Source organism: Notolepis coatsorum, assembly GCF_963971535.1.
Source record: "Notolepis coatsorum genome assembly, chromosome: 7".
In the NCBI taxonomy this organism is placed as follows: domain Eukaryota; kingdom Metazoa; phylum Chordata; class Actinopteri; order Aulopiformes; family Paralepididae; genus Notolepis; species Notolepis coatsorum.
In genome coordinates this window covers 101,425,265-101,569,443 of record NC_140171.1, presented here as the reverse complement: position 1 = coordinate 101,569,443, position 144,179 = coordinate 101,425,265, and positions in this window count along the sequence as shown.

Below are 144,179 nucleotides of genomic sequence, written 5' to 3'. Positions count from 1 at the left end.
CTCATAACCTTCAGGTTGTTCCACATAGACCTCACGATCAATTGGTGCATGCAGGTATGCAGTTTTGACATCCAATTGATGTAAAAATAAATCTTCCTGCACTGCCTTTTGCATGACCACTCTAACCGTTGTCATGTCAACTGTAGGTGAGAATGTTTCCTCGTAGTCAATACCTTGCTTTTGGCTGTAACCTTTTGCCACAAATCTTGCTTTACATTTGTCTGATCCATCAGTATCACTCTTGAGAGCATAGACCCACCTCGCCCCCACTGCCTTTTTGCCTGGTGGCAACTGGGTGATCTTGAATGTGTCATTCTCTTTCAGTGACTGTATTTCATCATTCATTGCGTCTACCCACAGATGTGACTTGGTTAAGCTTATGGCATCCTGGTAATTTTGTGGTATGTCACAAACTGCTCTATAACAAGAGTCTACACATGTTACCAGTCTGTCTGCTGTATCCTCAGTCACATAATCCTGAAGGTACACTGGCTTTCTCCTAACTCTAGGTGGGTACCTTCTACCCTGACACTCAATGCTAGGCTGTTCACATTTAGCCTCAGAAACATCACTTTGAACACTTTGACCTGATGCATTTTCCATTTTTTCATCATCATTTCCCTCATTTTCAAGGATCCTGGGGTGTAACTGTGCACCTCTGTCCTGATATTCAATGTGTGATCCATGTGTCTGTGTTTCTTTTTCTTTGGCTGTCTCATTTGTGAATTTCACTAACCTGTGTTTTCTGACCTTCTCTGTGTCTGGATAGTACACAAGATAAGCTGGGCTGTTTTTGTCATAGCCAATAAAAAGACCCTGCTCACATCTGGGATCTAACTTCCCTTTCTCTTGTGTGTAGGCAAAACATACAGATCCGAATTTCTGAAGTTTGGACATGTTTGGTTTCTTGCCTGTGAGCATCTCATATGGTGTCTTCTTTGTGCGTCTACCATAGCACCTGTTTCTCACATAGGCTGCTGTCTGTACAGCATAACTCCACAGCTTGTCTGGCAACTTACTGTCTAACAGCATACAGCTGCCCATTTCATAGAGGGTTCGCCAACCTCTCTCTGCTGTGCCATTTTGGTGAGGTGAATAGGGTGCAGATGTCTCATGCTTAATCCTATTTTTGGTTAACAGTGCTTTGAATTCCTTGCTTGTAAATTCACCTCCATTATCAGATCGTAAACATTTCACTTTTCCATAAGGGGCTGAGTCTGCCAAGTACCTCTCTGTGGCGTGTACTGCATCACTTTTGGATTTGAGAAAATACACAGTCATGGCACCCGAGTAGTCGTCTGTAAAATACTGTGCATACTTATGACCTTCTAAGCTTGGGGTTCTCATGGGACCGGCTAAATCAGTGTGGACCATCTGTAAAGGTTCTGTAGCCTTTCTGTCCGGCTCCCTATTCCTTGTCTGGGTGAATTTACCTTTTGTACATATTTCACACAGCTGTGCTGGCCTGACTGCACTGCCTCTTATCTCCATACCTTTTACCACACCCATAACTTTTGTACATCCTCATAATTGCAATGACCCAATATTTCATGCCAAGTTTGCATGTCATGACATATATTGCATGTATCAAATTTTTTATGAACAGTTGGCAAATAAAACAGATTACCACTTTCATGGAGGTCAAACATGTTGCCCTTCTTGGCGATCATGTGGCTCCTGCATTGGTTGCTCTTGCCACTGAGAATGTCATGTGGATACGTCGGCATATACAGTGCATCCTGTAGCTGTGCTCTTTGTTGCCGCCCCTCGTTGTCTAGTAGGTAGATCAGCGCCGTTCCTCTGCGTTGTGCCAACCCACTGCACTTGGTCCCATCTGCCAGCTCCATTGAGTGGGTGTCAGGCTGGAATGTGTTGTCAAAGCTCTTGAACTTCGCAATATCATTCACGATGTGGGATGTCGCTCCGGCGTCCACCATGATCCCCTTTTTCTTCACGTTGGCTGACGGCCTCTCGTTGTTTGCATGCTTGGCCATGAAGCATTGATCGTCGTCGTCGGTGACCACCTCTGCGACCTTTCTTGCTCCTTCTTTTCCCTTTTTCCTGCACAGGGACTCTGTGTGTGTTGCTCTTGCAGTGACTGCACCACACTTTTCGGGTGCACCTGTTTCGAGTGTGTCCTCTTTCTCCACACCTGTAACATGTCAGAGTGGCTTCCCCATCCTTCCTATATGTCTTGGTGCCTTGTTTGCTTTGCCTTGTGCTAGTCTTCATCACACTGTCCGTATATGCAGTGCCAGTTGTCCTCATTTTCTCAGACTCTTCATAGACTCTTAGTCTTCTCTTGAAGTCTTTGAATGTAACATTGTCCTCATTCTGTGTTACATGGACAGCTAGTGGCCTAAATGAGTCTGGTAATCCATTCAGAATAGTGGCTGCAAGCAGCCCATCACTCATGTTCTCTCCTGCATCATGAAGAGCTGAAATTATATTCTCAGCCCTTATCCTGTAATCAGTCACAGTCTCATTGTCTTCCATTTGTATGGTGGTCAATGATGTGTACAGGTTTAGAATCCTGGGCTTGCTTTTTCCCGAATAATGCTCCCTCAATAATTGCAGGGGTTTCCTCCCATCATCGGCCGCATCATGTCTTATCAATGAAAGGCTCTTATCGTCTAGCGCATTCACTAATTGGGCGTAAGTCTGCATTCCTCGCTGCGTCTGCAGCTAATGTAGCTTCACCAATGGGCGCTCGCAAAATCGTGTCTTTTAGCTTCAGAATGTGTAAACGGCTAAGGAATCTCGTCTCCCACAGATCATATCTATCTTCTTTTCCATCGAATATAATCTGCTGGTGTATTGTTCCTGCTACAGCCATTTTCACGTTTCTTCAGAGTTTACTATATGCAAACGTTCGGTTGCGGCTTGTAGAAACTGTGACGTGTCTTCACTGTTCACGGAAATCTCCCGGTAATAATAATACATTTAACATAGCACACTCCCTTGAGGCACCCCACAGCTAACATTCTTGGGGGAGGAAAAGGTACAATTTATTTCGACCATTTGGGTGCTTCCCGAAAGGTAGGAGTTTACCCATTCAATTGACAACCTGCTGAAGCCTATGGCCTTTAATTTCATTAGCAGGATGCCATGGTCGACCGTATCAAAGGCCTTTAGGAGGTCGAGCATGACCATTCCACAAAAGTGGCCTGTGTCAACCTCTTTTCTGATGCGGTCCATTAAATAGAGGAGGCATGTTTCCGTAGAGTGGGATCGTCTAAAACCTGACTGAAGTTTGAATTAAATATTGTGACCTGTTAAAAATGCATTAATCTGCTTGTGAATAATCTTTTCCATGACCTTGGATAGAACTTAAAACTGAAATTGGTCTGTAGTTACCCTTTTCAGATGTTTTTCCCTTCTTATGGAGGGGGATGACTCTAGCACTTTTAAAATCAGAAGGTACCTTGCCCTGTTCTATGGAGAGATTAATGATATGAGTTACCACAGGTGAAATGCACTCAGCTGCATCCCTTAAGAACCTGGCCGGTATATTATCTAGACCTGTGGCTTTGTTGTCTTTTAATTAATTTAGCCTCTTGAGAACAGTACTCTCCATTACCCTGCTAAAATGAAAGGAGTTGGCTTGAAGCCCTTGTTGACGATAAAAACTCTGAACATGTGATGCACCATATGTGCCAGAGTGGCAAGGAAGCTCCTTAACCAGGTTGCTTGCCACAGAAGTAAAATAGTAATTTAGGCATTCTGCCACTTCCACCTTATCAGATATAGTAGAACCTTTTATATCCAGGCTAAAGCTGCTGGGTTTTGTTTATTTATTTTTGCTGTAACCCAACTCTTTCAGGGATTTCCACAGCTTGCGTGAATATTTTTTATGTTCTACTAGCTTTTCACACATAAAGGATTTCTTAGCTAGTTTTATTGTCCTGTTTCTTAAAATAAATAAAACTTAAATTCCTTAACTTAAATCAACTTTAAAATGTCATCAGTTACCCATGGCTCTGTACGTTGTTTGATTCTAACTATCTTAAATGGGGCCAAACTATCTACTATTTAAAAAAAATAAGCTGATTTGAAGTTGACCCATGCCTTGTCGACATCAACACAATTCAGAACATTAGACCAATCTACTTTGGTCATATTCTCAATGAGAGAGTATTTACTATACTTTTTCAGCAAACTAATTTTGACTGAATTATGGCAATTAAAAAAAAAATCTGGATCTTTGTGGTGGCGAAAATCATAGAGTGGTCACTGAGGCTATAATCAATCACGCCACTGTTGATAATCCTACTCCTGTCGGACACCACAATAAGGTCTATAATAGTTTGGGTTGTGGTTGTGACTCTCGTGGGATCTCTTATTATCTGAAGAAGATCAAACATTCTGCAGAAATTAACAAAGGCTTTAAAGATTGCAGTGTCTTTCTTGATAATGTCCGTGTTCAGATCTCCTAGAATGATAACTTCTGCCTTAGCAAAACCTTCACCGTTTGAACATACCTCTTCTAGTAGCTCATAGAAATGGTTTTGGTTGGGTGGACGATAACACGCTCCCAATAAAATAGGCTTACTCCTAGGAAGAGTAATATCCAACCACACCGCCTCAATCAAATCATTATTTAGGTCCGTTCACATTAAAATCCAAATCTGCCTTAACATAAACACAGACACCACCGCCTTTGCGGCTCCTATCTTTCCTAACAACAATAAAATGTTCTATTTCAATTTCGGAGTCTGTTATTGAGTCATCCAGCCAGGTTTCACAGCAGCAGATTATAGATACTTTACTCTGACTGGAGATAATCCGGAGTTCATGAAGCTTGGGGAGAAGACTTCGAGTATTTATGTGTAGAAAATGAAGGCCCTTGGATTTGCAAAGCGGGTCTAGGATATTGGTGACAGACGGAGAATCACTGATGACAGGCGGGTTCAAAGGGGAGCCTGTGGGCCTGACAATACAGACACCCTCCCTTTGATCTCCCGGCGCGTGGGGTCCATACATGTTTGTTGCTAGGCACATAGGACCCTGTTGATATCAGTAATCAAATGTATTTTCTAAACCATTTGGAGCTGGGCTTGTCAGCTGGGAGGCCACCAGAGTGTGATTTCGACAGCGCTGTGGAGGAGGAAAGGGTGGGGGGCATATCGCTTTCTGGGGCAGAGTTGGCGGCTGCGGGGGCCTTGCGTTTGATAAGGGGGGTGAGTTTAATTCCGGCGTTTATCAAGTCATTCATGTCGTTGGTGAATTCAAGGAGACGTATTGGGGACGGGGAGAAAGATGGAGAGAATGGTGGAGCTTTATCCTCACTGTCCTCCTCCCCATTGTCAATGATGGACCTCTCTGTCGCAATCTCCTCCCAGAGATTGTTGTGTTCTTCAGTTGTTATGATTCCATCACTAGCTGCCTCGCTATCAGTGCTGCCAGCTGAGAGTTCGGTAGTTTTGATATCCTCTCCACCAGCCTCAGAGGGGGGGGGGCGGGCGCGACCTCGGCAGATAGTTGTTTGTCTGTTGTTTGGGAAACTTGTGTTCCGACCTTGTGCGGAGGCACACCAAGCATGTAGAACACATTGGAGTAGAACAGTTTTGCACCTGCTTGTTCAGGTGGATTCCATCTGCAAAAAGGTGTCTGCGATCCCAGAAAAACTGGGAAATTGTCAATAAAAACCATAGATTCATTGATACATGTGGTTGAAAGCCATGCTCAGTACAGAAAGTCTGCTGAAACGCTCATCTCCACCTCTCATAGGTGGCATTGGACCACTGATGCACACATCAATGTTCAGGGAGCTGAGTGTGCTAAATAAAGCAGTGAAATGCTGTTTTAGGATTTCTGACTTTTTATCTTCTGTGTCACATGTACCAATATCAGGGTTTTCACTGTTGGGTGTGCAGCGACAAGATCCAAAATTCTGTCATTCATATCAGAGACTGTGTCTTTGGGAAAACATAGTACTTTTGCTTTCCTCTTTCCTATGCATTTTACATCATTTACAGCTGCGTCACCCACAATCAGAAACTCAGGCAATTCAGGCACAGCCATCTGCCTTTCTGAGATGGCTCTTACCATTCTGGGTGAGTTGTTGGAGATACTTCTGGGGTCTTCTAGAAGCTGCACTGTTAACCAGCTTGTTGAGATGCTGTCTGTCATCTAGCAGTGGGGTGTATCTGTTAGCCAGCTGCACACAGGGTATTTGGGGGGAGTTGTCTGCATTTTTACCTTTGGCAGTTGACCACTGTTGTAGGGGGGTGGAAGAAGTGCTGAGTCGGAGTGGTAGTGCAGGCCAGCCAGTCATATTGGTAATGTCAGGGCTCAGAGTTCTGCCTGTTGTTCTTTCTTTCATCTCCTTTGGCTTTGCACCAAGAAGGTTCCAGGCAGGTGGCTTATCCAGTACACAGCTCTCATGTTTCTTTGGAGCCCAGATGGAGCTTTGAGTATGTTGTATAGTGGTGCCGTTCGCCCCGTATTGTTGATTAATTTCCACATTCACTTTTAATATGAATATTTCCATTTCCACACTGCAATCTTCTGAAGCAGTTTTTGATAATCCCCTGTAGAAATGGTAGGGAACATCTTGGTGCTAGTTAGCTTAAGTTTAGCTAGGTGCCACATATGCAGTGCCACATAGTCTGTATGCTGCAGGGCTGGTGGAGGCTAGCTGCTGCAGGGCTAGAGGGGGCTAGCTGCTGCAGGGCTGGTGGAGGCTAGCTGCTTCAGGGCTAGAGGAGGCTGCTGCAGGGCTGGTGGAGGCTAGCTGCTGCAGGGCTAGAGGAGGCTAGCTGCTGCAGGGCTGGTGGAGGCTAGCTGCTGGAGGAGGCCAGCTGCTGCAGGGCTGGTGGAGGCTAGCTGCTGTAGGGCTGGTGGAGGCTAGCTGCTGCAGGGCTGGTAGAGGCCAGCAAGGAGGCTAGTAGGCCTCAGCCCACAAAGCAGGGCAGATGGAGGCTAGCTTGTAGAGCAGATGGAGTAGGCCTCAGCTCACAGAAGGATGTCAGCAAACAGGACAGAAAGCAGGTAATCCAAGCAGCTGCTGTAGGGCTGGTGGAGGCTAGTTGGAAGGCTAGTAGGCCTTAGCTCACAAAGCAGGGCATATGGAGGCTACAGCTTGTAGAGCAGATGGAGTAGGCCTCAGCTCAGAGAAAGCATGTCAGAAAACCGGACAGAAAGCAGGCAATCCAAGCAGATTTTCAGATTATGTCCAGCCAGTATCTGAATGAAGGCAATGTCAAGTAGGTGTAGTAAAAAAAGCCATAAAAAAAGCCATAAAAACACATTTTAAATACATAAAATCTCACAAACTCACAGCTTAAAAACATGGCGCTGCCAACTTGGAAAAGGGGCGTGTCACTGGCATGGCAGGTCAACGACCTGCCCACTACTAGGCTGGGACAGCAGCCCATTGGTACTGACTGACACTGGGCTGGCCCAATCACATCTCTTACTAAGCACTCCCCCGCCAGTCGTGCAGGGTACATGACTAAGAGGGGGGCTGGTACATGACTGAGATGGGGGCTGGTACATGACTGAGATGGGGCTGTGGTACATGACTGAGAGGGGGCTGTGGTACATGACTGAGAGGGGGCTGTGCTACATGACTGAGGGGGCTGTGGTATATGACTGAGAGGGGGCTGGTATATAGGACTGAGAGGAGGCTGGTACATGACTGAGAGGGGGCTGGTACATGACTGAGAGGGGGCTGGCTGGTACATGACTGAGAGGGGGCTGGTACATGACTGAGAGGGCGGCTGGTATACATGACTGAGAGGGGGGCTGGTATATAGGACTGAGAGGAGGCTGGTACATGACTGAGAGGGGGCTGGTACATGACTGAGGTGGGGCTGTGGTACATGACTGAGATCGGGCTGTGGTACATGACTGAGAGGGGGCTGTGGTACATGACTGAGAGGGGGCTGGTACATGACTGAGAGGGGGCTGGTATACAGGACTGAGAGGGGGCTGGTATACATGACTGAGAGGAGGCTGGTACATGACTGAGAGGGGGCTGGTACATGACTGAGAGGGGGCTGTGGTACATGACTGAGAGGGGGCTGTGGTACATGACTGAGAGGGGGCTGGTACATGACTGAGAGGGGGCTGTGGTACATGACTGAGAGGGGGCTGGTACATGACTGAGAGGGGGCTGGTATACAGGACTGAGATGGGGCTGGTATACATGACTGAGAGGGGGCTGGTACATGACTGAGAGGGGGCTGGTACATGACTCAGATGGGGCTGTGGTACATGACTGAGAGGGGGCTGTGGTACATGGCTGAGAGGGGGCTGGTAGACGACTGAGAGGGGGCTGGTATACATGACTGAGAGGGGGCTGGTACATGACTGAGAGGGGGCTGGTACATGCCTGAGAGGGGGCTGTGGTACATGACTGAGAGGGGCTGGTACATGACTGAGAGGGGGCTGGTATACAGGACTGAGAGGGGGCTGGTATACATGACTGAGAGGAGGCTCGTACATGACTGAGAGGGGGCTGGTACATGACTGAGAGGGGGCTGTGGTACATGACTGAGAGGGGGCTGTGGTACATGACTGAGAGGGGGCTGGTACATGACTGAGAGGGGGCTGGTACATGACTGAGAGGGGGCTGTGGTACATGACTGAGAGGGGGCTGGTACATGACTGAGAGGGGGCTGGTATACAGGACTGAGAGGGGGCTGGTATACATGACTGAGAGGGGGCTGGTACATGACTCAGATGGGGCTGTGGTACATGACTGAGAGGGGGCTGTGGTACATGACTGAGAGGGGGCTGGTATACATGACTGAGAGGGGGCTGGTACATGCCTGAGAGGGGGCTGGTACATGACTCAGATGGGGCTGTGGTACATGACTGAGAGGGGGCTGTGGTACATGACTGAGAGGGGGCTGTGGTACATGACTGAGAGGGGGCTGGTAGATGACTGAGAGGGGGCTGGTATACATGACTGAGAGGGGGCTGGTACATGACTGAGAGGGGGCTGGTACATGTCTGAGAGGGGGCTGGTACCATGTATTGTGCATCATTGTAGGTCAAACCATTTAAAAGTTAATTTCCACAGCAGCCATTTTGGATTTTGGTCTCTCACAAATTTCCCCCGCCTTTTTAAAAAATACACCCTGGCTAAATTAGTTTATCAACTCTCCTAGATGACAAATCCATTGAGAAATGAAGTGCCACAGATGACCCAACTACTAGGTCCATATCGTATCATCATAATATTATTTTTTAAATCATTAGGATAAGGGTTCCCTTGATAAAGATGCATGAAAAGGCTGTATAATATACAACACCTGTAGCTCAACTGCAATAACTGCTTTTTTTTATTAGATTTATTTGGAAATTAAAAACACATCATAAAAACGAATTATCTTGATCAATTTGTATTCCTGAGGATATCACCTAAAAGCATTCATTAAAACACTTATTTCCAAGGTGGTCCTCGATGGAAGACATAAAAACACAGCACATAATAGCCTACTCAACTGCACATTTTTCCTCAACTGCAAAAATGTATGCCTACTTATGTATTAGCCTACAGGGGAAAACACATTCACAACAGGCAGCAAAGTTTATTTTCAGCCAAGTATGGTAATAAGGTAACTATTAGGATATATATGGTATGGATTACTTACTCTTAATAACTTATTACTATCTGTGGTAGCTCTAGTCTCCACCTACACAAATTGTTTTTGTGCTGTCCATTGATCATGCACCTTCACATGGTAGGCACATTAACTGTAGGTCAAACTCCCCAAACAAACACACCATTGATTTAATTGCCATATAAATCACATACAAAGATCTAACTATTACTCCTCTCTGAACATGAATATAAAACAAGAAGGTGATCTATTAACACTTTAATCGCCGAAAACGCTGAAACACGTCTTTCCCCGCCATGCTCATTCTGCCGGAGACGCTGGACAGCGTCTTTGATATCAATATTTCAAAAATCTGTGATCGAAATCATATTTCTCCCCCGGAGACATGAGATGTACTGTTGAGCCCCTCTCAACTCTCCAACGGTTCAAGAGCGCCATCTGGTGGCCGATCGGCGGATCGCCCAGGGCAGAAACAGGAAGTGGAAGCTGGTGCTCATTTCAATTCGGTCCGATCACTCGCTAATAGTCCCAGGACTCGAGCTGATCACAACGGATAGCAATCCGTTACCAATAACTCGATAAACAACATGATTTGGACGTATATACAACCTGGAAATGGATCGGATATTTCTACATCCCATAATAGAAAAATTTCTGTTCCACGCTCATCTCCCAACTGCGCGAGGAAGCTACGGTGAGTTTCAGCGTTATTTTTTAACGTCTTCGATACTAACTGCTCTAATGATCATATCACCCACACTAGATGAATCATCTAACGTTGGCCACGGAATTATAAACGACCCCCCCCCATCCGGTCATCATCAGATCATACGTAGTAACTCCTAGAAGCACGTCCAGTTGAATTTTTTTTATCTCGCACAGATTCCTACCAAACTGTATTTCATCATCAATATAATGCATTTGGGGCTATAAATCAAGTTCTGGAGAAAGCTGCAGAAAACGATAAAAACATACTTATACTTTAGACCGTATTTTAGTATGAATATGTGAATGAAAAAGTATAACGTTGCTACACCCTGAACAATAGATATAGGACGTTGAATGGGCCATAGTAATGTCAATTTAGCAATACAATTTAAAAAGTTATAGCCCTGCAAAGAAGGGGAACTTCTCCATGTTAAATAGGGCTGGCGAGGGATGGTAAATTATGAATTTAACCCCGGCGATCAAAGTGTTAACTGAGTAAACCTTATGCAATATTCATCATTGATATTTGAATACTTGAAATCTGTATGAACTGAGTAGTTAGTATCAAATGAAATAAGATGGAACAGCTCATGCATTCATTGAATAAACAACTATTTGCTCATTACCAGTATGGTATTGTTTAATACCATACTGGTAATAATTCCAACAATTCTGGACCTGAATGTACCACTTAATTGTAATCATCTCTCTCTCCTTATGTCTAGTCAAGCCAGGTTGTGGAGGAGAGACAGGGATGAACAGGCTATAGACTACTTTGCCCATCCTGAGCCTGCTATGATGCAGGTGTTTTTACATCACCACCCAAAACAAGATTCAGCCAAGAGCGAGGGAGTACACTGGTCCACTTGTCCATGGCACTTACTACCCAGCTTTGTAGTATATATATAGTATATATTTATTCTTACCGTTTATATATATATCTACATCTGTCTAGGTACATACCTGCTGTAACGGTCCTTGTTGTTTGGTTGCAGTGCCGTGTTAGGTCACTGGGTGGCGCTCCATTGTTTGTGCCTAATGTAGCTACAGGTTGGGTTTTATTTACCCTGAGCCAGTGATTTCACTTCCTGCTTCACCTGACATCTGACAGCAGCGTCAAGCGTCAACTCATAATTAGTTCTCTAGTAACGATGTGGTTAGTGTTTGTGAATCACCCTTTTATTTATATAGTTTTGTACATCGTATAGTAATAGTCCTCATTTGATATTGTTGTTAATAAATGGGTATGTACAAAATCCCAAAAGCGACAACATCTGGTAAACTATCCTGGTGCTAATCTTTTCAACTGACAAGTTGACGTTCACACTGCCAGACACCGTTACACTGCATATAATCCGTTTTACACATCTGTAGATAGTGATACTATATCTCCGTACATACTGTTCCTCACATCTTTACCCATTAATTCACACATTCACACGCCGACTGTGGAGGCAACCATGCAAGGTGCCAACCTGCTCATCAGGAGCAATTAAGGATTAAGTGTCTTGCTCAAGGACACTTCGACACGCTGCTCGGGAGGAGCGGGAATCGAACCGGGAACCTCCAGATGACTGCTCTAGCTCCCAAGCCACTGTTGCCCCCCTGTTATGGATATACAGGGCAAGATAGAAACAGGCCTATAACAAATAGGATCAGTCTGATCATAACCCTTTAAACAGAGGTACAACAGTAGCAGCTTTCCAGGAGCAGGGGAGTTCCAACAGTTTGAATGTAGAATATGTAGGACTGTAGGATGTGTAGGACTGTAGGATGTGTAGGATGTGTAGGACTGTAGGATGTGTAGGATGTGTAGGACTGTAGGATATGTAGGACTGTAGGACTGTAGGATGTGTAGGATGTGTAGGATGTGTAGGACTGTAGGATGTGTAGGACTGTAGGATGTGTAGGATGTGTAGGACTGTAGGATGTGTAGGACTGTAGGATGTGTAGAACTGTAGAATATGTAGGACTGTAGGATATGTAGGACTATGATATGTAGGACTATGATATGTAGGACTATGATATGTAGAACTGTAGGATATGTAGGACTATGATATGTAGGACTGTAGGATATGTAGGACTATGATATGTAGGACTATGATATGTAGGACTGTAGGATATGTAGGACTATGATATGTAGGACTATGATATGTAGGACTGTAGGATATGTAGGACTATGATATGTAGGACTATGATATGTAGGACTGTAGGATGTGTAGGACTGTAGGATAGTAGGACTATGATATGTAGCACTATGATATGTAGGACTATGATATGTAGGACCATGATGTGTAGGACTGTAGGATGTGTAGGACTGTAGGATATGTAGGACTATGATATGTAGGACTGTAGGATATGTAGGAGTATGATATGTAGGACTGTATGATATGTAGGACTATGATATGTAGGACTATGATGTGTAGGACTGTAGGATGTGTAACACAGTAGGATATGTAGGACTGTAGGATATGTAGGACTAGGATATGTAGGACTTTAGGATGTGTAAGACTGTATGATATGTAGGACTGTAGGATGTGTAGGACTGTAGGATATGTAGGACTGTAGGATGTGTAGGACTGTAGGATATGTAGGACTGTAGGATGTGTAGGACTGTAGGATGTGTAGAATATGTAGGACTGTAGGACTGTAGGATGTGTAGAACTGTAGGATATGTAGGACTGTAGGATGTGTAGGATATGTAGAACTGTAGGATGTGTAGGATGTGTAGGACTGTAGGATGTGTAGGATATGTAGGACTGTAGGATGTGTAGGATATGTAGGACTGTAGGATGTGTAGGACTGTAGGATGTGTAGGATGTGTAGGATATGTAGGACTGTAGGATGTGTAGGATATGTAGGACTGTAGGATGTGTAGGACTGTAGGATGTGTAGGATGTGTAGGACTGTAGGATGTGTAGGATGTGTAGGACTGTAGGATGTGTAGGACTGTAGGATGTGTAGGATGTGTAGGATGTGTAGGATGTGTAGGACTGTAGGATGTGTATGACTGTAGGATGTGTAGGATGTGTAGGACTGTAGGATGTGTAGGATGTGTAGGACTGTAGGATGTGTAGGATGTGTAGGACTGTAGGATATGTAGGACTGTAGGATGTGTAGGACTGTAGGATGTGTAGGATGTGTAGGATATGTAGGACTGTAGGATGTGTAGGATGTGTAGGACTGTAGGATGTGTAGGACTGTAGGACTGTAGGATGTGTAGGATGTGTAGGACTGTAGGATGGGTAGGATATGTAGGACTGTAGGATGTGTAGGACTGTAGGATGTGTAGGACTGTAGGATGTGTAGAATATGTAGAACTGTAGGATGTGTAGGATGTGTAGGACTGTAGGATGTGTAGGATGTGTAGGACTGTAGGATGTGTAGGATGTGTAGGACTGTAGGATGTGTAGGATGTGTAGGACTGTAGGATGTGTAGGATGTGTAGGACTGTAGGATGTGTAGGATGTGTAGGACTGTAGGATGTGTAGGACTGTAGGATGTGTAGGATGTGTAGGACTGTAGGACTGTAGGACTGTAGGATGTGTAGGATGTGTAGGACTGTAGGACTGTAGGATGTGTAGGACTGTAGGACTGTAGGATGTGTAGGATATGTAGGACTGTAGGATGTGTAGGATATGTAGGACTGTAGGATGTGTAGGATATGTAGGACTGTATGATGTGTAGGATGTGTAGGACTGTAGGATGTGTAGGATGTGTAGGACTGTAGGATGTGTAGGATGTGTAGGACTGTAGGATATGTAGGACTGTAGGATGTGTAGGACTGTAGGATGTGTAGGATATGTAGGACTGTAGGATGTGTAGGACTGTAGGATGTGTAGGATATGTAGGACTGTAGGATGTGTAGGATATGTAGGACTGTAGAATGTGTAGGATATGTAGGACTGTAGGATGTGTAGGATATGTAGGATGTGTAAGACTGTAGGATGTGTAGGACTGTAGGATGTGTAGGATGTGTAGGACTGTAGGATGTGTAGTACTGTAGGATGTGTAGGACTGTAGGATGTGTAGGACTGTAGGATATGTAGGATGTGTAGGATATGTAGGATGTGTAAGACTGTAGGATGTGTAGGACTGTAGGATGTGTAGGATGTGTAGGACTGTAGGATGTGTAGGACTGTAGGATGTGTAGGACTGTAGAATGTGTAGGACTGTAGGATGTGTAGGACTGTAGGATGTGTAGGACTGTAGGATGTGTAGCACTGAGATGGTAATAAGATGGGTTCAACACCTCAATACAGCAGAATTATCAGTCCCAATCAGAGGCAAGATCTGTAATTTACAATAAACCATGGAATTCTTCATATAATGATAGTAAATACAATTGATTAATTGTTGTTTTATGTATGATGATGTTTTTATGATATGAGGTTTTTCAAATCAAATGTAAAGCCCGAAATAACAAGGTAATGCCCCCATGGGTTGTACAAGTCTTCTTTGAACAAGTCAAGAAGAAACATCACAATAAATCAAGAACAAAAAACCACCATGAATAGGATATGTAGGACTGTATGATGTGTAGGATGTGTAGGACTGTAGGATGTGTAGGACTGTAGGATGTGTAGGATATGTAGGATGTGTAGGACTGTAGGATGTGTAGGACTGTAGGATGTGTAGGATATGTAGGACTGTAGGATGTGTAGGATGTGTAGGACTGTAGGATGTGTAGGATATGTAGGACTGTAGAATGTGTAGGATATGTAGGACTGTAGGATGTGTAGGATATGTAGGACTGTAGGATGTGTAGGATATGTAGGACTGTAGGATGTGTAGGATATGTAGGACTGTAGGATGTGTAGGATACGTAGGATGTGTAGGACTGTAGGATGTGTAGGACTGTAGGATGTGTAGGATGTGTAGGACTGTAGGATGTGTAGGACGTGTAGGATGTGTAGGATATGTAGGACTGTAGGATGTGTAGTACTGTAGGATGTGTAGGACTGTAGAATGTGTAGGACTGTAGAATGTGTAGGACTGTAGGATGTGTAGGACTGTAGAATGTGTAGGACTGTAGAATGTGTAGGACTGTAGGATGTGTAGGACTGTGTAGGACTGTAGGATGTGTAGGACTGTAGGATGTGTAGGACTGTAGAATGTGTAGGACTGTAGGATGTGTAGGACTGTAGGATGTGTAGGACTGTAGGATGTGTAGGACTGAGATGGTAATGAGATGGGTTCAACACCTCAATACAGCAGAATTATCAGATAAAACAGAGGTCCCAATCAGAGGCAAGATCTGTAATTTACAATAAACCATGGAATTCTTCATATAATGATAGTAAATAAAATTGATTAATTGTTGTTTTATGTATGATGATGTTTTTATGATATGAGGTTTTTCAAATCAAATGTAAAGCCCGAAATAACAAGGTAATGCCCCCATGGGTTGTACAAGTCTTCTTTGAACAAGTCAAGAAGAAACATCACAATAAATCAAGAACAAAAAACCACCATGAAATCCAAATATGCGACATTCCCAGACTTTTCCCAATGAAGATGAGGAAAAACTCACTAAAAACCTTTAGAAAAAAAAGACCACCGTAAATTTTTATATTGTTTTTCAGAATCTTTTCGAATGTTTTTCCTCTCCCAAAAAAAAAACGGTACTGAACATGCCGCTAGCGAAGTCTCCGAAGTCGATGAACTCTCCAAAACTATCCTTGGCGTTGGCGGCCCCCGCCGTGTAGTACTGCTGCTGGCCCGCTCCCGCGCCGGGGTCGAAGCCCGCCGCCCCGTACGTATCATACTGCTTCCTCTTCACCTCGTCGCTCAGCACCTGCATACGACACAGAGCTCATAGCATGAGCCTCAAAAGCTTTATAGATTGGATTAGATTCAAATGTATTGTCATCACACAGCACAAGTACAGCAGTACAATACAACGGAAAGAGGTTTGGCATCCAACCAGAGTGCAAATGTAACAGTAAAGTTCAATAGTAATATACAGTGTACAGGTGATAACACTGTGCATGGTGTTCCTTACCTCATAGGCTTCAGCCAGCTTGACAAATTTCTCTTTGGCTTTCGGGTCATCTGGATTGGTGTCAGGGTGGTACTTCTTTGCCATCTGGAAAGGGACAAAAGAAATGATAGAATTCAAAACACAAAGAAATCTCTTCATGACATTGTATGCAAAAGGTACACAGATACAGTACAAGATGCAATGCAATTCAAGATTGTATACAGTTTTTTTTAGAATGTCCACCTTTCGGTATTAAATGTTTTGTTCTAACAGCACAGGACACTCATTTGAATGCTAGCAAGTGATTCAATTCCATTACGTCACTGCTCCCAATAAAGACTGTCGTTATTGACGGTTTGGACGGTCGCTTACACACAGTCATGTCTTCTGTGTGGAGGGAATGCTAACTGAATCTCATCCTAGGTCTTTGCCATGCTCCTTCCTTGCAGCAACAGCACTGGAAAGAAAAGGCGCCTACAATTGTGTCATAGATGCGAAGTGTTGCAGGCTTTAACACTTTGAGTGCCACGCCGGGTTTTCCTTTTTACCCCCTTGATGCCACCATCCACTTCAATGTTAACGTTAATATCGCCTAATCTATGTTTTAAATTATGGCTATGTGTCTAATCTGCCCGTCGCTTATCAAAGACTATTTTCCAGTCAGTGCTGTCAAGGCAGATTGGTTTTGTATCGCTTCATTTCCATTTCAGAGCATTTAGAAAAGCACCCGTTTTGAGATAAAAAACAGTTAATTCTGGACCATTCTATGAAAATCGTCTTTTACTGGAATATTCCACAACGTTGATATTCGTCTGCCTATTTATGAATCGTTTTCAAATAAACGCTAGATGATCAATATTATACGTGCACGCAAGCACATTCGGGCCGCGCACGGATAATCGCCGCGTTGATTTCCTCTTGGACTTTTACAGTGAAACCGAAAGAGCCCATTTCACAAAACAGCTTATAACTTCATCAAAATTAGTCTGATTATCCTAACACTGATAACATAGATTCCTTACCTGACATCAGATGGTATCCAACTGGTATATTCCAATTCCTGATCACCATTCGAAAAAATCGATAAGTGTATAGATCCACCGTGTGTACAGTGCAGTACATGATTCCGCGGGGCTGGGAGGCTCCAGAATGAACTGTGGTAACCCCGGCTGGATCAGTGGACTGGAAAATGTGGAGTACCGGATTTTTTTCCCCATCCATTTTCATTGAGTCCATTCCAAAATCCCTTATGTCATCTGGGAGACGATAGGGGGCGCTTTTTTCTACATATGATCGCCGGCGGTGCTCGGGTATACTCGGGTAGGCTCGGGTGATGCAATGTGATTTCAGATCGCTAAAAAAAATAAAAATAAAAAATTCAGAGAAATCTCGTGAGTGGCTTTCAACCACATATTAATAAACCCGAGATATCTCGTGTGTGGCAGTTAAAGTGTTAAGGGGGAGCTGTGGTCCATGTTGTGTTTAAGTCGAGGGTGCTCTTTGCGCACAGATTTGCCAGTACACACACACACACATATGTGATGAAAGAGTAACATCACACTTCGACTGTGATATTGGCCAAATGGAAAAACAGTGAGTGAGAGGCTGAGCCCCATCTCTCTCTCTCTATTCCCCTCTTTCCTGTCTCTATTTCTCTCTTTGATCAACAAATAGGCAATAGCAACCTTAAATACTTAGCTAACCTATAAACACAGCTCAGAACGTCATTAAAATTAATGGTGTTCTACTGAATCTAATGATTTTCTACCAGGAGCTTTCATACCATGGTGTTGAGATGGTTAGCTCTGGGTGGGTGCCCAATGTCTGCGCAAGTGTTGCACATGGGGATTGTTGTTGTCAAGAAACACAAAATGCCATGCCATCGAGCCACCATTAGGGGCAGAGTCAGACTACCGAATGAATGACTGAATGAATGAGTGAGTTTAGTAACATTGCCGGTCATAGAGGTGCGGTTCCCAGAATTATTGTGAAGAAGAAAACTGTCAGGAACGAGAATTACATCCATAGAGATAAAACCATGGGATAAAACATTTACGTCGCCAAGAAGCTAACAGTTAGCTGACAAAGGAGATGGTAAAGTACTAAACGTGTAAAACCTTTGGCATTTCTTAGAAGTAACTATGTAAGCGTCCATCCAAATTGTGAATAGCGACACAATTGTCTAGACTACAGGCTAATCAAGGAAGTCCACTAATCTACTCAACCATCAGGGAACTTCTGTAGAGTTCCCTTTCTGAACAGTACACCTGTGCAACAGTGGCGGCTGGTGAATTCTCCTCCAGGGGGGGTGCTATACCAAACATTTTGCAAACATGTACCGAGGCACGCATTGGCGAATATTTAAGTAGGTAGAGTACAACTATCACCATTGCCATCAATCAATATATGATCACAGTCAGTCAATGCAGCCACGTTTCCAATAGCCCTACACAAACACGCATGCCCAGGTCTCTCTCTCTCTCTCTCTCTCTCTCTCTCTCTCTCTCTCTCTCTCTCTCTCTCTCTCTCTCTCTCTCTCTCTCTCTCTCTCTCTCTCTCTCTCTCTCTCTCTCTCTCTCTCTCTCTCTCTCTCTCTCTCTCTCTCTCTCTCTCTCTCTTGTATTCAGATCCGTCCAATAATAATCACAGATGTATATCTTGTCATTTTTTTTAATTTTTTTTTTATCTTTTTCCCCCTCCATTTTTCCTCCGATTTTCTCCCATCCCAATGTTAGTCGTATGCCAATTCCCAGTCCCTTCCTGGTCGCTGCGCACTTACCCCCCACAGTCAGATCATCTGGGAGAGTGGAGGCTACCACGTGCTTCCTCCGACACATGTCCAGCCAATCACCGCTTCTTTTCACCTGGCAGCGCGGATCCTCCCTGAGAGGGCGTAGCGTGTGGGAGGATCACACTATCCCCCTCAAGTCCTATCCGCGCTTAGCAGGCGCCCCGACCGAACTGTAGGAGTCGCTGTTTACAACGACCCGGACCCACCCTGCCAGCTTCTCCCACCCTCTAATACAGCCAATTGTATTAGTGTGGACGGCCAGCCAAGCTGGTGACAACCCCAGAGCTGTGAGCTGGATTCGAACAGTATATCTTGTCATTTTAAACAAGTTACCATTATATTGTCCGGGTGGCGTGTATCGCTTCCGCAACGGAATTCGGTTTCCGGGTTCCTCTGATTGGCCGCGACCCCCGCGTGACCCGCCCCCCTATCCACCGCTCTGCCGCTGCCGTGCGTGGCAGAGCGAGCGGCCGCGGACTCGCTCGCTTCCTCAATTTATACGCATGGAAGTATTGACTGAATGAATGAATGAATGAATGAATGAATGAATGAATGAATGAATGAATGAATGAATGAATGAATGAATGAATGAATGAATGAATGAAAACTTTATTTAACAGATTGCAGAATGGGTACAATACAGTACGGCTCAATACACACAATTGTTAAGGGGATGCAGACCTGAGAAAGACATTTGTCTTGTTTACATCAGGGTCCCCCATTTTCAATTCATATAGAACGACTACGCCGTAACAAATCATTAAAAAAATATACCGTTAACTGGAATATGTTGTGCCTTTACACATATGTTGGATTATGTAATTGGTTTGTCATGACAAACAAATAAAAAAATCGCGATTTACCCGCTGGCTACAACAACACACAGTGACTGCATGTAGTCACTGTGTGTTGATGTTGTTGTAGCCACCTCCTCCGCGGCAGGAATACTAAGCTCCCCCTTAAGCTCCAGGAGAGAGGGGAGAGGCTGAAAACCCGCAGTTCTTGCCCGCCTGATGGGAGCCGAATCCCTGCATCCGATTTGTCTGTTGAATACCCCCAAAACGTGGAGGTCCCGAATGCATGGAAGTATTAATTGCGCCGTAACAAATCATTAAAAAAAGATACCGTTAACTGGAATATGTTGTGCCTTTACACATATGTTGGATTATGTAATTGGTTTATCATGACAACAAATAAAATATCGCATCGCCGGCTGTCTCTGGCTTGCTCCAGCGGACACCAGAGCTCAGCCCGCGGCGAGAATGTGCTGCCGCGAGCGGCATCGCTGAGCTCTGGCTCTGACTACATGCAGTCACTGAGTGTTGTGTTGTTGTAGCCAGCGGGTAAATCACGATTTTTTTATTTGTTTGTCATGACAAACCAATTACATAATCCAACATATGTGTAAAGGCACAACATATTCCAGTTAACGGTATATATTTTTTAATGATTTGTTACGGCGTAGTCGTTCTATATGAATTGAAAATGGGGGACCCTGATGTAAACAAGACAAACGTCTTTCTCAGGTCTGCATCCCCTTAACAATTGTGTGTATTGAGCCGTACTGTATTGTACCCATTCTGCAATCTGTTAAATAAAGTTTTCATTCATTCATTCATTCATTCATTCATTCATTCATTCATTCATTCATTCATTCATTCATTCATTCATTCATTCATTCAGTCAATACTTCCATGTGTATAAATTGAGGAAGCGAGCGAGTCCGCGGCCGCTCGCTCTGCCGCGCGCCACGTGGGGGTCGCGGCCAATCAGAGGAACCCGGAAACCGAATTCCGTTGCGGAAGCGATACACGCGTCCGGGTGATTATGCCCCCCCGCGGCGAAATTAATTAGTATCCCCGACCCCAGTGGAGGATGCTGACCAAATTTTTAGGTGAAGCACAAATTATTATATTATAAATTTAATTATATTTTTTAAACATCCCCAACGCTGCAACCCCCCCATTTCTCCCAGGTGTCAGGCTCCTCATTCGCTTCCATTCATTTTGGGGACCATGTTTAAATATCATCCTTCAGAAGTATAAACAAACTATACTGCTGTGACGATTTAAATAAAACAGACCTTTCTGATTCAATGGTATGCAGTGGCGTTGCGCAATATGTCGGGGCCCCCCCGCAGGGCAGACCACTCCCCTCAATCAAACCAAGCAGACCATGGCTCGGCGGCCCGATCAAACCAAGCAGACCATGGCTCGGCGGCCCGATCAAACCAAGCAGACCATGTACAGTATACAGTGGCTAATATACTATCAATACTACTATTGAATATACATACACTATTCATTTCATTTACGCTATACATTTCATCAAACCAGCATGTCATGTCTCCTTTAACTGAGTGAAAAGAGGGAGAACTACATTGACCAGATTGCCTGGCAATGTTTACTTCCTCCTCCACAGAGGCACTAGATCTGAGCCACAAGCTAGCGGCAAACATTCATTAATTTAGGCAGCACCACTAACACAGTGCACATGCAAATATTATCTGCAGGCTGCATTAGCAGCCAGCAGCCAACGTGATACATTACATTGTGTTTATATGTGACATAGCCAAGTTAACAACGTTCCAATCCCTTAAGTCTCTAAACAATTCGGCTAGCTAACGTTAGCAAAGAACGCTAGCCTAGCCACAAGCTAGCGGCAACATTCATTAATTTACACTAACACAGTGCACATGCAAATATTATCTGCAGGCTGCATTAGCAGCCAGCAGCCAACGTGATACATTACATTGTGTTTATATGTGACATAGCCAAGTTAACAACGTTTCATTCAATCCCTTAATCAAGTCTAAACAATTCGGCTAGCTAACATTAGCCATTAGCAAAGAACGCTAGCCTAGCCACAAGCTAGCGGCAACATTCATTCATTTACACTAACACAGTGCACATGCAAATATTATCTGCAGGCTGCATTAGCAGCCAACGTGATACATTACATTGTGTTTATGTGTGACATAGCCAAGTTAACAACATTGTTCTCTAAACAGTTAGCTAACGTTAGCATCCAGGCTAATCAGGCTTTCGTTTTACAAACACTACAACTTACTTTTTTCTGATCCAGGTGCATAAGTCCACTTCTTCATGTTGCTCAATTGCTGGTTTATACTTCGGTCCTAATGTTGGCGCAAAGTTTAATTTAGCCTACTGTGTGTTGTTACAGCTGTACTGTAAACTACTAGCTACAAGTTAGCTTGCCTTCACTGTCCAAGATGGCACATTCACGTCAACTACAACTACACTAGTCTTCAACTGAGATAAAAAATATATATATATCATCCAGTGCACAACAATAAGTGAACAAGTGAATAAAGATCTTAAAATATGAATGATTATATTAGGCAAATTAATGTTCTTCTTCAGGCAAAATGCACACATGAGATGATGGAACACAACTTTGACTAGAACACTGACGCCAGCCCAGCTGCAGTTCTGCATGTATTTTACCAGGCAGACTCTGATTGGATTTGCAAGGCTGCCAATCATTCAACCTCCGTGTATTGGATGTCAAGGGCTGTCAATCATTAAATCCTCCATTCAATGGCAAGAGTTTAACTGCACAGTCCGTGCTTAGATGAAGTTAATAGCCTATTTCGATTGGCTATTATTTATTATTTATTTAACAATGGGTCAACCTGTGCAGATATTCTGCACGAATAATTACTGCAGGCAATACTGCAGTGCAGGCCTGCTCAGAGCTGTCAATTTTGGCCATTTTTGAAGAAAAAAAAATAACTTTTTTTTTACAGAAGAAAACATTTATAATAAAAAAAGAATAATAATAATAAAAAAAAAATATATATATATATAGGTATATGTAAATTAATAATAATTATGAATTATGAGTGAATTTGTATTTCACGTGTTGTCATAGAGAAACCTCCACTGCCCCAACCCCCTCTATCTCTCTCTCTCACACAGACACACACAGCTGCATGACGTGGAATCCAAGGCAAGCTATCGTTACAAGACTTACTTACCATCACAAGAGTTGAATGGGGCGAGATATTCAGCTGTCCAGTCCACAACAGCCATAATCCACTTTTTTTTTAAATCCACTCAAAAAGAAACTCCAGTAACGTTTAAACAGTCCACCGTCGTTAGCTGCATCCAGTTACCAGCCAAGGTAGCAAAATATCCGGACTACAACACCGGAAGGATCCGATCATCCGGAAGGACCCTGCTTGCTTGGTGCGCTATAAAACGCGCTCCGATTCCATCATATTACATCATATTTGAACGCACTGATAGGCGAAATGTATTTGCTAGACCTATTTAATTGGCTGCGTGGATACAGCGATGAAACCAGTGCACAGTGACATCATGTGAATCACAAAACAATTATTTATATTTGATATATTAACGTTATATTGTGCATTGGAAACACAAACATACTTAAAATTTGTAAATATTATTCATTTTAAACATGTTTATTTTATTTTTAAGAGTCTAAAATTAAAATTAAAATAAAACATTTTATTCTTCTCCTGCTCTCTTTACCAGGGGGGGCGGCGCTCCAGCGCCCCTAGTGGCCAGCCGCTACTGCTGTGCAAGCTTCCTAGTAAGCTGTCTGCGTGTAGTACTACAGTATATCTAATCGTGTCTCATGTCATTCTGTTGCATCTCTACTTGTCTCTAGTCTACATATTTACATACTCCTTAAAAAAGTGTTCCTCTGACCTGATAGTAGGCCTTCTTGATCTCTTTCTGAGATGATGTGCGGGACACTCCTAAGACATCATAGAAGTCCTGCTTGTTGGCTGAGATGGTGCTGGTGTGGAAGGAGTGACAGCTGATGACATGGGGACAACTCACTCCTGCAGAGAAGAGGGTGCATAAAGGACTTACCAGTCACAAATTGTACTTTGCAGTGGTGTGCGTGATTAGCAATTGTTAGCGTACAAGCAAAGCAATTGCACGGTTAAGAGTTAGAAATCTTGGCAGTTACCGGTAGCAACAATTACTATTAGCATAACGTCCTACTACTTGTCCTAACTAACGTTAACTCACCTGTGAGCCCTTTCTTCAATGTCATGACATTTCCGTGTCTCCAAGAGTTCAAATTGCTCGCTATCCTGCACGGCTTTGTTCCCAATATTGCTGTTGCAAACGTTTCTCGGTGTCTGGAGGATGGTGTGAGCAGTGAGCAAGCCTGGCGGTGCCCAGAAGAAACCCCGATCAATGCCCAGTGTACAGCATACTGGGTAGCCGGGGACGCCATCTTTGCGTCACTACTGGTCAAAGGGCGTCGACGGAGTGCGCATGTGTAGCCCTGTCAAAGAGGGTATTGGGTCAGGCATAGCAAGGAATTCCCTCCCCTCTCCATTCCACAGATAGGCTATACAAATAGAAAATAAAATAAAAGTCCTTCCTCACTGCCTATAATCTCTCATTGAAAAGTCTCTGCAATACTTAGTTGCCTGGACGGCTCAATCAATACCCATAGTCATATAACTCTGTATGATATCATGTACAATAGTGCTGTATATAGTATATATTTATTCTTACCGTTTATATATATCTACATCTGTCTGGTACATACCTGCTGTAACGGTCCGCGTGAATACTTTCCCTAAGGTGGTTGTCCTTCCGCCTTCGGTTTGCGTGATCTGATTGGCCACTGATGTTTCTGGTCATGTGACATGTGCGCCAATCGTGTGACGGCAAGTTCTGCGCCAATTTCCGGGTCTAACTGCAAACTACCTAACGCCTAGTGGTGTTCTATCGCCCTGCTCTAAGACAAACTCTAACCTTAACCAACTTCGAAAGAGTGCCTAAGCTTAACCGGCGAAAGAACTTGCCGTCACACGATTGGCCGCACATGTCACATGACCAGAAACGTCAGTGGCCAATCAGATCGCGCAAACCGACAACCCCCTTAGGGAAAGTATTCATGCTAACGGTCCTTGTTGTTTGGTTGCAGTGCCGTGTTTGGTCACTGGGTGGCGCTCCATTGTTTGTGCCTAATGTAGCTACAGGTTGGGTTTTATTTAACCTGAGCCAGTGATTTCACTTCCTGCTTCACCTGCTTCACCTGACGTCTGACAGCAGCGTCAAGCGTCAAATCATAATTAGTTCTCTAGTAACGATGTGGTTAGTGTTTGTGAATCACCCTTTTATTTATATAGTTTTGTACATTGTATAGACTAGTAATAGTCCTCATTTGATATTGTTGTTAATAAATGGGTATGTACAAAATCCCAAAAGCGACAACGTCTGGTAAACTATCCTGGTGCTAATCTTTTCAACTGACAAGTTGACGTTCACACTGCCAGACACCGTTACACTGCATATAATCCGTTTTACACATCTGTAGATACTATAGCTCCGTACATACTGTTCCTCACATCTTTACCCAATAATTCACACATTCACACGCCGACTGTGGAGGCAACCATGCAAGGTGCCAACCTGCTCATCAGGAGCAATAAGGGTTAAGTGTCTTGCTCAAGGACACTTCGACACGCTGCTCGGGAGGAGCGGTAATCGAACCGGGAACCTCTGGATTACCAGATGACTGCTCTAACTCCCAAGCCACTGTTGCCCCCATGTCGTGGATATACAGGGCACAATAGAAACAGGCCTATAACAAATAGGATCAGTCTGATCATAACCCTTTAAACAGAGGTACAACAGTAGCAGCTTTCCAAGAGCAGGGGAGTTCCAACAGTTTGAATGTAGGATATGTAGGACTGTAGGATGTGTAGGACTAGAATGTGTAGGACTGTAGGATATGTAGGACTAGGATGTGTAGGATGTGTAGGACTAGGATATGTAGGACTATGATATGTAGGACTAGGATGTGTAGGACTGTAGGATATGTAGGACTAGGATGTGTAGGACTGTAGGATGTGTAGGACTGTAGGATGTGTAGGACTGTGGGATGTGTAGGACTGAGATGGGTTCAACACCTCAATACAGCAGAATTATCAGTCCCAATCAGAGGCAATATCTGTAATTTACAATAAACCATGGAATTCTTCATATAATGATAGTAAATAAAATTGATTAATGGTTGTTTTATGTATGATGATGTTTTTATGATATGAGGTTTTTCAAATCAATTGTATTTGTAAAGCCCGAAATCACAAGGTAATGCCCCCATGGGCCAGACAAGTCTTCTTTGAACAAGTCAAGAAGAAACATCACAATAAATCAAGAACAAAAAAACACCATGAAATCCAAATATGCGACATTCCCAGACATTCCCCAATGAAGATGAGGAAAAACTCACTAAAAACCTAGCAATAGGAAAAAAAGCACCACCGGCAATGTGGATGAGAGAAACCTCAGATGGGCTGTTCAAAGGGGAGCCCCAAACTGGATGTCGGTGATAATATAGTGTTGCTATGGATGATAGATGGGTGGAGAATAAAACAGGTGAAACAGGTCAAAAGTACTCCTGTAGTCTCGCGAGAGGTGCAGAAATGGGATTTGACGTCAGAGGAGACGCTCCAGTCTGCGTTTGACTGCACAGACTGGAATGTGTTCCGCGACACAGATAACATTAATGTCTACACGGAGACAGTGCTGGACTATGTTTGTACTATGGTGGAAGAAACAATCCCCACTACCAAAATGAGAGTTTACCCAAATCAAAAACCCTGGGTAGACAAATCCGTCCGTGAAGCTCTGAGAGAGCGCACCAAAGCATACAACGACGGCCTAGTGGCAGGCAACATGAATGACCACAAGGTGGCGCGATACAACGTAAGGAGGACAGTGTCAGAGGCCAAACGGCGCTACAGGGATAAAATTGAACTCCAGTTTGAACAAGCTGACTCTAGAGCTATGTGGCAGGGGCTCAAAACGATGACAGACTACAAAGGCGCCTCCCTCAAACTGAACAGTGACATCTCCTTAGCAAATGACCTCAATACCTTCTATGCGAGGTTTGATGCTGGTAATAACAACACCAGCTCACAAGCCACGGCAATGGGGGGGGGTCGGCTGCTGATGGAGGCGCAGTGTTCAGGGTAACAGAGCATGAGGTGAGGCGGACCTTTAAAAAAGTGAATATCAGGAAGGCAGCAGGTCCGGACGGCATCCCCGGCCGCGTCCTAAAAGTCTGTGCCGACCAACTGGCCCCAGTATTCACTGACATATTTAACCTGTCCTTAGAACAGGCTGTCATCCCCACCTGCCTGAAGAAGTCCACTATTATCCCTGTACCCAAAAAATCGAAGCCTGCTTGCCTCAACGACTACCGCCCTGTAGCTCTCACCTCCATAGCCATGAAGTGCTTTGAGAAGCTAGTAAAGGGCTACATCTGCTCCTCCCTCCCCATCAACATGGACCCCCTGCAATTTGCATACCGCCCCAACAGGTCCACGGAGGACGCCATAGCCCATGTGCTGCACACAGCAGCATCACACCTGGACAAGAGGCAGGGGAACTATGTGAGAATGCTATTCATCGACTACAGCTCGGCATTCAATACCATAGTCCCCTCCATACTCATAGCCAAGCTCAGGGACCTGGGCTTGAACTATGACCTCTGCCAGTGGGTCTTGGACTTCCTGACTGGCAGACCCCAGGTGGTGAGAGCAGGCAACTGCACCTCCTCATCCATCACCCTCAACATAGGGGCCCCCCAGGGCTGTGTTTTGAGTCCCCTCCTCTACTCCCTGTACACACACGACTGTGTGGCTCAGCGGAGTAGCAATACAATCATAAAATTTGCTGACGACACAGTGGTGGTGGGCCTGATCTCTGCCAACGACGAGAGGGCCTACCTGGAAGAGGTCAAGGTCCTGGCGGGATGGTGCCAGGAAAACAGCCTCTCCCTGAACGTCAGCAAAACAAAGGAGATGATTGTGGACTTCAGGAGGTCGGGGGTCAAGGACTACAGCCCCCTCAGCATCGACGGGGCACCGGTTGAGAGAGTCAACAGCTTTAAGTACCTCGGAGCCTACATATCCGAGGACTTGACATGGACCACACACATTGACAGTGTTGTGAAGAAGGCACGACAACGCCTCTACTTCCTCAGGCGCCTAAGGAAGTTCCAAGTCAGTCAGAAGATCCTTAAGAACTTCTACTCATGTACAATAGAGAGCATCTTGACCGGCAACATCACCTCCTGGTTTGGGAATAGCACTGCACAAGACCGAAGCAGACTACAAAGAGTGACACGTTCAGCCGAACGCACAATTGGAGGGGGGCTCCCCACCCTCCAGAACATTTACAACAAGCGTTGCAAGGGCAAGGCTAAGAGAATCATTAAAGACTCCAGTCACCCGAACAACTGCCTCTTTGAACTGCTGCGGTCAGGCAAGCGATACCGGAGTCTCAAGGCGAGCACAGAAAGACTCAGAAGAAGCTTCTATCCCCAGGCCATCAGGCTGCTAAACGAACAATGAACACTACACAACAACAACCACCAAACGCACATAGCACACACATCCACACGCACACACTCACTTTAAACAAACACACTGTAGCACCCACTCCACACACTTTATAGCACACACCCACTTTAAACAAACACACTGTAGCACCCACTCCCCACACTTTATATTTATTGATGAAGGATTGCACTACAACTCGTACACCTTACTGTAAATTGTACCTAAATTGTACCTCATCCCATTTCTGCTTTGCACTATATAGTACTGTACATTAGTACACTGCATAGTATTGTATATTATATGGTAACTCAGAACATTGTACATATGTCTATACCGAACACTGTGACCTTTTTTCTTCTTCTAAATTACATGCTATACTATGTTATTTGATACTATCTTGTCTAGCACAGTCTCTGGAGCGTAACAGTAAGAAGCATTTTGTATGAAAGTATTCTGTACTTCTGTATGACAACTATTAAAGAAACTTGAACTTGAAACTTGGTATGTATACATATACATGTAATAAAACACATATATATATATATATACAGTACATGCAATAGCAACTAAAGTACATAAGAATATATTTTTTTAAATGTAAATAAAATAGAGCTAAGAACAACAACAACAAAAGAAAAAGCATAGGGAAACGAGCACTGGAATGAAAATAAGATAAAGGCTAAATGTCAAGGATCGGAGCTCAAAATATCAGTCATATTCCCTTTGAATGAATGAATGAATGTATGTATGTATGTATGTATGTATGTATGTATGTATGTATGTATGTATGTATGTATGTATGTATGTATGTATGTATGTATGTATGTATGTATGTATGTATGTATGTATGTATGTATGTATGTATGTATGTATGTATGTATGTATGTATGTATGTATGTATGTATGTATGTATGTATGTATGTATGTATGTATGTATGTATGTATGTATGTATGTATGTATGTATGTATGTATGTATGTATGTATGTATGTATGTATGTATGTATGTATGTATGTATGTATGTATTCCGCTCTGATCCATTTGAAGTATTGGGGCAACATAGAGAAGATCGCACCACCAATGGGCCTACAAGGACATAGTCTGCCAGAAAAGATGGATGAATGATGATGATCAGTTTAGTTAGATCGCAGGAATCTTTCCAGATGTGACACACACACTCAAATCCATTTGAATGAAAATGTCTACAAAAACTGGTAGATTGTTGGTAAAGGTCAGTACACTACACATACACTAAAGAGACAGTAGATGGCGCCACTAAGCTGTGTATGATCTGTACACAGCATTGATAGCCACACTGCAAGTCTCTGACATGTCTGAGAGTTTCACTGTTTCAGGTGAAATCCTTGTATCTCCATGAATGTCAACTTCAGGAATTAAGAAAAACAACCTTGTTTTCTGATTGACCTGCTCATACTGTAACTACCTACCTCATACTATATACCCATGTAACTCTGTATGATAGCACTTACAATAGTGCTGTATTTATCACAAGGATCATATAGGCATATTCAGACAGATATGTTCAGACAGATATAGATATATAAATATATCCACATCTTATAATTCTTCTATATACCTACTTATACACCTGCATATAACCCATATAACTCTGTATGATAGCATTTACAATGATGCTGCATATGATATACAGTATCCACATCTGTCTGTACATACCTGCATATAATCCTAATATCTGTAGATACTTTATCTGTACATATCCTTTACCTACTCTTACTAGTTATCCTACTGGCCTAGTATGACTTACTACCGTAGTGTCTTTATGCTTGTATCACTGTACATACTAATACTAATACTACAACTCTGTACATACATATTAGCACTATTACTCAGTAGTACTAATTTATATATTATACCCAGTTTAATCACCTGTACATTGGATATTACTATTGCACTTTACTGTTACATTTGCCCTCTGTTGGATGCCAAACTTCTTTCCGTTGTACTGTACTTGTGAAGTTGTGCTGTATAATCACAATACATTTTAATCTAATCAAATCTAATCTAATCATAACACAGAGAACCACGTAAACGTTCCATTCATATAAAAAACACGAAAATCACCAGAATTGGAGAGAAATGGTTTTCACCGACAGCAGCGTTTGGTCAGCGGCACCCAAGAAGTCACTTGTTTCCCCCGAACACACCAGTCACAATCAAATCTCACAGTCGCCCCCTCACTTTAACTTGACATCAGCCCCTTAGGGTGAGGGTTCAAAGGTCACTGAGCAAAGGGGGGTGAGTTCAAAGTTCCCTCACATCAGTTGGAGGTCAAGACCGGGTCAGACCTCTGGAGGAGAGGACCGCTGGACTGCTGCGCCAGGCTGTTCTGGATCCTAAAATATGTAAATAAAGTATTTATCGACCCACAGGAAGAAGGTACATAGTGTACGTTATGTTATAACCATAAATAATATATTGACAAATTGTAAACATTCACAATTCACGTAATATGTAATATACAACATGTATTACATATTCAAAAAAGATTAACTTTTAACATTTTCCGAAAACAGATCCAGGACCTGTTGGGGAATTAACCCAGGGAACTCACATGGGAGGCAAGTGCTTTACCTCAAGACTACCAAGACACACTTTTCTGATAGCCTCGCCCAAACGGTTAAACCCTAACCTTAACCACACTGTTACTTTAAACTAACCATAACCGTGGAACCCTGACTTTAACCTTAACCCTAACTTTCTATCTTAACAATAACCAATAAACACAATACTGTGTTTGTATCAGGGTGGGTGGATGGCATCTAGTGGTGAGCGCACTCGCCTGCGATCACAATCATTCTTAGTTCGACAAATCGACACCCAATTGCGCTTGTTGCGTTTGTTTTGGACTTTTGCCGATACAAAATGTAAATATATATAATATAACGTACATTATGTACCCTTTTTTCATGTGGTTGATTAGTACTTTATTTACATTTTCTAATGAGACCGCGTTGCTTCTGATTGTGAGTGAAAACGTAATGTAACAACATGAAACATTGGTAGAAGAAGAAGCCTGTGAGGTGTGAGAACAGAGAACATTGTCATCAGTTATGAAACATTGGTAGAAGAATAAGCCTGTGAGGTGTGATAACAGAGAACATTTTAGTCATCAGTTATGTCAGAGCTCACGACAGAGAGGAGCAAGTTGAATGGACGTCAGTGTCAAGAATATGTGACACGATGAAAGAAAGGTTCCATTTTTTCCCTCCATCGTCTCTCTCTCTCTCTCTCTCTCTCTCTCTCTCTCTCTCTCTCCCTCTCTCTCCCATTCCCCGCCGTCTCCAAGGTGACCCGCAAAATAGCATCCCAGCTGTGTGTCTCTGTGGAATGCATTTCTAGAGGAGGCTGACATTTGCCACTCAGTGTAATGTAAATATCACTGTGAACAATGAGCCTTATTTCTTTTTCTTCCTTTTTCTTCACGATTGAGCAACACAAGTCTATCTATGCCTACAAATATCCCTGTCATCTCCTATCATCTGTTGCGCCATCTGTAATTCCCTGCAACCACCATTAATCCAGTGGTGGAACCGATGGAATTCCATCAACCTTGTTCAACTCCTTACTCAACTACCCCTCCCCCTGCCCCCACCCCCCCCGCCCCACGCTGTACACCCCTATACACACAACCTGCCCTTTAATACTCCCAGTTGCAACGTAATAAAACTGAGTTCAAAGCCGACGGGGCGCCTCCAAATCACTGCCATCGACGCTGATGGCAGGCCTGTGATTGTAATGAGTGCGTCAGGATTATGAATGATGGGTGAGAGAACAGCCATATATCTGTCTCTGTGTCAAATACCAGGGAAGATATTTCATAGCTCAGGCTGCAACGCATGGGAAAACACAACGGGGGTGACCCAGATTGCTGTACGTGGGCCCATACAAAAGATAGTAGTACAGGTCAAAGGATGATTATTTTGCTGTGGCCAAGCACATGCACATCTTTCTGTGCTGCTGAGTGGCAGCATATGGGCAGTGGTGGGAAGTAATTAAGAGTATTTTTACTTAAGTACTTCACTTAAAGGAACACACCAACATTTTAGGGAAATTATGAAAAATGAATGGAAGCAGACACTGCTGGTTAGCCTAGGCATTGTCCAACTAACACCTCTCCAGAAGGATAACCTGCACTGTCCACTTCTATTCATTGTGCTAAGCTAGGCTAACGTGCAGCCAGATAGCTTTCTACTGAACGCACAAAGAGGAAACTGGTATCTATCTTCTTGTCTCTTTCTGGAGAAGATGGTAAGCTAATTTCTCTAAGCTAACACCCACATGTTCCTCACTCTAATTGTGCACCCCCAGAATTAGCAGTGGCGTCGCGTGGGTAAAATAACAGAGGATGCCAATACATTTTTTTTTTATTAATAATTATCTTTTTTCCCCTCATTTTTATATATATTTAAATAATTTTCCAGCCCCCTGTCAACTGTCAAATGATGTCAACTGTCAACCTGAATTTTAACATTCAGTATTCAATATGGTCTGATTCAATATTAACATTCAGTATTCAATATTGTCTGATTCAATAACATTCAGTATTCAAGTAGAACAGCTAGCTAGCCATTGTGGACACTCACCTTTCCACAACTAAACCACGGCTTCTTGTTTGAGAAATGCAGGCTTCAGTATGTGTTCTTTAGTCTATTAGTCAGGACTGTGCTTCAGTCCTGTTTCAAGATGCACAATGAGATATTCTTCTTCTTCTTCTTATTTGAATTTCCGGCAGTGTAGACGCATCGTGGCGTATACAAATGTTCTAGAATGTTCTATTATGACATCATACTGTGACATAACAAATGTTTTACAATGTTCTATTATGACATCATACTGTGACATCACAAATGTTCTAGCATGTTCTATTATGACATCATACTGTGACATCACAACGGAACATGTTTGAGTTCCATTTGAATAATATAATAATATGTATGGTAAGGCTGTCACCGAAGCCTGTTTTTGGGATTCAAACTTCGTCAGGGTTTTTCGAACGGACATTCGAACCTTGGTTTTTTTTTTTGTAAATGTTTTTATTTTCACTTTTTCAAAACATACATAGAACAAGACATCACAATACAATAGATTTACGGTAATAATAATAATAATAGAGACACTAACAACAATAACACTAACAATAATAACAACAGAAATGATAGTAAAAATAATAAAGACATAATATAAACTATAAAAGTACATTATCAGACATGACAAAAGACAAACAACAAAGACATGCCTCAAATATTCACATGTTGTACTGTATATACAGCAGAAGTGGCGGTTAGGGAGTCAACTCCTGGTCCACGATAGCACCCAGTGTACTGATAAACTGTGTTACACACATGGATCACAAAGGGCTACACAGTCAAGGTTCCCCGGGAGGAGCTCAGCCGTCACGATGGAAAAGTGTGGTATCTGCCACACCATGGTGTGTTCCTCCCTCTCTGCTCTTAGCTCAGCTAAAAGCTGAGCCTCCTGTTCCTCCCTCTCTGCTCTTAGCTTAGATGAGGCAGCTAAGAGCAGAGCCTCCTCTTCATCGAGTTGTCGGTTTTTGCTTTAGCGCGGAAGCCTGGGCTAGCAACTCGACCATTTTTTATTTAACTTTCAGATGCGCGTTTACAGATGATGTTCTGGAAAGTGTAGTGGATGGTGCTCTAGACCCTTTCCCTACGACGACGGATGCGCTGTCTTCCGGCCCAACATCATCTTGGTGCTCCATAGACTCCTCCGTACGCTTATGCACCTCCTCCATACATGTGCCAGCCCTTTCTGCAAAGTTGGACAATGTGTCCGCCTTCAGCGTGAACCAGTCCTCCTGATCTTTCTTCCTCTTCTCTTCTGAGGTCAGGCTCAGTGCCGCCTGGACCTTGGTATTAAGCGCCCCAAACTCCCCGAACAGACTGTTGAATTCTACCAATCCTTGCTGTACACCTTCCAAATTACCGTCGTCGTCTGCATCCATCAATTGATTCATCTCCTCCATGTGATCAGTTAGCTCACCTAACTTAGCCTTCCTTTCCTTAACGGCATCACGGACATTTTCCTCCTTTTGAATGTTTTTCCTAGCAGCAAATGTCAACAAATTGAACAGTCTCTTATGTTTGAAATTGGCAATATGAATATCTGGGAGGCCTAGTAAGAGGCAGAGGGGATCCAGTTCGATGGGGGTCTGGAATATATCAGATAGTTCCTCTACGATGTCGAACCAATAGCTCTGGAGCTTTACACAGGACCAAAAGCAGTGGACATGGTTTCCAATTTCTATCTTGTGTAGCCGGTTCTAGGCCTACTCCTCAATTGCTGCTACTTTGTGGCATATTTATTTTTCTCCTGTCAGATAATGGCATACACAAGAATACGTCAGTATTATATCTTGGCCACCAGGTGACGCCAGCAGCTCACAAACTCTCCACTCCATTCAGTTAAACTGCAGTTTGAATTAGACATTTGACATTGGAATAAAACATTAGAATAAAACAATACAATAAAATAATACAAAACAAAAGGAGCTACACACATACCTGTCAGGTAATGGCATACACAAGAATATGTCAGTATATATATATTACACACCCGGTTCATTGCCCGGAAACTTATTTATAACATTAGACCATTATAAATTTTTTAAGACCAGAAATATATATACAGGTAACGGAGGTAATTCCTACCTCTCCACTCCATTCAGATAAACTGAAGTGGAGAACGGCTCGCGGGAGGAAATACGTCACTTCTGGAGGAAGTGATGACGCAACGATTTCAAAATAAAATACTTTGAGAACATAAATAATAATAAGTAAATTAAATAAAACGTGAGGGATTATTTGTGGAATACATAACAGTATATTATATATACCTGCTACACTTGCATTTAAAGCAGAGTGGGGATGCATTGGGATCCATTTTACTGGGGCAGGGGTAATATGAATGCGATGTAAGACTCTAACTTGGATAGACTTGGTGCGGTTGCAAACAGAGATTTTTTTTGCGTAGGTCCATGTATCCTGCCAGTCCTCGTCCGTGATCTCTATGTCCAAGTCTTTTTTCCAGGTCTGTTTAGTGACAAGGGAAGATAAAGATGAATTAAGGTTTAGAGTACTATAAAAATAGATATTTGTTTTTTAGGAATCTGCAAGGAGAGGGCTTTCCCCACCTGCGAGGTGGAACTGTTAATTAACAGTGAGGTGTCCTTGGTGATAAACTGCCTAATTTGTAAGTATTTAAAAAAATCCGTTTTCAATAGACCATATCGCTGCTGCAGCTGTAGAAAGGACATTAGGCTCTGGCCATCAAACAAGTGGCCAAGATCAGTTATGCCCTGCGTATGCCAGGTCTTGAAGCTGCCGCCAATTTGGTCTCGCTTAAAGTCAGGATTGCCTACGATCGGGGTAAGAGGAGAGGTCAGCTTAGCTCGGCCCTCCACCTTACGGACAGTGAGCTTCGGTGGCCAGTGTCCGAACAGGATAATGAAAAAATTCCCACTAAATGGCCAGACTCGTCTTATGGCGACATCTACAATTACCTCATTGAGTCTCCAGGTAGACTAATGTTTATATTTAAGTGCAGCGGTCTGTAGCCACTCACACTACCACCGAAGCTCCCCCCTCTGATGGAACAGTCCACATTAATTTGTGCGTCATCTCGCGTCGTTCAGACTCCGTTGACAATCTGCGCATGTGTATGGTGAGTAGGTGCTGGAAAAGGGACTTGATCTCGGCTGATTTAGTTCTGATCGATTAGGAATGGGTCGCGCCGTGTTCAGGAAACTCAGGCGCATAAAAGTCTATTCTATCATGTCTCTAGCACCCCACAGCCGTAGCTGCAACCACTTACATCACGGCTCTCATCCACATTCATTCATATGCTCCCCCCCCGCTATCTCCTCCCTGATTTCAGAATCCCGGAAGTGTTGCAGTGGTCAGTAGGGATATCCTCTTTCATTCGTCTATGTTGACCACGCCCCCATGGTTCGGCTCCTCCCCCTTCAGGGGATTAACCCTTGATAAGTTGGTACTAAACATCTCAAAAACCAAATCAATTATCTTGGGTTCGAGTCATGAATTGTCATCGATACCAAAAATGAGTTTGAACATGTCTGACGAACCCATAGAACAGGTAAATAAAGTAAAATTACTGGGCATAATAATTGATAGCCAGCTGTCATGGGCAGAACACATTGATACCATAGTGAAGAAGATGGGGAGTGGTATTTCCATGGTGAGGAAATGTCTTTCTTATGTCCCTACATATATTGTGGGACATGTGGCGAAATCTTTAATTTAATGTCACCTAGATTATTGTGCACCAGTATGGTCCTCTGCATCCAAAGGTCAACTAAAGAAATTGCAAACTGCCCAGAACAGAGCTGAAAGGTTAGTCTTACATTGCTCCATGAGAACAAACACTATAACTATGCACCGGCAACTCTCATGGTTATATATCGTACTTGGCTTATCGCGTCCCGCTCTTAAGCCTATCGAGATACCTCATCTCATGTACCTATTGTACCTCCATCAACGAATAAAAAACAAATACACCCACACCTGCCGGGTCCCGCCCCTATGGAGGCGCAGCCTACAAGACAGCGGGCCTGGTCACCAAACACTCTTCCTCTATTTTCGTTCCCATCATAACGGATGCAGTGCATCTTATGTTAACTAGTTGTTATGAAAAGATTATGAGGAATTGCGTAATGTTGAAAGTTACCGGAGGTTTGCTTAACCCTGGCATCTTCGAGGCATGTTTTCAGCGACACGTCGGGCCTGTGTTGATGTTCCTCGTCTGATGGCAGCAGACCAAGGATCAGCTGTGCAAGGTTGGCTATCGGGCCAGCTTGTACACAGGTAGGCCCTGTGTCATCAGGCATGGGTATTAGTGTTAGTAATGCTGGGTTGTTTTGTTACACGACCATGTTGTGTGTCGGCGCCAGGGGCGGGATGGTTTGGTGAACGTTTCACTGCAGTGAACGGGTTCCAAACGATCCTGGAAGCGTGCTGTTAAACACCTAATGCTAATGCTACATGCTGATGCTAATGCTACATGCTAACACTACTGCTACGCTGTTCTAATGTCTCCGCCGTGGGATGTTGTCGCTTTCCCTCCTCTTGCCCATCAATGAAGGTCAGTCGGTAGCTGATGTGGGGGTTTTGCTGAGTCCTATTTACCCTTTTTTACGGGTAAATGGGTTGACAACAGGGTAGGCCGTGGCTAGGTAGCCTAGCCAGGTAGCGTTACCCCTGTGTCCCGGCGGGGTTGTTGAACGGTGTCCCCACCTGGGAGCCGATGCTTGAAGCTCGGAGGGTAGCAGTAGAGCTATACTACTGCAGGATGGGACTTAACGGCGGCCCGTGTTGTGGCTCAGCTGACTGTTTTCTGTCCATAGTAGCGTTGAACGCTATATGCTATAGTAGTGTAGTGGGCTACTGTTTTGTTCTGTCGCTCTGCTATGAGAAGGTCTGTCTTTGCTACAGCTTTCTCTCCTCTCAACCATTTCATGCTGACGGTCAATCGGTGTCTACTGGGGGAGTAGTGCGGGGGGGGGGGCTTTGTTTACTTTTTTTTCTTTTTGGTAAATGGGCTAAGCCAGGGCTGGTGTGCTGTTGTGAATATTTTGAATGAATGCGGGACTGGTTCGCTCTGGTCCGCCTCCCCTTAACGTTGTGTATATGGGCTTGCTCATTCTACAGTATTTTGTGGTTTAGTTCTTTTATTCATTTAACCCCTTCATGGTGCACACCACAGTGGAGGTTGCTGTTTGCAACCACCAATGGTGCTCCGTGTTAACATCAGTCCTTTGCTTTTGACATATTGAAACAGTGCCCCGCCCGGCCGACGCCATGGGTGGGTCGGCCTGGCGAGTGGCTGGTGGGCTGTTAAAGCCTGTACCGCCACGGTATGGAATTCGCAGCGATTAGAACTGTGTTCGAATTGCTGTTTTTTCTATCAAAAAAATGGTGTCTGGTGGCGGGGCCTTGAGGGCCAGCCGACGTCGACACATCGCGCGAGGTTGTTGATGTTATTAGCTTTGACCTAGCCGCAAGCTATAACCGCTCAGGGTTCCCCTCTCCGCAGGGGATTTTGGTCTTCTGCTGGAGCGCGGGCGGTATTGTCCTAGGCCCCACACCGCCTCACACCGCGCAGCCAGAAGAAAAGAGAGCACGGCCTCGTCAGCGGCGATGACGAGGCCCTCGACAGGCGGCCAATGTATTCCCCCGCCAGAGGTATCCTGGGCGTTGAATCGACAGGTGTCCACAAGGCCGACAGCCTTGGCGGGCGAGGGATCGGCCATGTTGGATGGGCTCGGCTTGAACAACAAGCCGTCACCGTCCTGCCGCGAGCAGCCCGCTCTCCGATCACTCCCTCCCCCAACACCAGCGGAAAAAGTGGGCTCTGATTGTTTCCTTTGGCTGCGGGCCGCGTGCCTTCGTTGAAGCGCCGGCGGACCCACTTTTCGCTTCTCATGGGGACAGGGGCTGACACCCAGTTGATGGCTGAGCCTGGGTCTGTCCGTGAGAATGTTGTGCTGTCAAGCGGCTCCCACACCATAAGCTGTGTTGGTTGAGCCTGGTGTTACGTCTGTCAACTATAAGTGTTGTCAGCAGGGGGGCTCGAAACCTTTTGAGGCACACAGTGCGGGCTTCCCCGGCCTCGCCTTCGCCAGGCCAGGTATCATGTTGGTGCCTCCCACTCCTGAAAGATTGGCAGTGGTCTCGCAGGTACGCGTGATTTGGGTGGTAGTAATATCACTGCAGGGCTACGGTGTGTAGGAACCCATGGGGTCCTCACACCTTGCATGTCCGGCTGCAGAACAACTCCTCAGCATGTTCTGGAGGGGTGTTCAGTGGGGGGGCTTTTTTCACCTAGAAAGCCCCCCGTATCAAACCGGCCCTTTCTGTCGGGGTCCCCCCTTGGGTGCGATTGCCTCGTGGGTAGTGTCAGAGTCAGATGTCCCGACACGGAACGCTCTGCTCGCACGGGTCCAGGGTTGGCTACGCACAGCGGGTGGGACCGGGCCAACTATCTACAGTTCCTGGCGGACCTGCGCCACATGGCGGCGGGTGCGTTGGGAGTGTCCTCACATATGACTACGGCAGTACCATATGTCGAGGTTGTAACTGACCGCCAAGGGTAAAGATGCCTATCATCTTTACTGTCAGTAAGCTTTGATTTGCGTTGGTCTAGATGATCAATTTCTCTGTATTGGCTCAGAATACTGAGCCCTCTATTTATCTATTTAAGAAAATAATATTTCGGAGCCACTTGTGCACTTTCATTTAGTGTCCACATGGGGGCAGAGCTCGTCTTCCTTTAGTATAAAGTCACAGCTTCCTGTGTGACCAAGGCGGAAGTAATTCAGAGATAACGACGGAGCAGGCAGCGAATATGTATGATAGAAGGACCTTACTCCAGTTAAATTAACTACCCTTGGTAAAGCGGAATAAGGTATGTCGAACACTCAAATGTATTATTATTATTACTGTTGTTGAAGATATGTTGTTGTATATTTATGTGTGTAACCGCCAAACATTTATAAACATATAAAGTGGTGCAATCACGAAGTAGATTCTAATCAAAGGCACCTGCTGCCGGACAAGTAACGTTATTATATATCATTGTTTTTCCCTGAGTGCCTTTGTTATGGAAGACGAGTTCACCTTTTAAATATCTTTGAATGCAATTGTTTGTTTGAACACTTTGGTATAATAATGAACAACATGTGAACAATATTGAAATGTGAAATATATAACTAATTGTATGTTTGTGTTGGACTGTCCTATGCAGTTTTCACGGTGCAAACGGGGTGCAAACGGAGCAAATGATGCAACCGTCACTACCTGTACAAACACGGTGCAACTACCAAAGAAAAGCTACAGTACTGCTAAGCTGAAATGCAAGAGAAAAAAGAGAAAATAAATAAAAGCATCTGTACGAAACATAACCGCATCTTTATTTCAACACCAAGCCGGGGGGGCAGTTACAGTGAAAACTTACCGACCAGTGGTGAGCGAAAACTTACCCGACTCTGAAGAGGATCAACAGTGAGTAAAACCCATACTCTGAAGATGATCAACAGTGAGTAAAACCCATACTCTGAAGATGATAAACAGTGAGTAAAACCCATACTCTGAAGATGATAAACAGTGAGTAAACCCATACTCTGAAGATGATAAACAGTGAGTAAAACCCATACTCTGAAGAGGATAAATGTATTATGAAGACTTTATTCTGAAGTGGATAAATGTACAATGAAGACCATACTCCAAAGAAAATGCATGTATGTTGAAGACCTCACTCTGAAGAAAATGCATGTACAATGAAGACCATACTCCAAAGAAAATGCATGTATGATGAAGACCATACTCTGAAGAAAATGTATGTACAATGAAGACCTCACTCTGAAGAAAATACATGTACAATGAAGACCATACTCTGAAGAGAACACATGTATGTTGAGGACCCTACACTAAAGAAAATACATGTATGAAGAGAAGGAAGAATGAACCTACTGAGTTAACCCTATGCTGTCTGGTATCCATCCCAGCAAACCCACGGACGTGTGGAAACTCCTGTATATCTAATTAACCCTATGCTGTCTGGTATCCATCCCAGCAAACCCACGGACGTGTGGCAACTCCTGTATATCTAATTAACCCTATGCTGTCTGGTATCCATCCCAGCAAACCCACGGACGTGTGGCAACTCCTGTATATCTAATTAACCCTATGCTGTCTGGTATCCATCCCAGCAATACCACGGATGTGTGGCAACTTCTGTATATCTAATTACCCTCATGCTGTCTGGTATCCATCCCAGCAATACCACGGACGTGTGGCAACTCCTGTATGTTTAATGAATATTATGCTGTCTGATATCCATCCCAGCAAGTGGAACTCTTAAATACCATCTAGTTATTTGATATTTTGAGTGTATGTGATCAAGCACAATGTCGGCCCAAGAAGACGAAGCTGGCAACCTCTTGGAGTTGGAACAGAACAGAACGGGTGCTCGCCAAAGAACTCTAACCGAGAAAGGAAAAGAAAACCGTGAAGTGGAGGATAAGAGGAATGAGAAAGCTTTTAACAAAGCTTATCAGAAGTGGAAGAAGATAGCCAAGGAAGCAAGAGGGAAGCTAAGAACCTTCTGTCCAGCAGAAGAACTTGAAAGACTAAAACAAGACATTCAAGCAAGTTGTGACTTAGTAAGAAGTTTATATGAGTCCATTTTACGTAACCATGCCACGACTCCTGAGATCGCAAATAAAATGGACGCCTGTATTCAGCTGACGACAGACACCCAAGAGCTTGTGTGTAAGCAGCTGGAAACAAAAGAGGAAGATTTTAATGAAAGACTTGAGAAGGAGAGGGTGAGAATAGCTCTGAACAAATAAGAGTACAGATCTGTATATGGTCACACAAATACTGAAACAATTCACTCTCAACGTTCCAAGGCATCAAACAGGCGGAGGGAAGCTGAACTCGCGGCTAAAGTGGAAGAGGTAAAGGCCATTCAAGTGATCCAGGCTCAGCAAACCAGTCTCCTCCAACTAGAGGGGGAAGAGGCAGCCATGCTGATGGAAATGGAGAAGGTGAAGGTACAGAGTCGGCGTAAGCTGGAGGAGGAGAGGATGAAGTTACAGCAGCTACAAGCAGAGAAGGAAGTCCAGGTAGCAGCAGCCCGAGTGAGGGCATACAGTTCGGGAAGTGATCTAGACAACGAAGAAGAAGAAGTCACTGACCATGAAATAAATACTGCTCACCAAAATCCTGAATATAGTGCTCCGCTACATCCTACAGCATTCCAACGTCAAGCATCTCCCAGCGCGACGGCAAACCAAGAGGCCTTCAGTCTAGCCGAAGCAATCACAAGTGCATTAAGCATGAATCGCCTACCTACACCAGAACCAACAATATTCAACGGTGACCCTATGAAATTTGTTGATTGGAAGATGACCTTCATGACCCTGATACACCGAAAGCCTCTCCCAACAAGTGATAAGATGTTTTATCTGAAAATGTACCTTACTGGAGAAGCTCGTAAGTCTGTGGAAGGATTCTTTTACAGAGACTCCGAAGAAGCATATAAAGGTGCCTGGAGAGTGTTGGAAGAGAGGTATGGAAACCCCTTCATTATACAAAGGGCGTTCAGAGACAAGCTAATGAGATGGCCTAAGATAAACACAAACGATCCTCTGGCGCTCCGAGAGTTTGCAGACTTCCTACAGGGATGCACAGAGGCAATTCCACATGTCCGAGGACTGGACATCTTGAACGACTGTGAAGAGAACCACAAACTGCTCAAGAAACTACCTGAGTGGATTGTGCGAAGATGGAGCAGGATCATCGTAGAAGAGCTAGATAAATCTGGAAGCTATCCAAGTCTTGCACACTTTTCAAAGTTTCTGAACAAAGAGGCACGAATAGCTTGTAACCCCATCGCTACCCCACTACTGTTGAACTCCAGAGCCTCAGACGAGAGGTTTTCCAAGAGAGCCAGAGCGTTGAATACAAGCACTCACATAAAGAGCAACATCGTGGAGACACAGTATTCACCCTATAGAGCCAGACCACCTTGCCCAATCTGCAAGAATGAGAATCATGGCATTGCTACATGCACTAACTTCGCATCAAGGTCTATAGAGGATAAGAGAACGTACATCTACCAAAATCACCTCTGCTTTGGATGTCTAAAGAAGGGACACTCCAGCAAGGACTGTAAACGGCGACATACCTGCAACACCTGCAACCGTCGTCATCCAACGTGTCTGCACGAAGAGAGGTCACAAGCACCAGAGACAACCCAGAGTGGCACATCTACTGCAAACTACCGGGGCCAAGAAGTCCGCAGAGTCGTGTCTCACACTACAACCCGATGTGCTTCTGCGACCTCAAGCATTGTCCCAGTCCTTGTGTCTTCAGTTCAAGAGCCACAGATAACGGTGCTCACTTACGCACTACTCGACACACAGAGTGATACAACGTTTATCTTAGAGGACCTGCTTAAGGAGTTAAGTGTGGAAAGTCAACCTGTGAAGCTGAGACTCAGTACAATGACTGCTGTAAATACAGTTATAACCAGCAAGAGTGTCAGCGGCCTACAAATCAGAGGACTCCATTCTGCAAACAACATCAGAGTGCCACAAGCCTACACTCGTAGCTTCATCCCAGTAGACAAATCCTACATTCCTACTGGTAAAACAGCGCTACAGTGGCCTCACCTCAAGCATCTTGTAAACAAGTTACCAACACTTCTAGACTGTGAAGTGGGTATGTTAATAGGATGTGATTGTCCCTCAGCGCTAGCTCCACTCGAAGTCATCACAGGCTGTGAAAACGAACCTTTTGCACAGAGGACCGAGCTTGGCTGGAGCATAATAGGCTCATCTAACCCTCATCTGGACCGACAAGGGAGCCAGAGCTTTGTACATAGAGTGTCAGTAAAAGAAATACCAGCCCCGTCTACAACAGATGTCCTTAAAGTACTTGAGTCGGACTTCTCTGAAAGGAACTACGAGGACAAGTACGTGTCTCAAGAAGATGTTCACTTCATACAATTCCTCAGCGAGAACATCAGACAGAAAGAAGATGGACACTACGAGATGCCTCTACCTTTCAAGGGTAGCAGCCCACCATCCCTACCAAACAACAAGAGACTAGCTACAGTCCGCCTCCAGTCTCTAAAGAAGAAGCTAAAGACGGATAAAGAGTATCACGAACGCTATAAGGCTTTCATGAAAGACATCATCGAGAAAGGTGACGCAGAACTTGACCATACCACTTCATATGGAGAGACCGCTTGGTACCTTCCTCATCACGGCATTTACCACCCTCAAAAGCCTGGCAGGCTACGGGTCGTGTTTGACTGCTCAGCTAAATTCTGTGCAGTTTCCCTAAATGACTGTCTATTGACCGGTCCCGACTTAATCAACTCCCTAATAGGAGTTCTATGCCGCTTCAGAAAGGAAGACGTGGCCATAATCTGCGACGTGGAAAGAATGTTCCACCAGTTCTTCGTCCACCCTGACTCTCGAAAATACCTCAAGCTCCTGTGGTGGAGAGAAGGTGATTTGGAAACGGAACCACAGGAATACAGGATGGCAGTTCACCTCTTTGGAGCTGCTTCGTCTCCTGGATGTGCCAATTTTGGCCTAAGGTACATGGCACACCAACATAGAGAAGACTACCCAGCAGCCTCAGCCTTCATTGAGAAGAACTTCTACATTGATGATGGGTTAGCCAGCGTTTCATCAGTCGAAGAGGCCAAGAAACTGATCATCGAGGCACAAAAATTGTGCAAACGAGGAGGCCTACGCCTCCACAAATTCAACTCTAACCACAAAGACGTCCTCGACTGTGTGAAACCCTCAGAAAGAGCAACAATCACTGACCCTCTCGAACTTAAGCTGGAAGCAACCCCAACTGAGCATGCACTTGGCCTTCAATGGTCTATAGACAACGACACCTTCAGCTTCAATGTCAACATGAAAGACCAGCCTTCAACCCGTCGAGGAATCCTCTCCATCGTCGCCTCTCTTTATGACCCACTCGGGTTTGTTGCCCCATTCACCCTAAGCGGAAAACGCATACTCCAAGAACTATGCCGCAGAGGCATAAGATGGGACGATCCACTGCCAGATGACTTAAAGCCACGGTGGGAGGAATGGAAGATTGGGCTACATAACTTAAAGGAATTCACAATCCCTAGATGCTATCACCCACGTGACTTCGGCAACATCATCAAGACGGAACTGCATCACTTTGCCGATGCCAGCAGCATGGGGTATGGCGCTTGTTCCTACCTCAGGTACAAAAATGACAAAAATACAGTACACTCCAGTCTTGTGATGGCCAAAGCAAGAGTAGCACCCACCAAAGTCTCAAGCATCCCACGACTAGAGCTCTCAGCGGCAGTGGTCGCAACCAAATTAAGTGTGTTGCTGAAAAGAGAACTGCAGATGAAGATCGATGAAGAATTCTTCTGGACAGATTCACAAGTAGTTCTGGGCTACATCAATAATGAGGCAAGCAGGTTCCATGTGTTCGTCGCGAACAGAGTCCAACTGATAAGAGAAAACACTGACCCAAGCAAATGGCACTATATCGAAACAGCAGAGAACCCGGCAGATCATGCCTCCAGAGGCCTTCAGGCATCTCACATTCCTTCAACGAACTGGATGTCAGGTCCTACATTTCTCTGGGAGCAAGAAGTACATCCCAAACTGAATCCCTTCGCAGACCTACTCGTAGGAAATCCTGAGGTTAAGGCTGTCCAAGCTTTCACAACCAAAGTTAACAGTTGTACAGACATTCTAAGTCGCCTAAATCAGATCTCTTCATGGTCAAAGATCCTGAAAGTAGTCGCAAGAATCAAGAGGCTGGGATCAGGAAAAGTACACAACACCGAACTGGTGACAGTCGAAGAACGAGAAAGAGCTGCCAAAATAGTGATCAAGCTTGTCCAGCAGCAAGCCTTCTCTCAGGAAATTAAGAGATGCCAGGAAGGAGATGCTCTCCCAAGTTCAAGTGCTCTCCATTCCCTTGATCCAATTCTGCATCAAGAACTTCTCTGTGTGGGTGGAAGATTGAGACGCTCATCCCTCAGTCAAGAAATGAAACATCCCATCATTTTGCCAAAAGACAGCCCTATCACCAAGCTAATTACGGCTCATCACCACGCTCAAGTTTGTCACCAAGGCCGAAGTCAAACCCAAATGGAACTGAGAGCAAATGGATTCTGGGTCATTGGTGGGAGCAAATTAGTAGCCAAGCTGATTCACAACTGTGTACGATGCAGGAAACTCCGACGACCTACTGAAGAGCAGCAAATGGCTGAACTCCCTAAAGAGCGTGTGGAAGACTCACCGCCTTTCTCATACAGTGGCATGGACTGCTTCGGCCCCTTTCTGATTAAAAAGGCTCGAAAGGAGTACAAAAGGTATGGCCTGATACTAACTTGCCTAGCTTCACGAGCTGTCCACATCGAGATGCTTGAAGACTTATCAACAGACTCATTCATTAACGCCTTGAGATGCTTCATCAGCCTCAGAGGAGCTGTTCGGCAACTTCATTGCGACCACGGTACTAACTTCGTGGGAGCTAGAAACCAGTTTAAAGAAGCACTCAAACAATGTGACGCCAGTTTACTGGAGATCTTTCTAGCAGAGAAACAGTGTGAATTTGTCTTCAACGCTCCATCCGCCAGCCATGCAGGTGGTGTCTGGGAACGTCAAATCAGGACAGTAAGAAATGTGCTGAACGCCACTATCGCTCTGTGTCCAGGCAGACTTGATGACGCCTCTCTTAGAACACTCTTCTATGAAGCTACAGCTATTGTAAACAGCCGACCACTGACAGTAGATGGTATCAACGATCCTATGGCGCTAGAACCCTTAACACCAAACCATCTAGTCATGATGAAGTCTAAAATCGCTCTTCCACCCCCTGGGAGATTTGTTAAAGAGGACATGTATGCAACCAAGAGATGGCGCAGAGTCCAGTACCTAATCGAACAATTCTGGAGCCGCTGGAAGAAGGAATACCTCCTGAACATTTCTACACGCCAGAAGTGGCACGTACCACGGCGTAACCTCAAGGTGAACGACATAGTCATCCTCAAGGACAGTAACCTGCCAAGAAGCCAGTGGCAACTATGTCGGGTCGTCGAAGCCATTCCAGAGAGCGACGGTCTAGTACGTCGAGTAAAAATACAGACTGGGGAGCGAAAAGATCACTCTACCAGACCTTCAGTCCTCGAGCGACCGATCCAGAAATTGGTACTCCTCCTCGAGAGTAATTAGTATAGAAACGCTTGAATTGTATTATTTTGATGCTATGTGAAATCTAAAAGGAAATCCTGTATGACTAAATTAATTGTTTTGTGCTTATCCGTCATAGCAGGATTTGGTGGGAGTGTAACTGACCGCCAAGGGTAAAGATGCCTATCATCTTTACTGTCAGTAAGCTTTGATTTGCGTTGGTCTAGATGATCAATTTCTCTGTATTGGCTCAGAATACTGAGCCCTCTATTTATCTATTTAAGAAAATAATATTTCGGAGCCACTTGTGCACTTTCATTTAGTGTCCACATGGGGGCAGAGCTCGTCTTCCTTTAGTATAAAGTCACAGCTTCCTGTGTGACCAAGGCGGAAGTAATTCAGAGATAACGACGGAGCAGGCAGCGAATATGTATGATAGAAGGACCTTACTCCAGTTAAATTAACTACCCTTGGTAAAGCGGAATAAGGTATGTCGAACACTCAAATGTATTATTATTATTACTGTTGTTGAAGATATGTTGTTGTATATTTATGTGTGTAACCGCCAAACATTTATAAACATATAAAGTGGTGCAATCACGAAGTAGATTCTAATCAAAGGCACCTGCTGCCGGACAAGTAACGTTATTATATATCATTGTTTTTCCCTGAGTGCCTTTGTTATGGAAGACGAGTTCACCTTTTAAATATCTTTGAATGCAATTGTTTGTTTGAACACTTTGGTATAATAATGAACAACATGTGAACAATATTGAAATGTGAAATATATAACTAATTGTATGTTTGTGTTTGACTGTCCTATGCAGTTTTCACGGTGCAAACGGAGCAAATGATGCAACCGTCACTACCTGTACAAACACGGTGCAACTACCAAAGAAAAGCTACAGTACTGCTAAGCTGAAATGCAAGAGAAAAAAGAGAAAATAAATAAAAGCATCTGTACGAAACATAACCGCATCTTTATTTCAACACCAAGCCGGGGGGCAGTTACAGAGGTGGATGGAGAGAACGCTGAGGCGGGGACTTGTGTTTACACAACCCCACCCGTTTTCGGGTTTGGTACAGACCCTTTTTTTTTTTTTTTTTTATATTTTATTTTGATTTTCCATTATTCAAAACATACACAAATGACAATACTGAGACAATTACAAGACAGTAATAACAGCAACAATAACAACAACTATATGTGGGTGCCTATATACGCCTATGGTAAATGGTTGTAAATGTGCAAGATAAAGTGATAAAGGTCCCTACATATGTAAACAAACACAACAGGAAAACAGACAACAACAAAAAAACAGAACAAAAAATTACAATATTTTCAGAGACATTGAGAGATACAGGATGTCCTCAACACATCTTTAACACATCTTTACCAGAATGGAGCTACTAGAGAGATCAATGAGAAGGTCATTCAGTCAAGTCGGGTGGGAGATCTCCAAGATAGTCCAGAAAAGGCTGCCAATTTTTTTTGAAATGATCAACCCTGTTCCTTAGTGAATAAGTCACCTTTTCTAGAGGGATACAGCTCTTCACCTCTGAAAGCCACATCCCAAATGGCAAAGGGAGACCTGACTTCCATTTTGTTGCAATACATTTTTTGGCAATAACCAGGAGGAGTTCTGTAAGCTTGATGGAATGACTGCATGTAAGGTTTGAGTTTGTAAAGTTACCAAGGAGGCATAATTCGGGATCAGTCGGAAATGTTATATTATGAATTTGTGATATGGCCTCACAGACCCGCTCCCAGAAACTTTGCAGTTTGATGCAATGCCAAGTGGAGTGAAGGAACGTGCCCTCCTCCTGGCCACACCTAAAACAGAGGGGCGAGATACTAGAGTTGAACCCATGTAATTTGGAGGGGGTAAAATAGACCTGATGCAGGAAATTGAATTGAATCAGTCTATATCTTGAATTTAGTGTGCATGTGACCCCATCTTTACACAGGTCCTCCCAGAGGCCTGGATCAATTTCTGTGTCCAAATCTCTCTCCCATCTAGTCCTGGACCTATCAGGTTCAGTGGTCGGCAGAGAGGGTAGTAAGGTGTTATAGACTTGAGAGATGGTTCTCACCATCCTTTGATCATTATGAAAAAGACTTTCAATGGGAGATTTTTCTGGTAGTTTCCATTGACCTTGAGTGTTAACCCTCACAAAATCTCTCAGTTGCAGGTATTTAAAGAAATCTCTTCCAGGAAGTTGATATTTCTCTTTCATTTGCTGGAAGGACATAAAAACCTCCTTTTCCTAACAATGTTCCAGTCGAGTGATACCTTGTAAAGGCCAGGACTCAAAGTCTCTATTCTGGTATAAGATAGGTATAAGCCTATTTCCCCATAGGGGGGTTTTAGGTGATAGAGGGCTATTGTGTCCGAATTTTTTTTGTAATTTTAACCAGGTTTGGACTGAATGGATCATGAAGGGGTTCTGGGTGATGGTCTTAATTGATTTCATGTCCCATTTGTACAAGGTATCAGACGGGGCGGTCTCGTTGATGTCTAGACATTCAATGTTCAACCATGAGGCTGAGAGGTCCCCCTCAAACATTTGAGCCAAAAATCTGGCTTGTGCCGCCAAGTAATACAATCTAAAATTAGGAAGTTTCAGTCCTCCCTTTGTATAGTCTAAAGTAAGTTTAATTAAGGCGATCCTTGGGGATTTACCTCGCCATATAAACCGTCTGATCAATCCGTCCAAGGAGGAGAAAAATTTAGAAGGGACTTGGATTGGGAGGGACTGAAATATATAAAGAAACTTTGGCAGGACATTCATTTTTATAGCATTAATTCGGCCTAGTAAGGTGAGAGGGAGGTTCATCCATTTTTCCAAGTCCTCCCCTAGGATTTGTGTCTTAACAGATTGAGCTTATATAGATTCCCCATCTCCTTATCTATTAGTATACCCAAGTATCTTATACCATTTGGTGACCATTTAAAAGGGAAGTTATGTTGAATGGTGTCTTTAATAGAATCTGATAAGGGCAATATTTCACTTTTGTCAAGGTTAATTTTATAACCGGAAAAGGAGCTATACAAGTCCAACAGTTCGACTAAACGTGAGAGGGAGCTTTCTGCGTTTGTTAAAAAGAGAAGAATATCGTCGGCAAAGAGCGAGATTTTATGCGTGTTCGGTCCAATTTCGAAGCCCGTTATTTTAGTGTCTATTCTGATTGCTTCTGCTAGGGGTTCTAGGGCAAGCGTAAATAAGGCGGGGCTAGGAGCACAGCCCTGTCTGTTACCTCTATGTATGGAGAAATAATCTGAGGTAGTCCCATTGACCGCAATCCTAGCTTTGGGGGAGCCATAGAGTGATTTGATCAAGTCGACAAATTGAGCGTCAAAACCAAATTTTTCAAGGACTTTGAAGAGATAGGGCCATTCCAACCGATCAAAGGCCTTTTCAGCGTCGAGGGAGAGAGCAATGCTGGGAATCTTGTTTTTATGTGCGAAATGGATAATATTAAAAAAGCGTCTAAGATTGTTAGAGGAATGTCTGTTAATTATAAAGCCAGTCTGATCGGAATTAACAAGGCGGGGAAGGAATGTTTCTAATCTTTTGGATGTCATCTTAGTTACAAGTTTATAGTCTGTATTTAGGAGCGAGATTGGCCTGTAGGAGGCGCACTTTAAAGGGTCCTTCCCAGTCTTGTGAATAACCGATATAATGGCCAGAGAGAACGTCTCAGGAAATAGTTTTTCTTCTCTAGCTAATTGAAGGACTTCCATTAAGGGAGGGATTAAGAGGTCTTGAAATTCCTTGTAGAACTCTGGGGGGAAACCATCCTCCCCAGGAGACTTATTTGACGGTAGAAGTTTAATGGTCGCTGTTACTTCGCAAATTGAAAAAGGTTTGCTCATAAACTCACTATCCTCGACAGACAAGCTTGGGAGATCAAGTTTGGAAAGAAAGGAGTCTATTGCTGTGCTGTCCCCGATAGGTTGTGCAGTGTATAAGTCACTGTAATAGTTTCTAAAAGCATCGCTAATTTCTGTGGGTTTATTGGAGATTTTGCCCGGGGCTACTTCAATTCCGTTAACTGCCCTCTTGCTTTCTTCCGTTTTTAGTTGCCATGCCAGTACTTTGCTAGGTTTCTCTCCCAATTCATAGTATTTTTGTCTAGAACGCATAATGGATTTCTCAGTTTTGTATGTATTTAAGTTATTATATTGTATTTTTTTGTTCACCAGGGTCCTATATGTATCTTTATTTGATGTTCTCTGATAGTCTTTCTCAAGTGTTTGAATTTCAGCCTCAATAGAATCAAGTTCAGCACAGTATTTCTTTTTCATTCCCTTTGTATAGGAGATAATGTGGCCCCTTAGGTAAGCCTTGAGTGTATCCCAAAAGATGAAGCTATTAGGGGCAGATTGTTTATTTGTTAGTGTAAAGAATGCAATTTGTTCTCTAATAAAGGAGCAAAATTCTGGTTGTTTGAGAAGCATTGGATTAAATCGCCATCTATATATTGTTTTTATCTTATCTGGCATAAATATGGATATAATCAAGGGGGAATGATCGCTCAGCAGTCGAGTAAGGTATTGAGCGTTCAATACTCTATGGCATTGGTGAGTGGATAGCAGGAAGTTATCTATACGTGTGTGGGTTCCGTGGGGGTGAGAATAGAAGGAGTAATCTCTAACCCCTGGGTGGATTCCCATCCAGGCATCTGTCAAGTTATAGTCCTTCATAAAAGAAATGGTTGTTTTTGCTGCCTTGGTAGGGGAAGCCGGGTTGGTTGAGGACCTATCTAGTACTGTATCCAGGCAGAAGTTGAAGTCCCCTCCCACTAAAATTATGCCCGTTGCCTGAGCTATAAGAAGGAAAATATTCTGGATGAAGGCAGGGTCGTCGAAGTTAGGTGCATAAATGTTCAATAGTGTCCAACATTCCGAGTACATTTGTCCCTCAACAAGTACAAATCTGCCTCTAGGGTCAGAGGTGGTTTTGGTGGCAACGAAAGGGATGTTTTTGTTAATAAGGATTGCGGTTCCTCTTGATTTGGTATTAAAGGAGGAAGCAAACACCTGTCCAACCCATTCTCTCCTGAGTTTCTTATGCTCCTCATCAGAAAGATGCGTTTCCTGTAGGTATACAATGTCTGCCTTGAGTTTCTTTAGGTATGAATAGACCTTTTTCCTTTTGATTGGGTTGTTTAGGCCTTTGATATTGAATGTTATGAATTTAACTGGCTCCATCATTTGATCTGTGTGGTTGTGTTGTAAAGTGGTCTCCATCTCCCCACCACTCCATGTCTGGATTATTCTCTATTAGAGTATAAGGGTACCGATATCTCTCTATATGAAAAAGTATACATGTAGTACAGACGGAAACATACATAGAATACAAATAGAACATAAACACATTACCCCTATGCCTGTCTCCCCAATTGAGACAGGCTGATTGGTACAGACCCTATTGTCAGGGTCTCCAGCAGTGACAGCTCTGCTCAACGAGATCCAATCTCTGTGGACGAAGCAAGCCATCGTCGTGGCGTTCTCCTCCCGGTGTTCTCTGGTGCCTGAGAAATCGGGAGGGGGGGGGTGTCAGACCCAGGCTGGACCTGTCCCATGGGAAGGTTCAGCATTTTTTGGATCGTCTCCTACCTGTTGAACACTGTCAGGTGGGGGTCTGGTTCTCCTCCATAGACCTCTAGGATGCGTATGCGCATCTCAGATCTTCCATCCCAGGGCTTACCTACGCTTCCTTTACAGGGTTAGCGTATGAGTACCAGAGGCTGCCGTTCGGTTTTCTCTGGCTCCCCGCATCTTCACCAAGTGCGTGGAGGCCGCACTGGGGCCTCTGCGTCGTCAGGGGTTACGGAGTGTATTATGCCCTGACAACGTTCTGGTCCTTCACGGTCAAGGTGGATCATCAGGTCTCGTACCAGGCAGGTCCCTACCAGCCTGGGGTTTGCTGTAGACTGGAAGTAGAGTACTCCTCTTCCCAGTCAACGGTTGGAGGGCTATGGGCATCCCTCTCAGAGCGTGTTGTCAACACGCTCTGGAGGTTCTGTCCTAGGACGGTTACGGCGCTGTCTCACATCACGTTTTTCACCGACGCCTCCCTCGCTGGTGACGCGTCGGGCCAACGCAGTAGGGGGCAGCTGGCAAACCATGCTGCCCGGTCTGCGCTACGTTCAATGTGTTGGTATTGAAAGCGGTCCTTCTGGTCCTCAAACGGTGTTGATCAGGACGGACAATACGACGTCAGTGTCGTATATCGCAGACAGGGAGGAGTTTGCTCCCCCCGTCTGCACCAGGCGGCGGGCGGCTGGCTATGGGCATCCTCCATCTGCGCGGCCTGAAGGCTCCCCACATCCCCGGCAGGGTGAATGTGGGTACAGGTGTACTGTCGCGGGGCGGTCCTCATCCTGACGGTGGGGATTACGTCCGGACATAGCCAGGCAGGTCTGGGACCGATGCCGTGCCACCTGGGATTCTTCCCCATACATCTGTTAGGTCAGTTGTTGGGACGGGTACATTGAGGAGCGCAGGTTCTTGATCCTGATGGCGCCAGACCGGGGTGCAGCTGTGTGGTTCCCGGTCCTGATCCGGCTACTGGTAGTCTGGAGATGATGGACCCTTCTGTGGTTGATACCATCCGGAATGCGCATGCTCCCTCCACTGTCGCGCTTTACGCGGGCAGATGGCGTATGTTCCAAGTGTGGTGTAAGGCGAGGGGCCGGGACCCTAAATGGTCTCCTGCCCCCTGGATGCTGTCCTTAGTTACCTCCAGTCTCTCCTTGATAGACTGTCGGCTTCGACGGTGAGGGTATATGCAACAGCTATATCCTCCTATCATGAGTGATTTGAGGGGGATGTCTTGTTCAGCCACCCTCTTGTGAAGCGTTACCTGCTTGGCGCTCGACGCGTTAAGCCGGTGCAACGCTCTTTGGCTCCGAGTTGGGATCTTCAATTGGTCCTCGGTCGGTTGTCCTTGGCCCCGTTTGAGCCTCTTGAGCAAGCGCCGTTGGAACAGCTGTCGTTCAAGACTGCGTTCTTGCTGGCCGTCACCTCCGCTGAATGCGTGGGTGTGCTTTGTGCTCTCTCGGTACGACCAGAGTGCCTGTCTTTCGTTCCGATTGCGGTGCCACTCTGCGGCCTAATCCTGCCTTCGTTCCTGTAAATATCCGGAGTTCTTCCGCTCCAGGGATATTGTGGTTCAGGCGTTTTCATCCGCCTCCTCACGCTAGTGAGTTAGATGCGGGCCTTCACCTGTCATGTCCGGTCCGTGCTTGGGAATGACCTCAGCCGTACTCAGGACCTCGGGGTCACCGATCAGCTTTTTGTCTGTCACGGTGGTTCTCAGGCCGGTAAGGCACTATCGAACAATGCCTGTCCCATTGGTTGTGCGAGGGCATTGCCCTCTGCTACACGTTGGCCGGGCTGGATCCCCCTGGGGGCGTCAGGGCGCACTCCACTCGTGGGGTGGCTGCCTCTGCCGCTCTGCTGGGTGGGGCCTCGGTGGAGGACATCTGTGCTGCAGCTTCATGATCCTCCCCGGGCCCCTTTGTAAGGTTTTACCTCATGGACATGACCAGGGGTTCTGTCTCCCAGGCGGTTCTGGGGTCTGTGGCCTTTCCTGCTTCCCGTCCGTTGGTAGGGTAGCAGGAGTGTGTGGGTATGGGCCACAGTGTGTTAGGTCACACGTGGTTCCGCCTGTGCTGTGTGTTCAAGGGGTTCTAGTTCGAGTTGACTGCGCCCCCCCCCTTCATTAGGAAGGATGGGGTGACGGGACTCCCCAAATCCCTTGATGTGGGCTTACGGGTCCTCAGGGGGTACATTTGTCGGGCCTCGCGTCCGCTCTAACCCATATCTCGATAGGCTTAAGAGCGGGACGCGATAAGCCAAGTACGATATATAACGGTAGGTTATGTATATAACCTAGTTATATGAGTACTGGCTGAGCGTCCCGCTCTTAAGCGGCCCTGAGTTCCCTTTTGAGGGATCTTTTACTGGGAACGGGATTTTTTGGCGAGGAAGAGTGTTTGGTGACCAGGCCCGCTGTCTTGTAGGCTGCGCCTCCATAGGGGCGGGACCCGGCAGGTGTGGGTGTATTTGTTTTTTATTCGTTGATGGAGGTACAATAGGTACATGAGATGAGGTATCTCGATAGGCTTAAGAGCGGGACGCTCAGCCAGTACTCATATAACTAGGTTATATACATAACCTACCGTTAACGGTAGAGAATAGGCTGGTTTTCAACACAGTAAAAAATTTCAGGAACACTGTCTTTTCGTCTCAACCTGTTTTCTTATACAAACAAATTGTCAGATGCAGTCAGGTTCATTCTTATTTTACTAGGTCAGCTGATGGAGAGATTATGTTACCACGTCCAAAATCAAATGCTTTAAAGAGGACTGTTGTTTATCGTGCCATCAATCATTGGAATAACTGCCCACTGAACATACTTACATCACGGCTCTCATCCACATTCATTTATATGCTCCCCCCCCCCGCTATCTCCTCCCTGATTTCAGAATCCCGGAAGTGTTGCAGTGGTCAGTAGGGATATCCTCTTTCATTTGTCTATGTTGACCACGCCCCCATGGTTTGGCTCCTCCCCCTTCAGGGGATTAACCCTTGATAAGTTGGTACTAAACATCTCAAAAACCAAATCAATTATCTTGGGTTCGAGTCATAAATTGTCATCGATACCAAAAATGAGTTTGAACATGTCTGACGAACCCATAGAACAGGTAAATAAAGTAAAATTACTGGGCATAATAATTGATAGCCAGCTGTCATGGGCAGAACACATTGATACCATAGTGAAGAAGATGGGGAGTGGTATTTCCATGGTGAGGAAATGTCTTTCTTATGTCCCTACATATATTGTGGGACATGTGGCGAAATCTTTAATTTAATGTCACCTAGATTATTGTGCACCAGTATGGTCCTCTGCATCCAAAGGTCAACTAAAGAAATTGCAAACTGCCCAGAACAGAACTGAAAGGTTAGTCTTACATTGCTCCATGAGAACAAACACTATAACTATGCACCGGCAACTCTCATGGTTAACGGTAGAGAATAGGCTGGTTTTCAACACAGTAAAAAATTTCAGGAACACTGTCTTTTCGTCTCAACCTGTTTTCTTATACAAACAAATTGTCAGATGCAGTCAGGTTCATTCTTATTTTACTAGGTCAGCTGATGGAGAGATTATGTTACCACGTCCAAAATCAAATGCTTTAAAGAGGACTGTTGTTTATCGTGCCATCAATCATTGGAATAACTGCCCACTGAACATAAGTACATTGAATAGTAAAGTGTCTTTCAAATACCACCTGAGAATGCACTACTTAAATATGTGAGCAAAATATTCTGATGTTGATAATGATGTCTACAATGTTTTACTGTTTTTAGATTATCATTGTTAATTGTTATTGTCATATGTATCTCATGTTGTTATGTTTTGTGTTTTGTGTTGTCTTTCTGTGTGGACCCCAGGAAGACTAGCTCGCCACTTAGGTGACAGCTAATGGGGATCCTTTTAAAGTGGAAATGAAGCAGTGAGCAATGTGATCCTAGTTTGTTTGTTGTGTACCTTGTGTAAGACAGGGTTCTATAATCAAATGTGAAATCTATCTTATTTGTCTGAAAAATATAATATAATATCCCTGTTTTCAACATGGGCGCCGCCATTTTGTTGCTGACGTCATGGCTGACGTCATACCGCTGGTTGGGTGTATACACTCTGGTTAGCTGCCTATAGTGAATGGGTCAGTCAGCAAATAAAATGTTGCCTACAAAACAACGGGACCGCGGTGGTTCTGTTTGTATTGCTCCTGGCTGTTCAAACTAATTTTACCATGTGAGAGAGAGGAAAGTTGGTTAATTTCCACAAACTACCAGTGAAAAAAACAGTGTTGTTGACATGTTGGCTCGGGCTGGCTGCACTCAGGCGGCGCGACCAGCCTGTTGGACAGGGAAGGAGGATCTGCAGAGAACACTTCATTGCCTCGGATTATGTTGTTGGGGTGGGATGTTTGTCCAGAAGACCACTAATCAGCTGAAGCCGGACGCGGTTCCCTCGGTCTTCGACAGACAGACCGGCGTTAGCTCTCGGGAGCGATCGCTAGCTAGTTGGCACCAGCCGGGGACCGGCGTTAGCTCTCGGGAGCAACCGGAGCGTCGCGGAGCATTCAGCCTGCTGGCTACCTAGACCCACTTCAACCAGCGTCGCGGAGCATTCAGCCTGCTGGCTACACAGCTTGTCGGTGTGCTGGAACCTCGGCAAGCTAACGGTAGCTGGCTACACAGTTTGTCGGTGTGCTGGAGCCTCTACAAGCTAACGGTAGCTAGCTACACAGCTTGTCGGTGTGCTGGAGCCTCTGCAAGCTAACGGTAGCTAGCTACACAGCTTGTCGGTGTGCTGGAGCCTCTGCAAGCTAACGGTAGCTAGCTACACAGCTTGTCGGTGTGCTGGAGCCTCTGCAAGCTAACGGTAGCTAGCTACACAGCTTGTCGGTGTGCTGGAGCCTCTGCAAGCTAACGGTAGCTAGCTACACAGCTTGTCGGTGTGCTGGAGCCTCTGCAAGCTAACGGTAGCTAGCTACACAGCTTGTCGGTGTGCTGGAGCATCTGCAAGCTAACGGTAGCTAGCTACACAGCTTGTCGGTGTGCTGGAGCCTCTGCAAGCTAACGGTAGCTAGCTACACAGCTTGTCGGTGTGCTGGAGCCTCTGCAAGCTAACGGTAGCTGGCTCCAGGCTCCAGCACACCGACAAGCTGTGTAGCCAGCAGGCTGAATGTTCCGCGACGCTGGTTGAAGTGGGTCTAGGTAGCCAGCAGGCTGAATGCTCCGCGACGCTCCGGTTGCTCCCGAGAGCTAACGCCGGTCCCCGGCTGGTGCCAACTAGCTAGCGATCGCTCCCGAGAGCTAACGCCGGTCTGTCTGTCGAAGACCGAGGGAACCGCGTCCGGCTTCAGCTGATTAGTGGTCTTCTGGACAAACATCCCACCCCAACAACATAATCCGAGGCAATGAAGTGTTCTCTGCAGATCCTCCTTCCCTGTCCAACAGGCTGGTCGCGCCGCCTGAGTGCAGCCAGCCCGAGCCAACATGTCAACAACACTGTTTTTTTCACTGGTAGTTTGTGGAAATTAACCAACTTTCCTCTCTCTCACATGGTAAAATTAGTTTGAACAGCCAGGAGCAATACAAACAGAACCACCGCGGTCCCGTTGTTTTGTAGGCAACATTTTATTTGCTGACTGACCCATTCACTATAGGCAGCTAACCAGAGTGTATACACCCAACCAGCGGTATGACGTCAGCAACAAAATGGCCGCGCCCATAATGCTAAATGCTTCAGAAATGTACACAACAAATCGTTTTTTCTTAGAAACTGCTTATTTTTATAACGTGACTTCTTCTGTGGCTTATCTAAATACTAATGTGATGCTATGAATATGTATTTATCGCACTGCTTCATTTCCACTTTAAACAATAATAAACAATCCTTAGGCCGTGCCCCCTTTTTGTATCTTTTGAACCGTTTGTTGTAGAGACTTGCGGGTTGTGCCATTGTACTCAGTAGCGATATCCTCTTTCATTGGTCTATGTTGACCACGCCCCCATTGTTAGGCTCCTCCCCCTTTGTGTATCCTTTTAACCGTTTGTCGTAGAGACTTGCGGGTTGTGCCATTGTACTGAGTAGGGATATCCTCTTTCATTGGTCTATGTTGACCACAGGATTTGAATCAATTGAGGCTTGCAGGTGTACTGAGTTGATTGACACCTGCATGTGCATGTGCATGACACTTAAGGGAGGTGTCAATCAACTCAGTACTGACTTCTACATTCATTGGTGGATGTTAGCCATGACCTCTCTACAATGGGTTAACCCTTTAACTATACCACTTGCATTAGACACCCTAGCAACCACCTATAACACCCTAGCAACCACCTAGAAACACCCTAGCAACCACCTATAACACCCTAGCAACCACCTAGAAACACCCTAGCAACCAGCTATAACACCCTAGCAACCACCTAGAAACACCCTAGCAACCAGCTATAACACCCTAGCAACCAACTATAACACCCTAGCAACCGCCTAGAAACACCCTAGCAACCACCTATAACACCCTAGCAACCACCTAGAAACACCCTAGCAACCAGCTATAACACCCTAACAACCACCTATAACACCCTAGCAACCACCTATAACACCCTAGCAACCACCTAGAAACACCCTAGCAACCATCTATAACACCCTAGCAACCACCTAGAAACACCCTAGCAACCACCTATAACACCCTAGCAACCACTTAGAAATACCCTAGCAACCACCTAGAACACCCTAGCAACCACCTAGAAATACCCTAGCAACCACCTAGAAACACCCTAGCAACCACCTATAACACCCTAGCAACTACCTAGAAACACTCTAGCAACCAGCTATAACACCCTAGCAACCACCTATAACACCCTAGCAACCGCCTAGAAACACCCTAGCAACCACATATAACACCCTAGCAACCACCTATTATGACATCATACTGTGACATCACAAATGTTCTAGAATGTCTATTATGACATCACACCGTGACATCACAAATGTTCTAGAATTGTCTATTAAGACATCATACTGTTACATCACAAAATGTTCTAGAATGTCTATTATGACATCACACCGTGACATCACAACGGAACATGTTTCAGTCCATTTGAATAATATAAATAATATGTATGTAAGGCTGTCCCCGAAGCCTGTTTTTGGGATTCAAACTTCGTCAGGGTTTTTCGAATGGACGTTCGAACCTTTGTTTTTAATTAAAAAAAATAATAATAAATTTTATTTATTTATTATTATATATATTTTTATCCTCAAACTAAATCCTCAATTTGAATAAAGTGATTTCTCTGATTAAACGGACGTTCAAACCTTCGTTTTATAATTAAGCCAAATAATATTGTGACAAAATAAAAATGCACACTAAATAAAAATACACATTTCAAGTGTAAACATACAGCTAGCTACTATTCCATGGACTAGATTTATTTTCACAACCTGTTTTGTTAATGCACCCCGGAACCGGAAGTAGTCCAGCGAGGTGTTGTTTTGTTTACATGCACCAGTCACATTATGTTACCTTAGCTAGCAAGCTATAAACGGGGGACAATTTAACGTGACTGAGTGATCTAGTGAGCTAGAATCGGAATATTCTACCCATAAATAGCTCATGTCAAATATAAATAACTTGACGGTCATACCAAACCATTAGTTTTGACCAGTGGTGCAGTCGTAATATATGGGGAATGCCCAAACGCCACGTGCACGCGCGCTCCCATGCACGCGCACGCGCATACATGTTTCCTCGGTTGCGCACAGAACATGATTATTATGCATAAATGTTTTAAATGTAATTGTAGTTACAATTTCTTTAATTGAATTAACTTAAACTAGAAAAGTAAATACAAACTAAATTAACAATGTAACTTAGAGTTAGTTTACAGAAGGACAGTTTCCTTCAGCGACTCCCCGCCGGAGCTGGGCGGCTGCTCCGAGGACTCATTGACGCTGGTGGAGAGCCGGTAGTGGAGGAGAGGAGTCCGTTGTTATGCTATCGCCTATCGGTATCCTATTATTATGCAAAGTCTAGGTGATAAGTGCCGGCCGGCGCGACGAATCCAGTGACAATTGTGAACGCATTTTTGTGTGCGTGCACATCCGCGTGCACTTCTTCCTCAGTGACCTATACCTAAACGGCGTTTAACCGCGTTTGTGCACGACTGCATGCCTGGTTTTGACACAAATAACGTTAGCTAGTTAGCCAGCTAGCACCGCCCAGCGATGACAGTGTTTATTTCAGTCACGTAGCTCTTGTCATTCACCAGTTACTAAATTTAGCCATGCCAGGTCACATCTGCATTGCTGTGCTGTCAAATATTAAATAATTTTTATTACGAAGGTAGCTTGCTATGGCAGTGAACTATAGACACGGTTCCACATAAATTTAATAGCACACTAATACTACCAGCACTATGAAGTACCGTAGGCTTACCACCAGAGGGAGACGATGTGTAACCATACTACTAGTACTACACTGACTTTTCAGATCGCATCAGTTCCTTAATTCTGTACTCCTTTAGATGAAAATGACCATTTATGACTTTCCAAACATCTTTATTTCAGTGACAGCACGACGGCAGTCACAATGAAATCACAATCAAAACAAATGACTTCTGAACATTGTTACAACATCAGAACAAAAACAGCACCAAAACCAAATGTTCTCAAACTCACTAGCATACAGTATATATATATATAGGTCAATATAGTACTCTGGAATTCTCTGCCGAAAAACATCTCATCCACAATACATAATAAAATTACTTTAAAAAAAAATATTAAGAGATATCTTGCAAACATGTCAAGTATGTAACTTATCTGTGTATTTTATCTTTTTTTTTTTGACTGGAATGTTAGATTTTATAATGTGAATTTGTATTAATTTTTAATTTATGTGTTTTGTTTTTATTCGTATTTTTTTTTGTACATTTGTATTGTATTTGTTTTGTGCAGGACCCCAGGAAGACTAGAGGCTCTTTCATGTGTCTCTAATAGGGATCCTTTAATAAACATAAACATGTGCTTGTACTGTACACCTGAGTAGCTTGTGCATATATGTTTATATATAATATAAATATATAAGTATCTATATCTAAGGCTCTAAGTACTATTTGAATGTACTACGAATGTACTACGAAACTCAAAAGCCTGTTCGAGCTACTAAATGGATTTCTCATTCAATAACTTGGCAGGAGGAGGTTGGACAATCATTAAAATGAACAGTATAGACTTAGGCCATTAGGTCTATTGAACAGTAGACTTAGAACATTAGGTATATTGAACAGTAGACTTAGAACATTAGGTCTATTGAACAGTAGACTTAGAACATTAGGTCTATTGAACAGTAGACTTAGAACACAGGGGCGGAGCTAGGGGGTGGCTACCTGGGCTCAAGCCCCGGATCCGGATGTATTCTGAAAAGCCCCGAATCTATTTAAAAAATAATATGTTTTTTTTTTTTTTTTTTTTTTTACAATTCATCATTGTTACATGAAAATATGTTTGCACCAGATTTAGCAGAAGCTAATTTCCATCTGTGGTCTATCCAGCTGCTAACTGTATTTGAGTGAGTTAAGTCTTAGTGTTATGGTAGACTCAGACCTAAGCTTTAAATCACAATCAACAAGTTGACAAAAACTTAATTCTTCCACCTTAGAAACATAGCTAAAGTACGGCCATTTATAAATCAAAAGGACGCTGAAAACCAGATCCATGCCTTTATCTCAAGCCAACTCGACTACTGTAATGCACTCCTTACCGGTCTCCCGAAAAAATACGATGATAACTATTTTATTGCAATGCACTATTGCATTATTTTATTCTATTTTACTAACTATTTTATTGCACTGCACTATTTTACTTTGTATCAGTGAATCATAGACGCCTGGCCATAAGAGCATTCGGAGCATCTCTGCTCTCCCACTATTGAACTTGGGGGAGCAAAGGTATGATCTTGCTCCACCACTTTTTGATTATATGAAAAATATGATATATCCCCCCCCAATATATAAATCTAACCATAACTACGTTATGGTTAACTGAGTTTTATAGTGAAAAGAGCAGCTTTATTGGTCAAGATTGAAGGCTCTATATTGCAGGAAATTGCACGTACAGGTTCATTAAATTAAAAAAATATCTGTCGTGGCGGGGGTCGTGCCGGACCCCCTCCAAACGACCCCTTGCCTGCCCCCCCGCCCAAAAATTAATAATAATAATAATAAAAAAGAAGAATAAAAAAAAAGAAAAAAAAAAAAGAAAAAAAAGGGGGCCCATCTGGGCTAAGCCCCGGATCTCCTACAATCCTAAATCCGCCCCTGTTAGAACATTAGATCTATTGAACAGTAGACTTAGAACATTAGGTCTATTGAACAGTATAGACTTAGATTAGAACATTAGTTTTACTGAACAGTAGACTTAGGCCATTAGGTCTATTGAACAGTAGACTTAGGCCATTAGGTCTATTGAACAGTATATACTTAGATTAGAACATTAGTTTTACTGAACAGTAGACTTAGGCCATTAGGTCTATTGAACAGTAGACTTAGGCCATTAGGTCTATTGAACAGTATATACATAGGCCACCAGTTTAACTGAACAGTATCAATCTTTATTTATACTCAATAAATAAATACACTGAATAGTTAAACTCATTTACAGTGTCGTTGAGATGTTACATTCACAAGTGTCATAGTACGTTCATAAATACAGAAACATCAGACAATCAGAACAATTAAGAGCACAAAGGATAACTCACTTGCTTTGGTGTCTCCCCTACAACCCTGTGTCTGCCACGATATAAAGCTGACCTGGTGGCCTTTGTTACTCTCCTGGCTAGACGTCTCATCTTACTGCATTGGAAGTCACCCACTCCTCCATCTCACTCTATGTGGCTCAGGGATATTTACATACATATACAGTATATATACAGTAGCTCAGCAGGTAGATCAGTCGTCTGGTAATCCAGAGGTTCTCCATTTGATTCCTGTTCCTCCCGGGCAACGTGTCTAATAAGTGTCCTTGAGCAAGACACGTAACCCCCAATTGCTGTCGATGAGCAGGGTGGCACCTTGCATGGGTGCTTCCGCCGTCTTGCACTGTAAAAAAAAACAGTTTTTATGTGTCTGCACTTTATGTGCTAATTTCATGTCTATTCTATTCTACTACTTATTGCACTGCACTATTGCACTATTTTACTCTGTCTATTCTATCTTACTATTTTTAAAGCTGAATCAAACCATAAACAAGGTGGCCTGTTGGGACGTTATAGATCCTAATGTGAAAAACTGATTTTATATGTCTGTTACAGGTGTGTGTGTGTGTGTGTGTGTGTTTTTAATAAAAAAAAGTAATCACTCACCCATCCTATTTGTAGAGGAATGGTATCCTTCTCTCCTTCATGTTGACAAAACAGTCAATAACTCTGTCATAGAACACTTCGTGGGTCTTTAGTTCATGCAGCACAGACGCTTCCATCGACATTTTGGCCAAATGTGTGAGTCTCTCTTGTCCACAGCTGTTGTGTAGGTAGGTTTTGACACGTTTCAGACAGGAGAATGACCTTTCAGCTGATGTACTTGTCACGGGAATAGTGAGCATCAGTTTCAGGAGTTTGCATAACTCGGGTAAGGAGGTGACCAGTTCGTCTTTAACCAGTGATTTCAGCAGCTCACCTGGTGGTTTGTGGAAGGAGACATCAGCATAGACAACCTGTAACTCATTTTTTATCCTCTGGTTGTCAAAAATCTTTGGGTAGGCCTGGAGCAGCTGTGTGAAATCCCTGGCAGGAAACTCCTGGAAGTACGTGGGGAATAGGCTGTGGTCCAGAAGACGGAAAAAGCGGAGGCTCTTCATGTCTGCAAATCTCTCTCCCATGTGAAGTGTGATTCCATCGATCACTTCATAGTACAGTCGCCTGTAATGGTCCTGGGGGCCTGGGTTGTTGTCAGCGTGAGGGCTGAGTCCTGACTCATAGTCATCCCATCCACGGCGACATCTTTTCCGTCTTTGGTCTTCATGTCCTACTGTGACGACACTGGACAGTGTCGTCATATATTGCTTGGAACTTTGTGGTACTTCTTATAGCCTTCAAAGCATCTTGTGTACTCTCCACTCATACACAAGCATTTCTCGCATCCAGAGAATTGCTCTGTAGAGCCTGAAACAGTGGTTCTGTTATGCCAAAAATTGCCTGGAAAACTCCAAGTAAAAAAATAAACAAACTTATTCAGTTTTTGTTTAAGAGCACCGCTCTGGGAGATTGACTCGTTGTCCCAACCAGGCTCAGCAATGATCCTATCAAAAACAATATTCAGTGATCTTTGGCCTTCATGTATAGCATGCACTGCTCTGCTTTTGAAATTCCACTGTGTGGCACAACCACCTGGTACTCGAATGCAGTTGTCAACCTCGGTCAGCATAGCTGTTTTTTTGCATGACCGGGTAAAAAAGTTATGAAAGCTGTCAACGGCTGCAAAAAACACTTTTACATCTTGGATATTGCTAACCCTCTGAGCTAAAACCAAATAAAATGTATGGGCATAACAATGAATAAAAGTGGCATATGGACAATGGGTTTTCACAAGAGCCTGGACACCACCTCGCTGCCCACTCATACAGCTTGCCCCATCATATGTCTGACAGATAATGGCGCTGCTACGTCCGGCCGCCGTTCTGTTCGCTTCGTCGAGACTGTGCTTACTTTTGTTAATTTTTATAGTTTTAAGAGTTTTATTTGTACCAACTGTTGGTGCATTAAATGTGTATGACTGTCAGTCACTCATTGACATTGGATTAAGGAAAACTTACCGACTGGATTGCTCTCTGGATCGGATCGCTGAACAACAACAATGGCCAGCTGAGATCCTTTATTGCGGCCCACGCAAGGAAGGGGGGAGACGGCGAGGAAGGAGAGCCGGCGTCCGAAACAGACTGAGATCCAGGCGTCACAGAACGACATTGCCCAGCATATTGTTGGCCAATGTGCAATCAATAGGAAACAAACTGGACGACATCAGAGCACGGATTAAATTCCAGAGGGACATTCGGGACTGCAACGTCTTTTGTTTCACAGAGACTTGGTTGACTCCGGATGTCCCAAACCAGGCAATAGAACCGGCAGATAACTTCTTCGTTCTCCGCAAAGACGAATGGCAGAAGAATCACTAAACACGAGAGGCGGCGGCGTAGCTTTCATGGTAAACAAGGAGTGGTGCGATCCATGCAACGCAAAGGAATTGTCTAACCACTGCTCCCCAGACCTGGAGTTTATCACCATCAAATGCTGACCTTTCTTTCTTCCGAGGGAGTTAACGTCCATCATCCTGATCGGAGCGTACATTCCACCACTTGCAAACACTGGGGTTGCACTCTCGAAGCTACACAACGAGGTAAACAAACTACAAACAGCTAATGTTGACGCTGCTATTTTGGTTTTGGACGATTTCAACAGCGCAAGTCTTAAAAAGGTGTTGCCGAATTTCTATCAGCATACCCCCTGGAATTTGCATATCGCCCCAACAGGTCCACGGAGGACGCCATAGCCTATGTGCTGCACAGAGCAGCATCACACCTGGACAAGAGGCAGGGGAACTATGTGAGAATGCTGTTCATCGACTACAGCTCAGCATTCAATACCATAGTCTCCTCCAAACTCATAGCCAAGCTCAGGGACCTGGGCTTGAACTATGACCTCTGCCAGTGGGTCTTGGACTTCCTGACGGGTAGACCCCAGGTGGTGAGAGCAGGCAACTGCACCTCCTCATCCATCACGCTCAACATAGGGGCCCCCCAGGGCTGTGTTCTGAGTCCCCTCCTCTACTCCCTGTACACACATGACTGTGTGGCACAGCGGAACAACAACACAATCATCAAATTTGCTGATGACACAGTAGTGGTGGGCCTGATCTCTGCCATGGACGAGAGGGCCTACCTGGAAGAGGTAGAGAATCTGTTGCAGTGGTGTCAGGAGAACTGCCTCTCCCTGAACGTCAGCAGAACAAAAGAGATGATTGTGGACTTCAGGAGGTCGGGGGTCAGGAACTACAGCCCCCTCAGCATCGACGGGGCACCGGTTGAGAGAGTGAACAGTTTCAAGTACCTCGGAGTCCACATATCCGAGGACTTGACATGGACCACACACATTGACAGTGTTGTGAAGAAGGCACGGCAACGCCTCTACTTCCTCAGGCGCCTAAGGAAGTTCCAAGTCAGTCAGAAGATCCTTAAGAACTTCTACTCATGCACAATAGAGAGCATCCTGAGCAATATCACCTCCTGGTTTGGGAATACATTTACATTTACATTTAGTCATTTAGCTGACGCTTTTATCCAAAGCGACTTACAAGTTCTGTACGACAAGCCATCAGGAAGGGCACAACTCTATCAGCTGAGCAACAATGTTCATCAAAGTGTTGAGTGCTACAGTGTAGGTTAGTTTATTAGGACAAGTGCATGACAGTACGGTTAGTTAGGGTTAGATTTTTTTTTTTTTTTGTCTTTTTTTTGTCTTTTTTTTTTTTTTTTTTATTCAGATAATGGTTGAAGAAGTGCGTCTTTAGTCGACGGCGAAAGATTGGACGTGATTGTGGAATAGCACCGCACAAGACCGTAGCAGACTACAGAGAGTGGCCCGTTCAGCCGAACGCACAATTGGAGGGGGGCTTCCCACTCTCCAGGACATTTACAACAAGCGGTGCATGGGTAAGGCTAAGAGAATTATCAAAGACTCCAGCCACCCAAACAACTGCCTCTTTGAACTGCTGCGGTCAGGCAAGCGATACCGGAGTCTCATGGCAAGCACAGAGAGACTCAGAAGAAGCTTCTATCCTCAGGCCATCAGAATGCTAAATGACAATAACACTATGTAACAACCATCAAATGCACTCACAGCACACACATCCACATGCACACACTCACTTTAAACAAACAACTCACTGCAGCACCCACTTTACCCACTTTAGAACACCTAAACACACTTTATATTTATTGGTAAAGAATTTGCACTACAACCCATACCTCATTGTACCTCATCCCATTTCTGCTTTGTACTGTATAGTATATTGTATCGTAACTCAGTTACTTCTACTCTGCATTGTACATTGTATATATGTATATACTGAACACTTTTTTCTACGTACTTGACTTCTATTTTATACTTGCTATACTTATTTTATACTTATCTATTTTTGTCTAGCACAGTCCCTGGAGCGTAACAGAAAGAAGCATTTTGTATAAAAGTATTCTGTACTTCTGTATGACAACTAATAAAGAAACTTGAAACTTGAACTTGAGATAAGTTTGGCTGCTGGGTTGTATCTGCCTATGGTTTCCATGACAACAGCAGTGATTGCCACTGCGTTTCTCTCGGCGCTCACGTCGATAAACCCCAAGAATCTCTCGCAGATAACACCCTTATCATTTACATAGCGTACTATGACCGACAGCTGGCATTTGCATGAAATGTCTGTGGTGTCATCCACTTGGACAGATATAAATGGTGCAGAACTGATTTCACCATCTATCTCTCTTTGTATGACGTCTGCGATGCTTTTAATAATTTCATTTTGGATGGTAGATGACATACCCGTAAACACCGTTAAGGACCCTAGATGTTCTGCCATGGCAGTGTCAAACTCTGCAAAGGCATTGATTAGCTCGACAAAATTCCCTCTGTTGAGGCTTGTTGCTGACTCGTCGTGTCCTCTGAACGCCTGTTCCTGTGCCTGCCCAAATATGTAACAGCCGTTATGAGCTTCCTCAAAATGTCCCTGTTTTTCATTACTTGGGCATTGTGTTTTTCAACACTAAACACTGCCGCCTGGGCGAGAGCCTCGTCGATCCTGACTTTACCAAAAAGTTGTAGTTTCAGGTTCGCAGTGATGTGCGATTTAGATTTTCCGTGCCGGTCAATGGACCTGGACAGATTGGTGAGGTCTGAATATCCTGTGGTGGACCAGGGATTGTTCAGTCCAGCAGGACTAGCAGTTGGCGCTTTGTCAAAGAGGAGGCAACTCCAGCAGAACAACTGTCCCCTGGTAGCTGAACTGGTTAGCCACTCGGTTCGCGTATAGTTCTGTGCATTGAATGAGCGTTGTCCCTTCACAGCCCTTGGATGAACCACAGCTGTGGTGTAGGCCTTCCTTTACGTTTGATGTGTAATTGTTTTTCAAAAGGCAATTTTGTGAAGTCATGAGTGACTAAATAATCGACTACATCTAGATCTGCCATTATGGTGGTAGTTGTTTTCTTACAATGGCACTGACAGACAGTTTGATTGACAGTTTGATACTACTAGAGAATTAGAACGTGCCCGCGAGGCGAGGCGATGCCGTTCAGACGTTGTTGTCACGTTAGGTGGACATCAGGTGGAAACGTTCTGGCCCAGGGCGGCAAATTTGAAGACGCTAGAGTGCTTGCCAGCCAGACTGCCCCGTGTTAAGGCGTAGGGCATTAACCCAACCCCTTTATTAAGCTCGAATCTTATTGGCTAATAATTGGTTGTGGAGTCCACAACCAACCACAATGTGGACACGAGAAAAAGACAAACCGCCCTATTCAAATTTTCTCAAATTCTCAATGTCAATCAAAATAATGCTGCCTGAGCACAGAGTGACTACCAGCCTGCCTCAGTGAGTCTGTCAGAGTGTCAGAGAGAGTGAGGAGAAGAGGGAGAGAATTCTAAAAAAAATATATTATTATAAGACAAAGATGAAAAATAATGATTGTTTTATTATTATTGTAAACTATATAAAAAAATATATGAATATTATTTTTATTTTTTTTTATTTTTTATTTTTTTTTACTGTTTATATTTTTGGGGAAGCTTGACTTCCCTTGGCTTCCATGAATATTCGCCACTGAGAATGAGGGACCATGTTCCTCACTCTAATTGTGCACCCCCAGAATGAGGGACCCCCATGTTCCTCACTCTCATTGTGCACCCCCAGAATGAGGGACCCCCATGTTCCTCACTCTCATTGTGCACCCCCAGAATTTTGTCTTGCATGACGCCCCTGCACCAACACCAGACACCAACCCCCCCCCCCCCCCCCCAATCCTCTCCTCCCCCCCTCTTCTGGGTTGTTTTGTTGGAGGAGGTGGGAATCCTAACTGTCGTGTCCCATGTAAAAATTTGAAAGAAAAAAATAAAGAATCAGTGATGAAGAAGAACAGATTCCTAATCATCTGTACATGATCAATATATTTGTATTGGTAAATGGTAAATGCAAATGGCTGCATTTATATAGCGCTTTTATCCAAAGCACTTTAGAATTAGTTCCTCACATTTTACCCATTCACTCACACATTCACACACCGACGGCGGAGGCAACCATGCAAGGTGCCAACCTGCACATCGGGAGCAATTAGGGGTCAAGTGTCTTGCTCAAGGACACTTCGACACGCTGCCCGGGAGGAGCCGGAATTTAACCGGGAACCTCCAGATTACCAGACGACTGATCTACCTCCTGAGCCACTCTCGCCTCAATTGCTTATGTGTGTGCGTTAGGGGTGGGAATCACCAGAGACCTCACGATACGATACTATCGCGATACTTGCGTCACGATACAATAGTATCGCGATACTAAATATATCGCGATACGCTGAGTATTGCAATATTAATTTTTTTTTTTTTTTTTTTTTTTTTATTACCTTTTTCAACTGCAAAGTAAAACTTTGTCAACATGTTTTATCTAATAAAATAAAGTTCAGTCTGTTCATCTCACTTCAATCACTTTGATTGCAGAACATGGTATTTTCTCAAGCAGACAGATGTAAACACTGTAATCTGTGTTGCATGTACCTGACAAACTGAACTGTTTGTATTACAGTCATATTCCAACTTAACTGAATGCACATGTGTGTGTGTGGACTACTGTACTATTACATGTATGGAAATGAACAATGCAACTTCCTTATACATATGAATAATTAAATATCAATACTTGGCGTCCCTGTATCGATACAGTATCGCCACGCAAAGTATCGCGATACTACTACGTATCGATTTTTTCCCCCACCCCTAGTGTGCGTGCATGCGTATCGATTTGCACCAGCTGTCCAGAGCAATTCCGTCCTACCACCATTGGAAACCCTCTCAAGATTAAAGATATTTTATTCCTCAAGTATAATGGAATGCTCCCCGCTCTCCGCTACCGTGACCAACCTCGGCGTCTCCCATTCTTCTGTCAGACGTGCGCAGCTGGCCGCATTGCTCCGGGCCAAACCATCTGCCTCCGTCAGCGAGGAGAGAGACAGAGTCAAACCATGTCCATGATGACACTCCACACTCCTCTCTGTTGTGGAGATGACAGGCCTGTTATGGATACAGACTGCTACTGAATTACTGAATGGTGTGTGATGGCATCTGTGTGTATGTGTGTGTGTGTGTGTGTGTGTGTGTGTGTGTGTGTGTGTGTGTGTGTGTGTGTGTGTGTGTGTGAGTGTGTGTGTGTGCGTGCGTGCGTGCGTGCATGCGTGCGTGCGTGCATGCGTGCGTGCGTGCATGCGTGCGTGTGTATACAATCAGTGTGTTCTCTTATGCAGCTGTGCCTCTCAGGGTGCAACCAGTCACCAGTGTTGAGATTATCCTCAGCAAACTCTCACAGTGTAGTACACTACAGTATATCCTTGCCTTCATGCTTAGATTCAAGATTCAAGAGGTTCAAGAGTTTTATTTGTCACATACATACACAAGACATATAGTGAAATGTAGGTGGCCATGCAAAAATACAAAAAAATTATAGAAAATAGACATGATAAAAAAAGGTCACAAGAATAAAATACAGTACTAAATGTAAGAAGTAAAAAATAAGTAATACTATACAAATATACAGTGGATTGGGGTCAGCAACATTTTTGACATGGAGTGCCTGTTTGAAATATAGTTGTAACTAGTGTACCTCAACAATATTCCATGCATCGTAATTTTTTTTCTCATAATCAGGTCTTTTTAATGATATTTTTTACATTATTACATCATTATTGTTATTGTTATAATTAACAATATTATTATGATGGTTGTATCAACCCTAAATCTGAGTTGGGGGGGGGGGGGGGGGGGGGGAATGCAATGCAGACAAACAGATTTGCCCATTAATTTTTGGACACATCACACACCATCGGTGTGTGTACTGTACGTGTGCTGTCATAGCTCCACATACAGGCCTAATGGAGAACACCAGGAGAACACCAGGATGTGAATGGAGGGTGAATGTGAGGTATATTGTGTAAATAAGTTTTGATTGATCGCAAGACTACACTGTAAAAGAAATTATAATAATAAGTTACCAGAACTTAAAGATATTGAGTTCAGTTACTGTGCATTAAGGTTTTCAGTTTTCAATCCATAATAAGTTAACAGAAAAATAAGTACACAACCACATTATTTCAACCTAATAAAACTATGTTTATTGTCATTGTTTTAAGAACACAAGTTGACTTGTTAATACTCACATTTTGATAAAAAAAATGGCTTTTAACATGTGCAATGTTCAATGAAATAGAAAAATAAATAATAAAATGTGTTGATTAATCCCACTGGTCACAATGGTGACCATAATAATGTTTTTGTTATAAGGCTCTGCAAATGTTAATCAATGATGTAGCAATGTATTTCCAGCTAAATTGAAATAATAAACAAATAAAGGGTCTCAATTAAATATGTGGTAGTAAAAAGAACCTGTGGGAGGATTTCAACAAGATAAATGCGACAACAGTGCAAAATATTTCACTATAATATTTCAAAGCAAAAAGAAAAAAAAATTATACTTTGCCTAGGGTTGCCTACCCTTGAATTATGTATACAGTAGATTTTAAGAAAAGAGGCAATTTTTTTACTTGAACTTGAGGACCGCATACTTTCTTTGCAAAGCATATCTTTATACTTTATACTTATAGCACATGCATAAGCCTGGTCTCTTTTGAAAGATAACATTCTGAAGTTTCTTACACAATAAATAAAATCCCTTTTAGTGCTAATATGAAATAGAGTAACATAGGGATAGGGCCTGATCTCTGCCAACGACGAAAGGGCCTACCTGGAAGAGGTAGAGAACCTGTCACAGTGGTGTCAGGAGAACTGCCTCTCCCTGAACGTCAGCAAAACAAAAGAGATGATTGTGGACTTCAGGAGGTCGGGGGTCAAGGACTACAGCCCCCTCAGCATCGACGGGGCACCGGTTGAGAGAGTGAACAGTTTCAAGTACCTCGGAGCCCACATATCCGAGGACTTGACATGGACCACACACATTGACAGTGTTGTGAAGAAGGCACGACAACGCCTCTACTTCCTCAGGCGCCTAAGGAAGTTCCAAGTCAGTCAGAAGATCCTTAGGAACTTCTACTCATGTACAATAGAGAGCATCCTGACCGGCAACATCACCTCCTGGTTTGGGAATAGCACTGCACAAGACCGTAGCAGACTACAAAGAGTGACACGTTCAGCCGAACGCACAATTGGAGGGGGGCTTCCCACCCTCCAGAACATTTACAACAAGCGGTGCAAGGGGAAGGCTAAGAGAATTATTAAGGACTCGAGCCACCCGAACAACTGCCTCTTTGAACTGCTGCGGTCAGGCAAGCGATACCGGAGTCTTAAGGCGAGCACAGAAAGACTCAGAAGAAGCTTCTATCCCCAGGCCATTAGGCTGCTAAACGAACAATAAACACTATGCAACAACCATCAAATGCACACAGCACACACACCCACACGCACACACTCACTCAAACAAACAACACACTGCAGCACCCACTCTCCACACTTTAGATCACACAAACACACTTTACACTTTATATTTATTGATAAAGGATTTGCACTACAACTCGTACACCTACTGTGAATTGTACCTAAATTGCACCTCGTCCCATTTCTGCCTTGCACTATATAGTATTGTATATTAGTACACTGCACAGTATTGTATATTGTATGGTAACTACGTCTATTCTGCATCGAACATTGTACATATGTCTAAACTGAACACTGTGACCTAATTTTTTTACTTCTAATTTTACTATGTTATTTTATTTCATACTTATCTTGTCTTGCACAGTCTCTGGAGCGTAACAGTAAGAAGCATTTTGTATAAAAGTATTCTGTACTTCTGTATGACAAATATTAAAGAAACTTGAAAGAAACTTGAACTTGAAACTTGAACCTGAGTTGTACTTGTGTACTCACGTTTTTCTGTAGTAGTTGCAATATCCAAAATAATCAGGGGCGGACCTAGCCCATTTGGCGCCCTAGGCGAGGTTCACCACTGCCCCCCCCCCCAAAATCTAAACATCGACGCGCTACCAACCGGATAACCCTTTTCACTGCGACAATACACAGAAGGTTAACCCTTTCACGACCGTCGGTTGTGTGATAGTAAAGGGTTAACCCTCCGTCGTGTGGCAGTGAAAGGGTTAACAGTTATACAGTAAAGTACTGCACCTTTATTTTTTACAAGCAAGAACAAGAGATAAGAATAAATGTAAAGTGCACACTAAAGAATTAAAACAAATAAACAACTTAGCTAACACACAATAATAATAATAATAATAACAATAACAAACAATAAAAGAATGTGCAAATTAGCTTTCAAAGAAAATTAAGAAGAAATGTAAAGTGCACACTAAAGAATTAAAACAAACAACTTAGCTAACAATCAATAATAATAAAAATAACAAACAATAAAATAACGTGCAAATTTGCTTTAAAATAAAATTATGTATTGTAAAATATGTTACACATATATAATCAAAATATAATATGCTAAATAAACAAACAAATAAAAAAAATATTACAAATTCACTTTGTCTAAAGAACTATTTACATTCCACTCCCTATCATCACACTTCAAGGTTAGCCTGGAGCTCCTACTGGTTTCCATTTACAGTGCAATCCTTCTGGCCTTCCTCGCTGCAAAGTCATCAATCACATCAAATTTTCCAACTCCTGAGCCAGCTCCTTCCCATCCAAATCAGATTGCCCTCCATGGTTTAAGGTGTGTACAAGTGCGCCTCTGCTTGCTTCATCAGCTCTTGGTGTGGCAGGTCATGGAAGTTGTACAAAATTGCATATCTTTCACCTTGGCACGTTTCTCATCTTCTTCTTTTCTTCTCTTTTTATACTGGATGGCCGGATGGCTTTTGCCTCTTCATAGTTCTCTAACGTTAGTCTTTCTTTCCTCAACGCTCAATTCTATAAACACTTGACCGATACCCATCAATGCACAGCGCTCTAGCATGTTCTGACTGTGAACACCTAAAGCTGAGGCTCAGACCGACCAACCGTTTTAGATTTTTGGCTCATTTTCCCTTATGTTAGAATTTTTTTTATGTAAAAATAATGGTTGCAGATATATGAGGACGCCAAAACTGTGCAGAGCAAAAAAATAAAAAAATAGGCAACCGCCTATATCGCCTGTAGGAAGCTCCGCCCCTGAAAATAATTATATCCCAACAAATTGGTATAAGCTGGAAAACAGTGTGGGTCCATATCCTGAAATCTTATGTAGTACAGGTCCAAATTCCGTTGAGAAATGGGTGATTAACCTGATAAGCTGTAAGCCGTATTTCGCCTAAAGGTAAATGGAAGATTGCTCCACTTCTGCAAGGTCAATTTGCATGTTCTTGGTATCTAGGAACATCTAGGGACCTGGGGGTATATATTTCCAGTGTCAGAAATATTGGGTCTGTTACTAGGCTTGAGTAACTTGTAATGAAGAAAAGGAGAATATAAATTATGATTTATGATTTTTGCATCTTTGATCAAAAATGTATACAGGTAGGAGAAAATGCTTACTGAGCTCATTCACCACCTTATTGAGATCATGTGTACAAAAAATCTAAGCAAATGAACCGCGGGAAGATGATTAAAAAGATTTGTAGATACAGTAATTAATGATAATCGATTTTAATTATAAATTCATATTTGACCTTGAACTTGACCTTGACCTTATTATGGCCAAATCATACATCTATGGATAGGGAAAATGTTTCTCTTTCCAATGGCAGGGTTGAATATGGATTTAGTCATTTCCTTGCGGTTTCTACGATAATTAGCATTTTCCGATAAATTTGTATTTCCGATAAATCGTATAAAACATAAAATATACACTTTGACTACTGTTTTTGATAGGGTTATGGTCTTTACGCTTGGCTACAAAAAAAAAGATTTAAAAACATTGACCTTTTAACATCCAAGGGCCCACATGTGGACGATTCTTTGCCGACCTCTAGTGGCTCGGGTGTGCATTTCTTTTAATACAATATATAGATAGAATTAAAGCTATATTTGTTGCCTGTCGATTGCCCTTTCAGGTGACAAAATCCGTTGAGCGTTTCTCGAGTTACATGCCGATATGTGAGGTGTGCCCCAAAGTACGCAAAAGTACACATTACCACCCCCGACTCCCGGGGCTCTAGCTCCGTCAATCATTTGGCGATCTCGAAAATATTTGCACAGGGTTGTAGCCAATGAGTGTGGCTTTCCAATGATACCCCATGATATGATAATTGGGGATCTAATACGGTCTCTATTGATCGATTTATGATAAAGAAAAGCAGGGTCCCAGGGGGACCTTACGATTTTGAAAAAGCTGTCCAGTATTCCATTTCCTCATTGACGGCAATTCATTTCGAGGGTTTTTTCACTTCGGGTTTTCGGAAAGTAATTTTCACCTAGATCCCTGATTCCCACACGCCCACATCCACCTGGGGTATCTTTGGAAAGCTACACTCATTGGCTACAACCCTGTCCAATACTTTTCGCAATCGGCAAATCATTGACAGTTCTAGAGCCTCGGGAGTCCAGGGTGCGTGTAGTCTTTTACCAACACACTTGCAGTTCCGCGTTCGGGTTCTGCGATCTGATTGGCCACTTAAATCCGTGGATCTTTAAAGACGAAACACAAGTCAGTTAACTCCGCTGGCACGATTCATATCCAAAAGATAACCATTATGCACAATCAATTCCGTGATGGTGAAGATGATGACAACATATAGGCCTGTTTTACCATCTATCTTGCTGGTAAAAGACTACACGCAACAGGGACCTTACGTCACGGCTCACGATTTATGTTCATTGGTTGTTCAACATCACCGAATTGTTATTTTACCGATGAGAGGTATACGGTCTAATGCTTCCTTTAGTTGCCCGTGGCACGGGACTCATCCCGCTGTAGCTGCTGTTCTATTAGAAAATATTGAAATGACAAGAGAGAAAAGCAAGATAGAGGGTAAAACAGGCCTATATGTTGTCATTAGGGCTGTCCCCGACTAAGGATTTGGATGGTCGACTATGATTGGCCAAAATTGGCCGTTAGTCGACTATTGGTCGACTAAAAATAAAAATAAGTATAATATTTTTAATATCTTTTTACATTTTTTACATTTTTTATCATTCCATTTGGGCTGTGGGGGGTGCTTAATGTCTGAAGGAGTCGACTGAAGGCTTCTTGTCCTCTGCAAAAGCATGCAATTGGTCCACTGATGGATACATCTTGATATTTGTCTAGTCTAGTGTGTTCATCAGATGGGTGAAATCCTCTTTCAGTGCCTCTGTGCCTGTTTTCGTAGGCAGTTAGCCTCTGGTATGCGTGCCATTAGCGTTAGCCACGCTTTTAGGCCTCTTTTCTTTTGGAAAGAATGATAAAAAAATAAAATAAAAAAATTATAAATATATATATATTTTTTATATATTAGACTAAGAGGTTGGCCAGTAGACTACGGCTCCTTTCGACCGATTAGTCGACTAATCGACCAACAGGGGGCAGCCCTAGTTGTCATCATCTTCACCATCACGGAATTGATCGTGCATAATGGATATCCTTTGGATATATATCGTGCCAGCGAAGGCGGAATCAAATATTTTGAAAAACACGCCTGGGCCAGCGCTGATATCGGCCCCGTAAGACCAATCGCTGATTTATGAACAGCTCGTAAAACCCGAGAACGGTGGCGGCGAATTCTAACAAGAAAGAGCCCCTACAACGTTTCTCCCCACTGTCTGGGACGACCAGGAGGGAGCCGGTCCCAAAAAAGGACACTGACACGGTATTTTATATACAGAGCCTGGGAAAAAAAACCATCAATTCCGCTCTTTATTTATGAGGGGAAGACGCCGGGTTCATCCCAGAGAGACCTCGACGTGAGTGAATAAATTAATGACATTTTTATTTAACAGATTGTAGAATGGGCACTGCCCAGTACACACAACCGTCAAGAGGATGCAGATCAGAAACGACGTTAGTCTTGACTGTATCAGGTTCCCCCATTTTCAATTTCATAGCGGCCTGCCATGCAGACCTCAACTCACGGATACATCTCCTGGGCCAATAAGAAAACCTGAAAGCCTGTGCCGTTTTCAATGGCCGGGGAACCCCCAGTCCCACCCACTAAGGTCGGTCGGTGTGGGAATGGGGAATCCCCCCTTTTTCTGCCTCGCCAACAGAGATTGAATCTCGTCGGCCAGGGCTGTCGTTGCCGCGGACTCTGATAGCAGAGTCTGTTTCAGAACCCAAAAAACGGAGGGTGAGGGCGTACAAATTGCCACACGAGCCCCACTCTCAACGTTCCCTCCATCCACACCGACATGTGGTACTGCTGTAACCACGCGGTAAGCGGCCTCGTAGCCAACTGGCACTGGCCTGCTAAGAATCGTAGATAGGTAACCCGGTCCCTCCCGCTGTGCCTTGCGAACCCTGGCTTTGCCGACGAGGGGTCCCGTGGGGCAGGGTTCCTCCCGACCGTGCCAACGAGGTATCTCGTGGGGTTGGGGTTTCGTACCCTGACTCAACCAACGAGGCTGGGGTCGGGGCAATTGCACCCAAGGGAAGGGGGGGGGGGGGGGGGGGACAGAAAGGGTGGTTTGAAACGGGGGGGAGCAGCAGTCACTACCCCTGGTAAAATGAGGCGGCTCCCCTGCTGAGCAGCGTCCCGTGTCAGCCAAGCGATTAGCCCGCTGGGGACACTGCTCCACGGCTGGACAAGCATAATGTGTGGTCTTCACTCTGTCTTGGGTGAAAAACTCCCATACCGGCAGCGCCAGTCCAGCGTAGACTACAATAGGAAAGAAACATGAATGAATGAAAACTTCCCCCATTTTCAATTCATTACAATACATATGCCCTACGGCTTCATCCCACAAGATAGACATTTGTCTACTTGACATGAATTTCTATAACTAGAGTTATAGGATAACCCTTGTTATATCTGGTTTCGGGCGTATGTTGAAAACATGTTTGGGTGACATCGCTACACGTTTGTTCCAACCAAACAACGACCTGGATGCCTGTGACGTCTCACAATGGCCGGGAATCCCAGCCCCCCCCCCCCCCCCCCCGACGAGCAGGGTATGCAAATATTGCCCTGCCGTCGAGAGAGCTGGCGGGGCGGAACCCTACGCACTCGCGTGATGACACTAACATGCACGAGAGGTCCCCGAGTGAAGAGGCGTGCTCGTTTTGAGCCACGTCCTCTCCCTTCATCGTCAGAATCCCACTGAGGATATGAACATTCCCAAGGAGAAAAGGGAAGGGGTTTACCCCCGCCCACCCTCGCGTAAAAACGAAAATATGAGGTGAAAGCACGGAGCGGCGCCACTAGCCGCAAACTGTGTTTACAATGAAAGACACCCACAATCGTGTGCTTGTTTTCACCATGAACAACAACATAGCAGCCAGCTACCAAACGTGGGCTCAGGGTTGTGCCTGTTCAAAAGGCGCGTTTACACGCAGCCCCACGTCTCCGTTTCATAAGCAAAAGACTTGTCGTCCGTCATGCCTTTCACTGCACACAGACTGAGTGAAAGAGAGAGGGGCCGCGCCCCTGGCTATGTGCTATGTACATTGCTTGCAAGCTAACATGATAGCCACACCAATTGTGAATTCAGAGTCTACGCCTGTTTAGAATGGCGTGTTCCCATATGAATCCCGCAACTCTCCCCACACACAAGAGAATGCCACACATCAACTTTGGCTGTTACAACAGACCAACAACAGGCTTTCATTACTTATTTCGTACGAGGGCTATCTCAAAATACACAGTGAATAAATTCATGCACGTTACAAAGAAAAACTTGTCACTCCTTTAGAGGGACCTTTTTATTCAACATAGTATTTCGAGGATGGGGGGGTTGATGTACCAGAGAGAGAAAACAGAGGGAGAGAGAGATGAAGGAAGAAGGGGAGGGGGGATACAGCCTGGCAGGCATCGCCCCACTCCTTACCTGCTGCCGGCGTGGGGCTTCCTCCTCGAGGTGAGCTCCACTGCACTCCACAGCAGCGTCTTCCTCCATGCGTACTCTACCGTCCGCTCGCATTCTTTCTCGGCAGGGGCGTTGGCAACGGTATTCCGTTTGGTCGCGTAGCAGCTGCCATGAGCTTGGGAAAGAGAGCACGCACCCTGCGTTCTCCGTTCTACCCGGCCTGATCTTGCTGGGGAGCTGGAGCCGGAGCTAGGCCTCTCACAGTCACTGGGGAGGAGGGCTCAACGGCTGCCCGGCGACGCTCGTCCTGCCCTGCGTGCCGCTGCGGCTCACCTGCCTGCCACAAACGTGGAGTAAGGGAACCCCTGCGGCCCACAGAGGAGGTCGCGACTGCCGGTGGTGGTGCCATCTTAACTTTTTCCTTTAAAGGGAGAGTAGGCAAAAAGAAAAAGACAGCAACACAAATGACTAATCTAACTAACTAACAAACTTTCAACGCTGCGAAGTGGTGCACTGCCACGGACTTCCGTGAGGTTGAAAGAAGGGAAGAGCAGGAGTACGGTCACACCCCTCGCTAATATCCATGGGCGGATGTGGGCATGGCCGGACAGGTGTACATTGTTGCTGAAAGTTTTCAAATTCACAGTATGTGATGTGGAATGTTCCAATATAGAGCAGAGCGTAAGCTATACAAAATATAACTGCACAGCAGCTTAGCTAACAACAGCAGAAACTGGCACATCAGCTTAGGTCCCAACAGCAGAAACCTGAACAGCAGAAACCTGCACAGCAGCTTAGCTAACAACAGTAGAAACCTGCAAAGCAGCTTAGCTAACAACAGCGGCAACCTGCACAGCAGCTTAGCTAACAACAGCAGAAACCTGCACAGCAGCTTAGCTAACAACAGCAGAAACCTGCACAGCAGCTTAGATAACAACAGCAGAAACCTGCACAGCAGCCTGGCTCCGAACAGCGGCAACCTGCACAGCAGCTTAGCTAACAACAGCAGAAACCTGAACAGCAGCTTAGATAACAACAGCGGCAACCTGCACAGCAGCTTAGATAACAACAGCAGCAATCTGCACAGCAGCTTAGCTAACAACAGCAGAAACCTGCACAGCAGCTTAGCTAATAACAGCAGCCTAGCTCCCAGCATCGACCTGCACAGCAGCTTATTTAGCACAAGTAGCCTAGCTTGGTTTCAAAACCAAATTTTCAACAATACTAAACGACATGGCCCCCCTAAGAATCACCAGGGTAAAAAATCGCGCTGAGCCGTGGATGCACTCCGAAATATTGGCCTCTATGTGTAGCATCCTGAATATTCTGCTAAGTATTCAGAAGTGCTGACTAACTTGTTACTTCCCCTGTGTGTATAAAGTGTGATAAACAGTGTTCCTTTTGATATCTCGCCCGGACTACTAATGATGCGAGGTGCTCTTCTTTCTCCGGCTTCGATATGGATCATTAACATGACATTGAAGCATCTTTCTCCCTGCCTGGAGTTGTCCTATAGTGGGATCAGTTGCGGTCGCCAGCAGGGGGCAGTGGTGGCAGGTGGAGCGGAGGAGAGAGAAGCAGCGAGCGAGAGATGATTACCTGGAGGGCGAAACAGAAGGAAGTCCTCTTTGACAGTGAACTCGGACGTGAGCGGTCGCAACGGGCGTGTGCTCTGGACGAGCCCCGTTTGAAGAGTCCCGTTGAAGAGCCCCGTTGGAGAGCAACGGGTGATAGAGAGTACTTGCTATAACACGGGTTATCCTAGAAGTACAAGCGATAGTGAAGTGTGTGAGTAAGCGATACAGAAAGAAGAACCAACGTCCATAGATAACGTGTTATCCCAGAAGTGTGAGCGGTGTATTAGCATGCTGCTAACGGCTATAGTGACTCAAGTATATCACCAGGCGAGCGTCGCTGAAGACCGGTGGTGCATACAGCCACGTTGCGTTAGTATTACAGACGATAGCAGGAGGGTTCACTAAGACCCACAGTTTAGCTGTGTTTAAGGTAGCCAAACAGTTTAGAGCGCGCCAGCCCAGTCTCATCGACGCCGCAGAGGACACCTCTCCCACCAGCAGAGGTCGCCACAACACAGCACGCTCCTCCAGTTCCACCACTGCCCATGCTGTCTACCCCAGCAGTCTTCAAAATTGCGAGAGTAACACCCCTGCACAAATGGTAGCAAATTAGACCCAGGCAACTACTGCCCTGTTTCTATCCTTACCTCCATCTCGAAAGTCATGGAAAAATTTTTATACGAACAGGTCGAAAAGTACCTTGCGAAAAAAAATCTAATCTACGAATTCCAATCTGGCTTCAGAACATCCCACTCCGGGCGGTCAGGTGGCGTAACGGAGATTGCGTTCGTCACCAAACCCCGGAGCGGCTAGATTCGCCTGTTCGAATCCAGCTCACAGCTCCGGGGTTGTCACCAGCTTGGCTGGCCGTTCACACTAATACAATTGGCAGTATTAGAGGGTGGGAGAAGCTGGCGGGGTGGGTCCGGGTCGTTGTAAACAGCGACTCCTACAGTTCGGTCGGGGCGCCTGCTAAGCGCGGATAGGACTTGAGTGGGATAGTGTGATCCTTTCACACGCTACGGCGCTACGCTCTCTCAATGAGAATCCGCGCTGCCAGGTGAAAAGAAGCGGTTGATTGGCTGTACGTGTGTCGAAGGAAGCATGTGATAGCCTCCACTCTCCCAGACCGACTGTGGGGGGTAAGTGCGCAGCGACCAGGAAGGGGATTGGGAATTGGCATAACGACTAACATTGGGATGGGAGAAAATCGGAGGAAAATGGAGGGGGAAAAAAAAAAAAAAAAAAAAAAGAACATCCCACTCCACTGACACATGCCTTCTCTATTTAAACGACCACATCAAACAAGAGGTGGACACGGGCAAATACTGCGGCATGGTCATGCTGGACCTACAAAAGGCCTTCGACACTGTCAATCACTCCATTCTGATTGACAAGCTAAAAGCAATTGGTTTTGATAGTCTATCAGTGAGCTGGATGCAATCCTATACCTGGAGGGGAGAAAACAGATGGTGGAGGTAAACGGTACCCTATCCCCCCCTCCCAGTGAGCTGTAGTGTTCCACAAGGAAGCATACTAGGACCGCTACTGTTCCTAATTTATGCAAATGACATGTCGTCAGCTTGTGACTGCAACTTGTTCCTGTTCGCGGACGACTCAGCCCTGCTGGTCTCTGACAAGAACAAGTTACAAAGTTGCCTCTTTGAACTGCTGCCGTCAGACAAGCGATACCGGAGTCTTATGGCGAGCACAGAAAGACTCAGAAGGAGCTTCTATCCCCAGGCCATCAGGCTGCTAAACGAACAATAATCGCTAAACGAACAATAATCACTATGCAACAACCATCAAATGCACACAGCACACACACCCACACGCACACACACACTCACTCAAACAAACAACACACTGCAGCACCCACTCTCCACACTTTAGATCACACAAACACACTTACACTTTATATTTATTGATAAAGGATTTGCACTACAACTCGTACACCTACTGTGAATTGTACCTAAACTGCACCTCGTCCATTTATGCCTTGCACTATATAGTATTGTATATTAGTACACTGCACAGTATTGTATATTGTATGGTAACTACGTCTACGAACATTGTACATATGTCTAAACTGAACACTGTGACCTCTTTTTTTTCTTCTAATTTTTACTATGTTTTTATTTCATACTTATCTTGTCATGCACAGTCTCTGGAGCGCAACAGTAAGAAGCATTTTGTACAAAAGTATTCTGTACTTCTGTATGACAACTATTAAAGAAACTTGAAACTTGAAAAAACCCTCAGCTCGGAACTAGGTAAAATCTGCATCTGGCTCGCTGATAACAAACTATCATTACACCTGGGTAAAACAGAGTCCATTCTCTTCAGTTCAAATAACAAACTCAGCAAGACCGACGGCTTCTCAGTTACAGTGGGTGACAATATTGTCACAAGGAAAGATGAAATTAAATACCTAGGTTCCATCCTAGAGGCAAATCTTTCCTGTAACAAAATGGCATCCAAAAAAAAGTCAACCAACGAACTCGATTCTTGTACCGGATCTCATCTCTGGTAAACAAGAATACCCTGAAGACTCTGGCAGGAGCACTCATTCAAGGGTACTACGACTATGCTTGCACCGCATGGTACCAAAGCACCTCAAAGGCGCTAAAAACAAAATTACAAACATCTCAAAACAAACTGGTCAGACTACTGCTTGACCTTACTCCTAGAACCCACCTCACCCCTGCCCACTTTGACAACCTTGGATGGCTTAGGGCCCGCGTCCACTTGGCGCATATTTCTGACCGCACGCATCTGTTTTCAATGTATTCCAATGGGGAGGGAGCGCATGCGGCCGCCTCTAGGAAGTGCGCTGCCGTCGGCTTCTTTTCTCAGCTTTTTTGTGCGGCCGAAAGTTGAAACTTTCTCAACTTTCAGAGCGAGGCGCTGAGCTCATTTTCAGACAACCAATCACAGCCATTCATATCTACCACTCTGTTTGTAACCTGACACCGGAGCTGCCTGCCTGTCTGGCTGTCTCCCACAGACCATTGAGATTCGCGACAAAACTAATAATAATAACTACACGAATACACTACTAAAAAGCTAATAAAAAGCAAAGGGAGAACTGTGGTGTCAGGCAATAACTATATATATAATTAATATACAATAAAGTTATTCAAATATGCTATAATATGTGCAAAACCGCGGCATGGCTGTAGATTTCTTTCTGTCATCTACAAGATGCGTTTCATGCCAGCTCTGCCGGCGCACTCCCAGCATGTTTCAGCTAGAAATATGCGCCAAGTGGACGCGGGCCCTTAGAGTAGACGACAGTCTAGGGGAGAACGGGGGACGTTGTCACACGGGTAGGTTGTCACATTCATTATATTTCACCACCAGAGGATCCTGTCTCCCATACTTTGGTATTTAAATGTCCAGAATTGGGGTCAGAGTTCACCTACATTCATTGTCATATTTGGAGTGAAACAGCTGAATTTGAGGTGAGAGGACTTTTTGTGTTTTTCATGTCCATTTGTAAATATTCCGATCCTCAGTATTTTTCTTCTAGGCTTTTACACAATTGGTTTATAATGAAACAATTATTACCCTTAAAAAGTGTGAAGGGATAGCTATAATTTAGATTGTTGTTAGCTAGCTAACTAGTTGTTATATGGGTGTTAGCCTTGATGCTATCAAGACATTCCAGTTGGGGTTGGTCGTCACATTTTATTTGGGATTGGGATTTGGGATTTATTGTGTTCTTATTTTGTTATATAGGATGGCCTAAAGATGTGTTTCCTGTTTATGTTCATGTTAAGATGCATTACGTTATGTATTTGTCAACTTGTCAATGCAATTAAACTTTCAAATTTAGTTCTGCCTTCTTGTCTTCTTTTTAAGATTTCCCCATTAAAACACATGGTGACAACCAACCCCATAGTGTGTGACAACCAGTGATGCCACTAACGCGTTACTAAGTAATGCGTTACTGTAATCTGATTACTTTTCCCCGAAAATAGTAATCTAACGCGTTAATCTTTACAAGCCAGTAATCTGATTGCAGTTACTTGTCCAAGTGGCTGTGCGTTACTATTTCGTTACTATCTCATCATAATGCAGGCGGAATGCAGTATTTTCTTTCGTTTTCGACAGTCAAAAATACGTTTGGAGCTGTTTTCCTTGTATTGGGGAGTGACGTCACAGCACGCAACCTCACGTGTTGTACCATGCTGGTGGGCGGTGGCTATTATTGTTATTATCAGGCTGACCTAAACATAGCGAGCTAGCAGGGAGACGCTCGCGCTGGTAACGCTTTCTTGCACTGGAAGTTCAGTCACTAGTCTACTTAACGTTTGTGTCAGCTAAGCCGGGTGAAAAAAACATTCACTATGCCGAGGAAACAAAATACTGTCTACCGCATCTGGAATATACAGCACAGCACGACCAAACGGATAGAAAAAAAACCAAAGCCGAAGCATCGACTTCTACAGGACTCGGAGGTGCACCAGCCAAACACAGTGGCGGCTCGCCACTAGGGGCGCACGGGCGCCGCCCCCCCTTCAGGCCCCTGGTTATATGAGAGTAGAACAAGAAAAATTATCTTTTTGTTTTTTGTTTTATAGCCCTATAAATAATATAAACATGTTTAAAATGAATAATATTTACTCATTTTAAGTATGTTTGTGTTTCCAATGCACAATATAACTTAATTTTACAAAGATTAATAATAGTTTTCCTGAACAGGAAGTGACGATTCTGTCTGATATAGACCTTTTCATTACCGTAGCCGCAGGCATTTCTCCTCGCCGTATTTCTCTCTGGGCTAGGCGCAATTGCGCCTGGAGTGCGCGTGCCCGCCGTGCACTGGTTCATCGCTGTATCCGTCGCAGCCACGCGCTGTGTGTTGAATATGATGTATTATGATGAAACTCGGGCGCTGGTTTGAAGTGACCTAGCAAGCAGCCGAGCGTCTAAAAGCTCTCTGATTGGCCGACGCGGTACTTTCCGTAACCGCAGTTTGCAACATGAGTTCAACAAAGTGAGTTTATGCTGTTGTTGTGTTGTGTGATGCAGATATTTGTCTTGGAGCGTGATGGCAAGTTCTTTCAACGGTTAGGCTTAGGCACTCTTTCAAAGTTGGTTAAGGTTAGAGTTTGTCTTAGAGCATGGCGATAGAACACCAGGTAGTTTGCAGGCTGTTCGAGGCGGACATGGACAAAGGCACTCACAGTACTTGTTGGCTATTAACAAGCTATATTATGGATGCAGTGTGGAGGGACATGCATGGACAATGGATGGACATCAACACAGGCTGGATGGACAATGCCATGGAGTGGATATACTTTATCAACAAGCCCTTCTGCCAACAACAAGGTAGACTAGCGATCTTTCTCTCTCTCTCTCTCTCTCTCTCTCTCTCTCTCTCTCTCTCTCTCTCTCTCTCTCTCTCTCTCTCTCTCTCTCTCTCTCTCTCTCTCTCTCTCTCTCTCTCTCAGCCACTCAGCTAACGCTGGCTTCTCTCTCTCTCTCTCTCTCTCTCTCTCTCTCTCTCTCTCTCTCTCTCTCTCTCTCTCTCTCTCTCTCTCTCTCTCTCTCTCTCTCTCTCTCTCTCTCTCTCTCTTTCTTTTGGATTGAAAATACGTGGATTATGGCTTGTTCAATATCGTCTATGTTTGAATGAATGAATGAATGAAAACTTTATTAACAGATTGCAGAATGGGTACAATACAGTACGGCTCAATACACACAATTGTTAAGGGGATGCAGACCTGAGAAAGACGTTTGTCTTGTTTACATCAGGGTCCCAGAGTTTCGATTCATATCGATAGTTTAATAGCTAGCCTTGGCTCGTTTAACAATATGCAAAATATGTGTACAGCCCTGTACTCATACTGAAGTTATTCTTGGTATATAATACTACATATACTAGGTCTGATTGTGTAACGAATCGATTCCACGTCGCGCTGTGTGTGAGAGAGAGAAGGAGAGAGAGGGAGAGATCTGCGTGTGTTTGGAGACGGAGCGAGTTTTGTTTCTAACGTTTCTATTTATATATTGTGTTTCAAGTTGTGAATTAGACTATACTTTATTTGACTGGTTGTGTGTTGTTGTAGTAACAGCTGAGCGACTCGTTCATAAGAGCCGATTCATTGCCGTGAGCGTGAGTCGAATCGCTCACGTCTTGCCATGAGTCGGTTGCGTGGTACTGTACATGTTTGCAAAATGTTTTGGTATAGCGCCCCTAGTGGAGAGAGAACCAGCAGCCGCTACTGGCCAAACAGCAAAAGCTGGATTTCTTTACTGGATTTAAACTTTACTACCCACACTTGAAGTGCTGATGCACTCTGAAGGACACCCTGCAGGACACGACTGCAGGCCTTCCAGATGCCATAGTGCAGGTATGTTCCACCTTTGAGTTAAACATCTTTTGCATTGCACTATTCATGAACATGGAACACCATACTGCAGTATGTAGGTTGTCAGTAGCACACAATAATAAATAATAATAATAATAGCATAGGCGGAGCAGTACCGTTTAATAGACTGTTTTTTAAGAGCATGAGCTTCAGATACTCGATAGACCTTCAAACATAAAGAACATTTTCTTGAAGTATAACACTCCAACCCATCAAGTGCTCCTGTGGAACGGCTTTTTAGTCTGAGAGGGTTGGTGCTCACGCCTAGAAGGAACAGACTTTCTGACAAGAGGTTTGAGAAGATTCTGTTACTGAGATATAATCACTGGTTTACTCACCCCTCTCCCCTGTTTCACTAGGAACATTAGAACCATATCTGAATAGGGCAGGCCTCAAAGGTAGGCTACATATCAGCCTACATGTGGTGTTATTGACCATTTATCTTTTGTGAAATCTATAGATCTATAGATAGGCCTACCTGCCCTATACATTTTACTCAAACTGAGTACATTTTACTACATTTTTTTTGTCATTCAGCAGCAGCAGGGACGACGACTTCGTAACCTAGTTACTTTCAAAGTAACTAAGTTACTCTGATAATCAAGTAATCAGTAAAGTAACTAAGATTACTTTTTAAAGGAGTAATCAGTAATCAGTAATCAGATTACTTTTACAAGTAAGCTGTGGCATCACTGGTGACAACCATCCCCATCATGGGGTTGGTTGTCACAATGTGTCAGAGTGTCTTTGATAGGTTATTAACTCTTTGTTACAATACGTTGGAAAATGAGAGGATACACATTTCAAGCCAGCATCTTAAGCTTCAATTTAATGACTATTGAAAGATGTTTTGATTGTGTGTGACAACTATCCCTGTTCTCCCCTACAGCAACTTGCAATGGGCCTGGTCTACAAGATTCACTACACGACTAAGGTACCCATGTACATGTCAAAATACTTCCCAAAGGTCAGTGAATACCACGATCACAACACCAGAGGGAGCTCCACAAATAATGTTAAACCCAGATTCGGCTCAAACAAGGGACTAAACACGTTTAGCAATTATGCCACATCAATGTGGAACGCCCTACCCACAGCTGTAAAGGAATGTGAATCACTACCCACTTTCAAAACCACTCTCAAAGAGCACCTACGAGAGACTGCAATTCGAAACTGGCCCCTGTAAATGTCCTAACGCAACCCCCTCCAATGTAAATGTCCTATTAAACCCAATAATACACGAGACTCTCTTCTTGAGACCAAGTAAGGTTTAGTCGATAATTCAATGTACAGTTACCCCCCCCCCCCCCCCACCCGCCTATAACCAAAGACACACCAAACCAAAGTTACTCAGCAATCAACATGTTTTATTATGCCTAAAATGATCTCTCTGACAATTCTTAATGGCACAAGAATACCTTAAAAATCAACATGTAACAAAATAATAGCTATCTTTTCAAGTCTTACTGGACAACAATAAATAACAAAAAAATATCAAATAATGTTCTAAATAATACCTCTTCTGTAGAAAATCCAGCTTTAACAAATGATCTCTGTATCTTTTCTTTTTTTTATCCACTTTTTCTCCCCATTTTCAATTTTTCTCCCATCCCAATTTCGTGTATCCAATTCTTCCCTCCCCTGTCTTCCCTCCCACAGGTCGGTTGTAGTGAGGACAGAAGCCTTGCATCACGTGTCCCCTCCGGTACACGAGGAGGCAGCCTGTCGCATCTTTTCGCCGCAGCAGCTCGAACTCTCAGTGGCGAGGAGTAACGCGTGGGAGGCTCACGCTGCCCCCGTCACTTCCTGCTTCCGTCGCACCGGCGTCACCAAACCAACCTGTAGGAGTCGCTGTTCACAACGTCGAATCCCCACCCACCGGCTTTCCCACCCTCTAACACTTGCCAATTGTGTTAGTATGAACGACCGGCCAGCTCGAACCCAGCGTCTCCTGCGTTAGAGGCGAGCGCCTTGCCCACTGCGCCAATCAGCCGCATCTCTGTAACTTTTCAATGTAAATAATAAAACAGTATAACCTCACAAAGATACTAATCTAATTATTTTACAAGTGCACTATGCAGTTTTGGATTTGTACATTTGCATAACTTTCCATTAGTAAACATGACATATTTATTACCTATGTTTATTATATAAATCAAACCAAAAGCATTGTGAGGCACCATGAATCAAATATAAGGCTACTAAACATTTTGGCAGTGTCAAAGTCTTTTTTCCAATCCATGCATCTGTAGCTGTTGTGATGTTATACAGTATGAAATGCAAACACATTTACAGCATTCTCTGTTTTCCTGGGTCTAACAAAGAATTCGGTAAACTTTGCAGACAAACTCTCACCTTGCACAGCTTTTTAAAATGTGTTTGTGTGTCCATGTGCGTTTTAAACTTAACAGGTGGTACCGTGTCGGGCCGGCATGCCCGTGCGCTGAACGCATGCAAGTCGCGGATATCAACCTTATAGCTACCACAAGCAGCCTAGCTCCCAACAGCAGCAACCTGCACAGCAGCTTAGCTACCACAAACAGCCATAGTTGCCAACAGCAGCAACCTGCACAGCAGCTTAGCTACCACAAACAGCCATAGTTGCCAACAGCAGCAACCTGCACAGCAGCTTAGCTACCACATACAGCCGATTCCCAACAGCAGCTTACAGTAGCTATCACAAACAGCCTAGCTCCCAACAGCAGCAACCAGTACTTATCAAGCAACAGGGTATATTTCTCCTGATGTAGGAGATTTTTCACCACATGGCATCGACACGACTCTACTTGGCATCTTTGGTTTTCCATTGGGCAAAAGTTGTGGATTATGGGCGGTCTGTAGCTTAGGCTACTACAGGGACATTTGAGGCAATTGCCAGGATAAACCATTAATGATAATTATACACTGCTTGTGATGTTGCCATATTTATCAATAGGCAGGGCCGGACTGGGGAAATAATTCATACCGGGAGATATAGCGAGAAATATAGCCCCAGTCAGGCCACTTTTTAAGCGGGGGGTCTGGGGGTCCCCCCACCAGGATTTATTTTGTTACAAAGACTTAATGTTACAAAGGGTCAGATTAAACCGAATATATATATTTATTGCCTGAGATCCCATGTATAATATTTGTATGTCGTTTGATATCCCTTGTATATTCTTTGTACATATACACGGAATATCCCTTTACCTGGTACAGGACAGACCATAATATTCGTTCTCCTATTGGAAGCGATCCCCTAGGCGCCACGGCCATACCCCCAATGTCTAGTTCAAAGTCACCGCTAAGACATGCCTGAACATGCCCAGTTTTGCGCAGGAATACGAGACAGAAATGAGGTTGGCACTAGATTATTCACTGTACGTATAAATACGTCGCAGGTGGATACAGAAGCACTTAGTCTTAGTTACCCTCAAACGTTAAAGCCTTCATCACGAGTCAACGACCAAGTGAAGTGAGCAACCTTGCATCTAAATAGAGCACTTAGAACTGCGTGCGAATAGGATAGTAAAAGTGTCAGAGCCTAGTGAAATAACGTCAAGTTCGACCTAGTTAATGTGAAGTACCGTGCACAGGAGAATCTACACCGGTGAATGCAGAGCCTTTTCCGGCTGGATTATATTGATTTTGGTACCGTGGTTGCTGGAGCAGAGAACCGTCTACCCGCTGCTGTGTGGGATTTACCCGTGAGGAGCATCACTCGAGCCCGTCTCTAGGAGAGGCTGGCTGGCTTTCACCTATGCTGTCGCGCATACTTGGATTATAGCTGCTGCTTTCGTCTGCCGATCAAGGGAGTAATGTACCGCCTCCCGTAGCTGGAGCTTATTGATTCCTCGTTGATCCAGACTTTTGCATTCGAACATTCCTCCCCCCTGCTGGCTTACAACCGGAGGGAACCCCCTTAGTATCTCCAGCTGACCTACGAGTGTGCCTTACATAATTCTTATGATACAGGTGGTATTAATTATCCCCTGCGTAATATGCTCATGGACTTACGCTCTTGACCTATTCATGCACATTCTTCGCCTTACAAGCGCAACTCTCAATCTTGATAAATAATGTAAGATAACATTGGTGCTCTTCTAATAAATATTCTTATAAACAGTATTTCATGTTAAGCCGTGTTATTGTGGGGGTGTTCATCACATATACCTGTGTACTGTATGGCCAGTAGTAATGTACATAACGCAGTAGTGGTTTAATGATACCATACTTATCCAATACAGTCAGGGAATTGTACCCCTCAGTTACAATTGGTCCTTCGAACCAGAGGGTAATTAGCGTAATATTAATATAATATTAATATTGACATGGCCAGCGGTGAACACTCCACAAACGGCTCTCCTAAGCTAGAACGCCCGACGCGCAGACGGCAGCCACCTTCTTACCTAGAGGACTACGCCGCCAGTCTACTACCTAGCTTTATACAGACGTTAAAGGCGGATAAAATAAGTAAAGCGGATAGCAAAAGTATGTCAAACCCTACCGACCAGGCGACCCTGCCAGTAGAGACCCTAGTGGGTTCTAACGTAACTGACCAAGCTCACGGGGGGGACCAGGAGGGACATGACATGACTTTACCCCCCGACAACGCCAACGGGACAGTCCCCGGAGAGCTCCAGGATAAAGAAAGCGCTCCAGGGACGGAACCCGACCCACTACCAGAAGAGACGCACACCCAGGAGATGGACCTCCTCGGAGCGCGACAGGAGAACGGATCTCCAACGAGCACTGCCAGAAGCCGATCACCTCCGCCGGTGTCTTCCCCGAGCGAAGCGGACAAGATGCTGGCGCAGGCATTCATCGCCACCCTGGCAGCCTCCACCGAACGCGACCGACTTCAAGCGCAACAGACGAGCGAGCGCGAACAAGATGCAGACCAACGAGAGCGCCTTCACGCGCAACTCCAAGCGCAAGCCCTCAGTGAACGCGAACATTCTGCAACCGAGCGAGAGCGCTTCCAGGCGCAACAAAGGAGTGAAGACGACCGCATAAGACTGGAGACCAGACGCCTTCAGACGGAAGAGAACATTGAAAGAAGCCGCGCAGATGCACAGCGCGACGCCGCCAATGCCCAGCGCGAAGCAGTGCGCGACGCCGCCAATGCCCAGCGCGAGGCAGAGCGCGACCGGCTGCAGGCGCAGATGATGGAAAAATTTATTGCCATGGCGACACCCCCTATCTCCGCACGGAGCTCCCGGAGATCATCACGACAAGGGTCTAGGGCACATTCCCCTACCCGACCAAGCGACCCGGGACCCCGCCAACAGGAGGATCCTGTCCACGTCTCCGAACCCCCTCCCCGGCCGGTCCATACGAGACCCAGCAACCGGGAAGAACCGGCCTACGTCGCCGAGAGACTGACTAGAAGACTCCAGGACTTAGCAGAGGAAGAGGAAGAGGAAGAGGAGGAATGCCAAGCCGACCAGCAGCAACGTACTCTGGACCAGGAGGCCCAGTACAGCCCCGACCAGCAGCAACGTACTCTGGACCAGGAGGCCCAGTACAGCCCAGACGTCACCCCCGAGTCACTGCGCTACAAACCCCCGACTCAACTCACGGGTGAGTTTGACGCACCGTCAGCACCGAGGAACAGCACCTGGGTACCCGACCCCTGGTACCCACCAAGTACCAGCCCACGACGACACGTACGGGGAGACTCGCCCAGGAGGCCTCTCCCCCAACGCTCACCGATGTGCCAGCCATCCATGGCATCGTACCTTGGCACACCGACGTTCCCGGACTTCACACACGAGAACAAAGCACAGTACACAGAGCTACGAATGTGCTTAGAGACAATGATGTCCGATGTCCCCGATGAGACGTACAAGTATGCTATCCTACTCAAGCACCTGAAGGTGCCCAGAGCGCATAATATAGCGCTGGCATATTCCAACTCAAGTACCCCATGCACCGCGGCTCTAGTAGCCCTCGACCAACGTTATGGACGCATATGGGACTACGTGATACAGGAAATAAGAGATATCGACCGCCTCCCCCCAGCCAGAGACAACAGAGCATTGGATGACCTCTCTATCAAGGTACAGTCCCTGGTAGGGATGCTGGGGTCCCAAAAGGAAAAGGGGATATACGAACTGTACGCTAACTCTAATGTAGAAAGGATATTAGAGAAGCTCCCTCCCGCCCGACAAGAGCGTTTTCGGCGGCAGAGAGACCACCGTGACCCCAACGGCCCAGAGGCATCCCTCCTAGACTTATCTGATTTCCTCGCCAGGGAGGTCAGCAGCCTACGACTGGACACGTTCGTATGGAGTGGACCAAGCCCAAGACCAGGACCTCGGGGATCAAATGATAACCGCCGGTCGGTGACCGTTATGCACCAAGCCGAATCAGTACCGCAGCACAAGAACCACAACACCCCCTCAACGAAAGAGGAGTGGAAGATTGAATGCCAGTACTGTGAAGGGAAACATCGGCTGTATCAATGCGACACTTTCGGGAAGCTGACCACGGACGAGGTGAGTCAGTGGATCAAAGACCACCGCCGCTGCTTCCGCTGCGCGCGCAGCCATATGGCAGCTGAGTGCCGCTTGAAGAAGAAGTGCAGCAGGTGCGGCGGTGCCCACTTGGAGGTCCTGCATGACATCAACAGGCGTCCGCCAGGACAACAAAGTGGGCCCGTCGTGGTAATGTACCAGGCCGAGGCGGTGGCACCAGTACCGAAGATCCACCAGACCGCCCCCTGGTGTACCGACTGCTACAGCAGACACTGGGAGTCACGGTGCTACTCGGACGACCGCGAGTCGGCACCACTCCAGAAGATCCAAGGCAACCGACCAACAGGAGTGCTCCACATTGACCAGCATAGCGGGACCCCCCGAGTGCTCATCAAAGTGGTCAGAGTGCTCCTGAGCTACGAGGACAAGGTCCTGGACACTTACGCCGTCCTGGACGATGGGTCTGAAAAGACTCTCCTCCTCGCTTCCGCCGCAGCCCAGTTGGGCCTGCGCGGTGCCAAAGGTACCATGACAATACGCACCATCAGAAGAGACCAGAAGACCATAAAGGGTGAAAAGGTCTCCTTCAAGATAGCAGCGGTGGACCAGCCCGAGAAGCAGTATAGTATTACCAACGTCTTCACCAGCCACGACATAGGCCTGTCACAGTACACCTACCCCATCCCACAGCTGATGGCGAAGTATGTGCACCTACGTCAACTACCTATACCGCTTATCGACGGCGCCACACCGACCCTGCTCATCGGCTCCGACCATGCGGACCTCATTCTCCCAATTGAGGCGGCCCACATCGGACCCAAAGGATGCCCAGTCGCGGTTCAGACCCGACTGGGGTGGACGCTCCAGGGCCCCCTCTACGGACTTAACAGTCAACCCACGTCTACACGCTGCCTACACACAAAGGCGAGCGACACCGGCCACTCCCTCGTACAGCCCGTTGAGAGGCTATTGACATTAAGCGAGAGGCCTGTGAGAGAACCGTGGGCACAAGAGGGAGTTCGGAACTCCACCCCCCTCAGCTGCGCTCCAGACGTAGCTGACCTCGAACCCAGCACCCCAAGCGACTCCTTGATGGGGCGGCCGGAACCGGCCCCTCCTCAGACGGGGTACAGAGCAAACAAGAGAAACAGACGGAGGAGGTGGAGGCGCAGCCAAGCACAGATAAAAGCAGTCTCAGGCCCGCTTCCTCCTAACCCCCCTACCATCCCTTCCAGCCCGTCAGAAGCGGGTCAAGGACGGGGACAACTTAAAAGTGGACACAGTCGTCGTGATCATAGACCAGTCACTACCCCGAGCTGCGTGGCCGGCCGGCCGCATAAGCAAAGTGATCACTGGTGCCGACGGAAAGGTCAGAGCGGCAGAAGTGCTCGTCCAGGGGCGGACATACACCCGACCCGTGGCGAGGCTGATAGAGTTGCCAAGGCTCCCCGACTCGCTTAATGACGACCATGACCCACTGACTTTGTGACTTGCCCTACTCCTCACAACGGACATTGAGTAGTGGACAAGACGGTTAATCTGTCTCTGCTTATCTAATTAGGTGCGGACTAATTAGGAGGCGGCTGTTACAAAGGGTCAGATTAAACCGAATATATATATATTTATTGCCTGAGATCCCATGTATAATATTTGTATATCGTTTGATATCCCTTGTATATTCTTTGTACATATACACGGAATATCCCTTTACCTGGTACAGGACAGACCATAATATTCGTTCTCCTATTGGAAGCGATCCCCTAGGCGCCACGGCCATACCCCCAATTTCTAGTTCAAAGTCACCGCTAAGACATGCCTGAACATGCCCAGTTTTGCGCAGGAATACGAGACAGAAATGAGGTTGGCACTAGATTATTCACCGTACGTATAAATACGTCGCAGGTGGATACAGAAGCACTTAGTCTTAGTTACCCTCAAACGTTAAAGCCTTCATCACGAGTCAACGACCAAGTGAAGTGAGCAACCTTGCATCTAAATAGAGCACTTAGAACCGCGTGCGAATAGGATAGTAAAAGTGTCAGAGCCTAGTGAAATAACGTCAAGTTCGACCTAGTTAATGTGAAGTACCGTGCACAGGAGAATCTACACCGGTGAATGCAGAGCCTTTTCCGGCTGGATTATATTGATTTTGGTACCGTGGTTGCTGGAGCAGAGAACCGTCTACCCGCTGCTGTGTGGGATTTACCCGTGAGGAGCATCACTCGAGCCCGTCTCTAGGAGAGGCTGGCTGGCTTTCACCTATGCTGTCGCGCATACTTGGATTATAGCTGCTGCTTTCGTCTGCCGATCAAGGGAGTAATGTACCGCCTCCCGTAGCTGGAGCTTATTGATTCCTCGTTGATCCAGACTTTTGCATTCGAACATTCCTCCCCCCTGCTGGCTTACAACCGGAGGGAACCCCCTTAGTATCTCCAGCTGACCTACGAGTGTGCCTTACATAATTCTTATGATACAGGTGGTATTAATTATCCCCTGCGTAATATGCTCATGGACTTACGCTCTTGACCTATTCATGCACATTCTTCGCCTTACAAGCGCAACTCTCAATCTTGATAAATAATGTAAGATAATATTGGTGCTCTTCTAATAAATATTCTTATAAACAGTATTTCTTGTTAAGCCGTGTTATTGTCGGGGTGTTCATCACATATACCTGTGTACTGTATGGCCAGTAGTAATGTACATAACGCAGTAGTGGTTTAATGATACCATACTTATTCAATACAGTCAGGGAATTGTACCCCTCAGTTACACTTAATTTCCTGCATTCTGGTGAATTTTAGTGCATGTGAATCACAAACTAATAGGCCAACAATTGCTTAGTACAATGTACTGTTATGAACCTCAAATAAAACTGTTGTGGCACTAGCAATGCTACTCTCTCCACCTTCAAAAAGAAAAAAGCAAGAGCACAACATATTTGTCTATTTACTATTATAATACAGTTAACCACTCTCTCCACCTATTCAAACAGAGCAAGAGCACAATACCATATTCACTTTACTGATGCACTACCCATCAACAGTTAAAATAGCCCTTACACAAACATTAAATAACAGACCTTTCATTATTACAAAACTACCTGGCTCACTGCCTGGCTGTTACAGTATTCTGCAGAGTGCCATCTGCCATTCCATTCGCCACCTCCACTGTCAATCAGTTGTATCGCCTGGTCCCGCCTCCACCAATCACAAGCGGCAGCACGGCTCCATTGTGTGTGTGTGATCCGAGGGAGAGAGTCAGATAGTTCTCCAACTCTGTCGCAGACAGTGAAATCCTGGTTGTTCCCCACCCACCTAGGTTATCTAACTATCGCGCCGCGCCGCCGCCACAACTAGAAACAATGGCCTGGCAAAAAAAAATATATATATATATATAAAAAAAAAATTATAATATTTTTTTTAAATGTATTTTAATTTTTTTTGTATCTGTGCAGGCCAGGCCACCGGGAAAACTCCCGGTGCTCCCGATGGCCAGTCCGGGCCTGTCAATAGGTTACCACCATGGTAACAGTACATTTCAGTAGCCTACTGGTACAGCATGCAGTACATGCTCATGCTTTTTCATGGCTTGTAAATCACCTACTGGAATCCTGATGTTGGTTTGGTTGCAGAATGATGTGTCTTTGTAATGTGGCCTGTTCAAAACAATATTTTGTCAATGTGATAAGTTGGTCAATCTTGAGTACCACTGGTCTAGAGTATTTAAACGTGATTGCTGCTTTAGAGAACATAAATGGTTCTGTGGATTGGTGCTGAAATCTCATATACATTACATTATGGTAATTTTCATGAAAACAATAAAAGAAAATTACAAACCAAAATATGTTTTGCTTTAATCCCTGAGCCACGTAACATGTCAAGATATCCATTATATGGAAATATATGAGAAGGAAATCCTAAAGGATAAAATCTTAATTCAAACATATCAGAAGGAAATTCTGAAGGATAAAATCCTGTTCAAAACTGAGATGGAAACAACACATTTCTACAACCAATAGAACCAATAGAAAAGAAGAAAAAGGAAAGAAAATAAAAATACAATAGAAAGGTCAATGGATACACAAACATAAAATGTGTACTTTTACTTTAGATACTGAAGTTGTTGTAATCACGGCGAGAGCCTTCCTCACCCCTCCTTCCTCACCATCACCATCACGGCGGAAGCCTCCCTCACCCCTTATCCTCTCACACCCTTATATGGGCAGCATCCGTTCCCCGGTTTCCCACTCTGCCAGCCCATCAATCAACATGGCTGTGACGGATTCCCTCATCAGCGTGAGGATACTTCAGCCTGCAGATCCTGTTCTACCCTCGTCGGAGTGTTAACCTTACTTCCTAGGTACGACGACTAGCTCTAGCCTTGCTACTAGAGCGACAGTGAGGTAGAGCAGTCGTCTGGCAATCCCGAGGTTCCCGGTTCGATTCCCGCTCCTCCCGGGAAGCGTGTCGATGTGTCCTTGAGCAAGACACTTAACCCCTAATTGCTCCCGATGAGCAGGTTAGCTCCTTGCATGGTTGCCTCTGCCGTCGGTGTGTGAATGTGTGAGTGAATGGGTAAAATGTGATAAAAGCGCTATATAAAAAAGCAGCCATTTACCATTGCCATTTACTCAAAACCTTGTTGAATTGCCTTGTCGCTAATCCTGTTCTCTCTGTGCCCCAGGACCACCGCCCCGGTACTCCGCTCACCTGGACGCCCAGTGCGGCACATGGAACGCACCATTCCTCATCCCGTGAACATTCTTGTACCTGTCGCACATTTCCTATTGTGAAACTGTCTGCTTGGGGAATCATAATTAAAACCCACCTAAACCGCTCCATTCTCTCTCCTCCTGTGTTCTGCAATTGGGCTGAGCCAAACCCCTATCCTAACAGAACACTCCGACCAGATGTCGAATCCACCACCACAGAAGAACGGAGAATGGGGGAACATCCAGACCGTCCTCAATGGACACGCCGTTCTGGTAAACCAACACTCACAGTTACTGGACGAAATGATTGCCCAACTCGGCGCTCTCACGCTCAGCTCCGTGGAGCGAGACAGACAATGTGAGCGTTTTGATGCATACGTCACTGCCCAGCTAGATGCCCCACCTGTTGTATCCTCACCTGTTGTATCCCCGCACAGGGAGCCCCATGTCCCCACACCAGAACGTTATGACGGAGACGTCTCTAAGTGTCGTGCCTTTATTTTCCAATGTTCATTAGTATTCGGGCAACAGCCACAAACCTTCCAAAGTGATAAATCTAGAGTCTCTTACCTGTCGGGTCTGCTCACGGGTCCCGCGCTAGAATGGGCAACCGCCCTTCACTTCAGTCGGTCCCCCCTCTGGGATTCATACTCTGCATATATTGACGACATGCGCAAAGTCTTCGACCATCCTCCTGGGGGCTCGGATAGTACTGCCGGCTTGTTCACAATCCGCCAAGGTAATCGCAGCGTGAGCGAATATGCAATTGAATTGCAGTTAAGAGGGGCTTTTCGCCAAGGCCTCAGCAACGTCCTAAAGGTGGAATTGGTGTCTAAGGAGAAGCCGTCTTCCCTAGACAAGCGAATTAATTTAGCCAGAGAACTAGACACGCGCCTTCGCGAACGCCGCCGTGAAAAAGCTAGCGTGCTCGTCCTCCATTGCCCAGCTCACCTTGCTCTCCCCCCTCCGGGCGCACCGTCCGCGCCGAGCACAGCCTCTCTGAACCTATGGAGCTCGACCGCTCCCACCTCTCTCCCAGCGAACGCCGTCACAGACTCCAGACGGGGGCATGCCTGTTTTGCGGTCAACTTTGCCACTCCCTCGCTGCATGTCCGATTCGCCCAAACGTTCCGGCGCGACAGTAATGCTGGGGGCATGTTCGAGCCAAAATTATGCTCCCAGCTCCGGTCCAAACATGCAATTCAGTGCCACGCTGTGTTACAACGGCCAATCGCTCCCGCTGTCCGCGCTGGTCGATTCAGTCGCCAACGAAAATCTCATCGACGCTGGGGTAGTGTCTCACTTCCGTATTGCTACTGACATTTTGCCTATTCCCCGCGATGCTCACGGCCTAAACGGGAGGCTTCTCTCACGAATAATTCATCATACCAGACCCCTCCGCCTCCTGCTCTCAGGGAATCATAGCGAGGTTATCCGCTTCCACGTCACTAATTCCCCCCATAATCCCATTGTTCTTGGCATGCCTTGGTTAAAGCTGCACAACCCTGTGATAAACTGGCCAACAGGCTTGGTCACGAGCTGGAGCGCTCACTGCCACGCCTCTTGTCTACAGTCGGCTCGGCCGCCACTGGAGGCCGCTGGTTCTCGCGTTCCCAACAAACCCATTGACCTTTCTGCTATCCCTCCAATTTATCATGATTTAGAGGCTGTTTTTAGTAAACAGCATGCTCTCTCCTTGCCACCCCGCGCCTTCGTCCTTGCCTGCACCGTCTGTGTGCAGGCTTCCCACCGACCACCTGCCGGGCTCCTCCGTCCGCTGCCTGTTCCTGGCCGGCCCTGGTCACACGTCGCCCTGGACTTCGTCACCGGTCTGCCCCCCTCACACGGTTACACTGTCATTCTCACCATTGTTGACCGATTTTCAAAGGCCGTGCACTTTGTTGCTCTCCCCAAACTCCCCTCTGCTTCAGAGACCGCGGACCTGATGGTGCTCCACGTCTTCCGCCTCCACGGGATCCCGGTGGACATCATCTCTGACAGAGGCCCTCAATTCATCTCCCAGGTCTGGAAAGCCTTCTGCCGGGCTCTGGGGGCCACGGTCAGCCTCTCCTCCGGATACCACCCGCAGACCAACGGCCAGTCGGAGTGGGCGAACCAAGACCTGGGGTCCGCCCTGCATCACAACCCGGGACTCCTCTGGCTGGAGTGCCTTCCTACCATGGATCGAGTACGTCCACAACTCCTTGTCCTCCGCTGCCACAGGTCAGTCCCCCTTCGAATCCTCTCTGGGCTACCAGCCCCCACTGTTCCCTGCACAGGAGGAGGAGATCTCTGTTCCCTCGGTGCAGGAGCACCTTCACCGCTGCAGAAGAGTATGGGAGGACACCAGGGCCGCGCTGCTCCGCTGACCAAAATCGCCGCTTCGCCGACCGCCACCGGACCCCGGCCCCCGACTATCAACCAGGTCAGATGGTTTGGCTCTCATCTCGGGACCTGCCACTCAAGTCAGTTTCCCGAAAAACTCACCCCCCATTTTGTTGGTCCCTATAAGATTCTGTCCGTCATTAACCCCTCAGTCAGGGGTTAACTCTAGCTTCCCTCCAACATGCGCATTCACCCCTCATTTCATGTTTCCCAGCTGAAGCCAGTGGTCTCCAGTCCCCTTTCTCCCCCAGCTCCAGAGCCTCCCCCTCCGCTGGTCATCGACGACCATCCGGCCTACATCGCCCGCAGATCCTGTTCTACCCTCGTTGGAGTGTTAACCTTACTTCCTAGGTACGACGACTAGCTCTAGCCTTGCTACTCAAAACCTTGTTGAATTGCCTTGTCGCTAATCCTGTTCTCTCTGTGCCCCAGGACCACCGCCCCGGTACTCCGCTCACCTGGACGCCCCGTGCGGCACATGTAACGCACCATTCCTCATCCCATGAACATTCTTGTACCTGTCACACATTTCCTATTGTGAAACTGTCTGCTTGGGGAATCATAATTAAAACCCACCTAAACCGCTCCATTCTCCCTCCTCCTGTGTTCTGCAATTGGGCTCCGCCAAACCCCTATCCTAACAGAAGTAGATTCAATAGCAAATACTTCTCTACTTTTAGAATTTTAATGGAGGACTTTTACTTTTACTCATTTATCTGAGTATTTCTACTTTTACTTAAGTAAAGGAACTGTGTACTTCTTCCACCACTGCCAAATACCACCAGGTTAATTTCATTCCCCTTGAGACCTGTCCATTTTGGGTCAAATGCCGACTTCCTCAAGTCAGTGATCATGTCCTTGGTTTTAGACACGTTCAACCAAAGAAAAGCCTCCTTTACATCGCAACACAACGTTGTCAATGTCATTGCTTCATATCAAACACTTCACCAGTTTGGCCTGGTTATCATTCAAGTCAACCCTCCTGATCACTTACAAGTCCTCCATGCTCTGCCACCTCAGTACCTCACTGACCTCCTCCACCCCCACACTCAGTCACAGTCCCTGCGATCCTCAGACACTGGTCAGCTCTCCATTCCCCGAACCAGACTGCAGACCTTTGGGGACAGAGCTTTCAGCGTGGCAGCTCTCAACCTCTGGAACTCCCTCCCCGCAGAACTCCGCAACGCCCCAACTCTGGACTGCTTCAAAAAACTCATCAAAACTAACCTCTTCAACATGGCCTTTGACCCCTAACTTCCTACATTGAATGTTGTGTGTCCAGGGTTAGAGTTATCACCTGAGAGCTATTTCAGATAGCCCACGATTTATTTTAATACATTTGTGAAAAATTAGGCAAGAACACATGATGCTCAGCTTGATTAGAATCTAGTGTTTCTTAAAGGTCCCATGTCTTATAAATAGCCTTTTCCAGTGTTTAGCATTGTTTTCTAGCAATGTGGGGTTGTATCAATGGGGTCTCATTTTGGCCCATCAGTCCAGTCTCGAGTTCACATGATCCTCTCTCACTGAACTAAGCCATTCTGATTTCACTCGCTCCCTGACATCAGTAGGTGCTGCTGATCTGCATAACTAATGCCCCCTCTATGGTTGTAGCGCACTCAAAACTTGAAGTGTAAAAATGCTGCTTTAGAGTACTTGATTAGAAATACAAAACAAAGATTTTTTTTGAAAAAAACCTTACAGATGTGTTCCATAGACTCACAGGAATTGTGTAACATTGACCAAATAGTGAAAGGAATAGCAAAACATGGGACCTTTAAGTAGCTGTTTGCATCTGTCCAAGCTACAATACATGCAGCTTCACCAAATGGGTTGGAGTAGCATTAGTAGACACGCTCAGGGGGGGGCGACGCATAGCGGCTTGGATGTAAAATGCAGCCTGTTCCACAACATTAAATACTCTGTTCTTTTAAAAACTGAAAAGAAAAATATGATCTATTAACAATTTATTAAGGTAACATAAATAATACTAATTCGTACATTTAAAAAAAAAAATATATAAAAAAAGAAATATTGACTATGGGGGCCCAGACTCTATCTATGGGGGACAAGCCCCCATTGCCCCCCCCCCCATAACTCGAACCCTGTGGGCTAAATCCACAAAGAATGGATTGCACGGAGCAAGTTGCACCCTTACTTAAAATTCATTATGAATTGAAAATAGGGGACCCTGATGTAAACAAGACGAAAGTCTTTCTCTAGTTTGCATCCCCTTAACAATTGTGTGTATTGAGCCATACTGTATTGTACCCATTCTGCAATCTGTTAATAAAATGTTCATTCAATCAATCAATCTGCACGGTGATTGATTGAATGGAAATTGTATTAACAGATTGCAGAGAATGAGTACAATACAGTATGGCTCAATACACACAATTGTTAAGGGGATGCAGACTAGAGAAAGACTTTCGTCTTTTGTTTACATCAGGGTCCCCCATTTTCTATTCATAATGAATTTTAAGTAAGGGTGCAACTTGCTCCGTGCAATCCATTCTTTGTGGATTTTGTGTGTCTGTCTACCATGTTTGTTATTGTTGTTTTTTGCTCTATGTAAAGCGACCTTGAGTTTTATGACAGGCGCTATACAAAACCAAGTTATTATTATTATTATTATTATTATTATTATTATTATTATTATTATTATTATTATTATTATTATTATTATTATTATTATTATTATTATTATTATTATTATTATTATTATTATTATTATTATTATTATTATTATTATTATTATTATTATTATTATTATTATTATTATTATTATTATTATTATTATTATTATTATTATTATTATTATTATTATTATTAAGTCAAGCAGTCAGACGCATGGCCTCGAAATAAAGCTGGCGTATATTTCACCTCACATTTAGTTCGAACGTACACCGAGACTCCATTACTTGCTTAATTCTCTCTTCCTTACGTGTAGGTAATCTTCCGTCCGGGGACATGTAACACGTTGGGGAGGGGGGGCTGAATGGGTTATTGTATCAGCCCTTCTATACGTGGGTGGTAGGTTCCTTCATTAGCTGATTTCTTTGATAATTATGATTTCTATTCACGTTGGGAATATTGATGTTATTCTGCCCTTCTCGAACCCTTTCCCCCTCAATTATATAATTTTCATCTGGCCGTAGAGTTAAAAAAACGACAACGAAACAAGAGATGACATCATAAACCCAAAACCCACTGAACTTGCGGAGCTCAAGCATCTGAAAATAAACGTGCGGTGAAAAAAAAGGAGGCCCAGGTCATCGGCCGGAGTTCTTGTTTTCCCTTCAATCAACGCAGCCATTTTGAATAATTAGGTCTAATGCATCCAGTGTTTTCGGAATGATCGCAAACAGTGATCTCTTCAGCCGTGACCTGGCCCAGTGGCTGTGCTAGAAGTGTGAAGGTTCTTTTGGCGCTGTGGGCACCAGTCGCGGACTGGGACCATAATTCCTACCGGGAATTTGACTCAGGCAGGCCAGGCCAGGCCAGGCCAGGCCAGGCCAGGCCAGGCCAGACCCATACCCATACCCATACCCATACCCATTTTTTCAGGCTCAGCCTCCGGTCAGTTTGTACTTTCTTACACATCGGACGCCTCCTGATGAATAACCTTGTTCCCGTAGAAGATGAATGTGGGTGGTTTTGACTGGTGTTATGGAAACTTGGTGTGGTGATACCAACTCATCATGTTCTCAGACGGTTCGAGAGATACATTTGAAATTGAAACACAGTCTCATCAGAAAACATAAATAAAGTACTAATCGACCACAGGAAAAACAGTACATAATGTATGTTATGTTACAGCCATGGGTAATATATTTACTTATTGTAGAAGTAATATATTTACATTTTGTATCGGTGAAAGTCCAAAGCAAACTGATGCCACCCGACCAACCCTGATACAAAAACACAGCAATACTATGATGATGATTCATTTGAACAGTTATGGTTAAGATTATGGTTATGGTTATGGTTAAGATAGAAAGTTTGGATTATGGTTATGGTTATGGTTATGGTTAGGGTTAGGGTTAGGGTTAGGGTTAGGGTTAGGGTTAGGGTCAGGGTTAGGGTTAGGGTTAGTGTTAGTGTTAGTGTTAGTGTTAGAGTTAGGGTTAGGGTTAGGGTTTAAGGTAACAGTGTGGTTAAGGTTAGGGTTAGGGTTAAGGTTATGGTTAGTTTAAGGTAAAAGTGTGGTTAAGGTTAGGGTTTGGGCGAGGCTATCAGAAAAGTGTGTCTTGGTTGTAGAGCCTGGCACCAACACTAGCAAGGTAGAGCCTGGCACCAACACTGCCAGGTTAGAGCCTGGCACCAACACTACCACTGTAAAAAAAAAATCGGTAGAAAAACGGTAAAAGTCTGGCAGTTTGGGGACATTGAATTAGTGTAAAATTTACATTGAAATACCCTAATTAAAATAAAGTGGAAAAGCAATACATTTACAGATAATTCTGTTTATTATTTGAGAACCCGAGAACAGAGAATCACTGTTAATTGACAGGTTAGGTTCAGCAGTGAAACACTGTTATTTTACAGGTTTTTTCCTACATTATTATGATCAAACACCTTCAATAAAGTGACAGAACTTAAAGTTCAGCAGTGAAACAATGTTATTTCACAAGTTTTCCCTACATTTACGATGAAACTCCTTCAATTAAGTGACATAACTCAAAGTTCAGCAGTGAAACACTGTTATTTCACAGGTCTTTCCTAAATTATTACGATCAAACTCCTTCAATAAAGTGACAGAACTTAAAGTTCAGCAGTGAAACACTGTTATTTCACAGGTTTTTCCTAAATTATTATGATCAAACTCCTTCAATAAAGTGACAGAACTTAAAGTTCAGCAGTGAAACACTGTTATTTTACATGTTTTCCCAGAATTATTACAATCAAACTCCTTCAATTAAGTGACAGAACTCAAAGTTCAGCAGTGAAACACTGTTATTTTACATGTTTTCCCAGAATTATTACAATCAAACTCCTTCAATTAAGTGACAGAACTCAAAGTTCAGCAGTGAAACACTGTTATTTTACATGTTTTCCCATAATTATTACAATCAAACTCCTTCAATTAAGTGACAGAACTCAAAGTTCAGCAGTGAAACACTGTTATTCTACATGTTTTCCCATAATTATTACAATCAAACTCCTTCAATTAAGTGACAGAACTCAAAGTTCAGCAGTGAAACACTGTTATTTTACATGTTTTCCCATAATTATTACAATCAAACTCCTTCAATTAAGTGACAGAACTCAAAGTTCAGCAGTGAAACACTGTTATTTCACAGGTTTTTCCTCAATTATTACGATCAAACTCCTTCAATAAAGTGACAGAACTTAAAGTTCAGCAGTGAAACACTGTTATTTTACAGGTTTTCCCATAATTATTACAATCAAACTCCTTCAATTAAGTGACAGAACTCAAAGTTCAGCAGTGAAACAGTGTTATTCTACATGTTTTCCCATAATTATTACAATCAAACTCCTTCAATTAAGTGACAGAACTCAAAGTTCAGCAGTGAAACACTGTTATTTTACATGTTTTCCCATAATTATTACAATCAAACTCCTTCAATTAAGAGACAGAACTCAAAGTTCAGCAGTGAAACACTGTTATTTCACAGGTTTTTCCTCAATTATTACGATCAAACTCCTTCAATAAAGTGACAGAACTTAAAGTTCAGCAGTGAAACACTGTTATTTTACAGGTTTTCCCATAATTATTACAATCAAACTCCTTCAATTAAGTGACAGAACTCAAAGTTCAGCAGTGAAAGACTGTTATTTCACAGGTTTTTCCTAAATTATTACGATCAAACTCCTTCAATAAAGTGACAGAACTTAAAGTTCAGCAGTGAAACACTGTTATTTCACAGGTTTTTCCTCAATTATTACAATCAAACTCCTTCAATTAAGTGACAGAACTTAAAGTTCAGCAGTGAAACACTGTTATTTTACAGGTTTTCCCATAATTATTACAATCAAACTCCTTCAATAAAGTGACAGAACTCAAAGTTCAGCAGTGAAAGACTGTTATTTCACAGATTTTCCCTAAATTATTACGATCAAACTCCTTCAATAAAGTGACAGAACTTAAAGTTCAGCAGTGAAACACTGTTATTTCACAGGTTTTTCCTCAATTATTACAATCAAACTCCTTCAATAAAGTGACAGAACTTAAAGTTCAGCAGTGAAACACTGTTATTTTACAGGTTTTCCCATAATTATTACAATCAAACTCCTTCAATTAAGTGACAGAACTTAAAGTTCAGCAGTGAAACACTGTTATTTCACAGGTTTTTCCTCAATTATTACAATCAAACTCCTTCAATAAAGTGACAGAACTCAAAGTTCAGCAGAGAAACACTTTTATTGTACAGATTGTTAGAAACAAAAAGCTTCAAGTGTTAACAAACGATCAGGATTGTAAAACTGCTTTATTTTGGAAGCAAGTGTGCTGTATAAAACAGATTCAAATGATTTAAAACTTTAGCTTGCAGTGTTTGTTCAAATATAATGTTTAAATACAGTATGTAAAGTTAAAAACCTATAGAAGTACAATCTAAACACTATTTATGGATCAATATGCATGGCAGCTGCCACCATTGGTGTGTGAATGTGTGTGAATAGGTGAATGAGAGGCCATACGCGCTTTGGATAAAAGCGCTATTGCTATATAAGTGCAGTCCATTGAACATAACATAATGGCCAAGTAGTAAATTAAACTTTATGTCCACAATTCTGAACTATCCCTTCAATGTCATCAGATGATTTCAACTTTTAAAAGCGGAGAAAGCAACATATTGTGCTGTTGAACCGAGGGGGTTGTGGTCAGGTCTACAGTTTTTTAGCTTTACCATTTCAGTTTTATATTGTTTTCCACAATATTCTCCCGACCCCTGGGGGCTCCATAATATATGTGAACATTATACTGTTTAATTCAGAATCCCAACTATACAGTGTATTACTAAGTAAAAATCAAAACATACCACACCACAAAAGGTCAATGAATCAGTGGCACAAGTGAAGAGCAGATAAGGAACAATCCTCCAGATTGGCAGTAATCAGCTGGATCCTTGGTGCATGGTGCATCTGGGAAAATGAAAAAAAAGGACACTATGATTCACTGGAAAGTCCGGGACTGTACATTAGGAGGGGGTGGGTGGTAGGAAAAAAGATATATACGGTGGGGAGGAGACTGTCTACAGATACACCTGTGTGATGTTGCTACGGAGTTAAGCTAATAAACGTATACTATACTCACAACCACAGCAGGGGACACAACTATTTTGTTACCCTGCCATGTGGCGGACAGACCTCGCAAATGTCACTCGCCCAATAGCCTCCAGCTGCAACCACTCGAGTCCCTGAGTGATGACTGCTTGGCGCCGCCTCGGTAGAAAAAATTCCCTTTTCATGATATTTGGCGCCTCTGATTGGCTCAATTTTGTTTCAATCTGTATGCATCTACAAATCATATTATACCAGGTAGTCAATTCCGTTAGACTGCGAATCAAATTGACGGATCTCCCCAATCAAATTGACGGAAATCCGTCTTGAGACGGAACACTTTAATGCCTGCATTCAACATCGATTATCTATTGTTCAGGATGTAGGAACGTTATACTTTTTCATTCATACAAAAATACAAAAATACCTTCTAGAATATAAGTATGTTTTATCATTTCCTGTAGTAATTCCTAGAACGTGAGTTATAGACCTAAATGCATCGATTGCCGTTTATTCCCTAGACACGCTATATTAAAAAATTCAACTGTATATGATCGTATACGTTATGCGTCATCATGCACGGAGGAAAGGGGGGGGGGGCGGCGTTTATAATTACGTGATCGTCAGTAAATGCTTTATGTAGTATGGGTGATATATTGATCAGATGGTTTGCAGTGAAATGAATAAATTGGGCTGAAAATAACCAGGGTTTAGCCCAGTCAGATTTAAGGCTTTAAGACTTTTTAATGCCAATCAGAATTAAATTTAATACCAATTTCACGATAACAAAATGGCAAAAATCATGGGTACTCTCAGTACTCATTCAAGGGTACTACGACTATGCCTGCACCTCATGGTACCAAAGCACCTCAAAGGCACTAAAAACAAGATTACAAACATCACAAAACAAACTGGTCAGACTACTGCTTAACCTCACTCCTAAAACCCACTTTACCCCTGCCCACATTCAAAACCGCTCTTAAAGAGCACCTACGGGAGACTGCAATTCGAAACTGGCCACCGTAAATGTCCACCCCCCCCCCCCCTCCTCCTAATGTACAGTCTCATCCCCATCATATATATATAATATTTTCTGTTAGGATCTCTGGGTAACAGTACTGTATATTATTTGCATATCGTATATGTCACAAATGTAACAGTACTACAGTATATACCTGTATGTCATGTATGTCCCTATGCCATAAATGTCATGATGTCATGTATGTTTTTACTGTATTTATTTCTGTATATGTTCGGACAGAGATACGGGATGGTTTGAAAGCTCGGCGTTGCTAATAAATATTTTTAATATTTTTTTATAAACTGCTCAAAGCGGCATTATTTCCGCCGTTGGGTGATCACAGCGCCTGCGCACCATCCCGTATCTCTGTCCGAAACCCTCGTGCAACTGTGAGCACATTTGTAATGTCTCTGTGATACTTGTATAACGAACGGTTCGGCCAGAACCAGTCCTGCAGGGTAAATCTAGGTTGGTTTCCCATTGAGGAGCAAGTGACTGTGGATTCACTCGGTGCAGCACAGTCACGAAAGGGGCTAGTATGGACCCTTGTAAACAAGACAAACGTCTTTCTCTGGTCTGCATCACCTTAACAATTGTGTGTATTGAGCCGTACTGTATTGTACCCATTCTGCAATCTGTTAAATAAAGTTTTCATTCATTCATTCAGCCAGCCGCCGCGCTCACTGGGGCTATTGATAGCGTCAATTAATTGTTGTTGTTGTTGGTACTGCCGCTGCGGATGTGAACGGGGCCGGAGGGGCTTTGGGAGGATGGGAAAGTTATTATTATTATTATTATAATAGTAATTGGCTATCATACGTGCCTAGCTAGCGTTAGCTAAAAGAGCCCTCGCAGTGAAGTTATTATTATTATAGCTATCATACTGCAATATAAACTGAGTTTTATAGTGAAAAGAGCAGCTTTATTTTGGTCAAGATTGAAGGCTCTATATTGCAGGAAATTGCACATACAGGTGTTCATTAAATGTAAAAAAAAAATTAAATAAAAAAAAGAATAAAAAAGAATCTTGCACCCCCACTTTCAACTATAACTAGGCGGCCATGGGTGTATATATGAATTTTGAATGCCATGGCGAAAAAATTCAATATTGATCTCAATAACGCTGTACAGCGAGATCCAATAGGGTCCAGCTGCAGACTCGGAGCCTCGGTCCAGATTGGAACTTCCGCCCTGCCACAGGACTATTACTCCTGTGACAGGGCAATGCGCTGATTGGCGGAAAGTACGGAAGTATCTCGAAGTACGTCTGACGTATCTCGAATTACGTCTGACGTTTCTCTACGTTAGCGAACATTAAACGTTGTATTCATAAAATAATATAAATTCAGCAGCATGGGGAGGGCCGGGGGGAGGGGAGGTACAGGTAGTAGAAGACATAGTTATAGTACAGTGGAGAAGTAAAAATAGAATAAAAAGGCAGTGGAAACAATATACAATATTATTAACTCTAATAATAACACGCCTCGCGGGCTCATTATAATACGAGAGCCGTGGGTCTGCATTGTATAGAGCGGATCCCCCGGCCGTATTCAAGCGCTGGAGCGCTTTGCCATGGATAAAACTGTATTAATATAGTAGTAATAATAGTAGTTGGCTAGTTGCGCGCTTCTGGCCACCTCCCGCAGTGCGCGCATACACACATACTGTCTGTAGCCTATACAGTACGTGCAAAATTAGTTGTCAAGAGCCAATCGCACAGGTTGCCTCATCTCATCTGGCTCTGCAAATAGATCTAGAGTCTGAATATCATATATAGCCTGCTGATGATCTCTCTCAAATCCATTCTGAGAACGGAATGCAGTGCCTGCGAAGCGGGTCTTGATTGATTGATTGATTGATTGATTGATTGAAAATTGTATTAACAGATCATGCTGGACCTACAAAAGGCCTTTGACACTGTCAATCACTCCATTCTTGATTGAACATTTTATTAACAGATTGCAGAATGGGTACAGTACAGTACAGCTCAATACACACAATTGTTAAGGGGATGCAGACCAGAGAAAGACTTTTGCCTTGGGGGGGGGGGGTCGGGTAGGAGGGGTGGGTGGGTGGGGGACACTGTACAACTGTACAAGCAAAACTGTACATTGGAATATTGACAAAACCATACTTGGTCATTTACTGTACATTGGAGGGGGTTGGGTTACAACACAGGAGCAGAGTATAAACAACAGTACAGGAATGAGAAACAGTACTGTACTGTTTTGTAGGTCCAGCATGATCTGTTAATACAATTTTCAATCAATCAATCAATCAATCAATCAATCAATCAATCAATCAAGACCCTCGTCGCGGGCACTGCATTCCGTTCTCAGAATGGATTTGAGACGAGAGGGAGAGAGAGAGAGAGAGAGAGAGAGAGAGATCATCAGCAGGCTATATATGATATTCAGACTCTAGATCTATTTGCAGAGCCAGATGAGATGAGGCAACCTGTGCGATTGGCTCTTGACAACAAATTTTGCACGTACTGTATAGGCTACAGACAGTATGTGTGTATGCGCGCACTGCGGGAGGTGGCCAGAAGCGCGCAACTAGCCAACTACTATTATTACTACTATATTAATACAGTTTGATCCATCGCAAAGCGCTCCAGCGCTTGAATACGGCCGGGGGATCCGCTCTATACAATGCAGACCCACGGCTCTCGTATTATAATGAGCCCGCGAGGCGTGTTATTATTAGAGTTAATAATATTGTATATTGTTTCCACTGCCTTTTTATTCTATTTTTACTTCTCCACTGTACTATAATTATGTGACCTGTACCTCTATGTCTTCTACTACCTGTACCTCCCCTCCCCCCGGCCCTCCCCATGCTGCTGAATTTATATTATTTTATGAATACAACGTTTAATGTTCGCTAACGTAGAGAAACGTCAGACGTAATTCGAGATACGTCAGACGTACTTCGAGATACTTCCGTACTTTCCGCCAATCAGCGCATTGCCCTGTCACAGGAGTAATAGTCCTGTGGCAGGGCGGAAGTTCCAATCTGGACCGAGGCTCCGAGCGGAAGTTCCAATCTGGACCGAGGCTCCGAGTCTGCAGCTCGACCCTACTCGCAAGATCTGGCGGTCAAAGCATGGCGGGCAATAACCCTTTACAGCGTGGATGTGTTAATAATGATTTGAAGATGTTTACACTTTTTTTTACAACCCTACTGTTCTCCCAATAATTAAATAAAGGTTTGATGATGATGACATGTCCTAGAAGAGAGATATAGATAGAGTGGGTGTGTTTGTGTTTGTACATGGAAGTTATACTCACATCAGCTTAAAGGATAACTCCACTATTTTGGGAAATTAGCTTATTTAACATCTTCCCTGGAGTTAGACAAGAAGATGCATACCTTTTTTGTCTCTGTGCGTGCATTTTAGCTTTGGGAATAGATGCTCCGTTAGCATAGCTTAGCTTCATCACTGGAAGTGAGGCAGGACAGTAGCCTTACAGTGCCTTACAGTGTATTGCAAGGTCTGACATTGACCAAACTTGATATGCATGACCTTGGTGGGCTCTAGGTCAACTCCTGAAAAGGGGGTCAATGTCAGACTTTGCAATCAAAAGTTAGGGGGCTAATAACCCTTGCCATAATTTCAGTGCGCCCCTAACTTTTGATTGCAAGGTCTGACATTGACCCCCTTTTCAGGAGTTGACCTAGAGCCCACCAAGGTCATGCATATCAAGTTTGGTCAATGTCAGACCTTGCAATACACTGTAAGGCACTGTAAGGCTACTGTCCTGCCTCACTTCCAGTGATGAAGCTAAGCTATGCTAACGGAGCATCTATTCCCAAAGCTAAAATGCACGCACAGAGACAAAAAAGGTATGCATCTTCTTGTCTAACTCCAGGGAAGATGTTAAATAAGCTAATTTCCCAAAATAGTGGAGTTATCCTTTAAGGGAGATGCCATCCATGTCAATTCAGCATAGGATGATTCAGATGGCCTTGTGGTCAGCAGGGTCCCCCTCTGGCTGCTGGCCTCTGGTAGAGGTGTAGATCACCAGTGTCATCCCTCTGAGAACACAATTAGACTTTAGACAGTGGCTTGCGAGCACGATGAGCCTCATTTCTTTATTTTGTGATTGCTCTATCTATCTGATCTTATTACAAAATACTTGCCTCCTAGATCACTAAATGCGGGGCTCCTATCCTATTGAACATATTTTACTTTGTGTGTTTATTTTAACAATAATTTGTGATGCCATCACACAAACTGGCATTTAAAGGGTAAAATTTCAAAAAGTCCTGCACCAGAATGCAGGAAATTAAGTTTTTGTAACAAAATAATTCTGTGTGTGTGTGTGTGTGTGCGTGTGTGTGTGTGTGTGTGTGTGTGAGAGAGAGAGAGAGAGAGAGAGAGAGAATGATGGACAATTGCTTGCTGTGTGAGAGAGAGAGAGAGAGAGAGAGAGAGAGATAGAGATTAAGTACATTTGCTGAAATACAGTTGTTCTTAATTTTCTCACTTGCTATGTGAGAATGTTAGTTATTATGTTCTCAATGCCCTTGCATTGTATGAGTTGTGTGGACGCGTTTGCTAGTTCTAGTGCTATCCCTTTGTACATTGTGGCTGTGTCTGACAAAAGTTAACAATAAATAATGGTATTAGGAATACATTTGCCTCCTGCGTGAACTGTGCATAGCTGAATAGACTGTATTTTAACACCGGTCATATGGTGGTACTTGGAGAGCCAGCTACATTCTCAGGTGGTACTTGGTGTAAAAAGTTTGAGAACCACTGATCTATCATGTATAAAATTCAACTCACAATTCTACATGGGCTTCAGGTGGTGGTCTGCGTCTTCAGGTGGTGACATACTTCCCGCAACTGGCGAAGAATCTCTGAAATATTGGATTGTTTGACAGTGACACACAACAGAATATTATTTTATGCCTGAATTTCCCCAAAATGGCTAATTGCACAGCACTTCTCCACCATCAGTGGCTATACGTGTCAGATAGGTGCAGATAGGAGAATCTGTCTGAATGACAAAGAAATCGCTTAACTCTCCCTCCCTCGGCCGCTATTGGCGCAACGGTGTAGCGGTCATTCCTATATGGCTATGACTATGAGCCCAGATGCAACGAGTAATTGTCTACTCAAAATCAACTAAGTGTCATGATTACGTCATTGCAACCTGGGACTTGGATGGGAGAGCAGGAAAGATCCAATGTCTTCAGTCAAAAATCCGCCAATCAATGCAAAGGTAAACATACGTCTTTAGAGACGTTTTATATAAGAATAAACACCAGTGAACTTGTGTATAAAATTCAACTCACGCTACAGGCAGTCTCTGCCTGCGTGCAACTGCTGGTCTCTGGTGGTAATTCAGGAATGGCTTCAAGTTCCTCTGGCGAAGAATCTCTGAAATATTGAATACGACAATAAAAATGTTATGCCAGTGAGAGAGGGAGACGGAGATAGAGGGAGAGACAGACATAGCACTGCTGTGTCATCAAATGACAAAGGCTTTGGCAATGTAGGTGTTGTGTGAAGTGGAGGGGGTCGAGGTGAGAGAGACAGAAAGACAGAGATGAAAACACAGATAAAGGTGTGAAGTTTGAAGTGGGGTGAGAGAGACAGACAATATTGAATTGAAAGATAATACTTACTGAGCTGAATCAATGGCAGTGTGGTAATAGGGGCTGGAGTTATACATTGGCATTCCTAGAGAAAGAGCAACATAATTAACAAAATAAGGAAAAAATAAGCACCATCAAAGTAGTTATCAATGAGCACCATATAACCTACAGTAGCAAGTGTACCTAGCTCCATATACGTAGCGCATGTCTGCTGGTAAAAACAAAACATGATTTGAGAATGTGTTAGTTAACTCACCTTGATAGCGGCGATGATTGCCAGTGAATTCTAAAAAGAAGACGATCAAAATATTCAAAAAACCTTGTATGCAATTTATCAAGACTGTGTATATTATATATATATATATATGTTTAGAGTAGCAGGAGCTAGAAGTTCAAATATGTCAGTCTTTCAAAGCCCCATTTTTTATATATAACAAAAGGCAGAATGAACATCACTGCCGCCCTGCTGGATTAAATTCTGAATTGCAGGTAGGCCTGAATAAGTATTTACTGTGCAAAATAACCAAAACCAGATAAATAATATCTGTTTTTTATGAAGCACAGATCATGTTAATTAAGTATTCTGAGTCTGAGCAGACAGAAAACCATCTTACCCTCAGCAAGGGATTACTTTGTGCTGAAGACCCACAATGCAACACAACAACTGCAAGCTAAAATGCCTCACATACAAAACGAAATAAAATAGAGCCATGGCTGTGTCCCAAGTTTAACACAATTGAACTATAATAAAGTATTTGTTAACACTAGTTACAACAATGCTTATGTAACTATTAAAAACGTACATTTTAATCACGAAACAAAATGGCAGAATAACGTTAGCTAGCATGCTAGCTAGCTAACGTTAGTAGCTATAATAATATGCATCACTATTTGCTCAAACAAGCTCCAAACTATTTGCCACGGCACAGAGATAACATTTAGTCAAACGATAACAGCCCGGTGATGGTATCTGAACGGAATCATACTATTCCCATAAGAACTCACTTACCAGTTAAGTATACCAGCATGTTAGCTAATGAATGAAATGAATGAATGAATGAATGAATGAATGAATGAATGAATGAATGAATGAAAACTTTATTTAACAGATTGCAGAATGGGTACAATACAGTACGGCTCAATACATACAATTGTTAAGGGGATGCAGACCTGAGAAAGACGTTTGTCTTGTTTCCATCAGGGTCCCCCATTTTCAATTCATATAGACATATATGACATACATGACATACAGATAGTCAGTACTGCTACATCTATACATTTATGACATACCAGATTTGCAAATACAGTACTGTTTGTGATACAGAAGGAGTCAAGAAAAGGGAGTATATACATTTGACGTAGAAACTGTACATTGGAGGAGGTTGGGTGGGGGGGGTTGGGTACATTGGGATATTGACAACCATACTGGGTAATTTACATTGGAGGTGGTTGGGGGGGGATAATAATGCTAACAAGCTTCGTTCTAGCCTACTAGTTGCCACCACGGTAATAATTCACAAAGTAGCATGTAGTCAAACGATGACAGCAAGATTATGGTATGTGAATGGCATAATACATAATATTGTCAATGACTTACCAAGGAGTTTGGCTCAGACTATTTGTCAAGCCAGTCAGTGAAGACACCATCCATCACGCCAAAGTGTTTGAATACCTCAAGTCCTGTGAGATCTTCTAGGTCTCGCGAGTTGCTTAGGACTATACCCTCTCGAAGGGGAGGGGAGGGGGAGGAGGGGAGGGGGAATCTACTAAATTGATTCAACAACAGTTTTTCAAATGTTGAAATGGTATCTGTAATTAAATATTGAATCAACATAGCTTTTTCAACCTCAACCAAAAATAACCAATCTGACTGTACATTGGAGGTGGTTGGGTGGGTGGGGGGGTTGGGTAGGAGGGGTGGGTGGGGGACACTGTACAACTGTACATAAATATTACAGTGACAGTCCAGTTGAGTTAATGGATGGAGGGGTGGGGGGGGGGGGGGGGGGGCGTTGACTTGCAACGGATGGACTATAGTGCAGCAATGCAAGTTCAATTCACAGTTATTACTACAGACCGGTGGCACTCACCTCTGTGGTCATGAAATGTTTTGAGAGGCTGTTTTTTGTGCCTCCCTCCCCAGTGATATGGACCCTATGCAATTTGCATACAGGACAAACAGGTCCACTGACGACGCGGTCTCCCAGGTACTGCACAGCACCCTCTCTCACCTTGACCGTCAGAAGGGGGGCTATGTGAGACTGTTGTTCATACAGCTCAGCGTTCAACACCATAGTCCCCATCACCAGACTGGTGGACAAGCTGATCGAGCCGGGTCTGAGCTCCGCCCTGAGCGCCTGGGTACTGGACTTTCTGAGTGAAAGACCCCAGGCGGTCAGGGTGGGGGGTCAGACTTCCAACACCATCACCCAATTCAATTTCATCAATTTCATCTCTGTGCGTCAGAGTTAATTTTTTTACACAGCGCTAGCTGCTCCCTACTTCCAGTCCTTGTGCTAAACTATAGGCTATAGTTGCTTGCTTCCAGCCCTTGTGCTAAGCTATAGCTAGCTGCTCCCTACTGCTTCCAGCCCTTGTGCTAAGCTATATAGCTAGCTGCTCCCTACTGCTTCCAGCCCTTGTGCTAAGCTATAGGCTAGCTGGTCCCTATACTGCTTCCAGCCCTTGTGCTAAGCTATAGCTAGCTGCTCCCTACTGCTTCCATCCCTTGTGCTAAGCTATAGGCTAGCTGGTCCCTATACTGCTTCCAGCCCTTGTGCTAAGCTATAGCTAGCTGGTCCCTATACTGCTTCCAGCCCTTGTGCTAAGCTATAGCTAGCTGCTCCCTACTGCTTCCAGCCCTTATGCTAAGCTATATGCTAGCTGGTCCCTATACTGCTTCCAGCCCTTGTGCTAAGCTATAGCTAGCTGCTCCCTACTGCTTCCAGCCCTTGTGCTAAGCAGGCTAGCTGGTCCCTATACTGCTTCCAGCCCTTGTGCTAAGCTATATAGCTAGCTGCTCCCTACTGCTTCCAGCCCTTGTGCTAAGCTATATATCTAGCTGCTCCCTGACACATGCCTCCTCTATTTGAACGACCACATCAAACAAGAGGTGGACGCGGGCAAATACTGCGGCATGGTCATGCTGGACCTACAAAAGGCCTTCGATACTGTCAATCACTCCATTCTGATTGACAAGCTAAAAGCAATTGATTTTGATAGCTTATCAGTGAGCTGGATGCAATCCTACCTGGAGGGGAGAGAACAGATGGTAGAGGTAAACGGTATACTCTATCCCCCCCCCCTCACAGTGAGCTGTGGTGTTCCACAAGGAAGCATACTAGGACCGCTACTCTTCCTAATTTATGCAAATGACATGTCGTCAGCCTGTGACTGCAACTTGTTCCTGTTTGCGGACGACTCAGCCATGCTGGTCTCTGACAAGAACAAGTTGCAGGTTGAAAAAACCCTCAGCTCGGAACTATATAGGCAAAATCTGCATATGGCTCGCTGATAACAAACTATCATTACACATGGGCAAAACAGAGTCCATTCTCTTCGGTTCAAATAACAAACTCAGCAAGACCGACGGCTTCTCAGTTGCAGTGCATGGGTGACAATATTGTCACAAGGAAAGACGAAATTACCTACCTGGGTTCCATCCTAGAGGCAAATCTTTCCTGTGACAAAATGGCATCCAATGTAATAAAAAAAGTCAACCAACGAACTAGATTCTTGTACCGGATCTCCTCTCAAGAAACAAGAATACCCTGAAGACTCTGGCAGGAGCCCTCATTCAATATACTACGACTATGCGTGCACCTCATGGTACCAAAGCACCTCATAGGCGCTTAAATCTAAATTACAAACATCACAAAACAAACTGGTCAGACTACTACTTGACCTTACACCCAGAACCCACCTCACCCCTGCCCACTTTGACAACCTAGGATGGCTTAGAGTAGACGACAGAGTACAGCAACTTGCAATGGGCCTGGTCTACAAGATACACTATACGACTAAGGTACCCATGTACATGTCAAAATACTTCCCAAAGGTCAGTGAATACCACAACCACTAGAGGAAGCTCAACAAATCATGTTAAACCCAGATTCGGCTCAAACAATGAACTAAACACGTTTCGCAATTATGCCACATCAATGTGGAACGCCCTACCCAAAGCTGTAAAGGAATGTGAATCACTACCCACTTTCAAAAACACCCTCAAAGAACACCTATACGGGATACTGCAATTCGAAACATGGCCCCTACAAATTTACATTTACATTTACATTTAGTCATTTAGCTGACGCTTTTATCCAAAGCGACTTACATGTTCTGTACGACAAGCCATCAGGAAGGGCACAAGCTGAGCAACAATGTTCATCAAAGTGTTGAGTGCTGGTTAGTTTATTAGGACAAGTGCATGACAGTACGGTTAGTTAGGGTTAGATTTTTTTTTTTTTATTCAGATAATGGTTGAAGAAGTGCGTCTTTAGTCGACGGCGAAAGATTGGACGTGTTTCGGCTGTCCTAACTGGGGTGGGTATAGTTCATTCCACCATTGTGGGGCAAGGACTGAGAATAGGCGACTTCTCTTTGATGACCCTCCCGGAGCTTGGATAGGAGTAGGTCTGAGGCGGCCAGAAGATGCAGAGCATAGGGGTCTTGAGGGTGTGTAGTTAGAAACCATTGACCGGAGGTAGGCGGGAGCGGTTCCCTTTGCCGCACGGTATGCTAGGTCGAGGGCCTTGAAGCGGATTCGTGCAGCAATGGGGAGCCAGTGCAGGTCCCTAAGAAGTGGGGTGACATGGGCCGACTTCGGTAGGTTTGAGATCAGGCGGGCCGCTGCGTTCTGAATGAGTTGAAACATTTCCTAACCCAGTTGTCCCCCCCCCCCCCTGCCCAACCCCCCCCCCCCCCCCCCCCCCACCTCCAATGTACAGCCCCCCCCCCACCCCACCCAACCCCACCCCACCTACCCAACCTCCTCCAATGTATACAGTTTCGACGTCAAATGTATATACACTCTTTTTCTGGACACTTTTTGTATCACAAACAGTACTGTATTTGCAAATCTGGTATGTCATAAATGTATAGATGTAGCAGTACTGTCTATCTGTAAGTCGTGTACATATGATGAATTGAAAATGGGGGAAGTCTTTCTCTGGTCTGCATCCCCTTAACAATTGTATGTATTGAGCTGTACTGCACTGTACCCATTCTGCAATCTGTTAATAAACTTTTAAATCAATCAATCAATCAATCAATCAATCAATCAATCAATCAATCAATCAATCAATCAATCAATCAATCACATTATAATTACATTGTCATTTAGCTACCGGCAAAAGACACAGATACCTATGCAAGCTGTATATTTTCAGCAATACGTTTGTTTAGGTTAAGGTTAAAACTTAGGAGATTTTATCTTTTTTTAAATGTGATAATATTTCCACAGAGGTTGTTACAGCAGGATCTCACTGCCACCTATAGTATAGCCTATGTACATGTATGTACCACGTGGATGGTTTGCAGGTTATTGTTACGAGACCGCCGCCATCTTATGACCGCCGCCATCTTATGAGTGAAAACAAACGAATTTCTACCATCAAATGGCATTTCACTATTTCGAAAGCCTTTCTAGGCGAGATATGCGTCAAATAAGCTTGACCTGATTGACTTGTCCAAATTGGTTCAGTTATCTGCAATATTGGCTGAGATATATTAAACAGATTTGTTTGCGGTTTTTTGATAATCATGTCCTTAATTTGCATATAAATGATACATGGGACACTCTGACAACTTGTTAACATAAGCCTATAATTTTTTTCAAATCTAGAAACACTGGTTAGAAGTATATTTCCGGGGGGTGCATGATACCCCCCTCTATCCTAAAGATGATTAAAGCCCAACCTCCAGGTTAAACCCTACTGATCAATTATGGGTAGTTTACATCATTGGTATATAATTTCATTATTTATTTTTTTCCATTTGACACCGGAAATGCCACTCTGAAAGAGTTAAAAAGGTCCACGCACGAATAACATGCACGTGCGAATCAAAAAAGCTTATCAAACGCCGACGTCACTACAGCCAGGTGCATATTAATGAGCCGAATCTAAAAGCTAGCACGGCCGTGACGTCACTTCAGGAAATGCCTTGCCCGTCCGGGTCATAGTACTAGTTCAATGGTGGCCCACTAGGTGCATCACAGTTAGCCTATATAGTATATAGCTCCGCCGTCCCTGCTGCCTACAGTCACGACCACTACACTGACGTTAGCCTATGGTTCTCTCCTCTTTGTGTGCCCCCGTCCTCGCGGGTGTCCTGCGGAGGAGCTTGTGGACGCGACAACAGCGGCGGCCGTTGTTAGCTCATAGCTATCGTGAACCACTAGCCTTTACGGGCTTGAGCACCCTACAGCATAGACATCTATATTCTATTATAGATATCTATGCCCTACAGGCTGCCACCATTGTCGCCGTTGTCGCGTCCATGGCCCCCCGGCAGGGTACCCGTGGGGACGGGGTGTACAGAGAGGAGAGAACCATTTTGGGTCGGCCGTTCATGCCGGCCAGCGAGCCGGATGTCGGGATATTTTGTTAGCACAATAGCTACCAAGCTAAGCTATGTTAGCTACTAACGTTATAAACACAATATGTGTACAACGACACAATGATTTACATTATTACAAATATGGTAACGTGGTTGTGGCTTTAGAGATGGGTGGCTATAATCACGGAGCAATAGTGTTAGGTGAAACAGATACATTTTCATTCGGCTAGTAGTAGCAAGCATATATCAGTGCCATGCCACTAGCTGTGTGTGACTCTCAGCGCCCCCTGGTGCCCTGCACCTGTTGTGACGATCATTTCGATTACATATGAACCATTGATTAAAATATGCACGTGCGGTGATTGTGTTGGGCAGACAAAATGTTTGATAAAAACGCTAAAACTGGGTCAATTTCAATACTTTTTTCCCCCATTCTTCATGAAAGTCACTGTTGGCCTAGTCCACATTGTTTATTGAACAAAAATACAACAGAAGGTTTTGTAGATACAGTACTGAATTCTGCCATCCGGACGCATGCAATTTGAAATATGATTATAGAATATAAAATATCAGGCCTAAAATGGTTATGCGGTTAAAATGCGATTAATTAGATTCATTTTTTTAATTGCCTGACGGCACTAGAAATAACCTTTTTTGAAGTTTATTTGTGCTTCACTTCCACTTATTTTGTCTCAACAGTTTGGATTGCAGTTCCGCTTCATCAGTTGCAACATTTAGCCTATCTGCAGATTTAGGACAGGTTATATACACATGCACACACACAGAACTTCCTGGAATTGTTAGATGTAACATGAGATTTGAGGGAATACTTAACTTCTGAAAAATGCCTGGTCATACATGTAAATGTAAGTCCTGTGGCCTGTCATTCAAATCGCTTAAACGTTATGTTGACCATCAGTTACTTCATAGACATGAAGCAAACAAGCAATTCCCTTGTGGTGTGGCTGACTGCAAACATCAGTTTCTGAAGTATACTGCTTTGAAAAAACATATGTACCGTGACCACAGGACCATCTCAGCTTCACAAAGAAATTATATAGGATGTTCATTCAAATGCGAGGCCGCAAGTTGTCAGGAGCAATATACTAATCTCAGGGATGTCATTGCACATCTGAAATTGCATATATTGAAAAAAGAGACAGTAAAATGTCCATTTGCAAATTGTGACAAAACCTATAAAGTAAAATCATCATTCACTAGCCATATTGCACGGTTGCATATTAATCAAACAGAGTTGTTTGTAACCCCTGGCCCTACACAATCGCAGTCTACTCAGGATTCCGCTGAGGTGCAAAGGGATTTAGATGAAAGTCATGTAGCAAGTTCATCTGACGACATGCCAGATGACACTGAAATGAGAGCCCTGTATCAAAAACATCTATGCCTTTTTTACATGCGTCTGCAGGCTAAATGCCTCATTCCATCATCAACAATACAGATTATTGTTGAAGAAATTGACCGTTTGAATGATACGTGTCATCGGTACACTAAGAAGGAATTCAAAAAGTTAATGGGAGCTAAAACAAACTTGTCTGAGACTGATATTGACAGTGTTTTGAGTATTTTGGGAGAAGCAGATTTGCATTTGCTGTGCAGCTCTCACCTTTCCACTGGGCACAGAAGAAAGATGTTCTTCCAAAAGAACTTTTCATATGTGCACCCACAGGCTATTTATCTTGGCACAGACGAGAATAGAAGGGAGTGCTATGCACAATATATCCCACTTCAGGATACTTTACGATCCATGTTAAAAGACCCAGTTGTGTGGCAACAGTGTGTGAAGCCACAAAATAATGCTGCTTCTACTAATGTGTTCACTGATATTTGCGATGGATCTGTTTTCAAGTCCAACGACTTATTCATGGAGCCAGGTATAAGCTTAAAGCTTATCTTGTACCAGGATGCATTTGAGGTAGTGAACCCTCTTGGATCATCAAAGAAGAAGCACAAAATTGTAGGAGTTTACTTTACACTTGCCAACTTCGAGGCCATCTATCGTTCTAGTGTTGACAACTTGCAGCTTTTGCTTCTGTGTCCTGAGAGGTACTTTAAGTACTTTGCACATGAAAAGTTGTTTGCACGGATGCTGTCAGATATTAGAGAACTTGAGAGGCATGGACTGGTCACTTCATCTGGCCAGGTGGTGCGGGCAACAGTCGTATGTATTCTGGGGGACAATTTAGGCTCTCACTCGATCGGTGGCTTTACTGAGAATTTCAGTACTGCAAGTCACTGCTGCAGGTATTGCTTAGTCCCTACAAATAAAATGGACAACCCGACAGACCGGTTTCCGGTAAGAACAGTTGAGACCTACAAGGAAGCACTGCGACAACTACAGGACTCTGAGGCAACACATGTAAAGGGACTCAAGTTTGACTCTGTTTTCAACTCTCTTAAGTATTTCCATGTATGCCAGCCAGGGCTCCCACCATGCATAGGCCATGACTTGTTTGAAGGCGTAGTAGCCTATGACCTTACCCTTTACTTGAGGTATTTTGTAAAGGTGAAGAAATGGTTCACATACACACAGCTGAACCGACGAATCGCACAGTTCAAATATGTGGGTTCTGATGCTGGTTCTGCTCCTTGTGAAGTAAGTATAAGTGGTATGAAGATTGGTGGTCAGGCGGCTGAGAATTGGTGTCTTTTGAGACTTCTACCAGTGATTATTGGGGATAAGATGTCGGATACTAAGGATCCAGTGTGGCAGTTACTGATCTTGCTGAAAGAGCTTTGTGAGTTGGTCTGTGCCCCCAAGATATCTGTACCTCAAATCTGTTTCCTCAATGTTCAGATTCAAGATTATCTTGAAACAAGGAAACAACTATTTCCCACAGAGAAACTCAAACCAAAACATCACTACCTCGTCCACTATCCCTCTTTGATCGTGAAACTTGGTCCACTCATACGGTTGTGGACAATGAGGTTTGAGAGCAAACACTCATACTTCAAAAGATGCATAAGGAGGACACAGAACTTCAAAAATGTGTGTAAGACACTTGCAAACAATCATCAGCTGCTTCAGTCATATCTGAACTCCAGCTCTTTCTTTCCTGCAACTTTGCAAGTAAAAAACATGTTTCCTTACCACACTGACTTGTACAGTGACCAAGTGCGTGATGCGGTTAAAGCAAGCTCGCTCCCACATCCTGAGTTGGTGTCCACAGAAGTGCAGTGGAAGGGTACCCTGTATAGGAAAGGCTATTTTCTATGCATTAAGAATGAAGAGTCAGTGGAATTTGGACAAATTGAGCTCATTCTGATGAAGGAAAACAAGTGTGTGTACTTCCTGGTGATACCACACTCGTCATCCTATCTGGCAGAGTATGGCCTCTATAACCTTGGAGAAGCAGCTAGACAAATGGTTTGCATCAATGCTGAACAGTGTTTGGACTTTTATCCACTAGCTGCATATAGTCTATGTGGAATGACAGTCCTGTCCCTTAAACACAGTGTTCTGGATCAGTAGCTTACTGAATTCGCTACTGACGATATATGGGGTGGCTGATTAGTTGGGGAGGGGATGGGAATCTCAGTTATATTTGATCTTGATTCTTGGGAGTAATGATTCGATTCATAATTGATTGGGTACATACATTCTAAATTCTAAATTGCTGCACGAGGCATATATAACATGTAGTATAGGCATCCAAATCATTCTCATACACACACACACACACACACACACACACACACACACACACACACACACACACACACACACACACACACACTGAGGACAGACTCAGGCAAAGTGGCAGGATAGGTGTCAGCAGTTGGGCGTTCAGTGTCTTCACACACTTCCACACACTGCAAGGAGGAGCTGGCATCAAACAGCTGTGCCCCTCAGCCAATGGCACCCCAGGTGAGCAAATAAAAACAGCCGTATTTATTTAGCATTGAACTACCATCCTAAACAGCTTTCATTACTGTTTTTTTTTTTTTTTTTTTTTTTATCTACTTTTTCTGCCTTTTCTGTGATTTTTCTCCCCATCCCAATTTACCTCTTGTGCCAATGCTCCCTCCCCTGTCCTGATTGTTGCTTGCATATGCCCCCCACTGGTCGGTTGTAGGGAGGATCGAAGCCTTGCATCACATGTCCCCTCTGATACATGTGGAGGCAGCCTGTCGCATCTTTTCACCTGCTAGCTTTTAGCTAAATCTGGGCTCAAGCTGTGTTTATCTTTCTTTGTAGTCATGGGTGACCTGGCCAGTTACATAAATGCCGTGCTTCCAGGCTCTGGACTACAACCTTTACTACTGGATTTACTTGACGGCCTCGGAGTGACTAGTGTGGACGATCTACAGTTTTTGCAACCGCATGAACTTGAAGGTGTACTGAAGCCGGTGGAATCCAGAAAGTTACTTGCTCATGCCAAGCGTAAGTGAAACATTGACTGTCACTCTATTTGAGCATGTCTTCATTTTTATATAGTAGAGTGTATGTCAAACTGACTTTTGTTTAACAAAATGGGATTAATAAAGTATCTATCTTTAGGTTACAACCGCAGAGAATCGGAAGAAGATTCCAGTAGCCCATCTACAGCCTTTCCTGCCAGTTCAGGCATTTTTTCTTCTAGCGGCAGTAAGTAAAACCATTGTGCACACTTTCCTTTCAAATGACAATACTTGAGAGGTCTGTTACGACCAGAAAGGAGATTGCACTGTGCTCATTACATAATTAGCTGCTGCCTTAATGAGGTACACATGGAATGAGTTCAAGTATTAGGGTTCTAATGGGTTCTCCTATTAAGGGGGGGGGGGGGTAGGCTCCCAGATATACACAGTACATTTCACAGAGTAAATTTTACTCAAACTGAGTAAATTGTACTCAAACTGAGTACATTTTACTCAAACTGGTTTGGGTAAAATCTTACTCAGTTTGAGTCAAATGTACTCAGTTTGAGTAGAATTTACTCTGTGAAATGTACTGTGTACTTTTTTTTTTGTTATAACCTCTGCATTTGTCACGTCTCGATGGTAATCAATAAATTATGATGTCAAATCAAAATCCATAATGGATAAGGGGTCAGGGGAAGATTTACCTCCACCCAATCAAAACTCAAACCAGCAGGTTTAATTGGACGGCCTAGTTGTGCGTCAGAAGCCGAACCAGAATGCACCTATCATCATAATCTATTGATTACCATCGAGACATTATGACAAATGCAGAGATTATAATAAAAAGTACATAGAAATCTGGGAGCCTACCCCCCTTAAATACACTGATTTAAGCTTCAAATTTGAGTTTCATATTGTGGGCTCAATTTGTTGCCGTCTTCACTGTTAACATCCAACCATGGTCGCACTGAGTAGTGTACTTGCAGAGGTGGTGGTCCAAACAATATGATAATACTCCTCTGTGCCTGTTTTGAAAATAACGTTATCATTCACTACCATTTTGGACCCCTCTACAGACTTTCCCAACAACACTCCAGACAGAAATGCGGATGCGCTGTTTGACTCCTGCTCGCCTACAAGCTCCTTGTCACCTCCGTTCACGCCAAGACTATGCCCCATCACAAATAAACGTGCGTACATTTACCATGTATACTGTTGGGGATGTTGAATTCAATTGGTAAATGGTCAGCCCAAAACTGTTCTTACTGACTATGTAAATGTGTTTAAAAAAAAATAAACACCTGTCATACAGAATGGCACTATTCTAAAATGGTTCAATGTATGTTAAAAAACAACACATGAATTGAAAGCAGACATTCTGAACTTTTACCTCATAGTTCATTGTTTCATTTAAAATATAAATGATATTGTCTCAGAGGCAAAACAACCAATCTCTCATATCTGTGCTAATTATGGCTTACTGTATTCCAGGTCTGCCGATGTCCTCATTGTCCTCCACCAATGAGTGCTCCATCAGCCGTGAGAAGGGAACAGCAGCACTGGACAATAACTGGCACTTCAGTTTCAAGATACAGTGGAACATCATGCCGTCGAATATACAAAAAATATTGGAGAATAAAGAGCGGCCAACGGCGAGGGATAGAAGAGAAATAGTCAGGTTGATTTCCGCAGAAATCCTGGTTGTCTGCAAACATCCTCAAAAGAAACATTTGAATGAAATTGCCCGCAAGATGGTACAAGAGTATCCTAAGTCATTCAAGGATGTGATTGAGGATCAAGTCATAGGTAGTGGCTACGATGCTCTAGCAAAACAACTACAATGCAGAGTGGACAACCACAAAAGGATAGGTCCACCAACGATGACTCCCAGCAGTGTTGACAAGGGAAAGACACAAAGGAAAATGTCTTATGGATGTGTGAACCCAGAACCTCAACTGCGTGCTGCAAATGACGAATCACAGAGGAAGATGAAAGAGGACCTACATAAAATGTTTGAGGAAAATGAGAAAGATGAGAAGAAAATAGAAGCATTGATGACTAACACGTTTGCCTCCCAGAGAAGAGATGTCCTAGATGAGAAAGACACACGGACTTTGAAAAAAGAATGGCCCTATCTTTTCAACACAACTGGCTTGAAGGCTCATTTCAATGAACTGACTGGGGTCCAGATAAATGAAGAATTCCAAGAGGCCATGAATGTAAAATACAAAAGAGTCCTGGGATTTTTCAAGTGTCTGCGCCCAGAAAGAGATAGTGTTGCAGGAAAACTCCAACCTCAAATCCAGGCTGCGGGTTGTGATGACTCCGTTGGGACTGTGTTACTGCTTTTAGCTCACTTCAAAGAAGACCAAAACAAGATGCTCATAAATGTTGATGATACCGATCTTGCAGCAGATGTGAACTCTCAGGATCTTCCCACAACCCCATGCATATTGCTGTGTGGTAAGTTAAGTAAAGGATAATGTATAGCTATACTCTGTCATTGTCGCAAAATAATTGACAGACACTGCGTTCTGGAACACCGAGGCACAGCCGAGGTGTTCTAAACCCAGTGAAGGTCAATTATTTTGCGACATTGACAGAGTATAGCTATACATTATCCCGCTTATTACATGGCTAACTTACTAACAATATACCTAATTCATTTTACACCATCGACAAGATGAGATCAAATGCAGACTCAGTTGTTCTGTGGCTCCTCTGTCATCGCCGGCACCCGGCAGGTGTGTGGACTTGATTGCACTGATGTAGTGCAGTTGTGCATAATGGTAATGCTTAGCTTTCGTGACTGCGATCAAAATGCTTGATTGTGATTGGTCAATAGCGCTCTGTTGCCCCTGACAGCGGTCATTATTGCGCGTTGCCCATGACAGCGGTGAATTATCGAAAAATAAATGTTTTTTTTTATCTACTTTTTCTCCCCATTTTTCTATTTTTCTCCCGTCCCCAATTTCGTATTGTCCAATTACCCTACCCTTCCCCCTACCCTCCCCTGTCTCGAACGCTGTTAGGCCATGCCTCCCACAAGCCGGCTGCAATGTGGACGAAGCCTTGCATCACGTGTCCCCTCCGGTACTCAAGGAGGCAGCCGTCGCATCTTTTCACCTGCACAGCGTGATCTCTCAGCGGCGAGGGTCTGCGTGGGAGAGACACGCCGCCCTCGTTGCTTCCTGATTCTACTGCGCAGGCGCACCAACCGACCTGTAGGAGTCGCTGTCCACAACGTCCAATTTCCACCCACCAGCTTCCCACCCCCTAATACTGCCAATTGTATTAGTATGAACAACCAGCCAAGCTGGTAGCAACGCCGAGAGCTGGGCTCGAACCCAGCATCTCCTGCATTGGTGGCGAACGCCTTGCCCACTGCGCCACCTAGCCGCCCGCATTTTGGCTAATGTTAAAACTTGTCAGCTCAGTTTTGTCTATTTTTCTGTGTGTGTGTGTGTGTGCGCGTGTGTCTGTCATACCTTCACAGGACAAAGCCCACTGACTGCATCTGTCTTCATGGTAGCAGTGGACCAGGTGGTGGTCAATGATGGAGTCTCAACGTTCACTGAAGCAGTCAATGCCATGTTCATGATCTATTATGCCCTCAACATCGACTATCCTGTAGAGCTGGGTGCAACAATGGAGTTTCTTCAAAGGTAATTGTATATTTTTTTCATCTTTTTATTCATTTACCAGCATAATGAACTTTTTCTTTTTTTTTTTTTTTATCTTTTTCCCCCTCCATTTTCCTCCGATTTTCTCCCATCCCAATGTTAGTCGTATGCCAATTCCCAGTCCCTTCCTGGTCGCTGCGCACTTACCCCCCACAGTCAGATCATCTGGGAGAGTGGAGGCTACCACGTGCTTCCTCCGACACACGTCCAGCCAATCACCGCTTCTTTTCACCTGGCAGCGCGGATTCTCATCGAGAGGGCGTAGCGTGTGGGAGGATCACACTATCCCCCTCAAGTCCTATCCGCGCTTAGCAGGCGCCCCGACCGAACTGTAGGAGTCGCTGTTTACAACGACCCGGACCCACCCCGCCAGCTTCTCCCACCCTCTAATACAGCCAATTGTATTAGTGCAGACGGCCAGCCAAGCTGGTGACAACCCCGGAGCTGTGAGCTGGATTCGAACAGGCGAATCCAGCTCACAGCTCCGGGGTTGGTGACGAACGCAATCTCCGCTCGGCCACCTAACCGCAGCATAATGAACTTTTAATCATAAAGTCCTTGTAGCAGTTTGAGAGTGAATCAATGCAGTGCAGAAGGCAGGGCATGAGTGACAGAGCCCATTCTTTCAAACATTCATTGAGAGCAGCACACACATAGGCTATAGCAGTATCACGGTATGCAGCCAAGGCCCACCAATGTGAGAATGAACGGAATTGTGTAAATGTACACCATTTGATAACGATGTCAATCCTTTTATGTACCACTCCTCTACAGATGCATGTTCAAGATAAATCCGGACAAGGGCTCAAAAGTCCACAAACAAGGCAATAAGAAGTGTCTCGCAGTCAATCCCAAGGTCCTGTCACTCATATCGAAGATATCAGAGCATGACTGGCTGGAATGACTGGTAAGTTTGCTGTTAATTCATTTGATTACTTGTGATTTATTTCATGTCCCTTTTTTCAAAACTATTTGGCAGGTGATCGGATCAACCTCTATTCAGGTAAATCTAATTCTTTCCACCACAAGGTCGGGAGTAAAGCGAATACAGTTTCCACAGGAAAGATAACCTTCAGTGCTGTTCTTTGCTCTTCCAATTAAGAAACTCATTTCATTTCAGATATAACTAATGTTAATAGCAGCATCTACGCTAACCTCCGCCATTGGTGTTTTGAAATGAACAGTTGCTTCTCACTGTTGTCACACCTAAACCACCTCTTCTCGTAGATTACAAACTTCTCTCTATGGAGATTTGCCAGAATGATGTGGGCAGTGAAACGTGAGCTCACAAGATCAGAATGGTCTCATGTCCAAATTCTGAAGATTTGGACATCAATCTGATGCAATTTCTTCTTTATTTCTCCATGAGGTTGATTGAAATAGTATTTCTGTTTGTGTGTATTACAGAGAATCCAGAGCCATCAGGACTAAAATGAAGCGAAACAAGATACAGCAGCACTGGAAGAAAGAGGATGAATAACATTCTTGTTTTCAGTTCAGTTAATTTTTATATTGGACACATGACAATGGTCATAAATCGCAAGTTTTACCAGCTGCTGTTGCAGCATTGTCCGAAAAGGGCTAGGGAGAAGCACTATATAGCTTGCCGGGCCTACGCCTGAAGACTCCCATTTTTTATACACATATATACCTGCACATATTCATACATGATACATATTCATACATGATGTTTATAGCATTGTTCTGTATATACTGTATACATACACATATACACACACGCATATATATTTATCCCATAAATACTGTATCATATTATAAATAATAAGCTGTACACCAACTGGGGTGCTCTTTGCCATGGATATGTATGTGTGTGTATGTATATATATATATATATATATATATATATATATATATATATATATATATATATATATATATATATATATATATATATATATATATATATATATATATATATATATATATATCCATACACACATGGCAAAGAGCACCCCATAGTTGGTATACACAGCTTATTTACAATATGATTAATAAATTAGTGTTGGCATGTATATAAAGTGATATACAGTACATATACACATTATAGTATATTATGGTTGAGCACTTTGGTTCCGCACGGCCGTTTACACTGTTATAGAATACAGCACTGACCATCACCAACCGTAACTTAGGGGTTAGAGTTAGAGGTGGTCTAGGTCTGGTTAGGGGTTAGAGTCAGAGGTGGTCTAGGTCTGGTTAATAGAGGCCATAACCAGACCTAGACCACCTCTAACTCTAACCCCTAACCAGACCTAGACCACCTCTAACTCTAACCACTAACCAGACCTCTTCCATGTGGCACTTTAACAGTACACTGACCTCAGAATGTATATTTTTATGCAAGCAGATTGCAATCAGTGTGTACTACTAGTACTACTGTATTTAGTTTACAGTATCATGTTGTTATAGAATAAACCGCTGCCAGCAGCAGCCCAGCACTGACCAATGACCATCACCAAACTTAACTTAGGTGTTAGAGTCAGAGCCTAGGTGGTCTAGGTCTGGTTAGGGGTTAGAGTCAGAGGTGGTCTAGGTCTGGTTAATAGAGGCCATAACCAGACCTAGACCACCTCTAACTCTAACCCCTAACCAGACCTAGACCACCTCTAACTCTAACCACTAACCAGACCTCTTCCATGTGGCACTTTAACAGTACACTGACCTCAGAATGTATGTTTTTATGCAAGCAGATTACAATCAGTGTGTACTACTGTGTTTAGTTTACAGTATCATGTTGTTATAGAATAAACCGCTGCCAGCAGCAGCCCAGCACTGACCAATGACCATCACCAAACTTAACTTGGGGGTTAGAGTAAGAGCCTAGGTGGTCTAGGTCTGGTTAGGGGTTAGAGTCAGAGAGGTGGTCTTGGTCTGGTTAGGGGTTAGAGTCAGAGGTGGTCTAGGTCTGGTTAATAGAGGCCATAACCAGACCTCTAGACCATCTCTAACTCTAACCCCTAACCAAACCTAGACCACCTCTAAATCTAACCCCTAACCAGACCTTCCATCACCATGTGGCACTTTACACAACAACCTCAAAATGTGATTTATCATTTTATGTTTATGCAAGCAGATTGCAATCAGATTGCTACTGTGTGTACTATACACTATTGTACTGTACTATTATCTACTCAAGTAAAAAAAAAACACAGTATCCTGTTAGTGTTGTTGACACTGTTACACTGGCTGCTGTTACTGTTATTTAATATTTTCAAATAAATCGCTGCCAGGTGAGCAAGGCCAGACATAATGTGACTGTCTTATTAAGTTATTTCTCCATTCACAGATCGACAGTGAGTGCTGCACCCTTCCTGTTTATTACTTGTGCCGCCGACTCAGATTCCCCTATAGGTTAAAAAATAAATACGCAATTTAAATCAGAATATGTTCCATGTTGACTATTTCTGACTTCTGCCAAGTTTTTTTCCATTGACTAAAAATAGACAAAAATGTCATCCGTTTACTAAAATGCTCAGACATTTTAATGCTCAGACATTTTAGTTGACTAAAACTGACTAAACGAAAAAAATAAATGAAAATGACTAAATATGATAAACGAAAAAGGAGCACTTGACACATTACTAAGACTAAAACTAAAATGAAAATAGCTGCCAAAATGAACACTGGTTTACAGTGACATTCCATATAAATGTTGTGATTTCCATATAAAATGTTGTGCTAATAAATACCGCTCTCCTTCGAGACACCACCGCCGACTCATCTCTCAGCACTATACAATATTATGCTAGATATAGTCGTTTCCTTTTCACCATTGGCAGATTATCATCCACATTGGAGAATAGAGCTTTTAAATGCTTATTTCTACTTTTGACACATTAACTGTACTGACTTTTACAAGGTATATCAACTGTATATATCAACTGTATGTACTCCAAATATACTGAGAAGAGTGCTTGCTTGTGGGTTGTTGAACTGGAGTGCAGCTGAGACCATGCAAAATGAATACTTAACCCATTTAGACATAAAACGCCTGCTAAAAACGTTAGGTTATGACTATAACCAAGTTCTGTTAATTAGGGGTGACGCTTGGCATCACTACTGCACTATCTCGCGTACGTGCACGCGTACTGAATAAACCACAAATGTACCTCTAATACCAGTATTAGTCTGACCACACCCCTCATCAGCTTACCTTCATAAGCAGGTGTGTGGTCACCTGCTCTCCTCCTTCCCAAGCTTTCACCACAAGGTGAGGTCAAGGGCTGCAGCGGCCGTCTGATGCCAAGCGTCACCCCTAATTAACAGAACTTGGTTATAGTCATAACCTAACGTTCTGTTTCATTAGGGGCTCTGCTTGGCATCACTACTGCACAAAGGGAGGCCAAGCGGAGCCGCTGGCTGACAAATACACCCCGCTGACAGCCCCCCAAAACCATCAGAACAGGGAGGGCCGAGCCCCCCCGACCCCCCCTAATGGAGGGTATCCCCCCTATCAGAGGCTTCACGGGAAGGCGACGGACCCGACCGTGCGAAGAGGCACTCAAGCAACTTAACGCACAGGGTGAGCAGACCGTGGCTTGACCCCACGACTACACACACGCACAACCCGCATGCCACCCGGGAACGAACGGAGGAACAACCTCGTTACTGCCCCCAGAATCACGGGGTCAAGGGCAAACCCAACCCCGTGGCAAGGCCGTAGCACCGGAGCGGGAAGGAAGACCCAGACCCACCAAAAGGACTGGACTCCCTGGAATGGGGGCCCGGAGAAGTCCATGATGCCAGCATCAAGACCCCACCAGGTGGGCACGTAGTGCCCCGCCCCCCACATCGCCAGCGTATTCGGACAAAGGCCCCCCAGTTACTGCACCTGGTAATCCCAGGCGGTATCCCAAGTACTAACCAGGCCAGAACCTGCTTAGCTTCCGAGATCGGACGAGATCGGGCGTGTTCAGGTCGGTATGGCCGTAAACCGAGCGGGCCCCGTCCCCCCAACAGTACACCGCCTGGCACACTAACCCTGCAGAACAGACAGTCAGCATGGCCGTAAGCACACAAAAAAGGTTAACCAACGGAAGCAGGCAGCGCACCTGGGAAAAACCAGGCAACAGGCTGTTAACCCTAGCCTGGAGACTGCGGACGAGACAGGCGCCAGAGGGGACAGCTGAACACAGCCGCCCCGGCGGAAGGAGCGTAAGCTGGCGGTGTTGCATGACCAAGCCTCCATTTAAAAACCCCCACCCAGAGGGGTCGAGGCAGAGAAGGCTGACACGATTGGCAGACGTCATGAACGTGCAGGGGCACCCTCAAACGGTGAACCCGGGAGTTGACACTGCTCCAACACACCAGGGAATCAACCACCTCGGTGTTACCCAATGCGGTGGTTGTTCCTATAACCCCTCAAGAAAAAACTCCAAAACACACCTGCGGGTATACACCGGCTATACCGCAGTACAAGTGTTTCAGTTTCCAAAAAGGGTTAACCCAGGCCTACGGGTCGCAAACATCACTTCGGACCGGGCCTGGCGGTACGGGAAGCACAGGGTCACCAGAGGAGGTCAAAAAACCACCCCCACAGGCCCCTCTTCGCCATGCGTGAGAGAGGAGCGAAAAATAATGGAGAACCAGCCCCTAAGCACACCGTACCTGGTATTCCCCGGCGGTCTCCCAACCAAGTACTAACCAGGACCAACCTGTGTAGCGGCCGAGATCCGACGAGATCGAGCGCGTACAGAATGGCATGGCTGTAAGCCATGACGACAGTGCTGAGTAAAAACATACCCAACCAGGGTCTCCATAGCGCTTAACCCTGTGACACCCAGACCGACCTGGCATTTTTCCCCCTGAAAAAAGCCCAAGTCCCTCAGGGTACCAGAACAGCAGATCTGCATCCCCGGCGGACAACGGGTTCAACTGATCTGGACCAGCGTGACCAGAACCAGTCCCGTGCCCTAACCACGCCGACATGCCTACTCCAGGAGAAGGGCAGATATGCGTGTTGATCTTAACATGAAAAGAAGGCGCCACCCAGACGTTCGGACGAACCGCGCCTGGTGGCCCACCCCAAGGGCGTGAGACCCCACTACATATGTTCAGATCCATCCCGTCATCATCCCCCAGACATGAACGAGAATCCGTCGACAACCCACCCAGGTCATGGGATGTGGTCGTCGGAAGAGGAAAAACCCCCATCTCAGTTGCTTTATAAAAACGCTGTTTCAACCACAAGCAACCAAGGCGTGCCAGTCAATCGCCTGTTTACAGCGAGCTAGCACTATACGTGCGTCGGGACACACCCCCATCAATGAACAGGCTATTTAGACCTGTCATTGAATCCCCAAGGCGCCCAGGGGAACGACAAGAGGGGTGTGACACTCCCTAACTCCAACACTTCTGGAATAGAAAGAAGGAAGCATCAACAGTATGTATCCCAGTCTACACAGCCGGGGTAAAAAATGTTCACATTTTTACATCCCACCACCCTCCCATAGGAAAGAGACGGGGATCCCCAGAGAGACTTCCCACGCGAGCTGTACAGATTGAAAAGAATATATTGCACCTTGAGCCATGTAAAAAACTGGTTTTAGGGCCTCCGGGGAAGAGGCACTGAACCCATACACACTCAATAAACGAATTGAATCGAATATACATACAATAGAAAAGGACCCTTCTAGAGGGTCCACTCACTTTGACAATCTGAGGAGGAAGGCTCTGTACTCTGATGGAGGCTTCCTCACATGGAAGAAGGAGTCCGAACTCACAGAAGGCCTGAATAGGCGCTTGGTGAGGAGGAGCCCTGACCACCCCCCCTGAAAACAGATCCATCACATGGACCTGAACAGCACACGGAAGTCCTACCAACAGAGACGCGCACGGTGACGTACTCTATGGCGGGGGAATTCCTGCGGTGCACACGCCCAATATACCAGGCCGTGGGACCAGGAACTCCCTCCCCCCCCCCCCCCCCCCCCCCCGTAACGTGCCGAACCGCCACGTGACGGGAACCTTGAAGGACAGGGGGTGTACCCCTGACCGACAGAACAATGGGGAGAGGAAAGGTTACCAGTTCACCCCTTTACGACCCCACACCCATGATACGACGTAACGACAAAAAGAGAATATGACACAGTCATAGTCAGCTCTATGAAGCGTTTCACAGCTCCACACAGCGCATGAGCTAACCTGCTATCTGATTTTTACTAAGGAAAAACACAGAATAGAGAGGGCTCTAAGAACCCCGGTCCAACATACACATGTGCTCCTGTGGCCAGTACAACCCAGTTGTAGGTCACATGACACACACAACCCATCATCACCTACAAAAAATGGCAAAAACACTCAACAGAGGAACGCCGTTTTTTTCACAATGAGAGAATACATCATTCTTGATTAGTATCGACCACAGGCCTTGCTAAGCACACATGACAGCAACCAAACCAATTTCCCTTTAGGAAATAAGTTTCTCCAGCAGATTTAGCACAACCTCAGCAATCAAGCTAAGAGTTACATCGTATCCCTACCACACAAAAGACACAATTAATGCACAACATGTCTGATAGGAGGTGATAAAGTCCCCAGGGAACCGGGGGGGAAAACACAATCCTCCTATTTCACCCTCAATACGGCCAGTTAAAACAGGAAAACCTGTTAATGTGTGAACACACTGTTCATTGTCATTACAGTCTGAGAAAGAACATTCTTTTACTCACTTGTCACCAAGCATAGCTTCATAGGTTAGTTACCTTAGTTGTGAGTACACGGCCGTGTTACTCACACAACAACCAGATCATTACATCCCGTTTGCACGGAGAAGCTAACTGCCAGTGACAAAAACAGCTCACACATAACCCGCAACGTATCCTAAATGCATTGTAGCAACACACGTTTTGGGAAAAACACCGTTATTCACAATACATTTAGCAAAGTAAAACCAGAAGACGTGTTATGAGGTCTGGCCAACCCCGTTCCTACCCGGAACGCAGATCAGCGAAGTGCAGTCACAAGACACCGTAGAACACAGCCGTCCTGTGTTGTTCGATCCGGGCAGCGTCGCCGCTCCAACCAGTCGCTACAGTCCTCTTTGTTGACGCAATCCCCGTCCAGGCTCAGGGCAGGGTCGACGAACATCCCCTGTCAAGGATGACGTCGTGGTCAAGAGTGTAAAACATGTTAAAATCAAAGCACGTTCAACAGAATAGCATCAAGCTAACGGCTGCTCCAACCGTTCGGGTGCTATTGCTTCTGCTCGCGAGACGCCGATCTAACGACGCACGCGATCAGAAGCGAGCTCCCGGCGGCGCGCGAGAAGCTAAGCTACCCCGCGCCAGGCCATGGCCATAGCAGCAAGCTAACGTCACCTAGCGACCACGACATGCTAGCCCCGCAGCTAACAGCTGACTGGCTAATAGTAGGCCTTAAGCAGGCCATGCAGCGATCCAGCAGGCTAACGCAGCAGTTAACAGCTGACCGGCTAACCGTAAGCTATGAACATGTAAACAATGACATAACACTCACCCAGACAGGCCGCCGTTCTGAACCTCTCCTCACTTTTTAAGAGAAAAGAGAAAACAAGATGTCAACACCGCTTCACAACGGTGACATTACCACATCCGACGGATCAGCACAGTACCAACTGGCCTGTGTAGCTGACTTTGAACATGAATCTGCCGCTATCGCACATTACATGCACATATCCCCTCGTGAAGGAATACTCTCATTTGGATATGAAAGATGGGGCCTTAACACGGTGACAGAGAGAATCCACTCGTCCAGAACACACAGGGATCACCAGTGTCAATGGTCGCGGCCCACTAGTTAAAACTATAATGGTCTCCAGACCAAGGCCTTCTGTCGCCTAGGTGGCTGAACAAAGGACCCTAGTCTGGGGCCGGTTTCCATAAACTTTGTCAAGTAGCCCCCATAGCACTAACAGACAAGTGGAGCCCGCCAGCAAACACTACTCACCCAACCTGGAACGCACCGCTTCTCACAACAGCGGCATGTCCGACAGTTCAGCTGTGGCCTGACAGGTTTCACCCCAACAAACACAGCAAGGAACTGCAGTTGAGAAGCATGCAGCGGCGTGCTCCCAATACGAAAACCGGTGGAGGGTTTTTAGAATGATCATCATCTTCCAGACACTCCAGTACGAAGACAATATCGCCGTATTTTCTCGAAAATAGTGAGAGAGAAAATAAAGATATGATGTCAACGTATCCTTGTTTCCCAAAGCTGCTCCTAAACCTTTCTTCCATCATGGTGTCAAGTGTGGGGATCTACCGAGGCACTTCTTCCTTGTGGTGAAAGCGAGAAGGAGGAGAGCAGGTGACCACACACCTGCTTATGAAGGTAAGCTGATGAGGGGTGTGGTCAGACTAATACTGGTATTAGAGGTACATTTGTGGTTTATTCAGTACGCGTGCACGTACGCGAGATAGTGCAGTAGTGATGCCAAGCAGAGCCCCTAATGAAACAGAACTCCTATTAAAACCTATGCAATTAGGGTTTTTTGGAAAGATTTTCAGAATTGTCAGTTAATAAAACCTTTTATATCAGCCTCTGGAGCAGATTGAAACATGAAATGAAAACCGATAGATTAGAACTTGGGCTTTTATTTGAACATCATTCATTTTCCCTAATGTGCATTGACATTTAAAAAAGAAAAATGTCTTGTCCAGATACTTTTAAAGGGATTTCAAATAATAGGTAATTTGAATGTAATTTTGAATTTGTATACAGCAGTTGGGCTGTAAAAATACAGAGAATATATAGCAAATATCTGTAAAAAAAAATTCACTGCTGAACTTTGTGTTCTGTCACTTAATTGAATGAGTTTGATTGTAATAATTATGGGGACACCTGTAAAATAACAGTGTTTCACTGCTGAACTTAAGTTCTGTATCGTTAGTGGCTTAGCTTGGCTTCGCCTTCTGCACTATCTCGCGTACGTGCACGCGTACTGAATAAACCACAAATGTACCTCTAATACCAGTATTAGTCTGACCACACCCCTCATCAGCTTACCTTCATAAGCAGGTGTGTGGTCACCTGCTCTCCTCCTTCTCGCTTTCACCACAAGGAAGAGGTGCCTCGGTAGATCCCCACACTTGACACCATGATGGAAGAAATTGGATTAGGAACAGCTTGGGAAACAAGGATACGTTGACATCATATCTTTATTTTCTCTCTCACTATTTTCGAGAAAATACGGCGATATTGTCTTCGTACTGGAGTGTCTAGAAGATGATGATCATTCTACAAACCCTCCACCGGTTTTCGTATTGGGAGCACGCCGCTGCATGCTTCTCAACTGCAGTTCCTTGCTGTGTTTGTTGGGGTGAAACCTGTCAGGCCACAGCTGAACTGTCGGACATGCCGCTGTTGTGAGGAGCGGTGCGTTCCAGGTTGGGTGAGTAGTGTTTGCTGGCGGGCTCCACTTGTCTGTTAGTGCTATGGGGGCTACTAGACAAAGTTTATGGAAACCGGCCCCAGGCTAGGGTCCTTTGTTTAGCCGTCTAGGCGACAGAAGGCCTTGGTCTGGCGACCATTATAGTTTTAACTAGTGGGCCGCGACCATTGACACTGGTGATCCCTGTGTGTTCTGGACGAGTGGATTCTCTCTGTCACCGTGTTAAGACCCCATCTTTCATATCCAAATGAGAGTATTCCTTCACGAGGGGATATGTGCATGTAATGTGCGATAGCGGCAGATTCATGTTCAAAGTCAGCTATACAGGCCAGTTGGTACTGTGCTGATTCCGCCGGACGTGTTAATGTCACCGTTGTGAAGCGGTGTTGACGTCTTGTTTTCTCTTTTCTCTTAAAAAGTGAGGAGGGTTCAGAACGGCGGCCTGTCTGGGTGAGTGTTATGTCATTGTTTACATGTTCATAGCTTACGGTTAGCCGGTCGGTGGCCTGGCGCGGGGTAGCTTGGCTTCTCGCGCGCCGCCGGGAGCTCGCTCCTGATCGCGTGCGTCGTAGATCGGCGTCTCGCGAGCGGAAGCGATAGCACCCGAACGTTTGGAGCAGCCGTTAGCTTGATGCTATTCTGTTGAACGTGCTTTGATTTTTAACATGTTTTACACTCTTGACCACGACGTCATCCTTGACAGGGGATGTTCGTCAACCCTGCCTGAGCCTAGACGGGGATTGCGTCAACAAAGAGGGCTGTGTTCTACGGTGGCTTATGACTGCACTTCGCTGATCTGCGTTCCGGGCAGGTACGGGGTTGGCCAGACCCTCATAACACGTCTTCTGGTTTTACCTTGCTAAATGTATTGTGAATGACGGTGTTTTTTCCCAAAACGTGTGTTGTTGCAATGCATTTGAGATACGTTGCGGGTTGTGTGTGAGCTGTTTTTGTCACTGGCAGTAGCTTCTCCGTGCAGGTCGTGATGTATTGATCTGGTTGTTGTGTGAGAAACATCATGGTGTTTATGTGTACCGTGTACTCACTACTAAGGCAACTAACCTATGAAGCTATGCTTGGTGACGAGTGAGTAAAAGAATGTTCTTTCTCAGACTGTAATGACAATGGACAGTGAGTTCACACATTAACAGGTTTTCCTGTTTTAACTGGCCGTATTGAGGGTGAAATAGGAGGATTGTGTTTTTCCCCCCCCGGTTCCCTGGGGACTTTATCACCTCCTATCAGACATGTTGTGCATTAATTGTGTCTTTTGTGTGGTAGGGATACGATGTAACTCTCAGCTTGATTGCTGAGGTTGTGCTAAATCTGCTGGAGAAACTTATTTCCTAAAGGGAAATTGGTTTGGTTGCGGTCATGTGTGCTTAGCAAGGCCTGTGGTCGATACTAATCAAGAATGATGTATTCTCTCATTGTGATGATGATGGGTTGTGTGTGTCATGTGACCTACAACTGGGTTGTACTGGCCACAGAAGCACATGTGTATGTTGGACCGGGGTTCTTAGAGCCCTCTCTATTCTGTGTTTTTCCTTAGTAAAAATCAGATAGCAGGTTAGCTCGTGCGCTGTGTGGAGCTGTGAAACGCTTCATAGAGCTGACTATGACTGTGTCATATTCTCTTTTTGTCGTTACGTCGTATCATGGGTGTGGGGTCGTAAAGGGGTGAACTGGTAACCTTTCCTCTCCCCATTGTTCTGTCGGTCAGGGGTACACCCCCTGTCCTTCAAGGTTCCCGTCACGTGGCGGTTCGGCACGTTACGGGGGGGGGGGGGGGGGGGGGGGGGAGGGAGTTCCTGGTCCCACGGCCTGGTATATTGGGCGTGTGCACCGCAGGAATTCCCCCGCCATAGAGTACGTCACCGTGCGCGTCTCTGTTGGTAGGACTTCCGTGTGCTGTTCAGGTCCATGTGATGGATCTGTTTTCAGGGGGGGTGGTCAGGGCTCCTCCTCACCAAGCGCCTACTCAGGCCTTCTGTGAGTTCGGACTCCTTCTTCCATGTGATCCATGTGAGGAAGCCTCCATCAGAGTACAGAGCCTTCCTCCTCAGATTGTCAAAATGAGTGGACCCTCTAGAAGGGTCCTTTTCTATTGTATGTATATTCGATTCAATTCGTTTATTGAGTGTGTATGGGTTCGGTGCCTCTTCCCCGGAGGCCCTAAAACCAGTTTTTTACATGGCTCAAGGTGCAATATATTCTTTTCAATCTGTACAGCTCGCGTGGGAAGTCTCTCTGGGGATCCCCGTCTCTTTCCTATGGGAGGGTGGTGGGATGTAAAAATGTGAACATTTTTTACCCCGGCTGTGTAGACTGGGATACATACTGTTGATGCTTCCTTCTTTCTATTCCAGAAGTGTTGGAGTTAGGGAGTGTCACACCCCTCTTGTCGTTCCCCTGGGCGCCTTGGGGATTCAATGACAGGTCTAAATAGCCTGTTCATTGATGGGGGTGTGTCCCGACGCACGTATAGTGCTAGCTCGCTGTAAACAGGCGATTGACTGGCACGCCTTAGTTGCTTGTGGTTGAAACAGCGTTTTTATAAAGCAACTGGGATGGGGGTTTTTCCTCTTCCGGCGACCACATCCCATGACCTGGGTGGGTTGTCGACGGATCCTCGTTCATGTCTGGGGGATGATGACGGGATGGATCTGAACATATGTAGTGGGGTCTCACGCCCTTGGGGTGGGCCACCAGGCGCGGTTCGTCCCGACGTCTGGGTGGCGCCTTCTTTTCATGTTAAGATCAACACGCATATCTGCCCTTCTCCTGGAGTAGGCATGTCGGCGTGGTTAGGGCACGGGACTGGTTCTGGTCACGCTGGTCCAGATCAGTTGAACCCGTTGTCCGCCGGGGATGCAGATCTGCTGTTCTGGTACCCTGAGGGACTTGGGCTTTTTTCAGGGGGAAAAATGCCAGGTCGGTCTGGGTGTCACAGGGTTAAGCGCTATGGAGACCCTGGTTGGGTATGTTTTTACTCAGCACTGTCGTCATGGCTTACAGCCATGCCATTCTGTACGCGCTCGATCTCGGCGGATCTCGGCCGCTACACAGGTTGGTCCTGGTTAGTACTTGGTTGGGAGACCGCCGGGGAATACCAGGTACGGTGTGCTTAGGGGCTGGTTCTCCATTGTTTTTCGCTCCTCTCTCACGCATGGCGAAGAGGGGCCTGTGGGGGTGGTTTTTTGACCTCCTCTGGTGACCCTGTGCTTCCCGTACCGCCAGGCCCGGTCCGAAGTGATGTTTGCGACCCGTAGGCCTGGGTTAACCCTTTTTGGAAACTGAAACACTTGTACTGCGGTATAGCCGGTGTATACCCACAGGTGTGTTTTGGAGTTTTTTCTTGAGGGGTTATAGGAACAACCACCGCATTGGGTAACACCGAGGTGGTTGATTCCCTGGTGTGTTGGAGCAGTGTCAACTCCCGGGTTCACCGGTTGAGGGTGCCCCTGCACGTTCATGACGTCTGCCAATCGTGTCAGCCTTCTCTGCCTCGACCCCTCTGGGTGGGGGTTGTTAAATGGAGGCTTGGTCATGCAACACCGCCAGCTTACGCTCCTTCCGCCGGGGCGGCTGTGTTCAGCTGTCCCCTCTGGCGCCTGTCTCGTCCGCAGTCTCCAGGCTAGGGTTAACAGCCTGTTGCCTGGTTTTTCCCCGGTGCGCTGCCTGCTTCCGTTGGTTAACCTTTTTTGTGTGCTTACGGCCATGCTGACTGCCTATTCTGCAGGGTCAGTGTGCCAGGCGGTGTACTATTGGGGGGACGGGGCCCGCTCGGCTTAC